General features: G+C 43.5%; 2 protein-coding genes and 1 long non-coding RNA gene across 7 annotated transcripts; 1 reads left to right on the top strand and 2 right to left on the bottom strand.

Moving 5' to 3' along the window:
• The first annotated feature begins 19,455 nt into the window (after positions 1-19,455).
• Positions 19,456-23,502, top strand: LOC129212977 (uncharacterized). The gene is made up of 3 exons (XR_008579331.1): positions 19,456-20,425; positions 22,063-22,249; positions 22,456-23,502. It is a non-coding gene; the product is annotated as an uncharacterized LOC129212977 (long non-coding RNA).
• A 1,280-nt stretch (positions 23,503-24,782) lies between these two features.
• On the bottom strand, positions 24,783-93,872 carry JAKMIP2 (janus kinase and microtubule interacting protein 2). Of its 5 annotated transcripts, none has more exons than XM_054841939.1 (22): positions 93,721-93,872; positions 62,939-63,206; positions 57,992-58,489; positions 55,796-56,005; positions 54,800-54,898; positions 52,725-52,871; positions 50,798-50,938; positions 49,808-49,864; positions 47,833-47,952; positions 47,233-47,361; positions 46,145-46,228; positions 45,780-45,842; positions 44,105-44,203; positions 42,592-42,690; positions 42,202-42,255; positions 41,273-41,338; positions 40,359-40,427; positions 39,218-39,295; positions 38,160-38,363; positions 35,894-35,959; positions 34,618-34,690; positions 24,783-32,846 (listed from the first exon to the last, which is right to left on the bottom strand). In XM_054841939.1, the coding sequence occupies exons 2-21, from the start codon at positions 63,065-63,067 to the stop codon at positions 34,640-34,642; spliced, it is 2,463 nt and encodes an 820-aa protein (XP_054697914.1). In that variant the 5' UTR covers positions 63,068-63,206; positions 93,721-93,872; the 3' UTR covers positions 24,783-32,846; positions 34,618-34,639. The 5 variants fall into 5 exon arrangements, with proteins under 5 accessions (XP_054697914.1, XP_054697917.1, XP_054697915.1 ...); XM_054841942.1 differs by having other exon boundaries at positions 24,783-31,185; XM_054841940.1 differs by having other exon boundaries at positions 24,783-28,999.
• A 6,522-nt stretch (positions 93,873-100,394) lies between these two features.
• CDC23 (cell division cycle 23) lies at positions 100,395-111,630 on the bottom strand. The gene is made up of 16 exons (XM_054841965.1): positions 111,465-111,630; positions 111,293-111,365; positions 110,133-110,270; positions 109,825-109,867; positions 109,356-109,461; positions 109,137-109,269; positions 107,715-107,892; positions 107,527-107,624; positions 107,212-107,293; positions 106,469-106,622; positions 106,198-106,317; positions 105,941-106,016; positions 105,572-105,633; positions 104,634-104,712; positions 104,410-104,529; positions 100,395-103,594 (listed from the first exon to the last, which is right to left on the bottom strand). The coding sequence occupies exons 1-16, from the start codon at positions 111,590-111,592 to the stop codon at positions 103,424-103,426; spliced, it is 1,761 nt and encodes a 586-aa protein (XP_054697940.1). The 5' UTR covers positions 111,593-111,630; the 3' UTR covers positions 100,395-103,423.
• Between the last annotated feature and the right edge of the window lie 10,601 nt (positions 111,631-122,231).

Here is a 122,231-nt window from a genome sequence, read left to right as displayed (position 1 = left end):
GACGGCGGGCGGGACAGCGGCCGCCGCCTCCCCGCCCGGCCCCCGAGCCCGGCTGCTCCGCGTCCCCCGGGGCCGGTGCGCTGCCGCGGTGCCGCCGCCGGCTCCGAGAGGCCACCGGCCGCGTTCCCGGGACGCGTCTCCAGCCTCTCGGGGACAGAGAGCGGGGACTCGACAGGGAAACACGGAGAGCGCCTCGCTGCCGGCTTTGCCGGTCGCGTTCACCGGTGCTGGCGCTCAGCAAATGGGCTTGTCCGTAAACGCACCGGCAGCAGGCGTGGCAGGCTCGAGAGCTCTTGCCCTTGCCGGTAGCTGAGCGCTGCCTGCGAACAGCCGTTGGCTCACGGGCACAAGGCTGGATGTCATTGCGCTTGGGCCGCAGCCCCCGGCTGGGTGCTTTGGTCAGGCAGACGGTGCAGCTACACACAAGCAATGGCAGCTGCACAAAGGCCTAACTTCACACACACGTGCACGCGTGTTCCTGTCACGCCAACGCGGCCAGACACAACTGCGCAAGCAAGCTCCACGTCTTGGCTAATCTGAGGTGTTGCTTTGCGAACTCCATTGCAACTTCATTTTAAAAGTATAGGAAGCCTGACGGACAGCCAAGGCTGAGTCTTAAATATGCTAACAAGCTATGTAGCTGAGTAGCAGCCTGTGAAATCTATCACGCAGCACCGAAACTGAAGTTTTGACTTGAAATTCGTTTCCCAAGTGCTCATTTCTTTATATAGAACAAGCGTACGTAGTACCTGGGCTCAACATCCTGTCAAGTAATTTCTCACACCATGTACTTGTGTTATGAGACGTTGTCAGTTATGCTTTTTCCAACCTTTTTTGTGAAAACAAAGCAGTGCCATTGTCTCTGCCAGTCCTCCGAGGACTGGTGGTTCTCACTTACAGAAAAATTCGCATGGAGCCTGACCCGTCATGGAGAACAATGACCTTGTGGTTATGCCTGGAGAGGGAGTCTGTGGGCACTGGCTGACAGGCTTCCAGTTCTGAGGGAGGAAACGGTTTGGGATTGTTTCCTTCCTTTTGCACTCTGGAAAGCAGTCTGCTTTTGTGACTGGACTTGTACCAGTGTCATTAAACTCCACCTAAGTGGAACAATCTACAGGACCTTGAATTTTTGACCAGTCATTCAGGTCTGAAGGGTTAGGAGATGAGAGGATGCACTAAATATAAACAAAGTGTGTCAGCAAACGGGGACGAGTTACTTCAACAGCGTTGTAAAACACTGGTCAGCGCCTACCCTTACTTTCTCTAAAGCAACACCAGAGAGGGTTAAGTTTGGTTGTTCTCACAATCTTACATGAACTTTAATATGCAGCTGCCCCAGCTTTGTGGCTTCGCAGAATTTACCACCACAGGCTTCGTGCCTGCGCCAGAGCCCCTCTGGTTGCGCCGCCAGGGACGTGCGCTGGGAGAACAGCCCTGCGCTGCTGCCCGCGCGATGCTCACTGTCCCGTTTCAGGTGCAGGGGCAGCAGCAGTGCCTGGCAGCTAAGGAAGGAAGTATACCTTCGAATAGCCAGACTGAGGGGTTTTTGTAGTTCCTTCTGCTACTGCTCTCCTGGCAAACGCTCCCCCTCTGTAACCGGATGCTTAGCAGCGAGACCACCAGGACTGTCCAAATAAATGCACACGAAGCAGCTGCCCACCAGGTCTTTACCTTCCTGAGCCTGAATGAATTTGGCCTCCTCCCACTGCAAATTGGATTCACTGAGCAGAAGCTGAAAACCATCTCAGCCAGCTTCTGCCCCTATCGAGGGGGAAAATTTACGCATCTGCTGGTTTCAGAGCCAGCGGCCAGAATACTTTAGACAGCGAGCAGAGCCCCTGCCTTCTAGTTGCCAAGTAAAGCACTTGCGGAAGTGAGCCTTTCTCGGGACGGAAAGCGTGCTCCTGAGCCCCAGACTGCCCCATAGCTTTGTGCACTGACCACAGTGACGTTAGAGTGAACCCCTTGTTGTGGTTGGGACCTTTCCATACTGTTGTGTAGCTTTATGGGGAATTAAAATTCCTTGGAACGCAGCCTGGCTTTTGTCTGGTTCTGCAAATGTGCAAAAGTTTCAGTATTGTACTTTAATAGCAATATTTATTCAAATCCTGATTCTAATGTTTATCTTTCCTAGTGCCTTGCTGCACGAATGGTTGCACTGAAGTCATCTGCACCAGTAAAGGAGTATGGGGGCTTTTCTAAGAAGTGAAGGCTTTAAAAAGCTGACCTTTAATGGAAATTATTTAGTGTACAAAAGACAATATTTTATTTCTCAAATTGCCATTCGCTTTTAAGATTCTTTTTGTTGGGTGTCGTGAGGCCTCTAGTTCAAGAACACCATGAAAACTGAAGTTTGGGTTCAGTGTGTGTTCACTGCAATAGCCTTGCTTTTGAGCCCAGCAGAATGCATTATTTATATTTCCGTATGTCTTAGATCAGATTTGAAGCTTTTAATTATGCAATGACAAAATGTCTGTCCCTGTAATTAAGCACATTTTCTTTAAATCACATGTTTATATGCTAGTTGACAAAAATGCTTTTGAGGCAAACAGTCATGAGTGGTGCATCTTCAACTTCTGCTGGCAAACCAGATCTCCTCTCGCTTGTCTGTGCAAAGTAGATGAGAGATACGGATCAGGGAGGGGATCCCACACAAAGGTTGTCATCCCAGCCCGAGCCCAGGGAGGACGGAGATGGCAGGCATTTGAACTCACGTACTCGGCTGCTGCCACGGGACCTGCCAGAACCAACACGTCGGCCCTGCAGAGCGTTTCCTCGGCTCGAGGGCTGCGTTTGTGCCTTGACCCCGGTACCTGTCAAGTGCCTGTCCCTCGTGGCTCAGGAGTCTGAGCTGAGCCTGCCAGATGGGCACTGCTGGTCATATCTTGAAAGAAAAGAAATAGGCTAGTATTCTGATTTAGGGAACAGCATTTATTTTATGGGAAATAAGTGGCAAGCTTCTGATTTACGTCTGACTAGACTGTGTCTTTCTAGTTGAGTAAGAACTTTTATTAAGTAGCACTCAGAAGTGGAAATCAGTCGTGTTACAGGGTGAACTGCAGCAGTTATGAATGGGGGGAGTGGTGCACCCTTCTTGGAAATGGTCTTTAGGCAAATCCCTTTCTGCAGAAGGATTAGTTAATAAGATGGGACATAATCACCCTGTCTGGGGTGGGCGTTCTCTTATTCTGAGCACTCAGCCCCTGGGTTGGTTTCCTTTGTTGTTCTCGTCCTCAGCTGCCGGAGCACCAGCTGGGTTTCCCGTCAGTCTCTGTGCAGAGGAATCACGGGCTCCAAATGACGACTGCCCAATCCGCCGAGTAACCAGTGAGAGGCACAACGTGCGGTATAACTTTCACAAGCATTTTCTCCGTGAGGCTGCCCACTTAGTGCTATATTTTAAATGTCTGAAGGGGAATTTAAATTGCCAACTGAACCATTCAAACAGCAAAGGTATTGACAGAGAAGTCATATGAGGTCATCCTGCCTGCCGCTGCCAAGGCACCGTTGTTCTCTGCTGGGTATTTTATGATGATTTTTGCTAATTCATTTTCCACTTGTCAGGCCGGCAGGCAGTTTCTTAATTGGATAAACTCTGCATCCTCTGCTGGCAAACTTCTGTGCTGGTTCCCAGGTGCTCTACACGTCATTCTGTCTATAAGAAAACCAGAAAAGGATTAAAAAAAAGCGAAGTATGTCCCAAATTGTTCTCGTTCACATAATGTTGCCTGCGCCAGTGGAAGTTGCTCGCTACACCAGGAGGTTAAGATCTTGTGTTTCCCTTGTCTCAGTAACAAGGTGAAATCCGCTGGCCCTCACTTTTGTCTTAGACTGCTAGTGAAGCAGAATCACAGTGCTAAATACTACAGCTGGATTTTATCAAGCAATGGATAATTTCAGGATCAATGGTAAATATATGGAGTTCTTTAGTCAGGTGATTTTCATGGGCATCTATCAGTTACCAGAAATCAAAGAGCATGTTTCAAAGCGTGAGCTAGTACACGACCAAAAGGAAGCACCTCCCTCTGCGTACGATATGATGGTGACTTACACGGTGGAGGCGCGTGCGTGTTCGTGAGACGGCAGAGACCTCCAGTGCGGCGGCAGATGCATGAGAAAGTTGAAGGGGTGGGAGGGAAGCGTCTGGGGCTCCATAGCTGTGACCACAGCGCTCATTAGACTCAGAGAATGTCGTGTTATTTGAAGGAAATAGGCTGCTGACATTAGGTGAGATTTGACCCCCTCCTTCACCAGTGCTCACAAGCTCAAGTGAAGGAGAGCTCTGTCCTGAGTGAGGACATTTCCTTCCCTGATGTCAAATCAATACAAAATGGTTTTACACTGGTTTTCCCGTGGGCCTGGAGGCAGCAGATCTTTAATTGCGCATGAAAGGGACATAATGACAGCATAACTTTGTTAGCATGATAAATGCACGTCTGGTTTCATAGCTCATTTGCTTCTAAGGTCTGTAGGTTCAGCTGGAGAAACACTGAGAAGCAGCAGGGCAGGGGTAGTGGAAGTTAACACTGATTTCTTCATCCCCATCTGTTTCCTACAGGATTTGATAAAACTGCAGCCTTTTATTACATGCATGATAAGTAGCAATGATGAAATTAGTTGGAGTTATCTTGTTTCGTGCAAAGTTAGAGCTGCCTTCTTTTACTCTGCAGTCCTGATTTCCCAGGGTGTCCTGTTTTAGGAGACTGCCAGATAAACAGCATTGTTTTGCTGATTCATTCTTGCGGCAGTGTCAGGACAGCCTCCAGCACTGCATTTCATGTGCCTCAGGAAAAGTCAGGCTAAGGACAAACACAGAAGAAATAGTGAAAGAGCCAAACTCGACAAGAAAATCTGCTTGTCCTGCTTACATCCAGAGGCAGAGGTCAGAGACCGGTGGGTTCTCTCATTCCCCAAGAAATGGCCCATGCATGAAGGGCAGGCGACTGATGAGCCCGCTGTCTCCGTTGGCCAGGGAAGGCCGGTGGCTGATGCTTCCATCACCATGCTCCAGTTTCTAAACTTTCGGACGTAGTGGGTTGGAATGTCGGACTAGAGCTCTGTGATCCTCTGAGCTGCACTGCCCGTCAGGGGGTTGTCCATCTCAACTCCCTGTATCTTTCAGAACACCACCTGATGTTGATTTACACTTTTAGTATGTGACAGGCACAGTAAGGGCCTAAAACAGAATCATACCCTTGCTGTTAAAAACGAGCATCCCATATCTCCTCTAAATGTGCTCAACTTCAGGTTCCAGCAATAGACCTCTCACACACATCCATCCTTGAGCTTCAGGGGCCTCCTGTACCAAGTATCTGCACCCCCATATCGGCACTTACAGACCATGATCGAGTTCTGCTTAACCTTCTCTTTGACGTGACGATTGTATTGTTGTCCCTGAGAATAAACTACAAGGCACGTTTTCCAGGCCTTTTGCTATGATTGTGGCTGGAGAGGTGGCAGTTTTGTCATCCACTGGAAACGCAGGCAGCTAGCAGCGTGGCAATAATATAGCAATGTTAAATACGTCCGTATGTATTCCCAGCTGATAGTTCTACTTACACATCCGAGAACCAGCATTAGTTGTCTTTGCCACAAAGTCATGCTGGGAGCTGAAGTTCAGCTGATTTAAAATCAGTTTTCCAGAGCAGAGTTTCCAGTGCCTTAGGTCCGTCGTTGTTGCTAGACGTACGAGTTCACGTGTGACCCTGTGAACGTGCCATTTGGTGTGACCGGGCCCAGCTTTCCACGGTACGGCTGACGCGCCGCCCTGCCTACCTGGATGTGCCGTACTGGCTGGGAGAAGTTAATGGATGAGACACACCTTGTGTTACCATAAACTAGGAAAAGATGGGAACAGGATGGTTGTCTAACGCAGAAACAATGTTGGGGGAAAAAATACCCCTTTATATCAGATACTGGGGAGGGGTTTCACCAGAGGCACAGGCGTCACCTGACGGACTGCTGTACAGCAGGGTGGTGTCTTTCGTGAAATCCTCTACCAAAGTCAAACCACCGCAGAGTTAGAAAGGAAAAACATTTCACTTTGACAGAAGCCTGTTCAGCATTGCATGTCAAAGCCACAAGGATGGGGGGTCATAGCATGTTAATTTCTATTGCAAAATGCTGGTGTATTGTTGGAGGGTATAACTTCCAAAAACGCCTGCAGACCGACTTCGGTGAGCTGCCAGTCTGTCATGCTAACGGAGACCACAACGCTGATGAGCGGTTGGAAGTTATAATCTTCTGTGCTGGGTTATTCCAAGAATATTTCTGACATGGAGTAATGCTTTTTGCTCCCAGAGTTGTTTAGTGCTGAGCAGAATCTATGGGAAATTCCAACATTTGGGGTTTTCTTTCCTCCTGAAATGAGCTGATAGTCAAAATGTTAACAAATAATAATTGTGGAGCAGGAGTTCTGAAAATTTCCCTGTGGGCAATCCGCCCTCTCCTTCCTTCTCCCTCTCCTTGTCCCTCCTCCTCAATGCCCAAGGACTCTAGTGGCGCTGCAAGCATCACAATCAGTCAGATGCAAACTGAGTCACTCGGTCATAAAGTTGTCGGGAGACAAAAGGTGCCCGAGATAAAGCTCTCACGAGGCAATGTTTTTTAAGAGGCTCAGAAGAGCAGATTTGGCATTAGTATGAAATCCCAAATGTTCCAACCTGGGTAGAGTCTAACATAGCTAGCTCGACCCACTCAAACTAACGCGGAGGAACACCTGGTGACCCAGGAGGTTCTGCACATCAGGTAAGCTCCAGCCACCTTGCCTGAAGATGGAGGTAGTTCAAGACCAGCAGAGAGATGCAACTCCAGACTTCCAGGAGCTACCAAGTAAATGTGTGGCCATCTTCTGTAGATTGCAAGTCAGTGGGACCACAGTTTGGGGAAGGGTGAGACTGTAGCCACTGTAAGAGCTGTCTGGCTTGGTGTGCAGAGGACCATTAGGGCTTGGATGAGATGGATTTACATAAGAAAACACCCATTTTGGCTCAGTTTGAAGCCCAAAATATTCTGCCAGACTTGTGCCAGATTCACTTAAAGGGCAGTCAGCCCAGTTACTCTGAGTTCATGTTCTGCCTCTCAAAATCAGTCTCCTTCTGCCTGTTCTGTTCATTCCCTGCTTCCTGGATGACATCATCCAGCATCTTCTCCCAAACTGTGAAGCCTGGCTTGGCCGTTCTCACTCAAGAACTCCGCCTTTGGCCTTTGCCGTGACAGCAAATGCTGACTTGCTTTCAAATGTCAGTCTGCTGTAGTGACTCCCTCTCATTCCAGCCCGTCCCAGGGATCGCCGGCCTCTCCTCTCTGTGCCTGCTTTTATTCCCGGACAGGACTTTGAGGACTAAGCTGAGATTTCCTTGTTTCCATGGTGTTGCACTTGACCTAATCAACCGTTGCAGACCTAAAGTGGTCTTGCCTTCAACCTCCCCGCCAATAGCTTCAGGAGCATACACTGATGCTCTGTAGCAAAAACAGGTGGTGTATCTAGAGATAATTAGTGATTACATGCCAGTGATTACATGCCTGTAATCAGTAATTAGATGTCAACAGAGTAGAATTATAGTGGATTTAAAGGTACTATGTTTGTTTGTTGGTTTGTTTGTTTATATGGTTTCTTGTGACTGTGAGGAAGCAAGCGGTGAAACGCATTTTGGCCAGGCCAGTGAAGTAGGCAGGGCTGCCATTGGTGCATGTTTTCTGTCGTGGCCCTCTAAACTCTGGTATCACCCATGACATAAGCATCTTAGCTGTGTATTTACTGCAGGAGCCAGGCTGTGACTGAAAGATCCCAGTCTGATTGCCTGTAGGTCCATTTGCTATCACTTTGGAGGCAAACCATATTCTCTAAACCGGAGCGACTAATGTCTTGCAGGAACTAGAACCTGTGCGTGCCGTGGCCAGGTCTACTTCTTAATTTTCACTGATTCAGATGAAAAATAGCTGGGCTGGGAAAGGGTTGTTATCTAATGACGTGTAAAGCTGGACTGTGTTAACTTGGTTCATGGTCCTTATTGTGCCAAGGCAGACGAGTCCACTGCTTGCCGTCTAGCAGCAGTCAAGGCTCGGTGTTAGCCACAGGGGAGTGACTAGCAATAGGTAAGCAAAGCCTTACTATCTGAGAGAAAAAAGAATTGACTCTAGCACTGCTTTAGGACTCTGCTTTTCCCTGGTAAGTCATGAATTTCCTAGGATAAACTGTGTTTGGAGACATAAACGACTGGCCAGCGATGCACAGAGCACGTGAGGAGACGGTCTTACCAGGCGGCTCATTCCAGCGTGATCAGCAGCTGAGAACCAGCCACCGACGAGCGGAGTGACGGCCTCCTGGATGCTGACGCGACTTCTCCCTCCCACGCTGCAGAAGGAACTCGTGTCATCAGGGCAGTCCCCGTGAGCGTGAGGACGGGGATCTCTCGGGCAGCGTGGCCGTGCACAGGGAGCGCCCCAGGCAGCAGCCCGGAGAGCGTCACTTGCTGTGCCTGGGACGTGGCAAGGCAGGTTGAGAGCTGAAAGCTCTGTCCTGTCACAGTAGATTAGCTGAAGAGAACTTACTGTGCTGAGGTGATGGATCCTGAGCAAGGGCAGAGCTACGAAGGTCAGAACGCTGCTAGTCCAAAAGAGTCTGCAAGTATTTCTGTTTCTTTCCAAGCCACACCAGGGAGCCGTGTGCTAACTGCTAAAGTTTTGTCTTCCATCTGTTTGAAAGCAGGGGCGGGGGGAGGAATCACAAGGGAGAGATTTATCCTTGTTGGCCAGAGGATGAACCTAAGTCCTGGCTGAAATCTCTGTTGAAGGGAGACACTGCAGGAGAGAGGTATCTCAATGAAAAGATAAGTTTTGTAGATTTTATTTAAACTAAAACACCGTCTTTTGAAGTTTTATACATCAAAGACAACAGAAAAAAGCCCCAAATGCACAGATCCTTGTTAGATCCTCAAACATCAGACATGTCATCTTCTGATCAGCTGAAGATCCTTTAGAAGTTTTCCAAAGCATGTTTTTCCAGGTAAGCAGACAGCTCTCAGGATTAATAATAAGCTGTGTTTGCTTTCAGCTTTAATGTACTTATGTAATTCTAACCAGGTCAAGTAATGGCCAAAACACATTATGAAAATAATTTGCATTCATTTAACTAGCACAGTTCATCTGACGGTGGCAAAGTTTCAGGAGACCAGTAAGTGCCACCGGTACAGACAGGAGTCAGCGAGAGCAACACAGAAAAACCTTGCCAGAGTCTTCTTCCCCCATATGCACAGCTCCTGCTCACCTGCTGCCCTCCGGCCTCGGCGCAGGGCTCCCAAGGACACACGGTGCGACACGTGAGCCGTCAATGCTGTAGTCGATTCTTGGATTAGAGATTCTCTTACCGTTTTGTGCTTTGGTTTGCTTCACTTTGGTTTTCCAGCCCAGCGTATATTACGTGCTCGTGCTGCGCAGACAGCACCAAGGCAAAGATGTGAAGGGATTGTGGTCTTGGGGTGTCCTGCTGCGGAGGGGTGGTGGCTTGCAGCCGGGCACTGCAGCCTTCATTTTGTAGCTGGTAGGCACAGGGATGTCGGCGCAGCGTGACGGATGCGTCCGAGATAGCTGTCTTCCTTCACCGGCACTTGGCCAGTGATCTGGGTTGTCTAATAGACGTGCTGTCTGCCTTGCAGTCTGACACATGCGGCAAAGTGCCAGGTCTAATCTGATCAGGCTGTGCCACCATTCCTCTCCCACCACCGTTGCAAAATGGGTTGCTGACAAGACCCACATCAGCCAGTTGTCTGTTTTCCTTGTGGCGGGGCCAAGATGAAAGGGGACCCTGACATTTCTCATAGGGACTGACTTGTAAAGGTCGTTTGGACTAAAATTTACCCATCCAAATTTTATTTCCATTTCTGCTTACTACTGCTTGCTGTCAAAACTATCCAGAATAATGATGGTTTCACCTTGTTGTGTTCCACCTGGCTAGGAAAGTTGGTTCTATCATATTATTATTTTAACGTTCCTGGTGTAAGTCTGAATTAACGGGGATGTAGCTCTGTGGAGATACATTTGTGCAAAACTGGAGCAGAACAAGCAGAATCAGGCTTGCTAAGTTTTACAACAAAGCTACATGGTGTTGGCAAATGAAAGATACCTGTCTCCATCAGCCAAGCATAGCTACTAAGGCTCTGAGATGCAGTAGGAACAGACAGGTGAGAAATTAATGAGCTCAAGGCACTTCAGGAAACTCCTTGATGTTTATACCATGCATTGCTGGGCAAAAAAATGGGCAAGTTTCATTGAGTATAAAGAGCAGAGAAAGTAGGGCAGTAAAGACAAGAGTCTCTCAGTAGATCCAGCTCCAGCAAGCAACGCCTCCAGCTTATCCAGTTGTATCAGAAATTGTGTTCCATCTGTATTCACTGTCCCACCAAACTTCCCTTTGAAATCACTGCCAAATCATCCCACCATTAAGGATTGGTGGGCTATCCCTTCAACACATGTTAAAATAGATAAAAATAGATAATGTCCATCTGCGTCCTTGCTAAGTATGTCCTAGGGAAAAGCAAGCACAGCTTATGGGCTCTCCTGTTCAGGCAATAGCAGAAAAAGGCTTCTGAACTACTGAAATCCATCATCCAAACACATCCCGCTCTTCACTCCTTTGCAAGCAGTCTTGGAATGGGTTGTTTCCTAAACTCATTTTCAGCTGCTTACGTGAAACCCAAGACTGTCAGAAGGCCAGACCCGTGCTCAGCCGCATCAAATCCACCTGGAGGAAGTCACCTGAAAAAGGAGGACATCATCCAGAGTAAATCCTGCCACATGAAGGTCGGTGTCGGGTCCATGATGCACACAGAGGGTGTGGGAGAAGAGCAGGTTGTGCCGGTTTCAAACTACCCGGTGGACTCCTGTTTCCCAGGGAAATCCTCATCTTATCAAACAGGTAAGCTTTCCGGCTGGACTGTGATGTCATGGCTGCTAAGGGTCCGGTCACTGGGCTGTAAATGAAGATCTCTGCAGGGAACCTCAAAACAAGTGGGATGTTCATGCAGCGTTATGCTCCTAGGATCAAATGTTGAAGTTCTTAGTGACTTTTGCTTTAGGGACCAAAAAAGGAGGCAATGTACTCTTTCCCAAAAATGCTTTAATGTTTGCTATTTTCTACTCGATGTATTGTTCTTTTCTTTCTCTGTGATGGCAATAGGCACTTCGGTATCAAACTGCCCCTGAGTGGCTGCACATCCAAAGTTAAATTTGTGACCCCATGTCAGAGGCTGAAAGTGGAAGCCACAGGTATTTCCTACTCACTTCAGGATGCTGTTAGGTCTCTGGGCCTGTTTCTGCATTCTTCTCCTCTGCAAAAGGGAGTGTAAAGTGTAAAGGACGCTCCGTTCCACCCTCGGCCCATGTATCAGTGCCAGCTGCAAGCGTGAGACAATAAAAATCTCGCCACCGAATCTCTAACAGTTTTGGAAGAATAGTTTAGAGGGGTGGGGATTATCTGGCTTTATGGGATTACCGTGTTGCACAGAGACTAAGTTAACATCAGTGTTTTGTCTTTATAATTTGTGTCGTACCCACCTTTGCTCAGGCTGAGCAGGCTTTTCCTAACTTCTGGCTTGGTTCTTTCATCTCAGCTGCTTTTACCTCTAAACCCACGACTTGTGAGCGCCATGCCATGGGCAGACTGCAGTGAAAGGAATTAAACTGACTCATCACACCGCAGGCTCGTTACTGTTAATAGGGAATTGCGCACCACAAAACACCATCGTGCTGAGTGTCACCACTCTATGAATTTTACTAAGTATGAAAAAATAAAGAGCAAAGAGAGAGAGACTGATGAACAGATAAAGAGCCAGATGCTTTCTTGCTGGAGGGGCTGGGACCCAGGGTCCAAATTGCAGCATTTTGACGCAGGCCCTTTATAGAGCACGGGCGAGTTAAGACCGTCAGCGGCTGTGAACTTTCAAAACACGGTGAGGGGTTTTGGACTGGAAAATTGTAAAAGGCAGCATATTAGTCATTTCCCTAGGAAACCATATGAATGTTGTATGTGTTCATGATAAACTTTGAATGTCTGAGTTTGAAATTAATCTGCACCCCAGATGTGCTAATGCCTTAACTGTAATATAGCTTTCCCACATCCCATAAAACATTCAGTATTTTAAGAATTTCAGGCCCATAACTGCCAAATGAACCACTCTCAGTCTGTGAAGCTAAAATCCGTTTCCCTATATTTGCCCCGTTACTACAGATTTCTCTTGGTAGACAATGGATAAGAACGTGGCTGGTTACTTTTGCAGTGTGGCCCTTCTGCTCAGCTGTGTTTGCCTGTTGCTGTTCCACGTTTCTGACGGATACATCAGATATGGAAGCGAGGACCTGTGTGTGTCACACACAAGCGTGTGCAGGTGGTCAAACAGTTTTATGTACAGTATCCATGGTGTGTTCTTACAGGTTTAGACTAAGTGAATGTCCATCATTAGAGTATTCAAATCCTTCATTCGCTGCCTAGGCTAGCTGATAAAAATCCAAGTAACGGATACCACGGGTACCTCTGGAAGTTTCTGTGCTCAGAATGTAAAAACAGAGGCTTGTCTTTCCTGCCAAGCTGGAATGCTTGAATTCTTTTCTCAGCCTCTATCAGTTAAGCAACTGCAACTGTACTGGCTGGTTTACCTGGGGCTTAAAGAAGGCACTTCGGGGAACCTGGTCACTTTAAAAGTTCCTGTTTCATTTACAAAGGAATCCAAACTGCTGTATGTTGTTTTCTTTTTATTATAATACTTGGTGGATATTGCTATTCTTATCTTTTTCATTCTCTTCATTTTCTGAAGTTACAGGGAAATCATACCACCAATGCTTTCTAGCCATGTCTAAAACCAACAGTCTTGTTTGAGAGCGTGTGCTGGTTCTGGATGAAGAGATTTACACGAGGTGCTTTCTGAGCATCACTTCTGGAACTCATAATAGCTCAGGGGCACTTGAACTCCAGCTCACAAAGCTGCCCACTGCTTCTCTCTGGCTTGTCTTATAAACACGTAACATGTGTGCCTTAACCCTTTTAAGGACTGTGTACTTTTTCTGTGCTTTCCTTTGTTTGAAACAGCAATTTATTTACCTAGATTTGCACAGTAATAGTTTCCAACTCATTAGCATTTTTCCTGTGAGGATTTCCACAATGATGAGGAAAGGCCCAGAGAGGTCCCGATTTTCCCTGCAGAGCTTTCCCAACATGGGCAGCTATGGCAGAACCAGGAGAAGCGGAGAGCTGGGGACAGTGTCGGTGTCAGCCAGGTGTACCGCAGCTGAGGAAACGGATTGCTGGGAACGGGGCAAGGCAAGCCCTGAAACGTGCTGACCGAGAGAATTACAAGATACTATGCTTCTCATCCTGTGAAAATGTTTCACATGTTCTACACTGATGATTTATGCTATTTATGTAGTTTAGAATGTTTCCATGTTTTTGAGTTAAAGATGGTATCACAGCTTGCAAACTCAGGACCTAGGAGATAATTACAGCCAGCGCTGCTTGTCAGAATGACCATGTAGAATTTGTTCGGGTTTCATTCATAAAAATCTTTTTTAGGTATCTAATGCAAATGGACTGATTTTCCTGTGTGCTGAGTACTTCCAAAATCTGCCATTTGCCCTCCTCCTTTTTCAGCGTATGCTCTTTATTAATCCTAAAAAAATCCAGTTGTGTTCACTTCACGCCTGGACAGGAGTTCAGATCCCTAACTTGGAAACTACTGTCGAAAAACGTTGTCTTTTGCCAGTGAAGTTTCTGGAAGGGCAGTGAATTCCCCACAGAGGGGGAAAGGCAGTGCTTTCAGACCTCCTGTCTCTGTCTCCAGGAAGCGAAGGTTATTGTGTTTCCCCTGGACCGTGCAAAGCAGAAAAATAATCTTGTTTTGTGTCAGGTTAACTGAACTTTCTGGGATGGCTGAAAACATACAAAGAACGTACAAACAAAAGACTTTCAGTTCCAGGAACTTTTCCATTCAAATCTCTGAATGCACATAAACTAATTAGGGCTATTATAAAGCAATAAAAATTAATGACCCGCTATTACATGATCCTTACTGCATTTATATCACAGTTTGTTCATAAAGGAAATAGTCCGCTCAGGACCTGAGCCTTTACGGCACCTGGGAGCCAGCCGCGGCTAAAGACAGAGGTGCAGCTCAGCCAAGGAGACACTCTGACCCCTGTGCGAGGTTTCGGTAGAGCCTGAACCCAGACCACAGCAAGAAAGCACACCAAGAGTTCCTGCAGTGTCCGTAACAGCGGCGAGCAGCACCTTCCCCTCCAGGCAGTACTGATGGGGGCCTGGGCCAGTTTTGGGCGTAGTTGCTGGATACTGAGTTGAAGCATTTCAGAACAACATTAGGTCATGCAAAGGATTGCACGTCCTCCGAGCAAGGCAACTTTCTCCGCAGCAGATGTCTTTTGTGGGTGGGTACCAGGCTGCGCATTTGCAGTTAAAGGCATTCTGGAGCAGTTAGGTCATCGCTGTGTGGCTGCCTGCAGGAGAGAAACTGGTGCCTGCCGCGGTCATGAACTCACTCCCACTTCTGCCGGCTGATCCAAGTGTCATCCGTACAGCAGAGCACGGCTAATGTCCTTACAGTGCAAAAAAGCAGAGAGCAGGCAGAGCGCCAGGTACCACTGGCATAAGACACGCTCTGACCCGTTCGTTGGTGAGACTGCTAACTTTCACTGATGTTTTCATTTCTTCTGAATGGAGAAGGCTTTTCTTTAGCTGCTTTTACTACTCACTATGTCACATTTCTTTATTATATGAATTGAGCTATATATTTAGGCAATTTTTAGGAAACCAATTCCAGAACAATTTTCAGTGACTTTCAGTTTCCAAACCAATGTCATATTTCTAGCATTTCAGTCATTCTACAATTGCTAAAGCCAAGCATGGGTGAGTTTTGCCTTTCACACTGTTGGCAGTCAGGCTTTGCATTTCTGCTGTAATTTTAGTCAAAAAGAGTTTGGTCTGATTTTTGTCAAAGTAGCTCAAGATTTCTTTGGGTCTCGTGGTCGTATTTTAAAATGGATATGGGAGGTGAGTATATTTTTCCCGTTCCATTATTGGTCTAAATTTGTAAAATCACAGCTCTCCTGTCACATTTTTCGCACCAAAATACTAAAATGATAGACACGGGCACTGTCTGCACGGGCTGCAGGGGTCTGCAAGATGCCACCGCAGGGTTCAGGCAGCAATACTTCACTGTCAGCCTTCTGCCCCCCTTCTCTGGACTCTTAGGCTAGGCTGCTATCTCTGTTACACCTCTGTAAATGGGGAGCAACAGCACTCATTTAAGCTGTTCCTGCTGGTTTAAGCATGATTGAAACAGTCTTTTTTGGTGACCTGTTTTGCATGCTTGCTGAAACAGCAGTGAAGTACTCAGGCTGGCGTGAGAAGTTCAGCTTCAAACAAGCCTAGGGAGAGGTTAATCACCAGATAATATTCTTGTTCTGGGAAATATTCCAGCGTGAGCTGTCGGTAAGGGTTTGTGCTGGTCCAGTTATGCCCTACTTGAGTTTATGCTGAAGATTTTCCTTACTCTGCTCACTGTCTGGCTGGCTGTCTCACCGTTCTTGTCTTCTCTTCCCCTCCTCAATCTTGCTCCTTCTGGCACCCAAAGACTCGGCGCGAGGATGGCTTGAATTGTCCCATCCGCAGCCGGAAGAAGCCCTCGTGCTTTGCAGAGAGGCCTGGGACGGGAGGAGTGCCCGGCAGGAACCAGCCCGTTCTCGAGGGTTTGCAAGGCTGTTTGTGTTGCTGTAGCAATGGTGAAACGCTAACTGGGGAGCAGTCAGCTGTGTCTCTGGACTTAATAATACCATTTCATGTAGGACGTCAAACAAGAATGCAGTAACTCAGCAACTCTGCTTTAGGAGTCTAAAGGAAACCAGATGAAGCTATGCAATTTTTTTTCAATATCCAGATTCTTTCTGCAAGTCACCTTGGTTTATAAGTATTCATTCTCCTCGAGTCCTCCGAGGATCAGAATCTAATAAGTGCATATTTGTGTGATTTTCAGTTTAGGCTTGGCATGAGAGCTCTGGACGCTCTTCATTCGCAGAACAAATGCTGTCTTATGAGCCGAGTCAGATTCACTGATTAAGATTCAGCTTTTAACCCAGCTTGCCAAGATTCTTCCCAGTAGCTACGGCATGCAATAACCTTCACACATTTATTCAGTGGCATAGTGGCACACACACACCTCGAATACCGTACTCTTAGAGATCCTGATCTCATGGCTGCTGGCTTTCACTTCAGCAGACTGCGGGTCCTGCCTGGCCGTCGGTGTTTGTGAGCTGGGGAGTGAGCAAGCTCAGAGTGCGCGTATGAACGGGGTTCGGCTCTGCGGGCACCCGGGAGCACGGGTTTGCTACAGACTGCTGGCACGGTGGCAGGAGGCCTGGCGTGCACAAGAGTGACTGGCTTCCTAGCAGTGCAGAGCTCATATGGGCAATTAAGTCAGGCTCATTGTTAAAGTCAGCATTTTTGACTGGAGGCTCCGAAAACCTATTTGATGACTGTGTCTTGCCAGATCCTGGGGTTTTGTTGTTAATCTCTGCAATTGCCTTACATTTACTGCTGTAAACGTAATTGCCTTACATTTACTTCTGTGGGTAAAAGATGTCCCCAAGGCATAAGTATAGATGGTGTACTGGAGTATAAAGTTGAGCTTGAATTTCCTGCTCCTGCTAGACTCTTTGGGCTCAAATGTGGGTGTTTTTCCTGTGTCTGAGGCAGTTGAGAAATTCAGACAATGTACAGCATTAGGGTCCAGGCTATGGCTGGTGTTCAGTTTAGCAATGGCTGTGGAGCTCAGTTAATTTCTGCATTTTATTAGATAGATTGGTATAGGATAAGGCCAGAAGTAAACAAATGAGGTTTTGTTAATTTGGGTACGATGGGAAGCAGGGTGGGTGATTGCGTCTTGGTTAGGACTCTGGACTTAAAGCGCTGCTGGTTCTAGATAGGCCCTCCAGTTTCAGCTGTGCTGAAGCTGTTTTCTCTCCCAACCATTATCATGTAGCTAAATCTGGAAATAACAAATGTCACAGGGACAGGCTGACAGCTTGGATTAGGATTGTTCTTAGGGTTAGGGATCTGGAATAAAAGAGTTGATGACCTTAGTTTATAGATGCCAATGACAATAGGGTCATCTGCTTGGTTGCCGATTGCTTTAGTTCTCGTGTCCCGGAGTTCAAAGATATCAGCTAAGTGCAGTGCTAGAGTTACTATCAGGGTTCAGTTTTGTGGGATCTATAGGTCTCAGTGTATGACTACTTGTATGACTGACTAGGACAGAATTAGGCACAAAGTAGCAGGAATAATGAGTTTTAATCTGCTTCAAGGCCAGGACTCAGTAAGATAGGACCATTCTGGGATTAGTATTATGGTTAATGTAGAGATTCACGTTTGGAGGTGCTGAAGAACTGACTTTGTAATTGGTTCTTACAGGCTCCCCTGTTTATTTTGAGAAATGTGTAACTGACTGACTGATGGGTTGTCCTCGAGGGAGTGCCTGTCGCTGAGGAGCCTGCTGGGGTGCAGATGTGGTCCATGTCTTTTGGGCACACATGCCAGCCTCTTCTGCACCTTTTCCAGCGCTGCTATCCTATTTTCAAGATCTGTAGCAGACCAGAACTCCGTGCAGCATTCAAAGACACAAATGAGCAAGAGATTGGTACAATTACATTTTCCAGTCTCTGTTCCTTCCCTAGTTATCCCTAACATGGCATTCGGTTGTTGAGCACTGATCTGCAAGATCCCTCCCTTGGCTGGTAGCGCCTCTCAGCAATGGTAAGTGTCAGTCTATAATTAGGGAGTCTGTAATCCATAGATTAGTGGCTCCATGCTCTAAAGTCTCCATCTGTTGTACACACTGAAATCATTATATCTCTAGTCTCAGTCCTGTTCCAGGCTTCTAAAATGGTTTTCACAGGATTTTCTTTGTTGTGCAAAGCAGCTTGTTCAGGGCCGTCACTCGGTGGCCAGGCACTAAAGCAGACATTGCACAACGGCCTCTTGTCAGTGTGGCACAAACTGTGGGATGCTCCTCTGTCCAAGCAGGAACGGGGCTTTGGAATTTATTTTTCTGCTACGTTCAGAGACTTGGCCCCCCTCGACACAGAGCAGATGGCACGTTGCCAGTTATTGGGGCTTTTACTATGTTTAGACCATCTCCCAAACAATGGAAAACTACTGCCAGCCAAATGGGCTGCAGAGACAACAACCTTTTAACGCGCAGTCCTGCTTCCTTTTACACAAGCCGTGAGTACTGGCCATGCCTGCCCCGACACATGCACAGGCTCTAACACGGCTCAGTTCTTTGGCAGGAAAATAACAGAAGATTGGCGAGGAGGGCTGTAAACACGCTCAAGTGACTTGCAGCTGGGCTCAGGAAAACACACACAGCCACCACCACCTCCGTGCTCACCCTCTCCTCTGGCCGAGCGGCCAGATCCTGCGCCTTCCCCTCGGCCCCAGCCCCCGCTCGAAGAACGGCTGCTCCCGTCCCCCCGGCCCCGCCAGAAGAACGGCTGCTCCTGTCCCCCCGGCCCCGCTCCCAGAACCGCTGCTCCCGTCCCCCCGGCCCCGCTCCCAGAACCGCTGCTCCCGTCCCCCCGGCCCCCACTCCCAGAACCGCTGCTCCCGTCCCCCCGTCCCCCGCTCCCAGCACGGCTGCTCCCATCCCCCCGGCCCCGCTCCCAGCACGGCTGCTCCCGTCCCCCCGGCCCCACTCCCAGAACCGCTGCTCCCGTCCCCCCGGCCCCACTCCCAGAACGGCTGCTCCCGTTCCCCCGGCCCCACTCCCAGAACCGCTGCTCCCGTCCCCCCGGCCCCACTCCCAGAACCGCTGCTCCCGTCCCCCCGGCCCCCGCTCCCAGAACGGCTGCTCCCGTCCCCCCGGCCCCACTCCCAGAACCGCTGCTCCCGTCCCCCCGGCCCCACTCCCAGAACCGCTGCTCCCGTCCCCCCGGCCCCACTCCCAGAACCGCTGCTCCCGTCCCCCCGGCCCCACTCCCAGAACCGCTGCTCCCGTCCCCCCGGCCCCACTCCCAGAACCGCTGCTCCCGTCCCCCCGGCCCCGCTCCCAGAACCGCTGCTCCCGTCCCCCCGGCCCCACTCCCAGAACCGCTGCTCCCGTCCCCCCGGCCCCACTCCCAGAACCGCTGCTCCCGTCCCCCCGGCCCCACTCCCAGAACCGCTGCTCCCGCTCGAAGCCCCGTCGCGGGACGCGCCACGCGCTCGGGGCTGGTGGGGGCGGAGCCTCGGCAGCACGAGATGGGTTCGGGGCGGAGCCTCGCCGGGGGCGGTCTCGGGGCGGAGCCTCGCGGGAGGAGGCGGGCTCGAGGCGGAGCCTCGTTCGGGGGAGGCGGGCTCGGGGCCGGCGGGGGCAGGGTCTCCCCTCCTCAGCCCCGCCCGCCTGCCCCTCCCTGGCGGGGGCCCGCAGCCCGGCGCCATTTGCGGCCCTTCCTGCGCGGGGGGCCCGGGGCGCTGCGGCCGGGGCGTGAAGTCGGGGTTCCTGAGATCGCGGGCCCGGCTCATCCTTCCGCCGGAACTCCCCGCCCTGGGGCTCAGGTAATAGCGCGGGCGCGGCCGCAGGTGGCCCCGGCTTTGCGGCACTGCTGCCGGCCCCCGCCGCGCTGCCCGTATGGTTCCGATCCCCAGCTTCTCTCCCGTCACAGCCTGCGCGAATCCGCACGCCGGCGCAGCGGCAAGGTCGGACGGCTGCGGGCGGCCCCGCCGGAGGCACGGCGGTGCGCTGGCCCCTCGCCTTCGTCCGCGGTTCCGTGGCTGTTCCTGCGCCCCGTGCTCGCGCACCTCCGCGCACCAAAGCCCTGCGTGGGGATAAAAGTCTGGACCAAGCGGACGTGCGTCAAGGACAGCCCGAAGAGCTGCAGCCTGATTCTGGCTGCTCCGTTCGAGGGCCCTTCCTGCGTGGGGGCAGGCTGAGGTGCCGTCACGTACCGGGGACGCGCTCACACGAGGCTCGCCCTCTCTTCACCATAGCCTGGACAGTCCGGGACTCCCTCGCGTTGTCCCATCCTTTCTGTTGTCTCGCCCCATCCTTTCTGTTGTCTTTTAGCTGGAGGTGCCTTGCAGCTGTCCTGGAGAAGCACCCAGATAGTTCTGGACCCAAAAATCTGGTGTCAGAGTTCTTGTTATTGTCATAAAAACATGATCTCTTAGATGGCCATGCTTCCCTACGTGCACAGGAGCTGGGAAAATCAGACGTAACAAATGTCGACACCAAGACTTACCACTCTGAGTTGTATCAGCGCAGGATGCCGGTTTCGTTGCACCGTGTCGTGGTTCAGCCCCAGCCGGCAGCTGAGCACCATGTGGCCGCTTGCTCCCCCCCGCATTCCCCCCCCGCCCCCACGGGATGAGGAGGAGAATTGAAAGAAAAAGGTAAAACTGGTGGGTTGGGATAAGGACAGTTTACTGGGACAGCAGAGGAAGAGGAAAATAACCACAACAGTACTTAGAATATACAAAGCGGGTGATACACAATGCAATTTGCTCACTGCCTGGAACCCGATGCCCAGCCCTTCCCTGAGCAGTGACTCCCCCCTCCCCGGCCAGACCCCTTTATACCCTGAGCATGATGTCATATGGTATGGAATCTTTGGCTAGTTTGGGTCAGCTGTCCTGGTTTTGTCCCCTCCCAACTGAAAAGTAACTCTGTGCCAACCAAAAACGAGGACACACCGTGTCTTCATTCCTTCAGCAAAGTACTCCTGATTTATATCTGTCTATTCAGGCTCAGAGTTTACACAGTAGCTTTCCTATACCCTTACTGATCCGGGTCCAATAAGCAGCACCCTCCCTGAAATAGATTTCGAATTTTATTACAATTTTTAAAAGAGTAAATGAATCTCCTGGTCTGATAGCTGGGTAGCTGCACAGCCAATAGCCGTATTGCGCTTCATTTGGTAGAGGGGATATTTCATACTGGCACACGAGTGGCACTCCACTGCCTTATCTGGGAAGGAGCTGCAAAGTTTTTATGAGCCAGTCACGCTGCTTCTGTCACATACCAGCAGGAGGCTGCTGACAGCCACATAGGGGGAAATTCGGTTTGCAGAATTTCTGCAGCATCCATGGCCAGCTAGCACACTGCTGGTATTTTAAATGAAAAAGTCCAGTGAAGGAACGCAGTCCTTCTCAGGCAGGGTGCGATGCTGGTGTGGAATCTGTGGAAATTTTGGGGTACAGAGCTACTTTTCTAGCCCTCCAACACCACATTTGTTCCACTAATGAGTTTCAACTGTGAACTCAAGGGGCCAACTGAAAAGCTTACAAATGAATCAATTTTCTATATAGGTTCAATCATTAACCTATACACAATTGTAAGGATTGTAGATAGAGATAGTGGTAGTGATGCCGATCTTTGTTGTATGCATTAGGCACAGCAAAGACAGATTAACCATATCCAGGCAACTAGTTGGAACCCATCTACTCTCGTTGACATCAGAGTGACTGTCTGTGAGTGGATGAAACAGTGTTCCACTTTTGCACGAGCAGTACGACATCGAATACAGCCCATTCTTTCCCAAATGCATCACGGTTCGTTTCAGTAATGACATTCCAGGCACAGGAGAGTCTGCAGAGAAGTGATTGCTAGAGGAATGCTTACACCACGGACAAACCCCATTTCTCTGACTTGCAGTTCCACGACTCGCAGTACCCCCTTGGCAGACTCTCCCGGATCTTACTTCACTAGCTAGAGCAGTGCGCAATAGAACAGTACAGCCAGGAAACTTTCTGTAATTTCTAACAAATCACAGCTAGTTTGTATGCATTCTTTCTTCTGCCACCTTTTCCCTTTAGCTAAAAAGTCCCTCTCTCTGTCAGTGTTTATCTACCTTGATATATTTACAGTATAGACCCATGCCTTCACCATGTTGGTTTCACTAGTCAAAATGAGCTAAGCTTATTCCCGAGGTCCTGTAGTGCACATCTATTTTATATGCATGTCTACTCCCTTTAATGCCAAATTGGTGCATTTTAATATTGAATGCTCTTTCCATTTTTTCTACCCAAAGGAAATGAGACTGCTTGGCTCAAGTTCTTTGCTTCATTCATTATTTGAAGACTATTGTGCAAGGGGGTTGGAGATAAACGCTTGAACTCTGTAATAGTAGAGATCTAAATCTAGATCCGAATTTCTGTGTCTTGGACCCATTTAATGTGTATCAGTCAAAGACAGCGCTGCACTGGATCTTGGGAAAGGTAATTAACGTGGGGTTGGTTTTTTTTTCAAATAATACATTCACGTACTGGGCTATTCTGTGGCAATAAAGTATTCTTTAGCTTAGATTTGTTGGGGATTTGAGTGTAAAAAGATGGGATAGGTGTAAATACTTGGCTACGACTTTGCACTTTCAAAATGTGCTTTCCATTTCCCCTCTAAGACTTTCCTTGGCAGAAACCAATAGGTCTCTTTTGTAGCGCACACAGCTTCCAAGAGCTGTGCTGCCTTTCGCCTCTGGGATTATGGGCTTCCTGAGCTGGGCTGCGCAATATTACGTCTCTCTGACAACAGATGCAATAAAAGCACTCCCGTTCACTGCAGCCCCAGTTCCGATCATGAAGATGCTTCAAAATTAAAACCTCAGTAGACGTGGGACAAGTCCAGTCTGTTCCCCTGAACAAGAGAAGCCTGTGAAAACCCACGAGCATGCTGCACGCAGGAGTTATCCTTAAACTTTCTCCCAGGAATTCCTGCTCCTGGTGTGCGCTGGCACGGCGGTACCGTGACCCGGTGCCGGAATACCTTCACCCCAGCAGTTCAGCTCCTTTATGTGGCTGGTGAGCCATCGACACTTGCAACAAGAGGCCGTGAGGTGAAGTCCCCACACGCTGCAAAGGCAAGAAGCTGGTCTTCAGAGCCGGGATGTTTATAGGAGACTCTGTAACAGCAGCTTTGTTCTCTTGCATGTACAGGAGTCATACTGTAATCAGTACGACCATTTAAAGGTCACGTTAAGCTGAGAAATTGCACACATTTGCTGGGGGGGAGGGGCAGGGGGGCGGAATTTCCAAAGACTCTAAAGACTTTCAAAGAGCATGACCTGAAATGTAAAAATATACGTATTTAGTGCTTGGGAATCGTAGTGGAAAATATTATCAGCACCTGATGATGGCCAAGTCTGGCAGAAAAACATTAGACACGCTTCCATTTTCCATCCCTGCTGCTGGTGGTTTGGGTTTCATTTTACTTCGATGAGCTTCTACGAAGTGTTTCCAAAGCGGCGTGCTTGTCTTTTACGGAAACCGGCCTTTCAGCTCCGTTTGGGCCAGCCTGCACCGATCTTCCCGCAGGTTTCTGTGCCGGTAACGGCCGAGGGTTCTGCGCAGCGCGGCACGCCTCCCGCCAGCTGCGGGCCGGGGCCCCGCGGCAGCAGCCCGAGCTCCGAGGGACGGCCCCGGCCGTGTCGCACGCACCGCGGTCCCGCAGGGCCGAGCGGACACCCCGCTCCCGGCCGCCCGGTGCGCGCAGGGCTGAGGCGAGGGCGGGGGCTCCGCCCGAGGGGCGGCTGGTGCGGCACGTGACCAGCGGGCGGCACCTCCCCCCCCCCGGCGGCGGCAGAGGGCGGCGCTGCTCCCTGGCGGCCGGAGCGCGGAGGCAGCGGCGGTGGGGCCCCGGCACGGCCCGGCCCGGCCTTCCCTCCGCTGCCACGGCCCTGCGCTGCCACGGCCGGCTGGGGGCGGCTGGGGAGGGGCCGGTCGCCCAGCCCTGACAGGCGTCCGGCCCAGAACCGGCGGCGTCGTTCCCGCGCGGGCACCGCGTTCGCTGTTGCGGCTCTCCAGCTGCCCCAGCCTCGGTGGGCGCAGGCGGCTCCAGCTGCGGTCGCAGCCTTCGGCGTAAAGGCGCCGAGCTCGTCACCGTGTAGCCGTGGCGGTGAGCGCGGGGGCGGAGACGCGGGAGCGGGATTTGCCCGGCGCGCGGCCCGTCCCTGTGCGGGGAGCTGGACCCGAGCCCGCGTGCGCCCGGGGAGGCGGTGGCCGGTTCGGGGAAGGGGGACCCGCGGGCGCGTTACCGCTGTCCCGGCGCTGAACCGGCCGAGCCGCACGACCGCAGCGCAGCGCCCGAGGGGCAGCAGGGATGGTTGCGGGCTTTTACCCTCCTAACTTACAGCGCAGGCACTACGCGCTAATACGTGGAGTGCAGCGTTTTGTAAAACAGCGGGTAAGCCCGCACTGCAAACAGTTGCTCCTGGCAGAGCTTGTGCAGATCCTCCGCAGCAAACGGTTAACTGAGCCTGGTCCTGATCCCTGCTTTACAGGGAGAGATGCGTAGAGGTACACACCGGCACTGAAGAGCACTGGGAGACTGGGAATACACTAAGAGAGATTCTGAGGGCTTTTTTTTTTTTCCACACTGGGGCGAGAGTCTAATAAGGGTCTGCCATACGCTCTTCTCCCCTAACTAGCAAAAAGAAGGCAGGTTTTTTTTCCTTTTTTGCTGCACAGGTCTAGTAGAAAGCCAATAAATTAAAACTTGGCCTTTCCCCTTATCAACTAATTGCTTCAGGATGTCCACTAAAGTTTTTAAATAGATTTAAAGTTGCAGATTGTGCTATGTTATGGCCCAACCTCTCCAGTCTTTCTCTCCATGGGTTGCAAGCACATCAGAGGGAGAGAGCAGTCAAGGAAGACGTGTCTCTTCCTCAGCGTTAACAGGATTCCCCTGAACAGATTCCAGATGGATGCTGAATATCTCAGTGAATGTAAAGTGAGATTTGTTTTTTTAAAAAATGCTGCTGTTTTATTTTTTATACAAACTAAAACACCAGAGGTCATTGAATCCTATATTAAATACATAAATTAAAAAATAACCATTCATAAAACTTTACATACAATAAGGATTCTCTTCTACACGTTAATACATATAGTACAGATACATGTCCAGTGTTTATCAAAGGGTCATTCTGCCAAGTCATTTACAATTCTGTTCTGGAATAGACACCAAAAAAATTGGGAACAAAAAGTGTATATATAAAAACACACAGGTGCTGATGTGAGGGAGGGCAGGGGAAAGAAAAAACCCTTTGAATCACCAGCAACTGTGTGGCTGTTTATTGAACCTTGCCCTAGTGAGGAGGAGAGCCTGGCCTGTTCAGTCCCCATGGAACGGAAAGCTTTGCGGGTCAGAGGATGTCTCCCACTGAGATGAGGGCAGGGAGTTGGAAAATGAAGCACATCTACCAAAAAAGTCTACACGGGCCTCCAGGCACATCAACAAGAGAGGATGGAGCTGTGAGCCAGGCTGATAATACTGCAAGAAGCCCTATTTCCTGCTGCAAATTGCCTAAATTAATCTCACCTGACTAGGCCTTCATCTGAAGTGCTTAAATTGAAAGAATAGTCTTCAAAATCTCCTGACTTGGTCAGCAAAGAAAGAGCAGCAAGTCGGGTTTTGGTCAAGCTGACTTGCATGACGTTACGTGGCTCATCTACTGCTTTGATGGCATGGGTGGCCTGGAGTGCTGGTGCTCCTGCTACAGCCTAGGACGGATGGATGGGAGGAATCCAGGGCTACGTCTGCTGTCCTTAAATGCTGCAATAAATTGATCTTTATTTTGCTGGTTGGTTTGGGGGAGGGGAGGTTGGCTGCAGTGACAGGGAGGATTTCTGGGCGGATTCTCAATATTTTGCCTCAATGCACATCAGGAACAGCAGAAAGCCATGGATAAACAGCTTCAGGACAGAGAGGGAGGTGACCCCAGAAAAACAGATCCAAAACCCAGTTGCCCATGAGATGTCAAACTAAGCCATGAGGAGTGTACCAGTTGTGGCAGCTAACCAAGTCTAGACTCAGTTCCCCATACCTAGACTGGAAGTATACTTTCATAAGCTATAGCAACAATTTACTATATACAATAGGGAATAGATAGATATATGCATATATGTATATATATGTACATATACATATATACTATATATAGACACGTGTATATATATACACACAAACATCAAACTCATCTTGATCTAGCTGACAGCAGAAAGTTTGTATTACTCGTATCAGCAAGTGTGTTTTAGGCATGGCTTATCTTATGCTGCAAGGACAGTAACGCAGCTGTTTGTCCAGCTCTCTGGAGGGAATACAGCAATCCTTTAACAGCTTGCAGACCAAGATAAGCTGTGGATTGTTTACCACCCCCCACCGCACCCCAAGCCCTTGGAAATGGAGCACCTGCATGTATATGTATATGTAAGAGTAAGGGAGGGGAAATTAGGTGAAAAAGAGAAATGAAATAAGATGTGCACAGCACAGCCTAGAGGGCCTAAATGATGAAGCCTGCCACAAGACCAGTCCGGTATATTCTGAAACTAGATATTTCTGTATGTGCCATGAACCTTCCCTATGATTGCCCGAAACCAACATTTCTAATTCTCCTTATTTTTTTTAACCAAAGCAGAGGTGGAAGCTATTGCACCATCACAGAAAACAGGTGCTAGTCATTCTTCTGCAAGAAGAGCTCAATGTTTTAATTGCTGGCCCTAATGCTAGGGAAAGAGTTTCCAGCCTATATTTACTTGCAGGACACTGCAGCCAAGTGGTATGAAACGAACTGGTGCTGCAACAGGGGAAAAGAGTGAGAGGGGGAAGAGGGAATGACCAGAGAGGAAACCCCCCTTTTTGCAGCTAACAAGATGTTGTAAAGTTGCTTAGTCATCTGAAGGTGTCACAGGTGTGGGACAAGACTCTCAAAGGGCCTGACTCCAGGACTGAATTGCTAGCAGCACTCTTGGAAAGCACATGTAGGTTTGAGCCAACCATATCCATGGGTTCTTCTGTGAGGGGGAAAAGAATTTGAACAAAGAGCATGCAACATACCTGTATTCATTTAACATATCTGCCTACAAGCCTGCTTTTTAAAAATAATGAACCAACAAACATACAGCTGGTGCAGAATTCAGTAATTCTCTTGACTGAAACAGACTACTTCAATAAAACATGGTCATTCTGTAATTTAAATTAATTTTAAGGACCAGGAAAAAATTCACTTGCTAATAGCTTCTAACCTTTGATGGAAGACTTAACACAATCTCAGGGCACGCAAGAAATGAAGATGTTAAGAGACTTTGTGAAGAAATGGAGTCCAGCATTGCAATCCATTTGGGTGAATGGAAATTAATGATTAAAAGCTATTCTAGCCAAAAAATATCCTCGATACTAGAGGAACTTCATCCCTGCAATGGCTGAGGAACTGCTTTTGACCTGCTGAGTTGCTATGGCAAGTTACTTCACTGCTTTGTGCCTCAGTTGCTTTATCTGTGAAAGTAAACAAGCAAACAAAGGAGAGACTCTCTCTGGAGCACTTTGAAAGCTTCTGATGGGCGGAGTCTGCATGCATAAGGTGTTGGTACATGTGAGCCCTGTTTTGAAGGTTTAAGTAATGCACAGGCTGTATTCTGGCTCTTAGTTTTCTGTTTTGTAATACAGACATCCATTTCTCCCAGTTAAAATCAAGGCTCCGTTGTGGAAGACACAGCTCAAATAAGGAGCCTTGCCACAGGAACCTGAAGTCTCGACAGGCACAACTCCATTTCCAAGGAAATTAGAGCCACAGAGAAGTGCGTTGTCATGCCTAGCTCATACAGCATATCAGTAAGAAAAGGAAAGATGATGCAGCTGGCTGCTTTGCTCCCAGCAGGCACAGGACAGTCGCAATGTTTGCTGCAGGCATGACGCTCCTCAGGGTTTGTTTCTTACTGACTAGAGGGGGCATGGACCTGTGACGCCTCAGGGAGACACCAGGATTGGGTTCCAGGCTTTGATTAGAGAGATAAGTAATGCTTTGAAATGCAAACTACTTCTAGTTATTCTTAACTGTAGAAAAATCTAAACAGACTAGTGATACTTCTTCTTACTTCTCTAATAAGGATGTGTTCACACAGCTTTCCCCCATTTTTGGTTTGTGTGTCATTGATCAGGAAGCCAGCTAACAAAATTACTTTGACAAGCCAAACCAAAACATTTGTTCCAAGCTGGGACAAAATAGTTGGAAGCTGATGGTTTGTGGACCATACCACATGGACGAGGGGATTGGCTTTCCCCCCCCCTCTGTCCTCCAACACATTTCTTTCTCAGAAGCTACTCTGTAGGTCCAATCCAGTGATCCTCAGTGTATTATTCAAATAGTAAAACCAAGTATGGTCATTACTATCTTAATGGCAGTCTTTAAAGAGTATGAAGAGTATCTGACAATAAACAGGGTGTTCTTCATGGAGAGAGTATGGAGAGACACAAGGCTACAACTGTCAGAAATCCTCCTTAGGCCAGACACCCTCTTCTTCCCTTCCTTTGTTGAGTAGGGCGGTGCTTTGTTACAATCTCAAGCGCAAAACGGTGCCCTGTCCTGCCCATCCTGCAATAAGCCAGAATGCATTTTTCCTTTCTTCCCCCCACAATGCAGCTGTCATTTGTTCCTGAGGTTAAAACCAAAGAGGGAGAGAAGGAGTCCCTGCAGTGAGAAAGCCAGATAGTTCAAACTGACTGTTTTGTTGTCAGCATCTCTCCACGGGCTTGTGTGTGTTTCTCCTGCTCTGTCCTGTTAACGTTTGATCCATTCGTGGGATGACAGTGTCACATTTAAACGATTGCCCTGCACAGCAGGGATAGATTTTTCTGTTGTAACTTTGGTTCCATGCCCAAGACACACTGACTTGATCAGCTGAAAGTGGTTCCTTCCCTTTCTTCTTCCTAAGTGATGTAGGTTCACAGTTTATTTTTCTTCCCCTTTTGTAATTTCAACATACAGAATTTCCTTAGATGCAGCATATATCATAGCTTTAGACAGGAACTGTCAAGTAACAAATCTTGAGTGATGGCTTTAAAATACAAGGTGGTTGCAGTCTTGGCTACAGGTTGTTCATTTTTATACTTTTTTAAATAGGTGTAAACAATGTTCTCTTCATCGGGGGGGTGGAAGCATTTGCCTTTATAAGGACTTATCTGTGTGGTCGGGCACTCTAAAAGTAAAAAAACAAAACAAAACACAAAAAAAAAAAATCTGTATCAGATAAGTGATAAGTTCCTCTACCTACATATCCCAGCTGACAAGATGCAGTCTATCAATCAGAAAGTTGAAAAGGTCTGTTCTTACAGTTATCAGCGTTAAACTGTTTCTGTCCATATGAAAGGCATTTGTGGAAATTCTGAGTATTTTGCCAAGCCTGTCCACTTAACCCGACAAAGTACAGCCCTCCGGTCCATAAAACTCCCCATACGGCATCTTCGGATTAATAGTTACACACCAGTTTCAATAACTCTTCAACTAAAGCTGCCTAAAATTCACCCGTGACAGGAGAGATGACAGCAGGTGAGATGCTTGTGGTGTCAGGGCAACCCCAGAACTTTGGCTAATTCAGTAGTGAGGCAAACACAGACTGCTTCTGTTCCGAGGGAGCCTTCCCTACCTATGGGAAAGAACTGTGGGTCTCAGGTTTGAAACCAGGGTAAAAAGGGCATATTTTGTCTTTGTTCTCTCAGCATTCAAGCCTACATGGTAAAATTCACTGAGTGCAAAATCCACGCAGACCAGACTTCCTTACATGATCACAAATAAGCAAATGTGTGTATTCACAAGCACAGAAGAAATGCAGGTAGGAAAATCCCACATAAACAGACTGCTGGTCTGGATACTATATGTTGCTGCACATGGTTTCATTCATCCTTGTCCTTCCTTACCTGAAAAGAACAGCACTGAGTGCTGCGCCCTCTCTGAGAGAGAAAGAAACCAGAAAGGATTGTCTGCGATTGCATCATGGTTTGCTCTAAGCTAGTTAAAAGGCTGGTAAAGGATAAACTGCAGCAGGCACGAACAAAACCAAATACCTTTCATCATCAAATGATTCCCAAGGTGCATTTCAAGGATGCATTGTGCTTTTTTTGTTGTTGTTTTATCAAGGATCTGTTTGAACTCTCTTATGATAAGGTTAACAAAGTTAACTTGCATCCAGTGGAACTAAAGCAATTTTGCAAAGATCCCCTTGATGATATATATCTCAGTAGTTCTAAGAACCAGAAGTGCTGATGGAACATTCCCCATGCCATGCTCATGCTTGCTGAGTGAGTTACTTCAAATGTCAAAGTCACCTGGGTAGGCAGGTGTTTTTTTTAAAGTGAATGGGAAACACAAACCAATGCTAGTTATTCTCTCTGATTCCATGTACTCCAGACTCAGAAAACATGACCTTGCTAAAATCCTTTTCAGTCTTGCCACCACCATTCCCAAATTGCTTCTGTCTCGAGATTTCCCCTCAGGTATTGAGGGGTGAGGATCCCATGGAGGGAAATGGAGGGGGCGAAGACTGGGATCAGGCAGGGGACAAGGAGCTAACAGCTGCTTACCATAGCCTTGTTTTTAAGGAATTGCTACAAGACTTGATGCTTTGCACTTGTAGAGTGACTTGCCCGGGTAAAACACTACAGATATGCTTGCTGTGATCCTGGGCCTGCTGCAACTCTCTTTGCAGTTCAGGGGAGTTCACAGCAATGCAGATCCTCTGGAAAAGCACCAAGTTTATATATCCCACATACACACCTCATCCTTAAGATTCTTCCATTTTCATAGTCAATGTCCCATTTTCTGCATCACTATATCTCCACCACTGTCATGGCTACTTCCTCTGCTGTTCAGCTCACAGTAATCCATCTTCTTGTCCCCTACCTGACATTCATAGCCAAATATACAAAAGCAGGATGTGAAAGTGGCAAAAGAATCATTCGTCTCCTGGGTGGTCCTAGGAGTGGCACCACACACCAGCAGGCTCTCAGGGGCTGTAAACCACATTTCGGATCTCTCTGATGATTCTCATCCTCTCTATGGGGAGTAGAGACACAAGTCATTCAGAACTAGACCCTCGTGCACTCCTGGGGCCAGTCCCTATGGAGCAACAGTGAATCCAGTGAGCAAAACTCTTCTCATGTTGGTGCGGTAGTTAGAGCAGCCTTCCTGGGCTCAGTGAAGTTACGCCAAAGGGATTTACACCTGCTAAACCTCAGGTGACAAGCAGAAAACCTATTGAAGGAGATTGGGCCAGGGGTGGGAAGGTGAAGCCTTGACACGGTCCTGAGGGAACTTTGTCAAACCCAGCAGTGAAATCGGCCTCGATGCTGCTCTGGTTCCGCTGCAGCTGTGACAGTCCTGCCAGTCCTAGAGGGGGCAGAAAAATGCTTACGTTTCTTTTGACTATTAGTCCTACTTAATGAATGCACCAGCAATGACTGCATCAAATTAGCGGAGAGCTTCTGCTAGATGTGACCCAGCAGCCACATGCAGATAGAATGACTGCAAGTGAATAATAATAAATCTGCTACAATTTTAGAAGGAATGTAGAGTTCTGACCTTACGCACCTCGTTAGCTTTTCTAACCAGCCAATACCTGCCCCAAATTAGGCCAAAAGGGCCTAAGTGTTATCAGCAAATGTGGAGATTTTGTTGTATTTTTTGATGGTCCTGATTCTCGTCCTTTTATATGTGTGGCTCTCCCGTTTCTGCTTCAGGAAGAGGGAAGGAATGGCTCCTCTGCAACAAAGAATTCAGTCTGTCTTTGAATACATTGCAGAGCTAATTGTGAGGCTGTTAAAACGGCAATCTGAAAGTCACCATGGAACCCACGCGCACAGATACAGTCTGAAGGGTTTTTTTTCCTTAGCATGCAGACACTGCCAGGGCACTTTAAGATATTTTCACAGGCTCCAAGACAAAGAGTTAATCAGTACTGCTGGAATTCTGATGCCAGAATAATAGGTGGGTTTTTTCTATTTTGGGAAATGCTAATTTCTAAAGATACTGGTATATACCTGCAATTCCTGAAAAGCCAAGTGACTCATCCATGTTATGTCTACAATTCTCAGTTCGCCTTCCTTTCTCTTCTGCGCTGGCATACCAAAACCATGCATACAGCCTCAGGAAGCATACACTTGACATTTTTGTCCTGGGACTAGGGATTTCCTAATCTAAGTTCAATTACAGGTAAATTAAATTTTTCATGTGAATAATGTTTTTCCTTTCTAATGAAAAATGTCATATCTATAAACAAAAAATATTTATATGCATTTTTTGTGGATCTTTTTGGCATTTGCATCTACCACTGAGGGTTTTTTTTTTCAACTTCCGAAAAAAAGTTCTTTCCAAAACAAAAAACAATTTTAAAAAATCAGGAAGACAACATTTCCTGATGAGTTCTAATATTATTGAAAATTTTAATTTTTATTTCTCAAGATGCATGCTCTACTGCAAAGACTTCACTGGATGCTCCATCTTAAAAGAGATGGGATTAGGAAAAACTATTCAGTAGTTTAGTGTCATGAACGCATTTTTAATCAAGGTGACCTAAACTGAGCAAGGTATATCTTTTGAGGCACATTTTCAAAGAAATAAGAAACGTCCCAGTTTCTTATATTTCTTCCACCTTAGTTGCTGCCAGCATTGGTAGGACTAGGATGTATGAGCTCCTTAACAATTCTGTAGGTGTACAGAGGCATATACTCAATAGAAAACCAATTCCATACCCGTACAGGTGGAAAATATAGCTGCAAACTATATATACAGAAAATTCTGAACCTCTTATTGCCCCGTTTTTTCTCATATGCTTTACAAGGACTTTATTGTAGCTGTGATATAAACTTAAAAGAAGGACAACAGTATAGGCAAAGGGGAAAAACTCAAACTCATGCAGACAGGGTCTTGCAAATGTCACTATCAATTCCTGTGAGTTTTCAAGATGCACCTTAAATCCAAGGGGGGGGGGGGGTTGTTTGGGTTTTTTTGACTCTCCCTCTAGGTTGGCTGCTTGTCCTGGACTCATGATTCTGTGGTACAGCAAAAGACAGAGTCATAAACAATTATTTGCTACTACTGTGTACTGTGAAAATTTTGGCTTCTTAAAACTAGCCTATACATAATTTTGCTGTTTCAGAAGACACTCTGATTTTTTTTCCCCACTATGAATAAGCAAGAAACTGTAAAAATCAAATTTTCACCATTCATGGCCACTCAAAACATCTCACAGCTGCTGTGCTGTGTCAGGGTTCCCCCAAATGCAGCAGCAGGAACATTAGTGAGTATGCAGTTGTAACTTAATCTGTTTAATGTTCACTGGATCAAGGCAGTATGTTTGAAATAGCAGCAACTCTATAATGATATTGGCCATTATTTACAAGAGCCATGATCACTGATCTGTCCACACTCCTCTGATTCTTTCCTATACACTCCCTATTTAGCCCAACCTACAAGTATATTGCTGCCTCAGCCCAAGAAAACATTCATTTTGAGATCTGGCCAGCCAAGGAGGCAGTGGATTCCAGTTGATGTGGCTAATTCTGAGAGTTGTCTGTGCATCATCACAAAAGTGCAAAAGAAATCCTTGATCTAGCTGAAACAAAGCACAAAGTAGGGGGCTTTTCCTTAGAGGGAAAAGGAAAACCCACCAAACTGGACCCATGCCACTTAGTTATAATCAATACTTTGAACTGCACCTGGAAACAAAGGCTGAGCCAGTACAAATCGTGGAAGGGCATGGCAAAACATCTTTTACACACAACTGTATTCTCAGCTTGCCTCAAGTGCAGGGCAAAAGAATTTATTCATTGACATAGCTCAAGGCAGATCCAAGAGAAATTTAATGGATTGGGTCTGTCCCCAAATCAGAAAGTTTTGATCTGTCATTACATGTCCTTGAGTGTTTAACATAACATTATCGAGGCTATGTTCTTCTACTGTTACGCTGGATCAGAAGAAAGATCCTCCTACGCCAGTATCCTGGTTCTGAAAGTGGCTAGGCACAGAGGGAAAAATGTGAAGGCCACGCACATTAGAGTTCCCTGGTCTATTTCCCCATCTTCACGTTGCTTTTTGAACTCTGAACTTCCAACTGCTAAGTGTGTGTGACAAAGACTTCTTTACATCCTATGTCATTAACTATCAATTTTTGTTTAGTTTAAACTTACTATGTGATAATTGCTTGTACTGGAGGAGACAGTGAATGACAGCAATCTATCCATCCAGTCTACGACAAGTTTTCTAGACCTCTCCTATACCTCCTTTTAACAGCGTCTCGCTTTCTCAGCCAGAAAAATCCTTCCATCTCTCTGTCTCCCAGCAGCTAATTATTCTTCCTTGCCTTTCTTTGTACCTCTCCTACTTCTGGCACTGAGATCTGCCTGTTGTAACCTCCTGATCTATGTCATGAGTGTCAGTTCATAGTGTGCATATGGTTGAGATTTATAACCGTTTTCTGCCTGCATCACTTTGGAAACATCAACATTGAATTTCACCTGCAATTCTCTTGGCTATTCGATACTGTGAAATTCTTGTTAGCTTTTAGTTTTACAATTCTGAATAGCACTGTATCACCAGCAAGCTTTGGCAACTCACTTACAAGTATGTTGGATGGTGTTGGTCTGACTGCAGCTCTCCGTGTCTACTCAGCAGTGTGACAACCCTCCATGGTGAACTATTACAAATTGACAACGACCTGCTGAGTTCTCTGACGCCAGACATAGGCAAAAGGCACACAAGGATGCGATCCCCAGCTCTGTGCAAGAAGTGCTAGCTTTGAGGAAATAAATAAAATAATCTTACCTTTCCAAGAGGCACATTGACATCAAGGCCAAAGAATAAAGGCAAGAGAGAAGAACAAGAATAGAAATAGAAACTGCAGGAGAAAGAGAAGATTGCGTAAAAACTAAAGGTCATGACATTGTAAGCATCATGATTATTTTTGCACTCTGTAGGACAATTAGAATAACTACATATTCAGAAAACACTGTATTTCCCTAGTTACTTCTGTAAGTACCACACCACCTCTCCCAGGCTTAGAAAACAGATCCCATTAATTTTGGTAATGAATTACAATTGGCACTATATTGAAAGCCTGAGGTATAACTGTCACTATGAACCACCATGGGTTGACTGAAGTCACAAAACTGGATATCAAAAATAGCACGGGTAGTATTTTTAAGCGCATTAAAAACCAGTGCCTGCAATCAGTGTTGGAAATAGGCTGGGAAACATATATATACACACACACACGCGCGCATAATATCAAACCCAAACGATTAAACGTTTAATAATTTTTGGATGTCTCATTTGAATCATGAATGCATTGTCTTCAGAGATGTGAGTTTTTGTGAGTCTAAATCTCTTTTGAAAATTGACACTAAAGGTCTCCTATTCAAGGTCTCCTTTTGACCATGGCATAAGTTTTGCTTTGTTTTTTTATTTTCATCACAGATTATCATCTGTTATTTTCCCAGTTAGAAAGACACTGAGTCCTTGTATCACAAAAATATTGGCAGAAAATTGGAAAGAATTACGTGTATCAAGTTTTGCATTATGCCCACTTGTTTCAGTGCATATTTTTAGAGAGGGAGAGAGTGTGTGTATATATATTATATATAAAGAATGTGCATATATAGTTCTTTGACAGTTCAGTTTAAGAGCAAGATTCTGGTACCAAATTTGTATCTTATAGTCAATTACAAACTTCAATAAAGAGGACAGCATCAGAACCTCAGTTCTCTAGTTCTGCCAGATAAGGACAATCTTCAAATCTTCACTCAGTTTCATTCAGTCTTTCCTGCTTGCTAGCCTCACCTTGCCTTTAATGGAAGTATTGTCTGTCTACCAACACAGCATTTAACAGCCAGTTGAACCACAATTGTGTTTGATATTTATTTCCTAAAATGAAATGTTGTGGAGGAGACTCTAAAGTCACAAATTGAAAAGAAAGCATAGTAGAACACCACCAACAGGTCCAGCTGATTCAGCTAAACAAAAGTTAATATAGTTCAAGAGAACTAGGTCATTACTTTCAAAAAAGTTGATCAGCGTGCTTCAGAAGCATAACAGAACCAACCTTTTCCTCCAGATCCTTAATTTGTCTCTTTTGGATGTCAGTTTTATCTTCTAAATCTCGGATCCTCTGGAAATCAGAAAAGAAAGCATCTAGACTAAATTCTCGGTAAATTTGCTCTGCTGAACAACTAACTTAAATGTTCCAAGTGCCAAAAGCCTAGAAATTAACAAATGCATTTCTTTGGCAGGAATAATCTTGTGTAGTACCATGACTCCATCCACTAACTCTGCCTAACCACAATTTTACCATGTGTACAACTGCATATATGTGACTGTATCCCTCAAATGCTGGAAATTAATATCAATAGTGAATCTGTTTCATATTATCTATTTTATATTAATCCTGCGTTAAATAGATGGAAAGCCTAAGATGATGGTTGTATTCTTTAGAATTACATCATGATTCATTAAGATTTCTCAGTTTGATGTGTTGAAAGAGAATTAAAGTGTTATCATTAGATCTGAAATGAGAAATGTATACAATTGTTTGTGTTTTGGCTGAGATAATTTTCTTTCTAGTAGCCAATATAGTGTTGTGTTTTGGATTTAGTATGAGAATACTGTTGATAACACACTGACATTTTTAGTTGTTGCTGGGTAGTTGATGTGTCTATACTAAGTCAAGGACTTTTCAGTTTCTCACGCCCTGCCAGGTGCACAAGAAGCTGGAAGAGCACAGCCAGGACAGCTGACCCAGACTGGCCAAAGGGATATTCCCTGCCATATAGCGCCATGCTCTGGATATAACTGGGGAACCTGGCCAGGAGGCGGGATCACTGCTCGGAAACAGACTGGTTTTTGCTTGTTTTTCCTTCTGCAGGTGTTGAGCAATTGCATTTGTGCATCACTTGTTTTATTACCATCATCATTATCATTATTATTATTATTATTACTACTACTGCTACTATTATTATTATTCTCTTCCTTTGTTATCCTATTAAACTGTATCTCAACCCACAAGATTTTTTTATTCTCCTCCCCATCTCCTTGGGGGTGGGAAGGGGTGAGCAAGCAGCTGCGTGGTGCTCAGTTACTGGCTGGGGCAAAACCACGACAACAATACTATGAAAACATTGATTTTGTGGTGAGTGGGATATATGTAACTTATAGACAAGGTGTATTTTTTTTAGCAGAGCTAGGTGCTTCTGGAAAGATTATGTAACATGAGTTAAACTTTTAGCCCCTCAGGGAGATCCCACAGAATAGGTAACAGAACTACTAAGTATGAGAAATGAGGCCTTGAATCTTGGTAGCTTTTCTCTATTTAGTCAGGGCATATGACAGCTGGCCAGCACACAGCAGAGATCCAGAGGGGCAAACCAGGAGACACCTGGAGGCCCTGGCACCTGGGGAGCAGATGACACCCCTGTGACCATCTTCCTAATTGTCTCAAGGTGAGATGACTAGCTTATGGCAGCTTTCAAACACTACCTCTTCCTTTCCTTGCCTCTCAGGTTTTCCCACCCCCACCTGCACTGAGGCTGGCTAAGAGTCATTCAAAGCAGCCAGAACTGCTGTGGCAGCGTTAGCCAGGGCAGCGGTCATGGCTGAAATCAAGCAGCTCCTCATGCTGCAAAGGCCTTGTAAGAAGAAGTAAGGGTGGACCAGTCTCAAGTCTCCAACTCAGGATCAGGCAGGACTGTGGAAACCAAGTCTTCCTGTGAACCAGAAACCCTAACCACTGGTCATATGCTTTCTCTCTTATTCCCATAAACATTTGAGTAAATTTTGCTTCATTGTGCAGCTGTCACATTAACCAGCATGCTGTGGCTGTTTGCCATTTTGCTCTGGGACCTCACAGCTTGCATAGCAGCAAACATTGGTCTTTGAACCTGAAATGTAGTACTCTCTCTCAGCAGTGAAACATAACAACTGCCCACTTTGGGCTGGGGGAGAACAGAGCAGAAGTGTCTGGAAAAAAAGCTCTCCTGTGTAACACGAGCCAGAAGCATTCATACAGTTCCTCTTGTGCCCAGTCCAATAACTAGGGATGACCATTTTATTACAAAGCTAGATTCATGTGGACAGAATTCTGGATGAAAACTTTAGTTTGGAATTTTAAGACTCAAAACATGCCAAAATAATCCTCCACAAGCTAGTATCATATGTGTTTGTTTACACAGTAAAGACACAAAGTATGGAACAACTCAAAAACCTAGATGCCAGGCTTCCTCATGACCCGGAGCTTGCCTAAATATGACCTCAGCTTATGTTCTTAGACAGCAAAGCAGAGTAGATAACGTGTGTGCTCGCTTCCTTTTTCTTACCTGATGAGCCTGCTGAAGCAGCTCCATCCTCTCCTGAAGAATCTGGCAATCATATTCTCTGCTTTTCCTCAGCATCTGACGTCTTAGCTTTTCTACAGCTGTCCTCAGCTCTTCCTGCTGTTTTTCAGTGAGTAGTTCCCCGAACTTTATCACGGTTTCTTGCTGCAAAGCATTGTACAAGGTGGCTTCAAGCTCCTGGATCCTCTGGTTGATGCAATACCAAAAGCCAGTTAGAGATGAACCATTGTTTAAAACACAGTGGGAACTAAGGGGTTGGTGGCAGATTCAGGTGCCTGCATGAGAGGTGGTCCCTGTGCTCAAGTGTGCAAAAAATGTGAAAAACAGAACTTATAAAATGGTTTGACAAAGGGATATGAACTTTTATTTTAAAACTATCTTAATATTAATTTTCACTGAAATCCCTCACTTTGTTTTGTAAGCAGTTACAAAGATGATTAGGAGTTGGATAGAATATACCTATTTTACAAGCGTAAAGATGAATATTTCACCAATTCTAAAATTTTGACCCATTGTGCTAAAAAACAAAAGAGGAGAGATTGAAGGGTCACTATCAGACTACTTTGCTCTTAATCCTGCTAATCAATAAGCATTCTCATTAACATGACAAACCAAACATGATGAACTTGAACAACTAGTTATCAGACCTATGTATCAGAATTTGATACAGCAGTGTTTATAGCAGGAACTCTTGCTTTTTGTGGCATATTGTCTTCTTGCTGTGACATGTGCAAAATGGCCAAGATTCCAGACCTAAGTTCCAGTCGGTTGCACTGACTCCAGTTGGACAAGCCAACATTAATGAGAAATATCTGCCTTTAACTGACAAAACAGTTTCAGACTTCTGCCTTTTCATGACATGAAAAGGCTAGGTGTCACGCTGAAGCTGTGCAGATTGCATGGTAGTGCATTAGAAGAACGGGAGAAAACAAAGAAAGTTACTAAGAAAAAAGCAAAAATTTCTCTTCCTAATCCAACAGGAGTCTGAGTCCTGTCACAGTGCTGGCCAATATGTGCTGTAGAATTTCCTTTGTACATACCATGTATGCTTGGTCAAGAGCTTGCTTCCTGTAGTCTAATTCTTCCTCCAAATAACCTTTTATTTTGCAAAATTGTTCCTACAATGAAGGATCATTTGGACAGAAAAATTAATTAGTTACTCAAAATACTTTGGGAAGTTTTATTAAATCAACTACAGATATCTGACTCAGGCAGGACTAGGAGACTAGTCTTCAACTTACACTCTGCAAAGTTATCAATGTCTGACTCAGCTAGAAAAGGAGGAAGGGAAAACAGCTGTGGATTGCTTTTGTATGGTCATACATCTGATCTATATGGAACTAAATCCATCATCTCTTTGTTGACTTCAGTGACATTGCTTGCCATTTTAGTAGTGTCATTTATGGGTTTCTGTGTGATTTTTCTAAAGATACCTCCTCTGGCATCATGGACAACTCCTTTTGTGCTTTCTCTTGTTTTGGAAGAGGTGTGAAAGTGCAATAAACTAAACAGGCATATTCACGTTCACATGATTTGGGGGAAGCTGCTGTGCTTTAACTTCTCAGCCTACCTTAAGCTGAATTGACTCAAGTACGGACATACCCTAGGAACAGACTGTAAAGCACTACAGCTATCCAATTCTTGTAGTTACGCTTGTTCATCTTGTAGATTAGTTCCATTAACTAGAATAAGAATAGGGTAAGAATACTGGTGCTATAGCAACTTCAGTTCAGCTGTGAATGTTTTGCCTTTAGGATAGCATGGGCTTAAAACGTAATGAAACAAAACAGTGTGATAACTCATTAGTTTCCCACATATTGGTATTGAATAAAATGTGATGCAACAGCTGATGTTTAGACTGTGAATCTTATGAGACAAAGAGTGCGGTCATTTACATCTGTGAAAAAAATCACACAGCAACTGTTGAGCTCTTTGTACTTATTAAGAAACAGTCACTCTCATGGAAAGAGAGAGAAAGTTGTCAAACCTTCACTTTCTATGTTATTCTGCTGTTGCACGTGAACCAGACTAGTAACAATTTTATGGATTCTCCAATAATCAGAGAAAGCCTGCATACTTAATTTACCAAAAGACCTTTTTAGTTATCTTTTGGCACACCAGGTAAATGTGACACACTCAGTGTCTTGCCCCTAAAATGTGTATTAAGGAAAGTTTGCTGACCATATCACTTTCCAGTTCCATCATCTTCTGATGCAGAGCAGCTTCAGCTCCCTCAATCTGCTGGATCCACTGGAGAGAAGACAATGAGAGCTGTAACCTGCTGTGTTTTCTACGCACAGGTGCAGTGGTAAGTGGGACATCTACAGCGTCTTGTTAGTCTATTTTTAGTAACCTGTTGCTAGTTCTGGGCCCTTCTTGAAGCTGTTCTCCTGTGACAGGGGCAGCCACAATGTCTGTGGGTAGCACTTGACAGAGAAGCAGCAAGAAGATCACCATTACCAGATCACTGGAAGATGGAAAAGCACACTTCCTTGGATGGACAGGGAACTCATTTCATCCCATGGATGAGGCCCCACAATGGGGCTCTAGCATCTCAAAAATAGCTTAGCTGGGTAGATGGCAATTCTCTTTGCAGAGGAGGAATTGTTGAGTAGAATCCTTGGAAGCCATCATGTTGAAAAATGGTGTGCTGCATTTGAGCCATAGAAAGTAATTTTAACCAACCCTCACTGTCTTTTTAATTTCCAAAAAAAAGGAACTTGGACACATACTTTCAGTGGAAATTTTGCATACAGATCCCTTCAGAAGCTTTGGAAATCTTAGGACTAGAAAAACCCACACTGTAACTATGGCTTAAATGTCTGATGTCATTCAGTTTACAATTTCACAAGTTTCATTTGACATTCTTTTTGTATTTGCAGTTGTTTTGACTTCACAGCTTAGAGCAGCTGAATCTGGTATTTTTGCTGCTTTAGCAAGGTGTTTGGGACTGTGCTGCCATAGTTTACTTTATCTGGGGAATCACTTCCTACACTAGAAAGTTTGACAATATTGACAACAACAACAGAGCAGAAAATTTCCAGTGTTAGATGAGGCCTTAGATGACACATGAGAAAAGCAAGCACATGATTTACCTTTTCTGCCAAGGACAATACAGTGGAAGCCTGAATTATGGCCACTTGTTCTTCATTTCTTAAATTCTGTGAAGAGAGAGCAAAGAAGAAAATTGGCAGCAGTTTCCTGCATGAATAAACATAATCCAGGCTACAGACTAGGTCTACAGTTTTCAGGGGATCCCTGTAGTACTGGGTATCCTGTTCCCATCAAAACATTCAGAGTCTGTTAACATATTAAAAAGAACACTGCTTTTGCCTTTCTGCATGATATGGACTAACTATATGTTTTCATTCCATTGCATCTTATAAGAAGTGTAAACTAAAATTAGACCTACTTGTCTGTCTGCATGCTAGTTTTACAAAGCTGAATTTCCATTAAAGCTTTTGTAAAAATAATGCTGATTTACACCATCACGTGAATAGACAATCATGATCCTTCATTTTTATTTCTTGTATACTTTCTTAAAACATACCTAATGTTGGCCAGAGATACAGGATGATCATTTTTACATGGATGACTAAAGTGGGCAGCAGTGCCCAGTTAGAAAGCCACAGGGGATTTGATAATTCTTGCCTATATATATGAAACTGTTTGCAGAGGAATCCTAGTCCTGATGAAGATGTGGTTGGCTCAGACTGCCGAACTCATTCACATGCTTTCCTGAATGACTGGAGTGCAGACCCAATTCCAAGTATCAGTGGCATTTGGACATTCTTCTCTGTCTGCTAAACTAGATGTTAAAGCTGCTTCTTTATTACTAGTTCTCTGACTACTGAAATCTCACAAATCCTTAGCTTAAGGAAAGAAACACTCCTTAAATGAATTGTTCTGATATTACATAATTTAACAAGTACCTTTGAAAATAGTTGTGATGATTATAGATTTCACTTACTCTACTGTACAAAATGCAGCTTGTAAAGGGAAAATATCTCCCATTTTAACTTACCCCATTATCACCTAGGATGTCTAACTGCTTTATGAGGTCTGGGATGCTGACATCCTGCAAAGAGAGTATAGGGTAAAGGCATGGCATGCACATTTTATCACAGCTGCAATATTCATCCCTCCTACGAACCATGTTGAAATCAACCATTTTGTTTTATCCCATGGAGATGCATCACACACTGATTTCAGTTGCCTTTGAGACAGGTTTTATCATTATGGTGAAAATTGTGAGTCCAATTCAATTGTGCCAGTCATCACACACACTTACATTCGACTGAGTTTAAATGCTTAAATTTTAGTGGAGTTCTTAGCAGAGATGAATGTAATGGGTTATGCAGGCAGCATCCACCACTCCTGTAGAAAGAAGTGCTGCCTTACAAAACCGACCTACCTTAACCCCTTCCTTCATGCAGTAGATCTGTAGAGCACTCACACCATCTGAGAATGGGTGAATCTGGAGATTAAATGGTGGGGACCGTCTCTCTCTTTCCTGATAATAAATTGAAGACACCAGAGAACATATTAGAATGAAGGAGATGCAAACAGAACTCATTAAACGCCATAGCTAATGTTTATATCATGCTTTGCAAAGCCAAGCTCTTCATTTTACAAGTCAAAGAAAAAAACATTTAGACCTAGTTTGAAAAACAGTGTGACAAGTTGGATAGGATCCTGAACTGGAGCTAATTATTTTACAGGAGGTTATTTGATGAATTATGTCAATTTGCAAATTGTCTACAGAAAGGCTGTCACCTGGCTAAGACTCGAGTGATTTGCTTAATGAAGTGTTGAAGAACTATATATTATTGTAAATATTCCCTTTAGAAACAGTATTTCACTTAAGACTACTAGGATACTCAGATTACACATTTGTTCATCCTGCTATGTTGTATGTTCTCTGGAAAGTAGTAAGTTCAAAAAAGTTGATCAACCTGGCTGTTTATACACTTTCATTGCATAAAATCTACAAATATTTGTCCGCTTTTAAAGGACCAAAGACAAAAATAAAAATTTGAAGATGTTATTTCTTATCCCTTTCAGGTATTCAGGCAAGCACAGAAGTGAAGATCAGATTTCACTTTCAAATACATTTTTGGTTTATGAACATATAATTCACTTGATCAGTCCAGTTCCATTGACCTAATGGAACTCTTGTTGAAAGAGGGGAAAAAACCAAAGCCAGTATAGTTTATAGATTAGCAGTCAGATTTTCACAGGGGGAAAGGACTTTGAAGACCCTGAAGAGGGAACTGTACCTGCGTCTCTGACTTCTTAGAGGAACACTCTACTCTTCAGCTATTAGAGATAAAAGTACGCTCAACATTTATTTCTCCTCCAAGACCTGCTCAGGTTCATGGAAAAAAAACAAGCCAAAACAAAAAAACAACAACAAAAAAACCCAACCCAAAAGAACACCTGGATGTCTACTCTCAGGAGAGATCTTAGCTGTGAATCAGGATGCAGTCCTGAGGAAAGTACATGAGGATGGGGTTTAAGCCTTGCTTATTTGTTTAATTTAAATGTAATTAATTTCTGTTGATTTTAGTAGCCTCCAGGCCAGCAATAAGAACAAAGCATGTTGACAACAGACTGCTCCAAAGTACTAGAAAAACCATATCCACAAGTGTGGTAACCAAGAGCCACACTGACATCAATCAGCTAAGCTTATCTGTGCACACTGAGCACCTAGCTCAGAGAGAGGTGAACCAGACAAGTATGGAGCTTGCTATTTCCAGGATATTAGAGCTGACATCTTCAGCTCACAGTTGAAAATGCAGGGCTTGATTTGTTACTGTGTTATATCACTACAACGCTGGTGTAAACACTTGATTAAAGTTGGTTTCCAGTGCAAGTGCACTAGTTTAATTTGCTACCAGCTCTACTGTAACAAGCTTATCCATCACCTCCAGCTCAAGGTTGCGGAACTCCAGCAGCTCATTCTGGTCTCGGGCATCCTGCAGCTCCTGTTGCAGACGGTTGTTTTCTGTTTCCAGTTTCTCTATCTAACAGAAATATGTAAATTCAGGATCTGTGTGACTGTTACAAGAATCATTCAATATTTGGTGAGTAGTAGTTGAGGTAGCATAGGCAGTGTAAAATCCAAACTCTAGAGATGATTCACTGCTTGCTGGTTTACCTCAGTGAGTCTTTAGTTCACAGGTGACCTTCTGCTCATCAACTTCCTAAACATCATAAAATGCTTAGGCTGGAGGTTTTCCTAAAAGTATCCAATCCTAGTGAAGATCAGTGGGGAAGTTAACGCTACAGAGGTGTCAGGTTAGCTATTAGATTAGTCTGCATTAGCTATTAAACATGCTTGCTCTCATGGTAGAGCACTGGAGTAGATTGTCTGGGGAGGGATGTGGAGACATCTTTGTTGGAGGAGTCTGGGAACAGGTTGGATAAATGTCTATCAGGATTGACACAGAAACAGCTGCACCTGCCTTGGAGAAGAGCTTGGGCTAGATCAGAGATGCCCAGTGTGTAGTACATGAAGCACAGAAGGCATGCAGCGAAAGCTATCTTTGTGGAGGCAGTTACCTGAGCAGCCATCCCACCCTGTGCAAGCACTTGTGTGAACTGCACGGCAAGCATCTCCACACGAGTAGTTGTGTCAATTAGCAGATAGACTTAAATACCACCCATTAGCCAACTGTCTATAGCTTGTTTGTTGTGGACAACTCCACCACTAGCTCCTCAGCCTGCTCTCTTCTGCAAGTCTCCGGACAGTGCCAGGACATGTATTTTGCAGTCAGTATTTCTGAGTAGGGCCCAGACAAGGGAGCACGGTAAGACTGAGGTCAAGTGAGCCCCCATGGGACAGTTTGTCTGGATGGGGAAGGAAGGCACAGGGCTGGAGACTTATAGGTGTGTTTATGGAAGGGGAGAAACACAGGCTAAGAAACCTCATCTGGGGAGGTGAAAGATGGCAGGAGACGTGGTGCTGGGAGTTCTGGCCTCTCGCTGATGGCAGTCATATGTACGGCAACTGCTGTTACTGTTGGTGATATGCAAGCAATGTTGAGGTCCTTTGTATCCTTATATTCCATGATTAAAAATATATGCATACAAACATACAAATATATATACACACACACATACAACAGGTGATATTCCTAAATGTACCAAGGGACTGAGCAGTACAAGTTCCACTGATCATAAGGACGACTTTAAGCCTTTAAATACATACAGAATGCGCAGGGACTAGGAGTATGAAAGGGTCCTCCTCTTAGAGGGTGACTGCATTTCTACTGCTGTTTCACACCCAGAAGCTAAGCTCAAAACATCCTGCCAGCACAGCAGCAGACTTTTCAGTGCAATGCTACTGGAACACAAAGGTCTGCACCTTGGAGCCAGAACGACAAGTAGAGCTTCCAGCTCTCAGGCTGGAGCTTGCCAGCAACAACAGTGCCTGAGCAGAGCTGGAGAGGGCTTGTCTTTCCATATGTTATCCTGTCCATATTAATCTATGCTGTTCTATCCTTATACTACACCTATAAGCACCAGGCTACATCCAAAAAGTGTATTGTAGGATCCACATTACCCTTCAGAGCGGGCACGCAAAACTTGGGAACATACCTTGTCTAAAAGCTCTTGGTTCCTCTTAATGAAAAGCTGTTTGTCTTCCACCCAGTGTGAGTCCTGTTGGATGAAGCAGTACTATTACAGAATAATCAAATTCCATGAGGTTGGGCATGTTTATTGAAAATTTGACCCACTATATTCAGGCTTTAAAAACCTACAGGAACAAGCTGTCATTTACAGAACAACAACATATTAGTCTACCAAGCTGTAGCAAGGCTTCTGAATGCACTAGATCCGCCTCTTTACTGTACAGTGACATTACATCTCATGGAAGTCTGTACTGAAATTGTGCTAGGTATTTTGTAAGCAGAGCAGGTAACATCCAAAATAGGAAAAGAAAATACGCAAGAAGTGCTTACCTGCCCTTTCTGTGCCAAAGTTTTCTCCAGATCTTCTATTTTGGCTTTATATCTCTGGACTTCAGCTTGGAGCTGCTCCTGAGCCTGTTGAAGTCAGGCAAAGCATTAAACAGTAACAAAACCAGCAGTGTGACCGGTATTAAAGGAAACCAAACACAGCAGAGTCTAGGTTTATGCTGTTGCTTCCACTCAGTGAGTAACCGTTACAAAGATTCTGTCTCAGTGACGTTTTGTGCCACCCCTCAGATTGGCATACAGACGACACAAGGGAACAGAGTGGTATATCAGCCCCTTCTCCCCACCCAAGCCTATTATTACCATGTCTTGTGTTAGAGTAGCGAAACACAAGCTCAGGTATTCGGGATGACAGGCTTGGCTCAAAGACCATAGTAAGGGGCAGTCCCTGGATTGAAAAAAAGTGCTTAGTAGATGAGAGTGGCAAAAGGAAGTAGAAAGAAGTAATTATAACTGTTGGGGTGTCTTCAAGGACTGACTCAACTAAGCGTTAAACAACCTGGTGTGATCTCACAGCTGGCATTGCTTTGAGCAGGAGTTTGGGCCAGGGACTGCCTGAGGTCCCTTCCAGCCTGAATAATCCTATAATTTTATTAGAGGGGCAACATTTTTAGCCTTGGAAGGTTTACTGTAGTCTGCGTCACATTCAAATTTGAATGTGGTTTGCATTTCTCTGTTAGAAACATTCAGGTGAATATTCCTAAAGTTGGTGCAATGTGTGTCTTTGTGAAAACCCACAGGCCTCCATTTACCTTTAAAATCCAGCCCCTTCACACCTGGGCAAAAGACGAGAAAACCTTTGTGATTCTGTGCCAAATTGCAGAATTACCTGCTTTGGCACATCTGCCTAACCGCAGAGTTTTCAGGTTGAGGTGGAAGACAGCCCCTTGTAAACTGAGCAATGTGTCCATTTTTAATTGTCACTGTCTTTCAATGTACTCAGCAAATTGGTGAAACGGACATCTCTCAGTTGTATGCATGTTGTATGTAACTCCATTCCCTTGTATGTCACTTCAAGGAGCTTGTATGTCCTGATAGCAATGAAATGCTTTTACTCTCAAACAAATACTGACCTTGGCTTCTCTTTCAGCATCTATGATGCCTCCTGTCTGCTCCTGCAGTAATGCATACGCTCTCTGCAGGGCCTGGTACTCCTTTGTCAGCTGTCGAAACCGCAGCTCTGATTCTTCTGCTGCTAAACCCTGAAGGATAAGAAAGGACACGTCTAAGCACCAGACAGGAGAGCACTGCCAAAGCAAAGAATGCAAGTGTGATCTGTTAAGCACAACAGTTTGTTTACAGATCTTGATTCAAATAGCTTTTTTGGTGAGGTTGCTGTGATATGAAGTAACAAGAATGTGGAATTTATACAGTGTTTATAGGTCTTTTAGCTTAAAGACATGTGACAGGTTTATTTTCTTGAAGGGGGAGAGGAAAAACATCATCTCAGATTACAATGAAGTCATAGCTGTAGACTCTATGGACTAGATCTTGAAAGAACCTCTCACCATTTCAGTATATCAGTAACCAAAATTGAGGCCAAACTTAATAAAGAACTTATAATTCAATATGCATGATAAAAACCTAAGTGTTTTTGAGACCCTGGCCACTTGTTTTAGAAGTCAATGTCTCTTGAAAACTTCTCCTTGCCCATGGAAAGAGTCAAATCTTACCTCATCCAGATCATCATCTGGGGTTGCTGGTGTTCTGTCTGTTCTATATGAGGCCACAGAGGATGTTTCAGAGTCCATGGAATCATCATCATACCCAAAAACTGTATCCACCACATGTCTCTAAAGAAGGGAAGACATGATTTCTGAATCTCCTTGGAAACAGGTAGCACGAGTTTCTGATGGGGGGGGAAGTTAGTTCAAAATCACATTGCTAGTTACTTAAAAAAGGCAAGACATGAAAAAGAGCAATGGGCAACTCCTGCATTTATCATCTCCAAACAAAACCAAAGGGTTTGAAGATTAGGTCTTGTACTGTGGAGAATGAGTTTGCTGACTAATTTTTCTGAGCTGAGGATCTGGCTCAGTCTAAAACTTGGAAAACATAATGGGAGCAGCAACATGCTAAAGGAAAAGTCTCTGCGTCTCTTTGGCAGGAGAATTGTTTGTTAACCCCAAAGCTGTTCAGAAGACATCTTTCAACATGCAGACTGGTGTGCAAAGATAACACCATAAGGGGCTGGAAATGTGTGCAGAATAGGGAACCCTTCTTCTTCTCTCACTGACACTGCTGATATTTTTAATATCTCAGTGCTTCTCTCACAGATATTGCTGTTGGAGTGAGTGAAAGCTATGCTAATACAAAACTAGCGTGAAGGAACTTTTAATCTCGCACATCTCTACAGTACTATAGTAACTGCCGCATGTTGTACAGGATTGCTCACACTACACAATTTGGTTGTATGCCTGACACCTCACTATCTCCAATCTCAGTAACTGAATTAAATCAAATGAAAACTGTGAGTCATGTCCTATGAAGGTATAGATGCTTGACCCTGCGGGCTTGGCTTCAGAGTACAGATTTGAGTATTTAAATATTTGGCTTATGAATAATTCTGCAGACAAAATGATCGATGAGCTATTAAGATGCATTTCTGCTTTGCAACATTTTTCACTTTTGCTGACAGGTTACAACCTTCTAAACCTGGCATTTGAATCACACAAAAAACATGTACCAAAGATGCTGATAACCTTTTGCATATATTATCTTTTTTTGTTCATTATTTTTCCAAGTGAAGACAATAGCTGTATTCTCCCATGTTATAATCTCTGGTTTAAAAATAAAGTTGACTGATGAAAATACTTTTTAGTCCCTATCTCCCAGTTACGTCCACTGTGTATTGCTTCAAAACCATACAGAAACAAAGTGACAACACATCTAGGATTTACTGGTCTGAAATTCTCTGTGTGTAGGAAAGTGTTGCATTACTTTCACAGGACATGGCTGACAGACTAAAGGATGTCCTTGGAGGGCAAAGAGCAACCAAGCTCTGTTTCCTGCACAGTATTTCCACTTTCTGGAGGTGGGAGGTGTCTGTTGCAAAGTCATTCTTCACATCTAGCTGATAAAGGAGCTATTTGAACTACTACTGACTACTCAGCTCTAAAATTGTTGTAAATTATACCAGCTTTGGTCTTGACCCAATTCAGGGTAATACAAGGGATAGCCAAAGGACTGTGGAACTGAGCAGGAGAGAATGAAACTCAATTTCTCAAGGCAGAAACTTCCACTTGAAAAACAAAGATGCACAAGGATTTTCTTTTAGCCCATATGTGCTGTGAAAAATAGATAGCAGAAGATAGATGGGAAGGTCTATGGAAATGTAAATACATCTCAGCCTAATAGATCTTGAGACCAGTATTTATAGAAACCAGATGGGAGGAAGATTACTATTTGGGGGGGGACGGGACATGGGGATGACCCTCATTTTGCTGAAAATTAAATAGCTATGCACCTTTAACTGCATTTCAAAGTGGACTTAAAAAGTTCTCCCAAAGTAATTAAGGTGTTTATAAACCCAATCACTAAAGCAGATTGTTATAATCTGCAAAGCTCTCTTTAATCAGATTGCTAAAGTGTGTTTTCCTACAGAGCCTACTAGCATTTTCATAAGCTAAAAACAATTTTTCCTCTTACCTTAATTGGCTTTGAGCTTCTTTTATGCTTTCTGCGACGAATGAGTTTCTCCCTGTCCTGGAAAATAAGATTAAAAAGTTACTCTCTCTTCTCGTTTGCAGTTGTAGAAGGCCAAATGTACAGAGAAAATAAATCATTTGGCTTCCACCAACTGTGCATATGTTCAGACAGGAATCTGATTCCAGGTGGAAGGGAGGATTCATATCCAAATCTGTATGTGTGTCAGCTGAAAACCACTTGAAGAAGGGAAGATGGCATATCTGAAAAAAACCCCTTGTTGTGCAGTTGCCTTGACAGGCTGTCGAACGACAGGCACTGATGGATTTCTTGTTAAAATCACTGGGAGGCCTGTTGTAGGGGACTGGTTTGGGCTTTGTATGAGAGGCTGTCTGCCTTCCCTGCAGAGGGGATGCTGCGTCAGTCTCAAAGTCATTAAATGATGGTAGTGTTGATCTCACCACTCCTAGCAATGATGTCTTAGAAGAGGCAACAGCCTGTTTTGGAGTCCCTTTCTCTTTCCCCTCAACATCGTAATGCAAAGTCAGCTGAAAAAGGGATTGTCAGTATTAAAAGACAGAAGAACTAGTAAACCACTGTCTAGCAGCCCACAGTTTTCCAGCACATGATACTGCACTATGTGCCTGCATCTTGTTAAGGAAACTTTTTAATGGTAGCTTAGTTACAATGGTAAAACAGCTTGGCACAGCCCTGCCTTGGGAACATGTAGGTATCTTCCCAAGCTCCATGGTTCTTAGTCTGCATTCATTTCCAGAGCTCAATTCACACACAAAAGTTATACCTTTGAGTTGTAGGGGCTGATGCCCCACTAGAAGTTCAGTTAAATTGCACCCATACACACCTACATGTGAAAATTTGCAGGTGTTAAGAGATATGATATGAACCCTCAGACTTTTAGTTAGAAGAAGAAATACTATCAGTGGTGAACTGTACACAGGAATCAGGAATGATTTCCTGGTGCTCTGGACATACCCTTGTTAACTCATCAATTATGTTCTGTTGTTCTATGACCTGAAGCTTTAAGAATTCCGTTTCTTGTTCCTCATTAGCCTGATCCAGGTCATTGAGAGATCTTAATTTCTTTAGAGGAGGATGTGATGTAATTTTTTCTCTCTGTGTTAAGAAGAAACATAAAATAAGATCCAGCAGTTAAGAGACAAAAAGACCATTTTTCAGTTAAAAATTAGGCATTACCTTTCATTTAAGCTGTACAGCCCTTTAAATATGCTTCAGCTACACCGTTTTTATAACTTTATTAATACCCATCAGCACTTCTTAACAATAAAGCAGCACAGCAAGGCTGAGTTCTTCAACCAGAACAACAAAGCTTTATCTATTTACTTATTGTGTGGCAATACAGCCTCTACAGCAGCCCTTAAAGGTCGTATACCATAGCTCTTCCTTTGCCATGCATCAAGATGCCCCAACATGTGGCAAATATAGTTGAACTCCCAACCTGTCCATACCTGCCTGAGTATGCAAATAGTATCTACTCCCATGACCCCATGCCCTTACTGATACCCACCAAATGACCATACATGATGAGGAGATGGCTTTAGTCATGTGAAAGACATGCATCCAGTCAGAAGAGGAGGAAAGGCAAAAAATATGGTACCATTCTATTTTAAGTAGAAGTCCACATCCTGCCTGTTCCTGAGCATATGTGGGAGAAGGGATGGCTACAGCCCATGAGAATTACTCTAGTCACCCACAGCTTGCTAACTTCTATCATTTGGGCATCTGTAGTGTAAAGAGCAGATGTCAGGAGAGCTAAGTTAGAACATACGTGCTGTGTGCACATATATGCACCAGTAGCACTGCCCACTGACATCTAATGCATACAGATTCCCAAGTCCCTTCTCTTTGCTGTGGGAGAGCCCAGGGGGCTGTGATCTGTACTAACACAGCTGTGGAAGAAGAATTCTGATCCGTGACACCTGCAATAGGTTTATCTGTCTTCTGGGCATGGGTGAATTGCAGAGTCCTAAAGTGGATTAACCTCGTAACACTAAAGCCTTTTTTCTATAAGACAAGAAAGTGAATCCGATTGTCTCATCCTAATCAGCAGGAAAGCTGCAGCCATTGCAGAACAGTCAGTCTGCTCAAGATGAGGAAAGTGGCTATTGCAAGCCAGAGACAAGACACACAAACACACTTAGCAGGGGAAGCCTTCTCAACCTGCCAGCTTACATCTGGCAACCCAGAACTTCCACCTAATTTTTTATTAATGCCAAAACAACATCAGTGCATGTTTAGGTACTGGATTCTGACTGATATTCAGGGCAATTCTGTTTGAAGGATATACAGACATAACTGCTGATCCCGCTTCATATAGCCCTGATATGTGAAATTAATAACCCTAGTCAAATTTATAACACTACCATTCTCCCTTTCCCATATCCATCTACCATGCATATCTTTTATGGAAAGAGTGTACATGCTCAGTGGCAGAGCAGAACTTTACTTTGCCGTCATCAGCTCTAACAAGAACATGTACATTCAAAGATGAACATCATGCTGGCTGAAAACATTGCTCTTAGCAGCTTCCTTTTTGAGTTCCAGATGCAAAATAGAACAGTGGGATATGACTCCATGATACAACTTTTTTTTTTCTTTTTTTTTTAAGCAATTGAAACTCAATATTCTAATGTTGGGGATACTATTAAAGACTGTGAGTATGTATTTACTTAAATATATTGCACACGTATGCATAATGTACAAAGTTATATTATGTAAGTCTATTATATACAGACCTAAGCATGGCTATATCTTATCAATATATTATACACTATATACAACACATTTTCTCTATGTATATACATGCATACGCTATGCAGACGTGGCCACCGTAACAGACATAGATCACACAGTAATCCTCATTTTGCTTTTCAGTACCAACCATTTCTATATTTTCTTTAGTGACTGCTTTGAGTTTATCTTCCATGCGCTGCAAAGACTGCATAAGTTCATCATTTCTCTTCGTGAGGCACTTGTTCTTTTCCAGAAGAGGTTTACATTGTTTCTCAGCTTCTCGGACACGCTTCAACTGGATTGATAATAGCAATTAATAATTGTAAATAATCCAAATAAAAAATATTTTTTCTCCCTCCTTTGTTAGAAGTATTTTTGTTACTTCCCTGTTGGACTACTGTCCCCGTAAGATGTCAAAGTGATCTAATGGAACTGGTGCTTACAGCTTCCATAACTTATTTTATCTGTAAATCTCAAAGCATAATTCTGCACATCTGTTTCCAAAAGATGGCTTTATCTATGGGAAAACTCAGACATAGAGATGAAGCAACCCAACACACAGGCAACTGCAAAGCTGCTACAAAAGTCTGAAATTACCTGTGCTCTATACACAAGAAACCCACTGATTTTCTCATTGAAAGACAGATTTGCATAGGTACCTACTCAGTCTGGATCACAGCAACATAGTTGTAAGCCTGTTTCTTAATGCCGCACAGTGAAATACTTGTGCACATGCACAGTGAACTTTGTTTTAATCAACAAATCACGTAACATTTAAACAACAAATCCCATAAGATAGGAAGGTATCTTAGGGCATGCTTGGAAGTTCCAGTATTGGTACAACTAGAGTTTTAACTAAGATCTCTTCCTCTGAAAGATTAGTTCCATCCACTAATACCGAGTGTTTTATAGGTATAATTTCTTGTTCTAAGGGAGGACAAAGAAGATGGCACATGGCTGTGGAAAGCCATCTTTGTGCCCAGATGATCTACCTAACAAAGGCACCCTCCCAGTTCTGCATTACTGTTCATCACTGGGAGGTTCCTGCCCCTTGCAGTTCTGCTGAGGAAAGGACTGCAAGAGTTTTCTGTAGCTATCAAGGGCAGTTAACCACATTTGCTTACATCATCACGTCATCTTACTAGACTATTTAAACTAATCCAGTGATTTTGTCTGAAGCAGGTTAGCAAGTACCTGAAGATCCCTTCTGCTAACAGAAAAGGGGGGAGCAGCCAGGAAGTGATTACATCTTTGATCAGCACAGTCGTGGGTAAAACAACCATTTGTCCTACCCTAAGAATTAAGTTGTTTGTTGCTAGGCCAAATGTATCTTAAAGTGTACGGTATTTCCAGCAGTACTCCTGGTCACATTTAACAGAACGTGTTCCTTGTAGTCACATTGTGCAAGATAAAGCTTAGAAGCCTTTTATTTTTTCCTTGTGGCTGCATATTTAATGACATGCAACAGCTAATCAAGCTGACTCAGCAGCAGACTCCAAGCTAGTCAGTAGCACAGAAATTTGGGGCTTGAGAGCTTTTCATAACCAAAGAGACACACATGAACATATTTGCAATTTGCAATCTTGATAAGATTATTTTGCAAATATTACATTAAGAACATTGAGGAGATCTAAGCCAGCTAAAGTGATATGAAAAGAGAACATTAGGACTCCTAGCTCAGGAATTAAAAAAAAAAAAAAAAAAATTCTAGAGTTGAATTTCACTACCCTCATCCTTAATCACAGAAGTAGAAATATGGAGAGGTTAAAAAGCCAGGGTGCTGACTTCAACACACAGGTATCACCACCTAGGAGTAAATCAGATCAAGGGATCAATTCTCTGTTGTCCATTCTCCCTAGATCAGATACTTAACTATTCTGAACCTGGACAAATACTGGACTACAGACATTATTTCATTTACAAGGTAAGTCTTACCATACATTGTTTATGCTCAAAAGGTCAAGAAGGGAACATAAGCATTCATATAGAACCTACAAGCCTCTTTGCCTCAACTTCTGTTGTGATTTTGTACTCGTATAACTTCAGCGAAATTACTGTTTAAATCTAGGATAAAAAAAAAAAATCACCCTCTGCCTCCTGAGTGACTAGACTGATGGATGGAAAAGGCATATTCATCACTGGCTATCACCCTTGGATCCTCCTCCCTCTGCCCTTCCCTATGGCTCCCAACCTCCTCTGTCTGACAGTGCAAAGCTCACACACCAGTTCATTTCGTTCATCAACAAGCAACGTGTTCCTGTCTTCCAGCTTCCGGATTGTGGCATTCAGCTCTGCTATCCTCTTCTGGTTTCTGCGCAAGTCCTGTTCATTGGCAACAACATAATACAGTTACTGATTCTTTTCAAAAGACATGCTTGGGAAAAGAATCCTAAAAAACTACACAGCACTCAACTTAAGCTGTCATCATCATGATGAACAAATTATATTTATGGATTTTTTATAGTATGTAACATGCTGGCAAATATATATTTTTGGAAGAAAGTATCTGGTTTGGGGGATATTTTAATTGAAAATTTTCAGCTGTTTAAAAAAAAATAAAGAGAAAACAACCAAACAGATGTCAATGTTCTATTATGATGGGGAAGAAAAAACAAAAAGCTCAGAGATTCTCATGTTTATTGCCTTTTCCTATACATTGCTTCTATATGCTGCGCCACTATGTCAGGTGAAAAAGGACATCCCTTTCAGCATCAATTGCATTTACTTTCTTATTCCTCATTTGTATATGTGTGTATATATATACACATTTGTTGTGTAAACATCATATATTTATTCACACAACCAGTGAACTGAATGCTTTGTGAATGACAGCAAGGGCAGTACATGTGGAGAATGAGAAAGAGGAGGATCTCCTAAGAGTCTCCTGCATCACTCCTTCCTCCCCCGCAGCCTTCTCCCTGCCAATCTTCCCAATTCTGTCTGTTTTTGAGAATACATGCTATCCAGGTAGTTATGTTCATGGAATGAATCTTTCAAAGGGGCACTAATTATTTAAGATGTTTATATTTGTAAATACAGCAACTGAGGAAACAGCCCAGCAAAGCTTTGTCCCACTAGCATTCTCTCTGGAGAATCTATGGACATAACTGCTCTGTAGTGAGTAAGAGTGGGAATGTTTTCCCAGTGCCTGAGAAAATATTTAAGCAAGAGAAACACAGCCATGTTTCTGTTTTGCAGGGGCCAGTAAAACCTGCATACAGGGCTGCTGCAGTGCTCCGAACCATCTCCGGCCCTTCCTGGGATCTCTCTCTTGGGACTGCTCATGTTACATTCTGCCTCCTTCGCCAAGAAGAGCTGTTCATCCAGAGCTTCCTTCTGCAGCTGCAGCTTCTGCACATAGCCTGTCTGTGTCTCCAGTTCTTTCTCCAAGGAAAATATGATCCTGTCTTTAGCCTTGATCTCGTCCATCTGAATGAGAGAAACACCAGAACGATATTACTGTGTAAAGGCAACAGCATTTCGGCCTACTCCAATCTAGTAGTATATGATTTACTTAATAGCAGTGTTCACCACTTAAATCTGCTATATCATACTGCACCAGGCTTGTAAAACAATACACTTTGAGGTTTCAGCCATAACTGTATGCTGGCACAGTAGCAGATTCACCAGCGTTACACAGAGTGAAGCCCAGGAACTGAGCGTGGTGTGATGTGTTAATGGCTAACTGGATGAAACGTTCAGGCTTTGACATTGCGTTTTGGTCAGGTATTTATACCAGTGAAAAATAAGTATAAACTCTGACAAGCCCAAAAAGTTTAGACTAGCTCCTGCTTGTGTAAATGGAGCTACATTAGCTGAGACGGTAGAGGTTACAGTCTGATTCTCACAAACAGAAGATCTGTGCTGACCTGGTATTTCTTAAAGCTAATCGCCATGTTATTAATCATCTACTGAGTGCAAACTCAAGGCTATTCATTTTATTGTTACTTCATTTCTGCCTAATATCCCAGGCCTATCCAAGACAAAAAGAAGTGCCTCTTATTTCATCTCATAGCAACTTTAAGAATGATGGCCGAGAAGAAAATTTTAGATTAAAACTTAGATCAGTCCATACAAGCCTTGCAACCATAAAAATTGATACAAAGCTGCTAACATCATTGAGCTCAAGAAAATTTGGTGAACCAGAATTTGCAAATCACTCTGACAAAATAAAAGTACTATTATCTGGGAACGATATGAATCATTCCCTGAAAACAAAAATTATATCTATGCTAAATTTTGCCTGAAGCTGCCAAAGATACTTCCTGGTCTTGCAGCTTTTTACGCTCGCTGAAATCCTCCACAAAGTATTTTTCAAACAAGTAGGGCTAGCTTCTGTTCTCCATTAACTAGATGTCACTCTGATGCAACTTCCTCCACTCTGATAGCAATAAAATGGATTTAGCAACCACTTGTATAAGTCAGATAAAAATAATTCTGGACTTGTTCATGGTTCTTATGCAAGTAAATAGCCTTCAAAAAGCCTTTCATCAGTTGATAAAGGTAAAATCATACAATACATAGGTGGAACCTGAGTTGATCTTAATGTTACTAAATGTCTCAGTTTTATCCTGAATTCCACTATAGTTCCTTTTTATATTAAACCCCTGAAAAAACAGATCCTCAATTTCAGATGAGAAAAAAAGAAAAGCAGTTTGTCCTCATGGCTACACAGAACTGCAAATGGGAATCAAAATAACAGGAAGGGTCAAAATTCAGAAGGCAGATAAGAAGAATCCACCACTACTAGTCTGCACTATATTATTGAGCATTTTAGCAACACAAGAATATACTTCCAGTACACAGATTTTGAATTGGGGAAAACAAACAAACAATCATTCTTGACAGTTTAATTTACCATTTATTTTACTTAACTGTCAAATCTTGAATTCCAGTTTTCAAGCCAAATTTTCCACTCCTGCAAGCAGGTCCAACTCCCTGGATGACAGGGAAACATGGCAACTTGGACCATTGCTGACATGGGCCTCATTTTGTTCATTTTCCCCAGTAATTACTGAAGGCTATGCCAAGACCAAACCAAAAGACATCTCCCCTCCTGCCATGGTTTCATGTGTTTAGGATACCACCACAAGGGCTAGAGAAACTAACAAACTGCAAGTGCAGATGCAAACACTCTTTTTCTAATATTTGTATTGCACATGTATTAGCATCTCAGCAAGACAAATCCTTACGGACTAGGCCAACCACTCTCTTACTTTAAGGTGTTAGCTGCCATCACAGTGGTTGCTCTAGCCAGCTCACCGTGATCTATTTACTGCTGAGAAACAATGGTAAGAAGTTTGCTTTTGCAAACAGAGGTACATTGCAGAGTTCTGTTATTCACAAAAACTAAGAGGCACAAGAGACAAACTCACTACAGCATAAAAGAACACATGAACTGTTTTGGTTACTGACCAGGCGGCGAATATCCCTTTCACTCTCCCATTTGATCTTGGAAATGGCTTCCTGGTGGGACTGATGCTCACTCCGAAGATCCCCTGCCTTGATCTTATCAGCTTGGATCATGTTGTTAAGGGCCTCATCTACCTGCTTTTTGGCAGACTTCAGTTCAGTAATTTCCTGCAGAAGCTTAAGGCGCTCAGAGTCAAACTGTTTTCTGGCCTCTTCACGAGCCTCAATAGTCAGCGCTGTCCTTACTTTATCACTGCTCCCATCCCGCAGCGCGCACAGCGCTGACTTGAGGCGCTGGATTTCGCTGTCTCGGACTTTCACCATCCGCGTCATCTCCTGCTCGTGCTGTTTGATGAGGTTCTCCCTCACAGCCTGCAGCTCCTTCATTTTCTCCTCATGGAGTTTTGCTTTCAGCTCCGTGATCTGCACCGTCTGCTTGCGCTGCTCCACCTCGCGGATACGCTTAGTTTCTTGTGTCTTCTCTCTTTCAAGTTTAGCAACCTACATTGAGATAAAATGAAAGTCACCTGCTACCAACATAATGTTATCAAAACAAGCTCACCCAGACATACAGTCACGTCAAATTGAGGAAGACCCTGCATCCTCCTACAACAAAATATGGGCCAACTCCTGAGGCATTCACATAGGCAGACGAGAGAGAAGTGCTTGCCTCTGTATGATCCCAACTGAGGTAAGGTGCAAGTCTGAAAGTCCAGGAAACATTTCATCTTTTACAGATGTTCTTACCCATACATAGAGCTTTAATGGGCATTTGTAGTCACTTCTTAGACACGTATCTACAGAAAAGCATGCTTCACTCATTATTATGCTTATGGAACAGCTAGCTTTACTTAAAATACGTCCTTTGCTACTCTTTAAAAATTATTGTTAATGAAGTTCTTTGTCCATTGCTTTGGAATCAAAGTTACACAGCAACCCACCAGTCCTCAGTACACTTACACTAATACATATACCTTTAGATGCAACTTCATACCCCTGAGCAATTCCACAGTAGAAACCTGTGTGAATCTACACCAAGAGAAAGTAACGGATAAGGAATGGTTTCAGTTCAAAGCAAACTCGGTAGGTTTGTTATTTACAGTGAAAAAGAATGTGGTTCCAAAGATTGTTAAGAACTTCCTTGTTAATTCCTTTTTAAATAAAGACCACAAAGAACGAGGAAGAGTGAGCAAACCTTTCAGAAAGAAAAGCCAGAGGGAAAAACAGTAAATATGAATAAGCATAGTAGTAGGGTATCTGAAAGCCCTCCAAGAGACACTGGTGGTCCAGTTTGCAGGCCTAACTGATTACTTGGAGAGGATTTAGTGAAGGTAGGAAGTGCTATTAACTATATGCAGAGCTGATTGACATTCTTTTTTCTCCCATGCTATCCTCATCTTATTTCAGATATACCTTTCCCAAAATAAGCCATTAGAAGAGTTTGAAAGCATACTTTTTACTCTGGTTTCAATAACCAAAGTCATTCTGACAAGTAACAGACTCTAAAAACGAGAGGCATCTTCCTCAGAACACTCCATGGAAAACAAATCTGAAAGATTCTCCTAGGACACAAAAAGCTTTTCAAAGCGAAAGTATTCAAAACATGTTTTTTAAAGGTGGTCTGCACTTGCAACTGCCACTGACTTCTCCAGAGGACTTCAGAGGCTATTGATACAGTAACTCTGTGTAATAATACACGTCATGCAACAAGATTTTGCAGCCAGGGACTAAAAAGCAGATGCTTTTAATCACATCTGTACAATTCATGTGAGATATTAAAATGCCTTTACTACATAGATCACTTCTGATAAGAAAGCCACACATAACCTTAGCCCCTCAGCTCCCAAGTCCTTAGGACAGGTTTTTGGTTTGCCTTCACTCCTTTTTCATTCTAGGTTCATCCTTGATTTTGAATACTCGTGACTAAAAATGAGCCTGATGGCCTCTTTCTTTCTTGTAACACATCTCTTCCTGTTTAATAAAAAGACAGTTGCATGCACTGCAAAACAAGGTACAATTATTGTAAATGATCTCTTCTGGCATGACATAGAAAGATACATCTAAACTTTCACGGTAGTTTGGGTATCCACAATGGCGCAATGCAGACCCAGCCAGGGCCCAAGTACAACCCCAGCTAAGCTCTGGGATGCCTGGTTTTATGGCTATTAGTTTCCAGGCTGCCTAGTTTATTAAACTGAAATGCCATCAGATGTTAGGCTGACTTGTAGATGTACCATTCTGATGGGAAGAAAGGGAAAGTGAATGAGGGCCTTGTAAGAAAAAGATTATATCTGAAGTAATGGAAAAGAGACCTGCTCAATAAAAGACCACAATGGCCCAGAGGTTTCTACCCTCTTTGGATTCACTGGTAGAGTGAACTTATTGCTAGCAGAGACAGGAAAAGTCCAAAGGTCCTATTTGTTTGACCCCTTTGTGGGATGAACGCTTTCTAAAAGCTCCTTCTGACGTGGGCAACTGCCCAGTTTGGCGTCCTATTTCTAACCTGATTTTACAAACAAGATTGTACCATGATGTCCAATCTGAACCTGCTTATGTCTACAGAAAAAGGAGGAAAGAGCTAAAATCTGAATTCTAGGTTGAAATAAAATTTGCAACAATGTCTGCTCCTCTCAGTCCAAACTGCAGAACAATTCAGAAGTGTGATCTGCTTCCTGAGATTGTATTTTTTAGCCCCTCACTGCTCCATGATGACAATTCCTTTAATACCCTGAGTGCTCAGTCCAATTTAGTTGCAGGAATGGATGAGAGCACCTATGGATGGGCATCCCAAGAGGTACTGAAGCACGCTATTTCATTATTTTGTTCATGTTCTGCTCTCCTTTCCAGCGTTACTCAAGCACATCTAAATATATTTTAGATAAGCTTTTCTTGGTTTTGTTTTCAAGACTTACTTATTCTTGTAACTCTCATTATTTTGGGCCATCCTTGAAGTGATATCTGGTAACAAAAATCTGCACTGGCAACTTCCATATTGGAATTCCATAGCTGCAGTGATAACAAAAGCAGCAAGACTCAGAATACAGTGGAAAGCATTACAGAAGCTCCTGGCCATCGGTTATCTGGCAGCCAGCCTGTGGCTCCTTAAAAGAATAACTAAGTCTTGCCTGTGTGCAACACATGAATGCCAAAGCTTGCAGGAAAAGCAAAAGAATCACAAAACATTTTTGCTTTCTAAGACTGTCATTGACTATCTATGAAAGAAAAGGACGCAGAATGAGCTTGAAAGAGTGATGATGTCCGCTTTGTTGCGGCTTGCAAATCTTGTCTATTTTAAAGGGTTGTAAATTAATGGATATAAATCTCACTAGTAGGTGAAGGGAGAATGCCCCCAAAGGTTCTCAGAACATCAGATAAGACAGAACTGGCTATTCTTGCTTTCATTTAGCTTCTCCTAAATTATACAAACCAACTTCCACTATGCTGGCTAATAGCTGTCTGAGATTACCAGTATGATTAACCTTGAGATATTGGCATGAACATCTGTCCCTAAAAGAAAGAAATTATGAAAAAGACCTCTTAGAGGTTGAAGGATTTGTAGTTATTCAGGTTTGGAAGATAGAGGCAAGTCATTCTGGGTTTATTTGCCCAGGATATATGCTTATCTGCGAAGGAATGAGAGCCAGGTTGATGGACTTCAATTATATTCCATTTGGAAAAAAATAATATATCACTAGGCATCATCCTTTGAAAATGTGGCTGCCACCAGACTGCAGGTAGGGGCTGCCTGGCTGCAGGTAGCACTGCCTCCAGTCCACTTTGTAAGAATTCACCAGGAGTTATTAAACAGACATTTGTTATCTTCACTGCTCATAAAGAACACACTGCTAAACCTGAAGACTGCCTTAATCTCACCCATGTTCAGGGAACTTTAGCCCTTACCATGTAAGGGTTTATTGCACAAAACCCGTACTCTGACTATAAAACACAGTCCTATTGTCATTGCCGCTAGAAGCATCTCTAAATGAAGAGGGAGCAACACTGTGGATAGCAAAAAGTACGCATCTTTGCAAAACCACTTCAGCATCACCTGTAGGAAAATTGATGCTGCTTGCAAGGATTTTAATAGAATGTGGGCAGGGTACATGCAGAGTAAAACAACAGCAAATATTTTATACTTGGATAACACCCAGCCTGTTACCTTTTACAGCTTACAAAAGCTGCACTAGTGTAATGAGATAGTATGTGTTTCACAAGGGCTGTCCTAGCATAGGCAACACAGGAAAAGAGGGTGAAAAGTTCAGTAGATGTAGGCAAGAGCTGAAACTGCAGCACACAGCCCTGAGGTTGTACCAAAGGCTTCTAAAGTAGATGGGAGGCACATCAATACTTCACAGGTACGTCTATACTATAGGGCCATGGCTATACCCTGTGTGCATGATACTCAGATGGCTTTAGACTAACTCCATATCTGAGACTAACTCGGGCAGATCATTGGTACCTGAACAAGCTTTAAACAATGCACACATACCCTGGTGTATACAACACAGCTGGGCTGCACTGCAGATCAATTACAAGGGTCGACATGAATTGTCATGCTACACGTTTAAGGAATACTTCACTCAACTTTGAAATAAGGGAATCTCTTGCTGAAATATCAGCCATCGGAAAACAGCAACACTACACAATTTCTAAACACTGAGTGGATAGGATGAAACCTACTAACTGGAATATGGCCAAAGACGTTACAAAAGACATATTGCTCTATTTGAGAGCCAGAGGCTTCTTAAACTTGTACCTCAGTAAAAAGGAGTCTTTTCCACAGAAGCAACAGGATATCCACAATAAGAAAACATTGTATGTGGGAAAAGAATCAGACCACTGTTCTAGGAAAGAGTTATGTTGCATCTGTTGATTTCTGTGATACTATTTTTTCCATGTGTTTCTCTCCTTCAGCGCAGACACTGTTATTTAAACCAAACCCTCACTCACCTTAGACTTCTCCTGATGCAGCTCAATTTGAATGTCTGTTAGCTTGGTCCTGAGTTCCTCATTGGCAGCCTGTAGGGCAACAATCAGTGCCTCAGGCTTTTCGCCCTTGCTACGTCCTTTTTTTGACATGGTTTTTCTTATCAGCAAGAGTCCACGTGTTTATTTCAAATATGGACTGCCATCTTTTTCTGTTCCTTCCAGTGCCAGTTAATTCAGCACCTACTGCGTGACATTCCTTAAGGTCCTGGAGTCAGCTGCTTTGGAAGTCCTGTGAGAAATAAGACATACTATTATTTGTCAGCGGACGCTACAGCATGACAGCTCACATGGTTACAGAATACAAGAGATAGCTCACTTCTCCAAACACTGCAATCTTTGTCTGAAAACCTGCAAGGGAGATCCCGGCACAATCAGGCTTCTGTATGCAAGTCTGGCGTACTAGGGGAGATTCCATATATGCCCTTTTTCTGTTCTCAGAAAGGGGCGCCATGCAATGAAGACAGGAGTTTGTTTACCATAAGGATTAGTGCTGTTGAGAGTACAGGACTAGAAAGGACAAGCCTTGCAGTCTGAGGTAACCACAAATTGGGCACTTTAGTCTCAAGGATCTACCAACAATATCTTCCTCTTACCCTTCCCAGCCCTTGATTCACCCCAAGATCCCGTTCCAGACTCAAAGACTTTTCACAACATGCCTACAATGCCTCTGGAAGAGAGGGGAAGTGCTAAAGTCCTCACTAGCATTCTGGGTCTCTGTAGAAGGAGAGAACTAACAACATGCAAAAGCCTGTATCAGACTAGATATTGTCCATTTCCAAGGGAATGCAAAAAAATTCCACCAATGGTTTCCATCAACTGATTTTTGGGGGAAAATTCTGTCCTAAGCCAAAGTGTGTGGTAAGCTTAAACCCAAGCACATCAGCAAGATATACAGCTCAGGAAGCCAAGGAGGGTTTCCATATCACTAAGAACACAAGTGTACCTCTGTCCCATATACCTATTGTTTTGAGTTGGTTTTGTTTTGGTTGGGTTTTGTGGGGGTTGCAGGCGGAGGGATATGGGTGTTGGTTTTTTAGCATTTCTCTTGGTTATTGGCACTGATTGACAGTCTTGGATAAAGAGGTATTTTGTCTACCCACGAAATAAACGTGGATTTAATAAGCTCCCTAGAAATTTCTGTGTCCTTGTGTCTCAGCACTGAACAGGGATTGAGAGATGGTGCCATGTTCATGTTCACACAGTCACTCGGACATTCCTACCACATCCACAAAACCTGCAGAAATGACACACATCCTTTGAGATGACAGCAGAATCCTCAGTAAAGAATGTCATTGCAAATTGAACAAAGCAGATTCACTTCTTGCCGTACTGATCCTGTTATCCTGAAAACACTGCCCTGTATCACCCAGGGCTTCCTACGATGCTTCCAGTTACAATACCTCTGAGGTCTTGGCGTTGCATTGTATACATACAGCTACAAATAAGAGCAGGATCTGATCCATATTTCCCACAGCGTCTCATATTCAATACTGATAACAAAGGATCTAATCATGCTAATTACACAACAACTTTTTCAACAGGAGGACTGAAACAGTACAACATCAGAGCTGAGCCTGCTGTAGGTACAGATGATTGAGAAAGAAAATGGGCTTTGGAAAGCAGTTAATAAAAATGGCTTGTTCTTGTAACGTATCATGTAGCACAGCTCATATAGATCTGATTTACTGCTGGCTTGTAAAAAAAATCAGGTACAGATGGGACAGAAATGGTCAGGATGGCAGAAATTTTTGGCTGTCAAGACCAAATGAATACTAATACACGAAGACTTGTTGGGTTTGCGCAAAGGGTGATGCTTTCACCAGATTAACTATGCAAAGGATGGCTTTTGAGGAGGAAAACAGCACATAAGCAAAGCAGTAAGGACAATAGATTTAAAAAAAAAAAAAAAATCACAGATTATCTTCTGCATAGGGAAAATGCTTCTTTGCTGTGTCATTCAAGATCCTCACCCACTCTGAAAGCAGCAAGCACTTTCAGAGACTCCTCTGGCCCAGAGGCCCCTTCAGCAGAAAGCACAAGAGGCTTTGAGCACACATGGCAGCTCTCGCTGGCGGAGGCTGTCCTCACAACCAGCACATTTCAATAACCACTGCAGCTGGCACGCAGCACCAAGGGCAGCCCTACAGTCATGGACGTCACGTCATGCAATGAGCCACTGTTGGGCCAGTCTCCCAGAGGCTAGCAGTAGTTCATAAAAGATTAATGTTTTCATTCAGGAATGAGATACCTTGGATGTTTGGCTTGAAAGAATAAAGACAGATGATTACAGATATCATCACCCTGCAGATGGAACACTGCCGTGCTACCCAAACAGCCATGGCATATCGACAGTGCAGACTGGAACAGCAGCAAAAAAGCTCACATCAAGCGGCGACGGAGCATGCACGCGAGTTAGGGAAAAAAAACACAGTAAAGGGAAAATACAGAATGAGGTGCAAAAAACATGTTCTCAGTCTTATACAAAAGGATAATTTACACCCTTACAGCTAATCAAGCAGGAATTTATATTTTTTTCTCTGCAGATAAAAAATTACAGGCTTAACATTTCTATACAAAGCCATTCTAGAGGCAGCAGTGATATGCTGTAGCACTGAGATAATAGAAAGTTCTACTAATGCATTGAGGCCATATAGTCCAAACGTGACAGGGATGATGTTTACTGGGGAGTTCTTGTGATTACTTCTGCTGCCTCTTTCCAGACATGGAGTCAGCAGTCAGCCACAGCTTAGTGAGGCCAGGCTTTTCCAGTTTTCCCTGAGAGAAATTTAGAAAGGTAATCAAGTAGGGATGGATTAGGGGAAAAATATCCATCAAAAACAAGAAAAAGGAACTGAGGCAAAATTTCTGTTACCTGCAAGATGGGCTCCAGGACAGTGGAAAATGCTTTAACAGAAACAGAGAAGTGTTTCTGAGCCTAGAAAGGCACAGTTCCAGAGAGGCCTAATTGGTCACTTCCATCTTTTAGTGCTATTTTTCTTTGATTACTGAAATAAAGTAACTACCTCTGAGGATGCCAGGGGGATGATACTAGGCCTAGAATACATTAATAGAGCTGACATTACAGCAGATACAGCATGTATATGAAGCTATACACATACATATACACATACTCCATTGAGCAGAAAGAGCAGGCTGCTTCATTTTTATCTCCTCTTCCAGAGTAACCCCCAGAAGATGTTACCCTGCAGTTACTTGGAAAAAACCCACTATTTGCAGAGTTTTACTCTGTCAACAATGAATGTGGGAGCTGTAGCCTCCAACATTGACTAAAACATATCTATAAAACTCAGAATGCTGTCAGTCACTTCATCTTCATTTTTGCTTCCTTATCTGTATTTCCTTTCTTAAAAGCACTTAGCACTTCTCTGTTAAATTCCCTCACTTCTCCTGCTTTCACCTCTTCCAAGACCTTTTTGAAGAGCAGTGTTCTACAGGGCTCCTCTCGACATGGGGCCAAGGTGCCCTGGCAGTAAGGGTGCAGCCCTGCTCTCACCTGAGCCCTTGGGTGTTCTGTCACTTACACAGCCTGCACATCAATATTGTGTGTATTGTGGGCAGAGGACCACAATGTACATCTAGGATGGTCTTACTGTCACTGGAGTCTCCTGGCTTATCTAACAGCCGTTCCTGCCTTTCTCTATGCATGCACCGAAGGGCTGATAAAGCCACACACACATAGCTGGAAGCCTCAAGGATAGAGAATGGAGAGTCATTACAGGAAGTATGGGTTGCATCCAGAACAGATAAGGGTGTTTAGGAAAGAAAGTGGGTATATTTGCTATTTTAAAAACATAGGGACAGTTCAACAACAACAACAAAATGCCCTGGAATGTCTCCCTGGAAGAATATTCTGAAGTTGTGAATGTCGGTCAAGTTTTTAAAATCAGAAGCTGGAGGATAAACCCACAAGCATGAAGCTGGGAGCATTCCATAAAACTGCCTTTACAGTGCGCTGTGTTCTGAATTAAACATAGAATTATTGCTGCATAAACAGTAACAAGTATCCTTTTTATTTACAGTTCAAGCACCTTAAGGCAAAATATGAGGGTTTAGACAGTCTTTGCCTTTGTTCTCATTGCTCTCTGCTCTCTCCCTCCTCAGCTCTCTCTGGATCCCAGAGCCCATCCCGTTCCCTTTTTTTCCAAAACCTTTTGGAGTATTCCAGGCAATCCCTGAGACCACTGAGTGTGGGACCCCAGGACTGATAACAGTCAGAGCACTGCTGAGCTGCTGATCATAAGCCGAGCAGACAAGGCTTCAAGGAAAGTAGGAAAGGGCAAACAGACAAAGCAGAACATTTTCTACTCCTATGAAAGGAAAAGTGGGATATAAAGCATGAAATTATTCTCGTTCTCCTGTGACAAAACACCACAACTCAATGGTTTAGAAACTGAAGGTGTTTTGTTGGGTTTTTTTGCTTATGAGTCCCCTTCCTTCCTTACTGCAAGCCTACATGGTTCATTGCTTCCACTAGCATTGTCAGGTTTAATATTATCCTGCAGGCTCTTCCAGTGAAGTCCAGCTCTCACAGACATGCTGCTAACAGTAAATAAACAACAACTTCAGGAATTCTGTTATTCTGCATGCGGTTTGCCCTTTGATACAACTGATACTTGGTCAGGAAGATTTGCTCTGGAAAGCAAAAGACATCATTCAATAAGTAAAGCTGCATGATAATCTTTTGACATGCAAAACACTGAGAACCAGGAAGCACTGGAACCATATAAAAGGGAATGACAAGTGTAGGTACATGCTCTCTGTCTACCTGACCTGCAGAGAATCAATGTGATAAGAGCTGTGGGAACAATATCGCCAGGAGTTCAGTGTTGTGTGCAACTTTCCTGGTGAATGAAAAGAAAATCTGTATGGCATAAGGATGAAGCAGATGTCAAGGATGGCAGAATGACTGATGAAGGTGCAACTGCTCTTCAGCAGTCAGTGTAAACTGCATCCTAAAGGGCCACAATCTTATTCCTGCCAAAATCATTGCAGACTGCCATCTGTCTTTTCTGAACTGTCTCTGAGAAACAGACAAACAAAATCTTTCAATTTGCCCAAATTAAATGGAGCTTGGAAACAGGAATAAGCCCAGGAGCAGTACTGTCCTCCTCAATCTTCCGATAGCTTTTAAAATTGAAACTAGATGCAGATAACTCCCCGAGTCTGGATGCAACAGTAGGGAGGCCCTAAACACCCCCGAAGCTCCTGTACATCTTGGAAGATAGCAGATGGCAAGTCCTTCAGTTACAGCACATCCACCACCCCACATCAGGTTACCTAACAGAGGAGAATGTGAGCTGGGTTACCAAAGCTGAACAAAGCACTTCAAGTATTAACGGCAATTAATTTCAAGAAGTCCCAGACTGGCTGCAGCTCTGTTCAGGAATTATCTAGCAACGGGAATGACTGCTCAGGAAGTGTAACAGCCACTGGTCACATTATCACTTCCTCACCTTATCTGCCATTGAAAGGAAAGCTGCAAGGTTTGGAAGAGAACCACAGCATATTCCTACTGTGTCTCTTGACCTGGACATCAGGCTGGAGAAACAGACTTCACAGCAAGCTATGGGGCACATGTGCTCTGCACATTCGGTTTTCAGTGCCCAATACCAGAGCTTTAAACTTTTTTCCAATTTTTTCTTTAATAAAAACAATTAGCACCTGTCTCAAAATGCCTCTGATGATGCCAAGATGATTTGCATTGGTGTAGCTACAGAATAATAACCCTGAAGTCATGGAAGAGATGCCAGTTAGACCACAGAAATTAGAGAGGAAAAAAAATCTACCTCCTGCATGGAAATTTTACCCTTAGATCCAACAAGAGGTCTACTCAGTTATCGAGGGTACTGCTCCACAACCAAACCAAAAAGTACGATGGTGATTTTCAGCCATTTTCTTACACCACCCAGTGTAAGTGATGTGTGGAATAAGTTTTACTGATGCAAAATCTTGGGACAGGTGCACAGTACACAAAAACAATTCTTACATTGCTAAGTTTTCACCTATGTCTGGTAGAATCATAGAATGGTAGGGGTTGGAAGGGACCTCTGGAAATAGTCTAGTCCAACTGCCCTGCTAAAGCAGGATTACCTAGAGCAGGCTGAAAAACGTTCTCTCTTTCCCAAATCACAGCAAAATAGGGTTTGGTTAGACCAATTATAATTAAACAAGGATCGACACTGGGTTTAATGCAAAAAGCAGAAGAGATGAGTCACAGAGGCATAAGCTCTTCCACCTTCTCTTGCAAACTGGTGAAATACTGCTCCCAGGAATTCACCTGTCTTGTGTCAAAACAGCAGTACTCATATCCACAGCAAAAAAACAAAGCTGCATCAGGGGAAGTTCAGACTTGACATGAGTAAGCATTTCTTTACCAAGAAGGTGGTCAAACACTGGAACAGGCTGCCTCGAGAGGTGGTTGATGCCCAGTGCCTGTCAGTGTTTAGGAGGCATTTGGACAGTGCCCTTAATAGCATGCTCTAACTTTTGGTCAGCCCTGAAGTGGTCAGGCAGTTGGACTAGATGATCATTGTAGGCCCCTTGCAACTGAAATATTCTTTTCTGTTCTAACACAAAGGATAACAGACCAGACCAACCTTTAAAATTTAGTCTATTGATTTGAATGAGTATCCCATTGAGACACGGGGAGGTATGTAAGTGTAAAGATATATTACTCTATTTTATGCAAAGCAGTTCTAAATAGGTAGAGTGAGGTTGGTCAAAAAATACACCCCTGAAACTGCTTTTTCACTGGAACTTCCATTTAATTTGAGTAAATTAATATTTTAGGCAAGAATCATCTTCTTTCTGTGGAACTCTCTTTCATTGAAAGAGCGTTGGGATATTCAGATGCCCAAAGTTGTATCTTTTCACCTGTCAAGGTAGCCTACCATTCTTTCAGAGCGAAGGGTCCAATGAGTTTGTCAGTTCTCCATCATACTGCTTTAAATGCATAAAGTTTGAATTTTATGCCAAAGCATTTCTAAATATCTGCTTTACCAATGCTTGCTCATAGACTGCAGTGAGGGAATAACCTTCCATAAAAATCCCTGGTATCCTGCAATACCACATACTCCCCACAGGGTGCTAATTATATTACTTAACAGCACTGTCCCTGCAGTCTGCTGTGGCAACCTAGGCAAGTTAGGAGGTTAATTTCTCCAGCTGCCATATCCTTACTGCCCTGAGCACTCTCAATTCCAAAGGACGGCAGGGAGCCAATAAGATGTACTGGTTCTCAGCAGTGCACGTGATCAAATTCTAGATTTTACATCTGAGAAGAAACAGTTTAGTTCCCTAAATAAATAAATTCCCTCGATTTCAGTGGGATGCAGCCTTCAGTATATAGACCCTTCTATGAAGTACATAGGGCACAGTGCTGATACCATTAGCCATATCAACTCAAGGAAATTAAAAACACCACAGCAGTCCCAGATTGTGGGACTAATGCGACCCTAGTAACTGTTTCAAAACCTGGTAGTCTATTTGGCAATGCAACTATTTAGAGATTGCTAGAAGCATCTGTCAGATGTCTGTAAGCAAAAAGACCGGCAGAATTATTTATGATGAATGACTGCCAAGTACAATAGCAGCTGAAGTATCCTATCAGCTGAAGTATCCTATCAGCTTTACCCTCTACCAGCACATGTCAGTATAATCTGTAGGAATTACTGTTGGAGCCCTTGGAGCCATGAAAACCTCTGGTTAAGCAAAAGAGGTCTTAAAAAAAAAAAAAATCCTATGTGCAGACTTCCATCCAAGATGGCAGGATTAAACCCATTCCTAAAGCATAATACATTCAGTCTGGAGCTCACAAGGAAAGATTCTATTTTACTCCTCTCCCCAGAAAATCCATCCAGTAAATTCTGCAGTAACAGCTGCACACATTTCTTCTGAGATGCATCTTGAATGAAAATCAAAATGAATTCACTGAAGAATTTGCCACACTTTTTATAAGAATTAGTAACACATTGCTATAAGGCTGTGGAGTATTTATCAGCAAGAGATCATGGCTACACTTGAACTTAAATTAGAAATGCTAGTGTGTGAAAAGGCATATTTGAATTTCAAGGTTTGTTTGTTGGTTTGGGTTGGTTTGGTTGGGTTTTGTTTTGGTTTTTTTAAGATCAATTCAAGCTTAGCTGCATGATATAAGCAGGTAGAAGTTTATTTATATTCACACTCCCAGAGGTCTGAAGCAAATATTAGTCTCATAGTATGACAAGCATTGAGTGTGTGGATAACGGTGTGCTGCTTCCTGTGGCAAAACAAGCCATAAAAAGCATAAATGCCTTGAGGAAAACACTCCGTAATCTTTAAGTCTGAATGTAACAAGACAAGCACAACAGGATGAGCAATCCCACTAGAAGCTTCTTCCTACCTAGCCTCTTTAATCTTCTGTTTTCCTTCCTTCCTACAAATTTCACCCATTGTTATTAATTTTCTTTAGGCTTCCATGCTTTCCTTTTTAAATTCTTTCTTTTCCATGGCATTCTAGGTTACCTTCTTGTTAACACCTGGGTTTGGTAATATGCTAGCAAAAGTATAGAGGAAAACTACAGTACCTACACGTGCTCCCAGATAACACCATTATCCTTTATCTGAAGCAGCAAAGGAATCTGCTCTGAACATTGCTCCCAATGATAATCTGTGGCTAGTCCATTTTTCTCCCTTTCTCTTCTAGTCATTAGTCGCTTTGTTTTCTCCAAGCCAATTAACAGTTTATGTACAAAAACAGGCTTTGCATATTATAGAAGTGGATAAATACCTTTGTCTGTCTTTACAAGAGACACCTAGGGATAGAAACACCTTGGAAAGAAGAAAAGAGCAGTTCACCACCACAGACTTTACCCTATTGAATCACAGTGTTCTGGGCTCTCAGGTAGGTGGGGATACCAAAGCACTACAAAGCCCTGTGCCTCTGCTTCAGGAACGTTCAGGATTGGTTAATCATTTTCATCAGTAGCTTTCATGCTTTTATTCTCTGCTAAATTGCCCCTGCATGATATTGTCCAAAGCAGGAAAACAGTCAAGGATGTCTAGCACCTTGACCATGAAGTATATGGGTCTCCCTACAGAGGCACAAAGCCTCCACAGGTTACACCTAGATCTCAGAAGCAAAGAATACAAAGGACAGTCCAAACCCACTCCTATCACTCATTTCCCTATTAATTATGCCCTAAAACCTGATTTCAGGCTGAAGGTAAAAAAGCAGGGGAATGCAGCTGGCTTTGAATACTTTTTTCCTCCCTCTTGCAGTGCATATCCTGCTGCTGAGGCCTTGGGAATGATTGCTTCATTTCAAATTTCTTTTTAAGCCAGGCATCCCTTTCCCAGGAAAGCCCAGTTAACTGCTCTCTGAGCAATTCCTTAACACAAGACACAGACGTGACCTGTCAGTATGTGGGCAGTCAGTCAGAATCCTTGGCAGATGAAGAGGTGGCTCTGGTATGGCTGCTGAGAGCTGAATTCTACTGGGTTCGGCCAAGAGAACCCAAATCCACCTCAGTCAGGCAGCCATGCTCACGGCCACAGTCAGACCCCAGACTCACCGCCGCTACTGCAAGTCTTAGCAGGACATGAACGTACCACAGGCCGCTTCCCCCAAGCTCACATGAAAGGCTGCCATGATCTTAGGCTAAACAGTCTTCATCCTCTGAGGTGGTGAGGCGAACCAGGATGGATTAGTAGAGGCAGGACTCATCTGCTAACATAGGTTTCCCACCTGGGTTGTCTCCTGAAGCTGCCTTTGCAGTCAGTTCAGACACATGCTTGCTTATTCACATCAGGATAAGGTAGGTCACACTCCCTGATCTAAAGAGATCCAGGACAAAACAATCCTACTAAAGATACTTGAAAGTTTGGGGCAGGGTGGAGCTTAGCAGTCTGTATGAAAGCCTTCCCACTGTATTTTTCAAGGCTAGAAGCTCATGCAAACTGCACTCAGACACGTTTCACTGGACACCCTTATTAGTGTAACCACCAGGCAGGCTCAGCCCCAAGTAGGGGCACTGAACTAGAGTCTTATATCCAAGGCAGTCCACAGCTGAATCTGGGGAAACGCTCCATGTATATATTGTGGTTTCTACAGTTACGTGGAAGATGCTTTCTAAAAAAACTATCAGTAGAAAGCCCTCTTGCTGCTTTCCCCTGTAAATACGTAAAAATCACTATGATCATACTGAATGTTAATTTCCTAAGTTGGGGGTCAGGCTATTTCAAAACAATCTGTCTTTAGCGAAAGCCTTTGTCGTGAGAGTTGAGGGCTCAAAATTGGCTCCTTTCTCTGTTTTGGTTTGCAATGAATGAGACAAGTTTCATAAAAATGCCTTCCCAGTATCACTGGAATAACAGCACAAGCACAAGAGAAACTACACACTCTTTATCGGGGAAGTTCAGCCAAGTACGAAGAGGCATGAGCATGTACCAATCTAACAGCCATAGGCATATATGCTCTAGTTTGCACATGTGACAGGCGAGCCTGTATTTCTATTACAGAAATTGCCTGGGGCCTTGGCAGGAAAATAACTGAGGCCATTGTTCTCTTACAGCGTTGCAACAGTTCCCTACTTGACTCTCCCCATCTGTAGTAAGAATCTTGGCCATTTTATCTTGTTTTACTGTAATAAAGTACATTAGAGGAATCTAGCCAGACCATTTTTGTCTTCTGAACCATGGGTTTGTTTTTTCTATGAATTACGTACAAGAGGCACCTGAAATGGCACGCCTAAATTATGTGTGCAAAATTAATGTAGAGGACAAACATAGTGGACATAACTTGGCTATGGGTGCAAAGAGGGTCAAGGTCACACACTTAGAAAATAATATGCCTAATGTAAATTTTGCTCCTGCCCCAGGAAACACTATGTTACACACCTTTCATGTGTGGCTAGACATAGAGACCTACGTTCAAGTGCGTAGATCTAGTGGCATAACTTCAGGCTATGCCTTTTCCACATAGTAGTTACTTGGTAGTTTGTCTATGAATTTCAAAACATTGTCAACAATGCAAAGCTACATCGGCTCAAAGTCACCATTAAAACAGTCCTGAGCTCCTTCTAGCCTCTGGGAAATAATCCTGGGCACATCATCCTCTGTGGGACAAGGACATACTTTACTCTCTCTGTTGACCTCAGGTTTAAACTGTCACATCCATGAGCAACACAGGAGGGTTTCACTGGCAACTTGTGACTCAGAAGAATTGGACCAGCCTAACAAGCCATTAAAAAAACCTGTAAAATTATGTTGCACTCCCATGACTCTTGCCTACAGCTGTTTTGAAAAACAAGAGAAACAATCTGCAAAACATGATCTCAGAGAAGCCAAAAATCAGAACAGAAGAATCTAACCAATTCATTTTTTAATCTATCGGCATAAAGCTAACTTTCCACTTGTACAGAATGAAACAAAATAAATGAGATTATAACAAATAATATATTGTAACAAATAGATACCTCTGAGACTTACAGTTTCCTTCTCATCTCAATTGAAAAAGACCTGCTGCTATATTTTGGGAATTCCTTGGGATTCTAAGAAAAATCTTTTTTCTTATGGGGAATCAGTTTCAAATAAAAAGTGAAGAGACACCAGGCCCAGCAATCCCTCTGCCCCAGCCAATTCTACAGCCTCACGTGCTCCTCTTCCTCAGTGCCCCAAGGACGCTGATTTAGGATGGGGGTGACACGCAGATAGTTAACCACTAATCATGTACACCCAGGCATCCAGCCACGAGAACATGGGCTCTGGCATTCAGCGTTTCCAAAACAAGAAAGCTCGCACTCGGGAGCACTGCAGCCTTCCCAGGCAGCCAAAGAAAAGCAGCTACCCACAAGCCCATACAGACACACCTCCGCGTGCCTGGGCCCCTTTGTTTTCTGTCTCTCAGCTCTTCCTCTCCGCCACTCACCTCACTATCTTCTTTCATCGACCCTCTAAAATACCAGGCCTGGAGAGCCACGTAGTGCCAGGTGGCCGCTGCAGTTTCTCCTGCTGACAGAGCCTACCTACCTCCTGCCACGGGAGCCCAGCTTTCCGCTGAGTGTGAGACGCAGCCAGCCACGGCTGTACCAAACAGCCACAGCTGTACCAAACAGCCACAAGTGACTATGGCAATACTCTGACCACAGAGGGCAGGTTCCAAAAATTACTTGTTTCCAGGCATCTTTCCTTTATCAGGAATAGATGGTTCTCAAAATAACAGGTCATTTTGTCTAAAACTTTTGTCACCTCTTAAGGTAAACATGCTGGAAGGTGAAGGTTCACAGTGCCTTACTGTGGCACAGCAGGTTACACACCACTGGCAGAGCTGAGGTGAGGTGTTTTTTTGCAGCTCTGTGCACTTTCTAGGTCCCCACACAGCATGGCCAGAGGAGGAATAAGGCCTCAGCATACTTAGAAAAATGCAGAAAAATTGGAATTCGTCTAGGTGATATGGGAACAAGAACAGTTGAAGACTCTGGATCCAAGAGGGCCCCGAGGAGGCCTCGCAGAGCGTGTTCCTCAGGCCCATCTCAGTGCTGGAAGCTATGTCTTCGCTTCGGCCCCGCTGAAGTTTCTGTTTAGATCTAGGGCTGTAGCAGTGAGCTCCCCTGAAACCCAGCTGGAATTCTGACTCAGAGATCAAACGCAAGCCCGAACAGTAATTTTTCAGAAAAGCAGTAGCATGGCAGTTTCCACAGAATTTAGAGAATCAATCAAAATACCTTTAAAACACATCCTAAAGCATAACCCCTCCTTACAGCAAAGTGTCTCATGAGCTAAATTTGACTCACTCCTGAATAAGTGTTGGGCTGTTTGTCCTCTACACATGAAATCTGTAAGTCTCAACACAGGAATAACCTTGACTATGAATGAACAAAACCACGTGCTGCGCCTCCTGAGGAACAAGGAAACCTACATTAATTCAAAGTGGTAGAGATCACAGTGCAGGCATCTAGCAAAGGCAAAACTAAAACCAAACACATGCTCCTAACAGCCTTTTGCAAGGGCAGAGAAATCAGCTCATCCCGATGACTCTTTCATCATCTGGCCTTCAAACACACAATAGAAATGGACCCGAAAAATAGACTAAGAATGCCTCCTCTGCATATTTTGTGCCCAAATATTCAGTGGAGTTTGGGCCTATAACTCTTTCAGGACTTTATGAAAATTCCAGCTGTAATATTTTCCTTTAAACAAATAAAAACATCATCAGTTCAAAAAAACTTTTTTTCTCATTAGTGTTGGGAAAATAGAAAGCATTTAAATTCCCACACATCAGAGCGCTGTTTGCTCTGACAGGTGGCAATAGAGTATAACTGTTCAGCATATATTTTGCTTTCCCCTCTGCACCTGATCTACAGAGGACAGAAGTCTCCCAAAGCTACCATCTGTGGGAATGCATGACCAGATTTATAAAGGTAATAGTGTGCCAAAACATTCACAAGGGATTCTCAGCACTGTCTGGGCTCTCACTCCCTTGTGAAATGGGGACAGTTTTTCAAAAAATAGTACCAGTCCTGTCCTCACTCCTAATGGTCTAAGTAGCTTTAAAATAAATAGTCGGGTCCTGCATCCCTGGGTGTACACTTTAACATCTCAAGTTTCAGAACTAGAAACCTCCAGTTCAGGTCCTAGCAATAACCAAGACAGCAGTAACAGATTAACTACCACATCTTCTTGCTTGGTGGCTTCTTTTTTTCCAGTCCACATCCAAGAGGACTTTTAGCAGCTGATGTCTCAGTAGCGGGTCGGATGCTCAAGTAACAAAGACGCATTGCTTTTGACAATCTATCTAACGTCCCATCTATCCTGTTGAATTCTGCCCCTGGGAAGGAATAATGACCAACACCAGTCTAAACTGGGAGAGGAGTGGCTGGAGAGCAGCCCTGCAGGATGGGATCTGGGGTGCTGGTGGCAACAGGCTCAACGGGAGCCCGCAGTGTGCCCTGGCAGCCCAGAGGGCTCCTGGGAGGTATCAAACACAGCAGGACCAGCCAGTCCAGAGAGGGGATTGTCCCGCTGTGTTCAGCGTTGGTGCAGCCTCACCTGGAACGCTGTGTGCGGAGCTGGGCCCCGCCATTTGAGAAGGATGTGAAGGTCCTCAAGCGTGTCCAGAGGACAGCAACCAAGCTGCTGAAGGGCTGGAAGGCATGTCCTGTGAGGAGCGGCTGAGTACTCCGGGTTTGTCTAGTTTGGAGAGAAGGAGGCTGAGGGGCGACCTCATCGCTCTCTGCAGCTTTCTGAGGAGGGGACATGGACAGGGAGGTGCTGATCTTTTCTCCCTGGGATCCGGGGACAGGACATCTGGGAATGGGTCAAAGCTGCGTCCATCAGGGGAGGTTCAGACTTGACATGAGTAAGCATTTCTTTACCAAGCGGGTGGTCAAACACTGGAACAGGCTGCCTCGAGAGGTGGTCGATGCCCTGTGCCTGTCAGTGTTTAGGAGGCATTTGGACAGTGCCCTTAATAACATGCCTAACTTTTGGTCAGCCCTGAAGTGGTCAGGCAGTTGGACTAGATGATCATTGTAGGTCCCTTGCAACTGAAATATTCTATTCCATTTATAATTCCAGAAAGCGTCTAAGGCTATTGCACTTCCAAATAAATTGTGCTATCTAGCTACAGAATAAGGCAAGATACTGGCCACTAAATCTAAGGCACAGGCAATGCAAGATGTTAATCCCAAGGATTTATTTTTAGCATGTAGTATCTTACAATCTGTCACAGGGCGAGAAATGAGTGCCTATGCCTTCAGGAGGGTAAGATCCTAGTTTACAAATGACGCAAGAATTAACAATATCACACCATAATATAACCATTAGGTTTTTAACATCTGGTTGCTAACTGTATAAAATAAAATTCTGGACATTAGACAAGCATCATCATCATCCCTGTATTCACTTTCATTTGATGGCATTGTTATTCCCAGTTGTGGTGGCTAGCTGAGAGAATGTTTGGAGATCTGGTTTGCAATGTTGGAAAAAATGTAGTTTGTCTATTTGGAGACGGGCGAAGTGCTGAAAAATGAAGCCTGCAAAGAAGAGGGTAGTGAATACTGCACCAACGGTCATGAAGCTTTGCAGGAACAACAATCAGCACTCTGATGCTAGGCAAGCTTTCCTGCATTATTGTCAGGCCGCACATTAATTTTCATTTTCTACTTACTTCAAGTACAAAACAAACAGAATCATAATCTCCTGTGCTCAAACAGAAGTAGAGACCTCCAAATATAAAAGTTTGTTTAACTCAACAAAAACTTGCATGCATCAGTAGGAGGAAGGGAAAGAAAAGAACTTAATTTCCCTGTTTTTTAACCCAAGAGGGAATTTTGAGGCTGTTCCAGTGAACCTGACCAAACTCTCACTTGAGGGTACAGAATTTGTGGCTCTTTACTCATACCTTCTCTAGAGTGCTACAATGACAGCATCAATGCATTATGACAGCCGCTTAATACTAAGGCTGATAGAGAAAGGTCATTTGCAAACCGTAGACCTGGCATGCTCCAGCTGTGGAGTGTGTTTTTTATAACGGAGAGCAACCATAGACCTTGTTTAGCTAGAAAATCAAATGTGATTTACCATCAATATCACAAAGCGAAGCAGGCAAAACACAGTAACAAATCTCCTTTTAATGTATGGAGATGGATATGACCTACAGAATTCAAACCTGCATTTCAGAACATAAGTTCCTGCTTCAGCAATAATATTTCAGTTCAAATCCAGAGCACAGATCTCACACACTAACAAATCCTCAGAATTAAGGTTTCCTCAGTTAGTTATTATATACCATAGGGATAAGACAGAGGAAAAATTAAGATGCAGTCTCTGCCTCAGTGATCTTTCAACTTGTTCAAAAATTCTATTCCAATTGTGAGCAAAGTACCTTCCAGAAGACAGAAAGAACTACCCGTTTTCTAACCTCGGATGCTGCTGTCCACTTTGACTGTACAGCATGCATCTGCACAGCAGTCATCACAGTTACTTAAGTATGTCATTAATGCATCTCATGGCAGGCCTCATTACAGAAGAATATGCGCATAGCTGTACATTTATAGCAAGAAGACAGACCCTGCTAGTTATGCAAGAGCTGCCTAATATGAGGGCCACCAAATACAAGAGGTATCTGAAATAGCAAAACTCAGAGAACACTTGCGTGAAATAACTTTACAGAGAACCATTGAAAAACTGTTGGACTGAGGTCTTCATTTTCCTTCCCTAAAACAAGAAGCTCCCATCGAATAGTTGTCCACTTGTCTATCAAACTGCAGTTAAAAAAAATCTTACTTGAAATATGAAAAAGTGCCTTCAGTTGAAAACTGCTTTACCAGTATGTCTGTACAGTGCTAAAGTAAAAGGGAACTTTGCCATTGACTGCAACAGGAGCAGAAAGTAGGAGACCAATTATGTCTCCCAGGGTAAGTGAATTCATAAGACGAACTTACAGTTGAGTCTGGGGACTCAAGAAAAAATAATGAAACAGGCTTCTATTTACTCTCAGAATCTTAATCAGCCATACTGCCTTTCATCTTGATGAATTAATAAATTAACGTACTGATGGTTTTTCTTGTTCTTTGAACAATGCCACACACGTACTAGAATGCTGTAGTGATGGGTGGGTAGTGAGAGGCTGAGAATTCATAACTCTGGTTTGACCAAGAACACTTCAGCAGCGTTAACCAGCATTCACATTATTCATAATAAGCCGTCTTAATTTCCTCTCCCAAGAGAGATCCAGAGAAGTATCATTTAGCCCAACTGAAGTTTAAATATGAAATTAGGTTTAAAGTAAAACATAATTGAACAGTCCCCCTTGCTGTTCAGGTATTGTCTGCTCTAGATGTATATTGAAGATGGGCACAAGTACCCAACTCTCATCTCTGCTGAGTAATTTCTCCAATGCATGCTTGGGCTCTTTACACTTTCTTTACCACAAACTTGAATGCTAGAAGACATGTATTGTAATTATAGATGTGTTTGGCATACTAGACTGGGATTCAATTTAAAATAACTTGGAACAAAGTAGACAAAACTCTGTGCAGGGCAAGCAGGAGAGAAGAATAGAAAATATTCACTAACAGGTGATGCATTCTTTAAAGGAGATGAATATAATTGTACCACAATTCAAAGCAGTGATTTATCAGACCCAGCCACAGGAGTCCTAGAACACCCTGTGTTATTGTGAAAAATCAAGAACAGACTCAGCAGTCTCCTCTCAAAATAGAAATGTCTTTTTCCAGATAGGAAAAAGGTATCTGAGCTAAGAGATCTATGAAGTATCTTTGGATTCAAAGCAAAAGTAGTGAAAGAAATGCTGCCCTTATGAAGTTAAGCGTAGCTTTGGCTGAATAGCTAGTGTAGGCTATAGCTAGTACACAGTGGCTGAACTTTGCTTTTGAGAAATCCTATGTTTCTGTTTGTGTGATATGAGTTTATCAAGGGGGGAAAAAAATTACAACCAATCATTATTATAATTTATATTTAAAAGAATTATTTGTTTTAAATAAAAGCATATATCTACATATAAAATATATAGCGAAGTATTTTGGATAATTGTATCACCCCAGGTGTTTTATGAGGCACATCAAGCTGCTTTAGGCATATTGTACTGATTTCTGGAGTTAAACATGGTATGCACAACACTGTTTGCTTTATCAAGAAGTAGCAGGTCAAAACATTGCAGAACAGAATAAATTCTGCTCAGGCATAGTTTTATGATCTCATTCCACATGGTGGAATTTCAAATACTTAACACATTTTCTGCCTTTCCAATGCAGGAGGTAAATCACGCCAATTATTTTACCACTTCTGTAATAAAATAAAGTGTTGGGGTTTTTTGTGAAGTATTAGTCGTATTGCCAACTATCATATTTGCTACTAATTTATTACTAATAGTATAAAGTAAACTGTATGCATAATTGTGAGGAAGTGTTATTCATGGACTTTGAGCCCCACACAGGGATGTGCTGCATGTAATTTTATCATATCCCATGATGTTAAGATGCAACTGCAGTAATAAGATGGGAAAGGTGTATGGTTTTAAACTGAAAAAGGGTAGGTTTAGACTGGACATAAGGAAGAAAATTTTTTTATAATAAGGGTGGTGAGATTCTGGAACAGGTTCCCCAGAGAAGCTGTGGATGCCCCATCCCTGGAAGTGTTCAAGGCCAGGTTGGATGGGACTTTGGGCAACTTGGTCTAGTGGAGGGTGTCCCTGCCCATGGCAGGGGGGGCGGAACTAGATGATCTTTAAGGTCCCTTCCAACCCAAACCATTCCATGATTCTATGACCTGAAGATAGTGTCCGTTTTTCTAGCTACGTGTTAAAAGATTCCCTGAAGTTTTCATGTTTCCTAGAAAATCTTTTGGTAGCACTGCATTTTTCACTAATAGAATCACTGAGTTTGCAGACTTCAAATCTGGGCAATAGTTTGGCACTTCCCATATATATGTAGGGGATTTGATGCCATTTTCTTTAGCACTACATAGATTATTTCTGTTGAGTCTTAAGTGACAGAAGACAATGTTTTACTAGAACTGGATCAAATATTTCAGTTACTTGCTAATACATTGACTGTTACCTGCCATTCTCACCTCCTTTTTCCAGATCCTTGAAAACAGTTATTTTATTAATGAAAACATTAAAAACTATTATTTTTACTTTCTGTCTCTCCTACCTGCAAAGGAGGTCACAGAAGATTTTTTTTTTTTTTTTCCTCCAAATGTCATCTCCACCTCAAGCCTATGCAGATCCCTAACAAATTATTCTGGCATAGAAAAGGTCTGTGTTAAGATCTGAAGTTCTTTTTAGTGATCAAAATCTTAACTAACAAATATAAAACTACACTTCGTGGAGGAAATTTTCATCTAGGAGAATTACTGGACATCTCATATGTACTGTTTATACAGTTGTGAAATAGATAGATGGCCTCCATTTGCCAGTAAAGATTCTCTTCAGGCATTCACTTTTAAAGACCCAAAGGAAAATGTATTGTCCTTTTGGCAGCTGTGTCCTCCAGGAGGTCTAAGGGCATATGGTGTTTTTAAAAACACATTTGCCTGTATAGAAGTCAAAAATAAGCAGCTTCAGCAGCCACTAACTTGACATCTTTCAATGGTTAACGTATCTCAAACATGAGCATAACACAAATAACTTGATGGCAAATGCCCTTCTCCTAGGACTTCTCAGAGGTCCGCGTGTCTGTGGGAGGTAGAAATGTATTCCGGGTTGATGAGAAAGCACATCCAGATACCATGAGGGCAAGAGAGGATTAGACATCTGTGTACCTTTGCACATGTCAAAAAATTGAGCAGTTCTTCAACGTAGGATAGCTCCTTTCAGATAGCAGGTATTCTTAATCGCTTTTGGAAGCAATAGCTTAAATACGAGCAATGGCATGGGTACAATAAACAGAGACCAGTCATTTTAAGCATAGATTAAGCTAGAATTAGGAACACAAAATGCTGACCAAGAGACAAGCATGTATTTATGCATTAAAAAGTGACATAGAAGTCCACTGTCATAAGAATATTTACCGGCGTGCAGTAGAAAAAGTATAATATTTTGTCATATCACTAAAAGTAATCAGAAACATTAGGCTTGTATTTTTTGTTTCCAAGTTTAACAGCACTATGATTTATTTTCTTGGTCAACATTATTTACTTCTTTGTCCCCCTCAAAGACCCCAGCATCATCAATAAAGAAAATATAATTATCTGCACAACACATCAAGATCTTCACAGAGCCCCACAAGTTCACAGTATGACCCTATTAACGAGAGGGTTGCATCTGTCCCTAAAATTGTACTGACCATATTGAGTCTGAAGGCATGAAATTCTAGACCAGATCATGATTAATACTGTAAGACAAATCCTCTCTGTGTAATTTCTAAATCTCTTCCTTTCTCAGCATTAAAAAAAAAAAATTAGAAAGTCCTGCAGGATGGGGGGAGGGAAGAAAAGGGGTCAAATCTAAGTAGATTTCAATACAGTCTCAAAATCTAGAGCTGATTAAAAGAAGTATCATAATTTATGTAGTGTGGAAAATCTTGAAAATGAAGAATTTATCTGCCTAGCAGAAAAGAAATGGAAGCTTTCGATATTTCCAAAAGAGAAATATCAAAGTCTCTTATTAAATTGCCCAGCTATTGTGAAGTCAATACTATTTTGATTTATATACTATGTCAAACTTAAACAGCTGTGTCAAAACCAAACAACTCCATCAAACCAAGCACTAACTAAGTGTTGTTGAAAACTCTAGCAAAAGGGTTGCTTCAGTTCACAACACCTGTGAGTTTTGTGAATATTTATTTACCAAATCTGACATCGACTAATTGTTTGGCAGAACAGCTTTTACAGCATAAAGAAAAAAAAAATCTTAATAGATAGCAGCCACTCTTCCCCAACTTCTGTTCTCAAGCTGATCTACGGAGTTGCAAGAAAGACCCGCATCTTTCATGGATATGAAAGCAGACTGAAGACGCAGCAAACCCTCGTCAGATTGAATTCTAATGTACAGCATCACCAAACATAGATTTCATAACCAAATCATCATTGCATGCTAACTCTGCAAAGGACTCTGCCTCCATAAGTTACTGTCAGGCCAGTCCCTTGCCAAGTTTGGAGTTTGTGGTCTCACGGAACCTAGCCTGCAGTTCAGAACTACATCAGCATTTCTGTAAGTGCTAACGTTCCCCTTGTAGCAACAGAGTAAGGTGCTTAATGCAAATCTGCTCACTATTTGTACTAGTATACATGATTGTGAGGCTTATCAAAAAGGAAGAAATATCAATGGACTCAGGATTTGGGGGGGGGGGGGTCAGTTTCAGCTCCTCTGTGCATGAGAGGACAACAGAAACGTGTGCACACTGTGCCGTTCAGTACTACTGACAATCACTAAATTAAAAAAAAATAATAATCATGATTTAAAAGTTAATAGCTCAGTGAACTGTTAATGTCAACCTGCTCCATCAACAATGAGAAAGAAGGCACATGTGACTGAGTATGCTTACTTAATCCCAGTACTTCAGACTGATATTCACCTTTCTCAGAAGTCCCTACTACAAAGGAAAAAAATACTTCAGCTGGTACAAGCACTAGCTCTTATCTTCTGTCTCTTTCAAGGGGTCAACTGATAACTAGTAACAGAGCAGCTTTCCATTCTCTGACTGTATCCTCCAAAATCCATAAAGTACCAGGAGGAAGTTTCGGGGGATAACCTAAAATATTAGGGGTGGACTATCAGGAATTCTTCAACTGTCTCATTTGTGTAATCATCTATGTTCTACTAAAGAGGAACTTGTCACATGGGCAAGTCATTTTATCACCACTGAACAAGTTACTTATATGTGAAATTGCAATTAAAGGGGCTTTTATTTATCTTGCCTCATCTGAGCTCGCTCTAAGAGTCATATTTCAATTTCAGTCACTCTTTAATTTTCTGTTTTGCAAGGGCAAGAGCAGATAGGCACCACAAGTCATAGGCGCGCTCCTCCCAAAACTCTGCTATCAGACACTTGGCTCTGCTCAAGGAGGGAATGACATTCATTCCACTGTGAAGTGGATTTAGCTATGTGAACAAGCAGAAACTCTAATGAGTTTAAACTTGTTTTCTTCAGGGCTCAGAGCCAGCATTTCAACTCTTGCCAAGATAATTATTAACATGCTAATTCAGAACTCCACTGACCCAACTCTCCACCAGACAATGGTGCTGCGATTAAGGTTAGGTAACTCTAACATCAGGGGTTTTTCCAAATCATGACTGCTGATCCAAGCACCCTGGCTCTAGATCCCAGTGCTGACTCTAGAACTAGAACTTCAGAACATAGCAAGTCAAAAACCCAAATCTAGCTGTTACACCTTTCCATCAATTAGACAAGCTTGATGGTGGTTCAGGGATACAAATAGATATCCACCCCTATGGCAGAAAAAAAGACAACTTCCACAAACTTTAGTCAAACAACACTCTGTGGCCTTTAGTAGTTCTTCCCTGAGTTTGCAGGTTCTTAATGCAAATTAAGAAAACTAATGCAAATAGCACTGTGAAGGTTTTTCATCCTCAGCAAATCCTTGTTTACTTCAACGTCTCTGCCAACAACCTGCAACAATTTTGAGAAAGACATTTTCTACTCCCACAACACAGTGAAACTCCCTTGGAACTAGAGGATCAGTTCCAGTGCTTACCTGCTAGAAATTTCATGCCAGTAGCTAGACGGGATTCATCCTCCTTTGTTCATCTGCTTTTAAGTGATATTTTTAGGAAATAACATTTCCACATAAGCCAATTCCCATCACTGCAACAATTCTGTTAGCTACAAGGGGAACACTGGCCATACACATTTCCCTATCTCTCCAAAGCCTGTCTCATTTTGCTAGTGGGATTTGAATAAATCCAAAATTAAGTCTTTGCTTTTGCTTACCCAGTTTCACCTATGCTTTACATTGTTTCAGAATAAAATTCAAGCCCTAATTATTACATTCCATGCTGTGCGTGTTAGGTCACATAGAATATATGATTAATGAAAACGGTTTTATATTATTTTAGTATGAAATCACAACTCAGCATCCCAAGATCAACCCAAAAAACTTAGGTCACACTTACTGCAAATATTTGCAGTGTTTATACAATTCTGTTCTGTATTTCTTTTTATAGTCAGGACATGGCAAATTTCACGTGCTAGTAGCTTCCACGTGTTTTAGTCCACCAAATGGTGATAAACAGCTCTTCAGAACAAATCCTAACCACCCCCTGCTTTTGACTATACAAAAAATCATAGTCTTGTAGTTAGATTGTTAATCAATACCACAATAATTTTCAGGAACATTAAAATACCTTCAGAACTCACAATATCCTTCAGATTCGGGGCTCTGCACAAGGAATACAGGATGAATCTGGTGCTGCCAGGCCACTCATGCTAAAATTACCATTGGCCCTTGCTCTAAAACATGAACCAAAACACTCTATCCAAGTTGCTGGCGGCTCCATGGAAACAGTCAAAAGGGGACAGAAGCATTATTGTTATCCGCAGCAAAGCTGAGGAGATTTGTTAAACCAATATTCTAGTATTCTGTGGCTAAAATGCCATCTGTCTCTTTTTCATACAATTATTTGCCTAGAAGTTGCCATAACACAATGCACACTGAGAAGAACACTGCTAGTGAAAATATGAAATCCTGCCCTATCCTGAAAGGAAACGGAAGTTTTCTGGAATCGTTATTTTTCAGAATGACATGTACACAGACACAGATTAGACACACTATAAGAATGGCAGGATTGTTAGGAAAAGGATGAACTCTATCAACCTGCCCAGCTCATTACAAGATGGGGGTCTAAGAAAACATTTCAGTGGTTTTGTACTTTGAGCATTATTCGAGGCCCACTCTTAGTTGACAAAAACCATGTTTTTGTAAATGTATTTTATGCAGGTAGGGTCACACTCAACCACTGCCAGAGACAACACCTACACCCTGAAAGAGAAACATTGCAGTTCCCAGAGTTTATGGTATCAGGCTCTGCTTTCCTTGATTTTGATTTTAACAAGCCAGCAAAACCATCTTTTATTTAATTTAAATGCATATAAACAATAAAAAAAACCCAAACAGTGAGGGAAAGTTCATGCCCCATATCCTCCTGGAAACCTTTCCTTTTCTTCGTTCTAAGGCCATAAACATGGTTATCTCTTGTCTTACAGGTACGAGGAGGATATTTTATGTTCACTACTACAGATTGTCAGATATTTAAGTAATTTTTCTATTTAAAGTAAGAGGGTTAACTTGTGAAAGTTTTTGCAATTTTTTGCTCAGCTCTTGCTATAGCCAACAAAGGTAAATATTGATGTCAGAATGAGTAAGAAAAATCTGCGTTCTGGCCTCCTGCGTTCACTTTCAACAATGTAGATCTCTACGATGAACCGCTTTCTTTTCTGGACACCTTCCAACCAGATCACTACCATCTTGCAGTTTCTTATCAGCTTGCAGTTCAATATAACTTGAAAACGTGCATTCTCTTCTCCCACCATATCACTATCAATGCCTTGCAGAACCTCATGTATATGTTGCTCTAATTTCCCATGTCCTATATCCCTCTTGCCCTTTCCTTCCATTTGTTGGGAAAAGAATCTGAATGTTCCATTATCTTGGAAGCTCAGCAAAAACTAAGCCAACATGGATTGCAGTTTGTCTCTTTACATCAACTTTTCAGCAGAAATGGAAACACGTATGCGAATATCCTATTATCCAGTTCTATCCATCTTTTAGAGTCAAGCTACCTTTAAAAATAAAAACATTACAAGCAACATTCACTAGAAACACTCACAATTATTCACTTATGAATATACTGTGACCAGAGTTGGTCTTTTTAATTTCTGAATTGTTGTGATTCTTACCCTCCTATCATATGTTGAACAGAGGTTCCTTCAACATCCCTAGAGTCTGTGAGCTCTTTAACAATGGTCCAAAGCAGGACTTTCACCAGGTTACACAGAATTCTTTTCTGTTAATGATCAGCTAAGGGACAAGTAACTGTCATTCCCTGCCCTCTCAACAGAACAAATCTAATCAAAACATACAACCTAACACCATACATGCTGACTTACGTAGCTCTACTCATAATGGGAAGAATAGGACTCAACTAATGAACAGCCAGAATAAACTGAAACTCCTGCTAAATGTAGAATTTATCCTTACAGTTTACTACTTAAAAACTGCCCCTGAAATTTAGAGGGTGATGTTTAGCTGAACTCTGCTGCTTTAAAAATGGAAGCATGAGCTAGTAGTGATCAGGGCAGCAGCATTCTCCTCCCATGTAAGCAGGTGATGGGTTGGATGCTCAGCTGGCAAAGGTGTAAGCATGCAAAACCACTCGTTAAACCCAGCTGAGATGCTGGTTCATACATGAGGTGGCAAAGTGAAAAAAAAAAAAATTAGAAGGTTTCACTTATGAGACATTCAGGATACTGTTTTGAACACACACGTTTCCAATAAGGCTGCATCTGAAACCAGAAAAATATCTCATGGTAATTTCAGAGAGATTTTAATATGCATTAAGCTATCGTATATAATTTCAAATCCATTTCCAAAAGACAATGCTTACATCTTCATTGAGTTCGCCTAACACAGGCTACCACACACATCACCGACGCTAACTGCATATTCCAGGAAAACGGCAACACGTAGGTTGTGCTGTGACCTACAAAAATACGTGACGCAATTCAGAAGGGATCTGCTAACACAGAACCTTGCAAACATGGGCTGAATACCACTAGGTCAGTAATACTTACCACTGGATATGCATGGATGCTTATTAGCTATCAGTTGTGCCTCTGTGTCCAGTAAGTGTTTCACTCTAAACTTACAGGCTCATTCTTAAAAGCGTTTCCAAATTAATTAATGCAACCTCTTGCTTAGTTATAAGCTACCAAATAGTAACCAACACAATTGTTCTTTCAGCTGTAAAACTACTCAGTGTTCTTCAAGTGAAAGAGTCCCCATATACTCTTAGTTTGTCTAACACTGATTATAATTTCCCATCAGAGATGGGAGATGAAAAGGGGATATTACTAAGGGTTGTATTAAATTAAAGCAGATTCTCCTAGCTGATCCTCCAAAAATGACTGCATCTCATTTCGTTCCTCACCAATGCACAGAGAGGGAATATAGCAGCTTGCAGAACCTTAAATATTAAGTACAAATAAATACAGCGTAAAAAACCTCAATGACTTATCTACAAATAACAGAACTTCAAGAACAAAAGTAACATTCATGTTCATGAAAATGTGTGTATTAGGTATTAATACAACTCTAAATCTTTTTAAAATTCATCACTAAAATATTTGTACACCAAGCCTACCCCAAATACATGCAAAACAGTACAGTATTGATTCTTATTAATTTCTATCACCTGTAACATTAAGAGTTCTAAGGATTTCACATATACCATAGAAATGAATAATGAAAAACATTTCTGCATCCATTTTAACAGAAAATCAACTTAGTGAATTTTAGCAAGACAGTGCACATGCAGAAAAAAAAAAAATCCAGAAGCCCTGACTCCCCCGTTTCTCCCAACTTTATTTGCTGTCACTCATTATTGATTACCCTAAACCACCTGGAACCTCAATGCAATTTTCAACTGCTGCTGCTTCTCCTTTTCTGTTTTAATTTCCATATTACTTAGACCTTTTGTTTACAGTCTATGCAGTGTAAACATTAACAAGTCTTTTGCCTAAACACTCAAAAAGAATACTATAATAAACAATTTTAACAAACTTCAACAAATAGCTTGACAAATTGAGTACGGGTGTTAAATGGTAACTGTGAGATATTACCTCCTACGAGTAGATGGGAGGAATGCATAAAGTGAAAATAGGAGACAACATGCATTTTAACATCAGCTGTTCTCAATTAATTCAAATAATTCACTTTGTTAGTTTTGATAAAATAATCTGAGATAATGTTATATTTTGCATTATCATTTTCAACATAAAAGAAGACTTGGCATACCATACCAGCTCTTCTATCTAAACAGTTTTCTCAGGTACATCAGTTTGCTTTATCATTCATCACAGAGTTACATTTCATCCAAAGTTAGAAACGCAATCGTGGTCTATCCAGACTTCATTTGTATTCCTTATTTGTTGGTGTTTGTTAAACTGTTAGCTAAGAGGATTTCATTATGCAGCTATGTACTAAAAGGTTTGCTGCATTCGTTTGCCTCTTGTTTAACTGCGCTATGTGGATGGTCACATACATCAGTTCACTTTGCTTCTCTTCTGACAATAGCTGATTCAGACTATTTAACATAGGGAACTGGCTGTGATCTTCCAGATAAAACACAGGTCCTAAAGGTTACAGGAGGTGTGACAGTTTCTCAGCTACCCACCCGGTGACCCAAATGCAGGGCAAGCAAAGCATACAGCACCATAAATTTTAGTGAGATGAACTGAAAGCCTGAATTCCTGAAAGGGCTTGCATGTCATTATTTTTAAGTTCACTGGATGTTTTAGAATCCAAATTGCAAACTGTGATCCACACTTTCTGTCATTGTCATAGGTTGTATTTACATTCATTTATCTTGACAATGCTCAGTGTGGCTAGACCATAGAGCTTTTTCATGACTCTTCCAACACGCTGTTGAATTTTCTATTTAAAGCCCCACCTCCTGGAACAAAGATTTCTAGTCCTCATATTTTAAAGGAAAAATTCAAATAGACCTTCAAGATACAGGAACTAGAAGTACTAAAAAAAAAAAAAATTACATTCTTCTACCCTCATGGATTCTGGATCGTGAGCACTGATGACACAGAGAATTGCACAGATGTAGATGATTACTAAAAAGAAGGCAGCAGAGAATCCATCTCTGAGGATAGGAAGATAAATTTGCTATAATCTGGTAAAGACCAGATCTTCAAGTGATAGAGATTTATAGATGAACTTTGAAGAGGTTACCTGCTGGGAATTTGAGCAAGCTATTGATTTAGAAACACATAATGCAAATATGCCATTATAAATAGTAAAATAATTATTTTTTAAAACCAAAGCATTTGTTTTGCAGTCTTGTAACCCAAACATTGCATTGCCATGCACAAAGATTAAAAAGAAATCTGACAGAACCCAGAAGATACAAAGAATGGTGACTAGAAAGCGATCCAAAATTCAGGTATCTGGTAAAGGACTATTTTGCTGCCTCACAATTTCACAGAGCAAACAGAAAGCATAAATATTGACCACAATGAAAAATGACCATGATGCAGTAGTGAAAGCCAAGTTGTAAGCATCTTCAGTCTCCCATAGTTTGGTTCAAAATAAGAGATTAAAAAAAAAAAAAAAGTTATAATTAACAAACTACTTGGATTCCAACTGCTCAAGTTACACCTATGTTATACCAGCCTTATGACAGTAGTATCCATCACCATACCTTTTTTACAGTTGAAGGACTATTTTTATACACTTTTTAAACCACAATATCAATTGTCTATCAAATGGACTAATAGAAATCAAAATTTAAAATTATTCTGGGCATCCTTTTGCCAGTTATGTGTCACAGCATTTTCCTGACGTGAATACCCTGAGGTCATTTATGCTTTGTAATGACAGAGAAATTATGCAGCATCTTTCCAGCTACATTAAGGTCTTGATAATAAAATGTCTAGCAGAACCCAGCAAAGATTTACAAATTACAATAGCCAATCAACTCGTTAATACACAGTCATGTTTTAGCTGTACCTTATGTCCAGTTCCTAATAAGTAGGATACAGAATTTCTTATTCAGAAGATTATTTAGCTGGGAATGGCCTCTGGAAGCAGAGGGATTATCAGAAGCCACTGAAAGGTGACAGGGACAAGGTTATCAGAAGGGAGGTTGAGGCAATGCATTAGTATGTGTGACATCACAGAGTCTGAAGTTAGGCTTCTGGACTCTGTGGAAATACCTCACTCGAATTCATCTCCAAGGTGAGGGCCATGTCTCTCTGCCTTAGGCACTAACAGAACAGTCAGTCCAAGATCTGCAAGTCAGAAAGGCTGCAGCATCTGTCACTGGCAGCCTGCTCCTGGCTGGAGCTCTGCTGACAACCAGAGAATCCCAGCAGTCCACCACACCGCCACAGTTCTGGGAATGGGACAAGGCCAAAGGCACAATCACATCAGCAGCTCCTGGCAGCCACCTCCACCAGGCAACTCCTATGGAAATCCCAACGGAAACTTTCCAGCCTTTTCTCCCTGAGGCTCCTCCTCAGGATTTTGTTCACTGGGGAAGCAAGGGTGGAACGGGCTGCAACCCCATTAACTTGATTAGAATCACAGAATATCTTGAGTTGGAAGGGACCCATAAGGATCATCAAGTCCAACTCCCTGCTCCTTGCAGGACCAGCTAAAACTAAACCATATAACTAAGAGCGTTGTCCAGATGCTCCCTGAACTCTGACAGGCTTGGAACCATGACCACTTCCCTGGGAGCCTGTTCCAGGGACCGACCATCCTCTCAGTTTAGAACCTTTTCCTAATGTCCAATCTGAACTTCCCCCAGTGCAGCTTCATTCCATTTCTTTGTGTCCTATTGCTGGTCACCAGAGAGAGGAGATCAGCACCTTCCCTTCTGCTGCCTCCCTTGAGGAAGCTGTAGACTGCGATGAGGTCACCCCTCGGCCTTCTCTTCTCCAGGCTCAAGAAACCAAGTGATTCCAGCCGCTGCTCCTAAGTCTTGTCCTCGAGACCTTTCACCATCCTGGTCACCCTCCTCTGGACACACTCTAATGGCTTGATGTCCTTCTTGTATTGAGGCATCCATGCTGTCTTTTGATTGCTACAGAACTACTTATAGATCACCCATGTTTTACCCCCTCTTCAACCAGCTAACCACTCTCAGACTTCACCAATATCATAACCATTTCCAGAGAACCTCATAGAATCACCAGATATCTACCTCACTCAAGTATCAATCTAAACTTGGTCAAGTGCCAGCAAAGCTAGCCTTTACAGCACAGCAGGCCTGGATTTGAAATTTCTATGTAGAGCAGCAGGCCAGATCAATAGAAACAAAACCCGAGTCAGAGCAGAAGCAATAAACCTCACATTATTGCTTGAAAAGGGGCAAAACATTCTCCTGATGAGCCACTCAGACTGCTAGACCAGGCATGATATGAGCACCAGTGCAGAGTTTGACCCAGCGCATCAGAGATATTGAAAATGGGACTCCAATGTATCACTTTACAGGGATGCACAGGACAGTATCAGAATGCAAATGTTTTTAAAAATACATCTCATTCAGTTTTTCCTTACGGGGGTTAAAATTAAACTTCTAAAATACATACTTCTCTATGTTCCCAGCCAATAAGGTATACTCAGCATCTTTTATATATTTGCATTCACAGCAAAAACCAGAAACAGACTACAAATGAGTATTCAATGCCGTAAGATAGCCCAAATGTACGATCTAGATCTGTCCTAAGTAGCCATAATGAAATTGAGGAACAGCAATCCGGTAATTTAAGAATAAATTGCACATCAGCCCAAGTGGCATGTTTCATCAGTTAATGGCTGTGAAGCAAGGCATGTGTTGCACGTACAAAGAGATGCATCTTGCGGGGTCTGTGTCTACGAGAGAGGGTCTTCACCCACACGTCCACAAATACACCAACCCTGACACCCCAAGACACATACAGGTGCATTTCTAAAAAGACATGCTCAGCAAGAAGCCTTGTGCAATGCTGTGCGTATAAAGGAACAGGCAAAGATACACCGCGAGTAAAAATAAACCAGGGGAGTGCCTTTACAGCTGCTCTCCGCTCAGCTGCGCTGACTGCCCACCCCCAGATGCCATCTCACCGAGGCCCAGCCCAGGCTCTGCCGGCTGCAGTCTCCGCACATCACATTCAGCCCTGGAAAAATCCCTTCCTTTGTAACCAGCAATCCCACCCAGCACACCGCACTCAGCACGGGAAGGCAAGACAATGACCAACCTGGAACACAATAGTGCGGGACCGGGGAGAGGCTGAGGTGGCTCCGGCACGGCGCTGCGGGCTGCGTCCTGCCACACCTCTCCCTCCATCTCCTCTCCATCACCAGCTCCAGCTCGCCTCCCCGCCTCTCCATCACCTCCGGCTCACCGCCATCGCTCCCTCTCCCCCACACGCCGCCGCCCCGGGCCCTCGCCCCGCGCCACCGCCCTCGCCCCGGCCCCCCGCAGCTGGGCGAAGTCATTGTTCCGCCGCCGCGGGGACCGGGCGACCCTCCCGGCCGCCGCCGCTCACCGTGCCGCGGCCAGGAGAGGATGCCGAGCCGGCGAGCACGACGCATCCATCTTCCCGCCGCCGCGGCGGCCGCAGCGCCCAGCACCGGCCCTGCCGGCCTCCTGCGCGCCGACGCTGAGGGCGGGCGCCCGCCCCGCCGCCTCCCCGCGGCGGCGGCCTGCGCTGCCGGGCCGGGGTCTGCGGCAGGCCCCGCCCCGCCACCGCAGCGCCCGGCCGCCATGGCAACGCCGCGGCACGGTGAGCGGCGGCGGCGGCGGCGGCGAGGGGAGCCGCGGGGCAGCCTTGGCGGCGGGAGGCGGTGGCAGCACCCGCGGAGGGGCTCCGGCCGCACCCCGAGCCGCCCTGCGGCCGCCGGTGGGAGCTGACCCCGCCGCCAGCGGGGCCGAGGGGTCTGTCAGGGCGCCGTGCGCGCCTTGCCCCGGCGGGCAGTGTGAGACCCGCTCAGGGTGGGCCTGGCGACGCCGACCGGGCGCTCGCTGAGGGTGACAGGCCGTAGCCCTCGGGCTAGAGCTTGGGCGACCACCGCAGTCTACGGGGCCACGGCGCTTGGGAGCCCCCCCTTAGAAAATTTGTGTAGACCGGGAGCGAGAGAGGGCCCGACGTACCTGAAATCGCACCTCAGGCCGAAAAAATGCCTTCAACAAGGAGCAAGCTGTCAACAGGATGGGTGTTAGACCACGAGGCCATGAACCTCAATGGAAAGGCACCCATAATGTTCTGGGGAACAAGCTCCAGCCCAGACTGAGTTAATCAGAACTGTTTATACATCTGAATTAAACTGCAAAAGCAGTCACACTTTTGCATAGCCCAAACATCAGTGCGGCAGTCGTGCAAACAATGACCACTGAAGCCCCTGCTCTGAGTTCTTCAGAAGCTTCCTCACCTCCATCCTTCTGAAGACTGATGGTGATATCCCTGAAAGAGGTTGGTAGGCTGACAATAATAAACATATCGAGAATTCCAATCATTATCCTTTTGGCACTTTACAGAGAAGATAAGCATAGCTATTAGACCTCGTCACATAAGGTGTTAGTTTTTCTGCAAAAATAGACTCTTCTTTTTGTGGGCAAACTGAAGACAAATGTTGTGGGATTTGGTTGGGTTTTTTCTAACCACAGCAACATGCAGGAAAAAAAATTGTAAAAACTAAAAGATACTTTAGCTGGGTACTGGATTTGCAGATCATCTCCATTCTATAAAGTGATTCCCTGGTCAGTGGCAAAATCAGAACAAAACTAGTGACAAAGTCTGAATTTTTTTTTTTTCCTCCACCCTGAACACCAAGTTCCATCAGAGCCCCCCTTAACAGGTAGTTGTTAGGCCTCACTTTAAGTGCCAGTGTTTCAAACCTTTACTGTGAAATCTTTCAGAAAAGGAAAGGGGAATCTCCATCCTTTATTGGATGCAGAGGGGAACATGGCCACCAAGGATGAAGAAAAGGCTGAGGTACTTAATGCCTTCTTTGCCTCAGTCTTTAATAGTCAGACCGGCTGCCCCTGGGGCATTCATCCCCCTGAGCTGGAAGACAGGGACAGAGGGCAGAATAAACCCCCCATGACCCAGGAGGAAGCAGTTCACGACCTACTATGCCACCTGGACACTCACAAGTCTATGGGGCCAGATGGGATCCACCTGAGAGTGCTGAGGGAGCTGGCGGAAGAGCTTGCCAAGCCACTCTCCGTCATTTATCGACAGTCATGGTTAACAGGGGAGGTCCCAGATGACTGGAGGCCTGCCAGTGTGATGCTCATCTACAAGAAGGGCCCGAAAGAGGATCTGGGGAACTACAGGTCTGTCAGCCTGACCTCGGTACTGGGGAAGGTTATGGAACAGTTTATCCTGGGTGCACTCACCAAGCGTGTGCAAGATAACCAGGGGATCAGGCCCAGCCAGCATGGGTTCATGAAAGGCAGATCCTGCCTGACCAACCTGATCTTCTTCTATGACCTGGTGACCCACCTAGTGGATAAAGGAAAGGCTGTGGATGTTATCTACCTGGACTTCAGTAAAGCCTTTGACACAGTCTCCCACAGCATTCTCCTGGAGAAGCTGGTGGCTCATGGCTTAGACAGGTGCACTCTTCGCTGGGTAAAAAACTGGCTGGAAGGCCAAGCCCAGAGAGTAGTGGTGAACAGAGTTAAATCCAGTTGGCGGCCGGTCACAAGCGGTATTCCACAAGGCTGATCTTGTTTAATATCTTTATCAATATCTTTATCAATGCTCTGGATGAGGGAATCGAGTGCGTCCTCAGTGAGTTTGTGGATGACACGAAGTTGGGAGGGAGTGTCAATCTGCTGGAGGGTAGGAAGGCTCTGCAGAGGGATCTGGACAGGCTGGATCGATGGGCCAAGGCCAACTGTATGAGGTTTAACAAGGCCAAATGCTGGGTCCTGCACTTCGGTCACAACAACCCCAGGCAACACTACATGCTTGGGGCAGAGTGGCTGGAAAGCTGCCTGGAGGAAAAGGACCTGGGGGTGCTGGTTGACAGCCAGCTGAACATGAGCCGGCAGTGTGCCCAGGTGGCCAAGAAGGCCAACAGCATCCTGGCTTGCATCAGGAATAATGTGGCCAGCAGGAGTAGGGAAGCGATTGTGAGGCCACACGTGGCTCTGGTGAGGCCACACCTCAAGTACTGTGTTCAGTTTTGGGCCCCTCAGTACAAGAAGGACATTGAGGTGCTGGAGCGTGTCCAGAGAAGGGCAACAAAGCTGGTGAAGGGTCTGGAGCACAACTCTTACGAGGAGCAGCTGAGGGAACTGGGGTGGTTTAGTCCGGAGAAGAGAAGGCTGAGGGGAGACCTTATTGCTCTCTACAACTACCTGAAAGGAGGTTGTGGTGAGGTGGGTGTTGGTCTCTTCTCCCAAGCAACAAGTGATAGGACAAGAGGAAATGACCTCAAATTGCTCCAGGGGAGGTTTAGGTTGGGTATTAGGAAAAATTTCTTCACTGAAAGGGTGGTCAGACATTGGAACAGGCTCCCCAGTGAAGTCACTGTTCCTGGAGGTGTTCAAAAAGCATATAGACATGGCACTTTTGGGACATGGTCAAGTAGACATGGTGGTGGTGGGTTGACGGTTGGACTTGATGATACTAGAGGTCTTTTTTGACCTTAAAGATTCTATGATTCTATGAGAAGGAAACCCGGCACTAGAAGCAGAGGTCTCAGAGTAAAGACGCTGGCACTGTATGGCTGACCAGTTTGTCCTGGCTTCAGCTTCCTCTCCTGCAAAGTGGAGGCATTTAGTTTTTCTCAGAGTGGTGTAAGAGATTCAGTAATTTTTTGTTATTTTTCATTTTGTTTAGCAGGACCTGTAACATAGTACCAAGGGATCCACATGAGCATGAGATGCATATAGCATAGCCTAACACTTACCAAGGAGTACAATAGATTCCTCTGTTCAGCCCCACGTGAACTCTGTCCTTACACACCTAAACTCACCTCAAAAGGAAAAACACTTGCCATTTATATGACAAGCTCTAAGAGCCCGAAGTAGAAGATGCTATAAATGGGCTTTATAGAATTACAGTGTTTTCATAAGAAAAATCCCATGGGCAGTTAACACATTCAGTGACTGAAAAAAAAAAAAAAGCTTCAGTGCCCAAAATAAACCAAAGTTCTGTTTTTTAAAAGATGCTGTTTGTAGCCTAGCCTAGCCTAGCCTAAATGTTTTATTTTGCATGTCTTGGTTATTAATTGCATAGCTCTGGAAATGACCTTCTGAGGCCAATGGAAGGTCTGAAGTACCTCGAAAAGAGAAAAAAACAACTGTGAAGAATACTAGGGTGCATATAACATGGCATGATTCCTCTGGGACTGCAGGCACGAAGAGACCGTAACATTAGCCTAACAGGTTCTGGGAGGGTCAGTTCAGTGTCCTAGGGCAAAAAGTCAGCAAAATAGCTTGTAGGCCTCTTCCTCTGTCTGCAGGCTCCTTAGGAGGCAAGGCTGTGCTGTCATAGAACCATAGAATGGTTTAGGTTGGAAGGGACCTTAATGCCCATCTAGTTCCAACCCCCTGCCATGGGCAGGGACACCCTCCACTAGCCCAAATTGCCCAAAGCCCCATCCAACACAGCCTTCCAGGGATGGGGCAGCCACAGCTTCTCTGGGCAACCTGTGCCAGGGCCTCACCACCTTCACAGGGAAGAATTTCTTCCTAATGTCTAATCTAAATCACCCCTCCTTCAGCTTAAGGCCATTCCCCCTTGTCCTGTCACTCCCAGCCCTTGTAAACAGTCCCTCTCCAGCTTTTCTGTAGGCCTCTTTAGGTACTGGAAGCGGCTCTAAGGTCTCCCCGGAGCCTTCTCTTCTCCAGACTGAACAATCCCAACTCTCAGCCTGTCTCCATAGCAGAGGTGCTCCAGTCCTCTTACCATTTTTGTGACCTCCTCTGGACTCGCTCCAACAGCTCCATGTCCTTCTTATGTTGGGGGCCTCAGACCTGAAAACAGTACTCCAGGTGGGGTCTCATGAGAGCGGAGTAGAGGGGGAGAATCCCCTCCCTTGACCTGCTGGTCACGCTGCTTTTGATGCAGACCAGAACACGGTTGGTTTTCTGGGCTGCCAGCACACATTGCTGGCTCATGTTGAGCTTCCCATCAATCAATACCCCCAAGTCCTTCTCCTCAGGGCTGTTCTCAATCCATTCCCCACCCAGCCTGTTTGAGACCATCTATGGAACCTGAAGATGCACAAGTCTATGGGACCTGATAAGAGGCATCTGCAGGTCCTGAGGGAAGTGGTGGATGAATTTGCTCAGCCACTCTCCATATTTGAGAAGTCGTGGCAGTCCAGTGAAGTTCATGCTGACTGGAAGAGGGGAAACATAACCCCCAGTTTTAAAAAGGGAAAAAAGGAAGACCTGGGAAACTATAGATTGGCCAGCCTCACCTCTGTGCTCGACAAAATCACGGAGCAGATCCTCCTGGAAAATGTGCTAAGGCACGTGGAAGATAAGGAGGTGACTGGTGACAGCCAACACGGCTTCACTAAGGGCGAATCGTTCTTGACAAATTTGGTGGCTTTCTAGGACAAGGTTACAGCGTTGGTAGGTAAGGGAAGAGCAGCTGACGTCATCTACCTGGACTCGTGTAAAGCATTTGACACTGTCCCACATGACATCCTTGACTCTAAATTGGAGAGACATGGATTTGACATATGGACCACTCAGTGGTTGAGGAATTGGCTGGATGGTTGCTTTCATCAACAGCTCGATGTCGAAGTGGAGATCATGTTGCAGCTGTGCCTGCATCTGGCCATGGGTCCCGGTAGCCTGGATCACGACTTGCCTTCCCAGCTGGACCTCAGATGAGCCTTGTCACTGTGGACTTGCCCATCAGCAGGGCCTCCCAGCTGTCCCAGATTACCATCCCGTGCCAGTCCTGCTCACCTCACCCGGGCACTGTGGGGGAGGCCCCCACCCTGTCAGCCTTCCTAGCGCAGGGCTCCCAGTTCTAGGGGAGCCCGCGCTGCACCCTGACATGCACCAACAGAGACGGTGGCTATCAGCACCACAACTGAGCCTTTCTGATGATGTAGGTTGTTATAACCATCGTACTGGTGTACATACCTCCCTGTAAGTGTATAAATTCTGCAAAATGCACAGTGGAAAATAGTTTAACAGATGGGATTGAGAGACCTTTTCCTTTACCTCCCAAATCATAATTTGGGAGAATAGTACTAACAGTGCATGCGTGTTAAGAAATCCAGATTTTGCTCATTCCAAAGGGGTCTCTTAAAAGAGCATCACATTGCATTTTTCACCCCAAGTTGAGAAGTGTGGTAGCTATCCAACAGAACAAAACAGCTGAGAAGATACTGATGGCAAAATTAACCAATATCTTACTAAATTTTTGTTACGCATACCAGATTGCGGAGCGATACAGTTATCGCAAAATTCTAGGCACGCAACTTTAGGCATGCAAAATAATCAGAAAGGTCAAACGGAGACTGTTCCGCAGGCTGCCACACAGCACAACGAGCATCAAGCAATTCCCATCACAGACTTGAGAACCAGCAGTAAGAGGCTATCATCCCTCTCAAACCCTACTGGGAGGTTAAGGGTAGCACCAATATTTGCATGCTTGCAGAAGCAGGAAAATTAAGTAAAATTGAGCCTTAGCAATGGTACTCACTTTATACTCCAAAGGCAAAAAAACTTCTGAACTCTCTCCAATTTGTCCTGCAGGGAAATTCCTTTCTGCTGCCCAATCTGATGATCAGTTTAACTCTGAGCATTTGATCAGACAGTTTCCCCTTATTTGACCTAGTCTATTAATAAGAGTCTGTTAGAGTTTTCTCACTGATTATTTATTATAGATGTTATTTTGGTCATCTTCTAACAGTGATGCTGTCAATACACTTTACATTTCCAATCAACTAATGCATTAAGCTGCCTATGCAGAATGTATGACTAATTTTAGGTTAGCCTATTTCTTCAAGGGTTTTTTGGTGTAACATAAGTATGGTCTGGACCCTGCCATTTTTAATTCAGGGGGAACTAATAATTTCAAAGAATAAGAATCTGGCCCTGTATACTGACAACAGTATACAGCTTTTCTGGGTTTTGAAAGGGTCCACTTATTTCAAACTGTAGATCTTACAGTATCTCAAGTGAAGAAAGTTATATAATAGCAAAGGGCATACAAGTTTTGGGCACACATAACAAAAGTAAAGAAATGCTTCAATTTATTAAGGAAATACAGATGGGAGAAAATGGCAGCACTCCTGGTTTGAAAACATTTCAACTGCTCTCGGAATTAAAAATATTTCTTTTCTGACAAAATACTAATTTTCTAAACAAGCAAATAAATTACTAACCTAAAGTCTCATCACTGAGCCATACATGTTAGTAGATGTGATCAAATACAGAAATCATGGTGATGAACATATGCATAAGTCCTGAGTAGTTGCTTAGTTTCCTTCTTCCCTTATTTGCTCTCAGCAGACAGGATGCTTTCCTTATGACTGCAACATGGCTGTGCTTCATACAATACCTGTATTCATTTGTGTGAATAATGTAATGCTCGGGCAAACAAATACTTACATAGATATTTAATCTTTACTATTAGCTATTTTTGATAATTAGATTAGAAGGTAAGGCTTTAAGTAATGCAAGAGAGGCCGCGGTGGGCAGCACCTGAGCACGTAGTTCAGCACACGCAGCCTTCAACCACCTCTTGTCAGCATCCTTCAAACATACTATTGCATGGTCCTCTGCTCACTGCTGTAGTAACAGAAAAATTCCAGCATTCAGCAGCCTCAGAAGTAACATGCTTACCAGCTCTCTGCCGGCAGCAAGGTGGATAGGAGCTGGGAGGTCTCCCAGGAGGGGTGTCATGTAATCAGAGGTGGATAAAGAGCCCAGCGCATGCCTTCCTCTGACCCACGGTAGCAGACGTGCACAGGAGTCCTGGGGGAATAAATCAGGGATTTTCCCTCCCTACTCAGAAACATCATAGTATTTCCAAAAAAGGAACGTTTATGATGCTCCTCCACACTCCCCTGCTGGTTTATACTGCTAGCAAAATAGTTTAGCATAAACATCTGCAGATTATCTGTAATCGCAGATTATCTATAACACATGAATGTATTCATAGTTGGTTATTCATAATTCATAACCCAAAATGTATACAAACCTTAAGTACTTTTTAAAAGACCTCCAGGTTGTATCAAGCTTACAAGTTGTAACTGAACAGCACAGAGACTTTGGCTGAAGTCATCTGAGGTCATAGGTCAAACAGACATCCCAAACTGTTGGTTGTTCTTCACAGGTCACTGCTCAAAACAAAATCATATTCCTCACAGGCGGATGAAGCCCAAACATAACACTGCCTTTGTCTGAAGGGCACTGTCAACAAGCAAGACGATTCGAGTCAAAGTCACCAACGTTATTAACCTCCATCGTTCATGGCCTCAGTGAAATTGTGAGCTAGATACATGTCTAAGGAAATCTGGTTAACAGCTATTCGATGTAAAAGACAAGACAATGAACAGGACAGGTGATAAAAGCAGCACCTGACAGCAGATAACCAAGAGCAGAGCTCTAACACACAGGTTGATGGGCCATTAAAGGAACCACCCAAGTGCAACTCTGGAGATTCAGCCAGGAGCTTTGTAACCAATAAGACTATGGTTAATTATCAGGAAAGGTCTCACAGGCAAGAACAAATTTATTTTAAGATGCCTGAAGGGGATCGCAGGACCACTTAAAACGTATCATAGGATGTCTCGGGGAACGACCACAGACCCCAAGGGAGGCGGTGAAGATGGGTCAGGGAGGAACAAGCATGGGAAAATGGGGGGGTGGGGAGTGAGAGTTGACAGACAGGGGAAGGCAGAAGAGCCACCAACTGCACACAAGTAGGCTGCTGATCATTCACCTTTGTCTGGCTGAGACTTACAACTCATCACCTTAGTGTGTTCTACACCTTTATTAAACACTATTGCTGCCCGTTTCTCTGTCACTGCAATCCTTACTGTTTGTATACATACGTGAGTGTTCCAACAGCAACCCTAACTGGGACTAGCCAGCAATGAAACCCAGAATCTGTAAATACCCTAGGTCCAGGGTTGAGACTGAACAAGATACCCAAGATCTAGTCATGGATATAGAAGAGACTCAAGGTCATGGGCAGAGACTGGAGAGACCAGAGAATGGGAACATGTACTTGAATTATATGTTCCACTAGCAAACTTTAAGCAAGTAGGAACAGGATCATGCCACTTCTACGGTTTCTGTTTTCAGCAAGTGCATCTAAGGGCACTGTCCTCTTGTTTATGTTAATCTGTTAATTTCTGGTCATGTCTGTATACATAGGCACACGTGTGCATCTCTAAAATTCACACTTAGTCTTACTGTTGGCTGGATGGGTGAACAGGGAGAAGCAGCAGCAGCCCCACAGGGGAGGCATCCCATGTACCATACTGTCCACGAGATGTGGCAATCCTTAACAAAATGATCTATTATAGTTCATCCCATTTCATTTGCTATAGTACATGTGAAAGCTGCACCATAAAGAAGCCCAAGGACAGTACCTTAACCATTAGTTTTTTAATTGTGCTATCCCACCAGCTGCTTTTCTGCTGAAAGCCAAAGTATCTGTCAGATCCACAGACAGAAAGGCAAACAGCTGTCACTTGTGGCTACTTGGAATTCCTCTGACCCTTCTCAGTCCTTCAACATAGACGTGGCACCTATATCTAAGTGCCTATATTCTACTGCTTTAGTGGAACATCTTCTGTTTAGTTCAAGACAAGCAACAATCCTTACGTAGCCAGGCAAGTAACAGTTTCTGATGTAGACAGCAACGGTACCACTAAGAGTTCATCCAAAGAAGTTCAGTAAAGACCAGAGGTAACAGGGCAGAATCAAACTTCAATTACATTTTATCTCAAGCACACAAGCTCTTCCCAATCCCTCAGTTGGAGTAGTCCCGTATTCTGGAACACATCTGCCCTCTGCATGGAATGACTTGGTAAGAAGTACAGCAGGTTCTCACATCTCAGCATAGGCACTTTCACGTAGGCTGCACCTTTGCCTGTTGAGGCACATCTGTCTTCAGCTGCGGGCTCTAGTAACTCCTACCCTTCAAGTGAAGGCAACAATGAATGTAGAAATTTCACTGGAAAGAAATAAGTGGTTGCAAGCCCCATCTGCAATGTCACATTCAACGCACGGGTTAGAAGTATCAGCATTGTTCACGGTGTTACAGAAGACAAGTTGAGTGGGGAGACACGACGCGTGGGAGTGTTGTTGGCAGACAATGATGCGGGGAGAAAAAAGGGAGCGGCAATATCCGTGGATGATGTTTCTCCTTGGTTGCGAAGCTGTAAGATCTGCCGCAGCAGGGCCTTTCCTTCTTCTCTAGTCTGAAAAGAATTTGTAAAAAAAAAAAAAAAAAACAATACACCTATGGATGGGTGGTTTCTGAGTCAAATTCAGTATGTAAGCAGCATAAGTTATACTACTTTGTCATTCTGTAAGGCTGTAAGCTATAAAACACATCCTCATTTCTTTTTTATTCTGCTACCTAAGGTATGTCACTTTTTTTTTTGTCTTTCTTCCTTTTACTCACCTGATTTGCATATGTTACTTGGGTATTTCAGACAGCAGTACCATCAACCAGTGAAGCTGTCTAAATATTCCAGAGAAAAGCAGATTGGAGAAGCTTCAAATAAGCTGAATTCAGGTTCTCCAGAGTTCCAGAGAGCTTTGTTAAGGATAGGCCAAACACCCTGCACTCATGGCTAGTGTCTACCACTAGGCTGAAGTTAAAAATCCCAAACTGCCCACTTACAGATACAGAACATCTCAGAATATGGAGCCACATACAAACCCCATACACTATTATATCCCCTGCACTGTCTACACACAGAAGATGAGAAAAAAAGAAGTTATGTGAGTACCATCACAACACAGTGCATGGGAACCTGTGACCATTTAACCACCTCCTCGAGCCTCAATTTCTTTTATTTAGTGAACACCAGCGAGACATGGTTCACTTTTACTATCTACACCATATTCCATGATTTTAGTCAATCATAAGCAGCATTAGTGACCAGGTATACACCACCACCACCACTCAGGATGTGTCCTCCAGTAAAGGATTCCTTCTACTCCAAGGGGAGCAAAGCTCAAGTTCATAGATCCCCTAAGAAACACCAAAGGTTGCACAGCTACTCACATCATTGAATGCACAGCATTTCTGAGCACACGCTGAGGCTTCATCCCAGAGCTTACACTTGAAGTAGTACTGGGCTAGGTAACGGAAGGCAGTGCTGACCTCCAGGTGCTCCACTATCTCCTGCAGTGAGGGGGGGGGGGTAAAAACCATCATCTTTGAGTGCCTTCCAAGGTATTTTTACCCCAACGCTTACTTCTCCTTTTATTCCCAAGATCCCATCTTACCCCACAGGAATAGATATCCTGGATGTATTTGATATAGCACTGAGCTGCCTGTTCAGATTCATTCAGCTGTTCGTGCAGCCTAGAAAAGAAGAAAAATGGGCCACTGGAACAAGACTGCACTGTCAAAGACCTTCTTGGTCTATGAGACAGTACCTACTCATCCTGACGTGGACTAAAGCCAGGTCTTTTCCTTCAGAATTTGCAAGACATGAACCATGTGCTGCCCCCCATGGAAAGAGATGATCCAGCTTGAGAACATTTAGATTACCAGGAAAGGAGCCAGTCAGATACTAACTGCTAGAAGCAGTGACAACCAAAGCAGTGGCCTTTGCTTATTCTGTTATATTTTAAAAACAAACCTTTGCTATCCTATTTACTGGCTATTTCCTCCTGTGCTTCTTCCCCTGCAACATCCCAAAAGTCTTTGTACAGCAGCTTCACCTTTCACTTGCTCTTTTCCTTCCCCTTCACATTACTTTATCCCCACCAAAAATTAGTGCTGATGTCAGTGTTTACATTTATTTCACATTAGAGCGTTTCCCAATGTCACAACCATATACTGGGGGAAGAGGAGGGAATTAAAAAAAAAAAAAAAAATCAATCTACAATTTTGTACATCATCTACCATCATGGATTGCTTTAAGTTTCAATACAACAAATATGACTGCTAGCACTGCCTGCTCACATCACCTTAGGATTCAGACGTCCCTTGCAACCAACATTATGCTATGATTCCCTCCAGTTATCCAGAGGGAAACTTACAGCTGGACACCAGAATTTGCAGTCACAAGAAACCCAAAGATACCCACTATTACACAGCTCCAGAAGTAATACTACCTAACAGCAATTCCACTTGTTTTACATTTAGTATTTTATCATTAGGTATCAAAGCACTAGTTGCATCTAACACAATATTGGCAGTGATAATACATACTCACTTTGCTAGTTTCACCAGTGCCATTTTCTCCACATCTCCCACAGCATAAGCTCTCCAGTAGCACTGTCAAGGAAGGAAAGTCAGTCCAGCACACCACAAAACCAACTCCAGCTCATGACTCATGCAAGTTAGAAACAGAAAACAATGTGGCTTTCCAGCAAAGGGGCACGTATCAACTGTAGATGACTTTATATATCAGCTGCTCTAGTTACATTGCAGCAGAGCTTCCCCAGTTGTAACCGCCACAAAAATTATTTTAATAAGCTCCTAACAACACACCGTATGCACTTCTGGAAGCAGCTGCTGTGACTCTACCTAGTGTCCTGCAAGACATCCTAACATCTTACTCCACACAGCAGTTCTCACTTACCTTTTTAGCTTCCACCAACTGATTGAGCTTCTCATAGCATTCTCCTAGAGCAACCAGCATACGAGAATCATTTGGTCTGCAAAAGAGCAATTCCTAGTAATTAATACAACTACAGGATTTGAAATAGTGAGGCTGCACAAATCACGTAGCATTGATGCTCTCCCTTCCCCAACTTAGTTCCTGTGTGTAAATTCCTTCGCTAGTAGCAACCACTTGAGTGTGAACATCAATAAACATGGCTCTGTTCTCAAATCTACCTGAGCTGGTGGGCCCGTCGATAGTAATAGAGGCAGTAAAAAGGCATTTTGAGGATTTCATAGGTTTGCCCCAAGCCATACCATGCTCTGTAGTCTCTTTTGTTCACCTCTATTGCATGTCTGTCAAAGAAAAGGAAATGAACTAATCAGAATGCAGTCAGGATCAAAACTAAGACAGAATTCAGCAAGACTAACAAAAAATAGAAGATACTACTTCAAGTCCTTATGTATGCAGACTCAAACATCATTTTGTGCTGTATGTGAGTGATACCTATAAGCCTGGATAGCTGCAGATGTGTTCTTCATTTCCATATACTCATGTCCCATGAGTGTCCAGGCTCCCAGGTAACGAGGATTCAGTTTCAAGGCCCTCTGGAAATAGAGCGCCGCTTTTTCATGCTGGGAACGCAAGCTATAATAATTCCCTAAAGCAAAAGTCACAATGTTTAAATAAATTTAAAAAAACCACACAAGCAAACAAACAAAAAACCAGCAAAGAAGTAGAGAACAGATGGAAGAGGTATTATCTACCACCTCCTAACTCAAATTATAAAAAGTCCTATTAAAGGCAGATCTGATTCAAACCTCAAGACACCCAATAGCAGTCTGTTCTCCAGTGTTCTGGTCAATCAATTTCCAGTTGTACCAATCAATTAAGATCCCATTCCCCTGGCCTTAAGACTTGTGTCATGATTAACAAATTAATTTCCTGGTCCTGACACACCATTATTTCCATTGGAGTTTCAAGACTATAAATAAAGGGATTATGAGCTATGTGGACCTTCACAATGATTTCAACTCCCTTCTGCGCTGATAGTATTACAGCAGCTCTTTCAGAGAGAAATGAGGGAAAAGGATACTCTGTCATTTGGTCTGTTTTTTAGGCTGCCTGAAACCACATTCACCAAGTGGTTTGGATAGCCTTGCTGGCTGATCATTTTCACAAGTATTTCTAAGATTTCCTTGGACAGCCTGCAGACAGTGTAACAAACATATAAAAGAGCTGGCTCTCACCAATTACACAGCAGGTCTCAACACGATACTTGTCTATCTCACAGAGATTGTGAGCCAGGTAGCTCAACTCAGGCTTCATGCTCTAGTGAAACACAGAAATGAAAGTGATGAGAAAAGGAGCATGTTACAGTTTCAAAGAAAACTTAGGCAGTTAGCAATGGATACATTACACCTATTTCATGGAGTTGTGAAGCAGTAAGCAGGAGCTGAAAGCCTATATTCAGGGAAGCTAGACAGAACCAGCTGCTTTGCCAGTGTTTAACATACCTCTGATAAATACCGTCATCATGGATACGGAATAGAAAGAGCGCTTACCCTTACATATAGCAAGTTGGAGAAAGTGTCCATGTTTTCTATCCTGTAAGGATCTTGTTTCCTTAGCTCGTTAAAGATGGATAAAGCTTTGTCAATATCTGAAGAACAAACAGCAGATGGGAGAATGAGAACAAAGCAAAGCAATTCATAAAGGGGCTCATTCCTACTAGTTAGTAAGTATCACTGACCTCGGATATTGTGGTAGGCAACTGCAATCTGAGAGATGATGTAAGTGCTTTTGGAAAATCCTGCATCAATGAGACTCTGATACTTCTGCAGAGCCTCCTCTATCAACTGCAGCTCTGTGTAAATGTGTGCAAGAAAGAACTCTTTCATCCACGTATCTGGCAAGGACAGGAACTTCAACTAGCAAGAACCAAAGAAGAGGAGGAAGAGATGACAATCAGTAGTATTCTAACAGCCACTTGCAGCAAAGAATCTATTATCTTCCCTCCTGTGATTTAGTAGATGCTCTTGAAATAGGAGACTTTCCTACAATCGCTTTCTTAAGCCATAACACCAGTTACAAAAGAGCAGTATTGGGACCAAGAATTAATATGAGGTTCTTCCAAAGGAGAGACTAAATAATGCCTATAAATTGAGACTACTGAAACAGGAAAGGAGCATTAAGACATCCAGTCTAAAAAGCAGTACAAATGGGCCACATAATTATATTTAGTCACTCCAAATCTATTCCCATAACTGCTGAAGTTACAGAAGAACTGAAGCCATTTCATTTGGTCCATCAATGAAGGAATTATTGTCTTCAAATCTGACAGCAGCTGGCTTCTGCTTCAGCCACTAGCCTTGTTTCTCCATTAAATTCAGAAGTTCTTTGAAAGACTGTATTTTCTTCCTATGTTTGAACATCAATATCACATCATTATTTTTGATGACCTAAGTGAACAGACTCCAAATAATCTCATCAAAAACACATTCTCCTTTTTTCCACAAATCAGTAAGGCTCTCTTTTGTGCCACCTCTACTTTTTTTAAATACTCCACCAGCCAGAACTGACTGGAGAATTCCAGGAGTGGTTTCAAAATCCCATGCATAAAGAAAAATAATCTATTTTGGTTTTATATCTAAGTTCAATTCTTTGATACAGTTCATCTCATATATGTGGTTTTGTATTTAACGAAGGGAACACCTACACTAGTGTTTTAGTTTTAAAAGCAGTGATTCCGTATATCCTTTCAGGCCACCAAAAATGCTCAATAACTGTGGAACTAGAACCAGATTAAACAAAAAAAAAAAAAGAAAAAAAGAAAAAGAAAATGCGAAGTATCTTAGGAGGTTCTCCTTCATGTGACAAGGCAATAACCCTGCTGACAACTACTTCAGAACACGTGAATTAGCCATGTCTTAAACCACTTTGTGGGTGAATAAGAAATTAGCCCTGCCCATATAAAGATTCTCATGCTACAACATGGCAAGCAATTAAAGAAAAAAAGGCTTTAACAACATAATTTACAATCTTGCGTTGTCTTGTCTGAGAGAGTCTCACAACATAAAGCAGTGTAAAGCAGTGTAGCAAGTGAACCATTGGTTACTGAGTGAGGTTAAACTCTGGAATTCGTTGCCACATCTCAATATCCCCCAAGTTTTACCATCTCTTTATCTGTAATCAAGTTGCAAAGTTCCAGCCAGGCTCCCCAATGCAAAGGTAAGACATGGGCAGCTTCAACAAAAACATCTATTGCTTCTTTCACCAGGTCCAGCTTCCGCAGTACGACACCGTATCTGTAAAGAAAAGTTATCAAGTCAATCAGAATCATAAAACTCTGCATATCCACATGAATACATTAGAAAAACATGCAGACACTTACAAATAAAGGCCAAATCCATCCAGTTCCCGTGCCTTGTGTTTCTTGCTGAGCTCAACTCTCAATTCTCTTAGAGCTTCATTTTTCACCTGTCCTTTTTCCAGAGGTCCTGCATGAAGAAAAAGTCAAACAGCTAGCTTTCAATGAAGATTCTTACCACAGCAATTATGAAGTCTAGGTTATATTCAGAATCATCACTGACATGACCTGAAGGCTTATCAGTCTGTGATTATTTTTCTCTTTTAAAAAGAGAAAATCACTTAGTGTGATCACCTGCTTTAACAGAAGAATAGATGAAAATCTGTAATCTGTACTAAGTCAATGAATTGAGAGAGAATGAAAGAAGTTGTGTTACAGCACACTACTATTCAAAAATTGAGAGGAAAGCCATAAAACCAAGATGATTTACATGAAGAGGCATTACTGGAAGCTTCATTATATTGTCTTGTGTTCCCTGACACCAGAGACTTACCCAAACTATCCACTGTCTCATCATCCTTCTTCTTTTCCCCTGACTGTGGAAAAACAGAGGAAAACCATGATTACATTACAATAGCATATTCCTTACGTTTGTTGCAATATTAGCAGCAGTATGCAAAATGAGTTTTCACAAACATCACAGTGCTAAAAAGAACACCTCGACCGCCCTTCCCCCCAAGCACGTAATTTGGACTTCTAGGTGGTCATTTGGAATAGAATTGGCAAAAAATAAGGTATGCCAGGGAGGGGTAGGAAGCAGAGGAGTTCAATGCTAAAAGGTGACTTTTCCTTCTATCTTACCAGGTATCGAGAGTACATATACAAGAAGTAAGCTTTCTGACTCTTGCAGCCCCGTAGAAAATAGGCAGCCCTTTCATATTCCTTTAGATCAAAGTAAGACTTGGCTAACGTGTAGGCATCCAGATCACGAGCATCCTCCTGCAGGGACACAGAAGAGTTCTGAGACCTCAGAAGCTCTGACATTCTTTAGAAAAATCACCTAGTTACAAATATATCCATGAAACTGCTCTGAAAGCTAAAAATGTAGTTTATTCATCCTCAAAGACGGTTTGAGTGCCATTAGAAAAGTCTCTCCATTCCCTTACATGATCAGATCTCTAGTTCTCAAACAGTGAGTACAGACTAGTTAGAAACATTTAAAATAAGCAGTGAGATTCCAAAACACAAATTGTGGCAAGCTACCAGAAGGCATGAATTAGCTGTTCAATGAGTATGAATAACCATAAATAAGAAACCTACTCCAGAATTCCACATCAAACGATATTAACCCGCTAGCTTAAATGCAAACATTTCCTTGGTAGCTATGCCTTGAACTGCATTTATGACATGTTACACCGCTGGAATTTAACAAAACAGGCATGTACCCAAAAGTCCTACTGTACACCTATGGAGGTGGGGGTGGAGACACAACTTGTTTCTCTTGTGTCCCAAGGAGCACAAGCTTAATGGCACAATGTAATTTGTATTACAATAAAATTTGACCTCGGTAAAGATGAATAAAAATAAAAATTAAGTAGCATGATTTCAAATTTTGCTTAGACTATCTCACTCAGGGCACAGCAGCATGTAAAATGGAACCCTTTCATCTGGGAAAGCGCATTCAGCTCCGGCACCCCATTAAACATATCCTGGAAGGGAATTTCACGGCATCATAAGACAAGCAGCACGCAGAACAGCCTCCTGCAGGTTTTTACAAAGATCGCTATTGCATTTGGTCCTCAGTAGTTGTAAGCAGGATTAAAAAGCAGCCCTGCCAGCAAGAACTACAGCACTTTCTCTTCGGGCTCACAACCCCTCCCACACCCACGAGCACAGAACGGCCTCAGGCCCGCCCCACCCGGCGGCCGGTGCCCGGGCGCGGCAGCGGGCCCCGAGCGGGTCGCGGCGCCACAGGTCGTCGGAGCCGCACTCGGCCGGGCCTCCTCCCCCCCAGGCCGTACCTCCGTGAGCGCGGGGGGCGGCGGCAGCTCACTCAGCGGCAGCGGGTCCAAGGCAAAGGCCAGCTCGGAGGCCCTGCGAGGAGAGAGACCCGTTAGCGCGGGGGCCGCTGAGCCGGGGCCCGCCCGCCCGCTCGTTCGTTCGTTCGCTCGTTCGCCCGCCCGCGGCGCTCACCACTTCCCGCTGTGCTGCAGACCGCGCTCACGGCTCCGCTCCGCCACGCTCAGCAGCTGCTTCTTGATCTCCCGCAGGTCCGAGAAGTCGCTGCTCCCCAGCCCCGCCGCCACCCCCGCGGCCGCCATCCCGCCGGCGCGCGTCCCGGCCAATCACAGCCCCGCACACTGAGCACCCTTCCGCTCTGTAGACGCAGCCTTCTCCTTGGGTGAGCAAGAGAAGCCGCGCTCCCAATCAAAGGAGGCGCGCTGAGGCCTTGGCGTCTGATTGGTCCGTTGTGGCGGAGACGCGCTGTCACCGCGTATCGCTCCGCAGCGCCCGCGATGCCGGCAGCTGGCTCGGGGCGGTGGAGCTGGCCCGGTGTGGCCCGGCTCGGCCCGACCCGCTGGGGCGTGGGGTGCTCGACGACCCCGCCTGCGTATCCGCCCGCTCGGAGCGGCCCCGACGCGGCTTGGTGGTGCCGGGGCCGTTCTGTCCTCGGGCCGCCGGCTCCTGCTCGCCGCACCGCACCGCACGGCGCGGCCTTTCTCGGGGCTGAGGCCGGCTTGTCCTGCCGGGCTCTGTGGCGTAGCCCGGGAGCTCTCTGTTGCTCTCGTCGCCCGTGCTGCGGTTCCGGGCGCCGGCACCCGAGCGTGGGTTACGCCCCGAGGAATGGGGAGCGGGCCCCGGGGCCCTCGGGGTCCTGCCTGAGGAGCCGCCGCTCCTGGGGCGTCCCCTGCACGCTGTCGGTGCCTGGAGGCCAGGGCCCTTGCTGGGAAGTGTCTCCTTTTGGAGCGGGGAGGGGGAATTACAGCAAAACAAGATGCTTTGTGAAAGACTAAATATAAGGGTTCTAACTGCTCCTTTACTTTCTGGAAGTGTGGGACTATTTATCGTGGTGCCGTCCTTCCCTCCCCTTTTGTTATTCTTAAGTAGTTTGCACCTGCTTTTTGCATGCTGTCTGAACATTATTAACTGGGCTTTGTGCCTTTCCACTAAGGTAAATAATTCTTTCTTTAACATATGTCTATACTGAGGTGCAGAAGCTAATGGTTTTTTGAGGCTACAGAGTGAGGAGAAGCAAGGCCTAGAGAAATCTAGAAGAAAGGCCTGTCAGAGAAATCTGAGAATGGGTTAGGACTGTAAGGAGACTTTTTGGAGGGCCTTCCCACAGGTAGTGGCAACTGAAAATCTCATTCACTGCTGACTTAGTGTTCCATTTATTTTGAATTTTCCCTCTCCTTTATGTAATTAAAATTTATCTGGTTTGAGTCTTAGACTGGCAATGCCTGCTGTTGGCTGAAAGCTGGGGACGCAAGTCCGGTAACACTGAAGCATTGTAATCATTCTGAGATCAAGAAACATCAAGTTTTCTTCTTTCGAGTTGGTTAGTTCCTAGCTGATAGCAGAAATACTTGTTATGTAGTGTCTGTGTGCTACCTTGCCCTCAAGTTCTAGTCTTCAGAGTCATCAGATTGTTTCTTAATGGGGTATTTAAATTTGCCTTTGTATTGGTAACACTTCCTAACTTAGTATAATTAGAAAATTTTCACTCACATACTGCTACTTCCTGTGCTAAAAATCATCATTTAAAAACATTAAGTAGAATCAGTCCTAATACTGGTCTCTCAAGCCTGTACTTTTAACCTGGTATTTTCCTCTTCATTTCAGCTTCTGTTTATTTTCCTCTTGCATTTTTCCAGTGATGCTCTGGGAACTTCATTGGAATTACACTAGAATGTAATTTAACTCTGTATCTTTTTTTATGGTGTTTGGTTCTAACAGTACAGAAATTTAAGCACTTCTTTTAGGATCATTGAGCTCTGCTTTTCCAGAAAGGTAATAGTAAACCTCTGTGCTTATTTCAGTATCAGAATGTCAGCTTTAACTCTCTCTTTCAAAAGAGAAATTAAGAAATAGTACTGTGAAAATTCATTTTGCCTGTCATTTGCAGGTTACACTTTTATTTTTCTCTTTTTTGGATGGTAAGGGCAGTATATTCTCTGTATCATGAAAGTGTCCTTTATAATCACTTCTTTTATTATAGAAGTGACTTGAATCAGAGGACCCAGTGTCTGAACTGGCTGCAAGTTCACTGGTAATGAGAGGAGTGTAATTGATTAGCATGAGGTCACCGTACTTGATTCACTATTAACATAATGAAAGTTGTTTGGTGGGTTGTTTTTTGGTTGGGTTTTTTTTTTGGGGGGGGGGGTGTTTTGGTTTGGTTTGGGGTTTTTTTGTTTTTGTTTGGGGCTTTTTTTGGTAAGCCACTGAATGCCACTGTTTCTTATTACATGAATCCAGGTTAGATTCTAAGGCTACCACCAGCTTTCAGTTTGTTGACGATTACTATGACAATTTCTAGGTTGTGACTATGTTGTTCTGGAACCATTTAACCTGGAGCAGCCTGCTAAAATCAAGGTTATCAAGATGACCAAAAGGCATGGGCTGATACGACAAGAAGGGATCACAGAACCAACAAAATGGGGCTTAAGTGAGGTCACCTTTATCACTTCCATGTCAGCGAGGATGTGCCTAAAAGGCACCATTATGGGGAAATCCCCCAAACCCTTTCCAGGAACTTGACGTGCTGGGGTGCTTCTCTAAAGTGCCTGTACACCAATGTACAGGTTCTTCTACAAAGGTTGACAGAAATAGGAATAGCCCAGTTTATTGTTTAAGTGGGAAATGACAGGTTATTTATAGTCTTTCTTGGTCTTTCAACTAGACAAAGCAAATTAGTCTATTGTTTGAAGTGTGATTTTAATATTACATGGTTTTTTTGTCTCTGAATTTTAGCCAAATATGTTGCAAGTTCAGTTGCAACTTTGACAGAAAATACTTCTATTACTCTGCCAGCCTGTATATCCAAGAAGTAAATAAAAACTTGTTATTGTTCTTATTACAAAGATGAGTCTAGTCAACACAAAATGCATGACACATTTCTCATTCCCTCTCTCCTTGCCCAGCCCCAAAACACAGATGAGGAGTCAGAATTTTTTTTTCTGAAAAATGTTTGCTGTCCTTGCAGTCTCTTTTGTGCTCTCCATATCTGGGGATCAGCTGTTAGTGGGCTGTTCTGTATTCCTAGATTTTGTATTTGATGTTTGTTTGATAATTACATTGTTTTAATTTGAGGATGTTCAGTTTTTACAAGAATTCAATGTGTGATTTTTATTGCTTCTCTGTGTGTGAGGTCTGTGAAGTAATTTTTATCGAAGTCTGTTTATCTTCAGTTTTGGGCCCACTGGTTATTGCATGCTGCTTTCCTGGCTGGAAACTGTGACAATATGCTCAAGATGCTGTATGAGATTTCAATAAGAAAGACGGAACCTTCTGCAAAAATGCACAAAGTGCTACTTATTTGGATGCTTGCTGAAATCTAGGCAAAATATCCTTTATGTCAGGTTCCTGATGTGTGCCACAGCTATGCTCTAGCTGTTCATATGATTGTTCTTCTAGAAGAGCAGCATTTCTGACAAGTATGACATACTGAGCTGTTTAGTGAGAAAACATGTTTACTTTTTGGTACCCAACCACCTGAATTTGAATGTGTCCATAGCTGTCACTGCAGTAGCTCACCAGCTGCTGAAATTGTTATTTGTGGTTCCAGCTATTCAGCAGAAGGTGGCGCTTTGGGCTCTTCCCTGAAGCAGCAAGAAAAGGATGAAAGGATACTCGATGGCTAAGAGTTCAATAATTCAATTTCTCAAGGCTTGCTTCATAATGAGAACTCATAATTCTTCCTGTCATTCCATTGTGTAATAGATGCATCTTTTAAGTGACACCCAGGTCTGGCTTTTAGAGCAGGGGACTAATTAAATCCTCTGCACGTGAAAACTGATAATAGGGAAGATACAGATTAACTGAGCTATACTAACCGGGTGCTGTTGGAAGAGCAGGAGTTTGTTCACCATGTCCTTGCACAGCTACCTCGATGAGATGTCCGTGGTAACAAAAACCAATGAAGGTCACGGGATATGTGTGTGGGGGGGAATTATGTCCATCATACAAATGGGATGTGTAGATATTGTTCTTTAAAAGGATTAATTTTTTTTCAAAGTTAAAATCTTCAAATGTACAGCTGATGCTCAGTGAAATCCAATGTAAGTGGCCTTTACCAAGTCAAGTGTCTTGTCAATACAGGGAATTTAATCTGTTGACAGAGAAATTCCAGACTTCTGCATTATCTGAATTCAACTTCTTTATTATGATGCTATCAAACTGTGCTCTTTGACTTGTTTAAAAATCAGCTGTGATTATAGTTTCTTGTATAGTTTTACACTGAGAAATTTGATGTAATAAAAACTTCTTGTCTACTGTTGGTTGTATTCTCTATTTTGCACATTTAATGCAACTCCTATTTTTGCTTGTTTTACAGTCTGCCAGGACATCATTAAGATTAGAGCTTGGAAACCATGTGACCCTAAGATGTGAGGGACACCATTTATACTTGATTTACATCGAGACTGAAGAATAAATTCTCACAAACTGTGGATAGTTTCAAAAGACAGGAGATTGCCTGTCAGAAGTGAAAAAGGTTACCCAGAAATTTGTATCAGCTTGGTGACACAGTTATTGAGTTCCTGAGTATGGAATTACTTTTATTTGTTTAAGGGACTCTTGTCGAACTTCTTATCCCATGGAGACAAGCTTTTCCCTCCAATATCCTTTATATTTCTTCTTTCTAATAGTATTCTTCCTTCCAGAAAAGAGAGTTGTATTTCTGTCTGGACTGTATGTGTATGCTATGTCAGACCTCTTTAAGTCACCTTTGGTTGAAAAAAAAAAAAAAGTAGTATGAATCTTCTTAAACTCTCTATCCTATAATTGGGTTTTGGATACTTGAATTGTACTGTTTCAAGTCAAATTTGAAGGTAACTTGTTTAGCAAACTTTGGTATATATGCATATAAATATTCCGTTCATGTAGCAGTCAAGATGTTTCTCTTTCTTCAAGACCAGGACATAGGTTACCAGGTAATACCATTTCAAAGAGTGCCGCTAACACTGAGGGAAGATCTTTGAACAATTTCTGCCTCTTGAGAAATTATACCACAGAAGGTCTTAGTGTGAAAACAGCACATTTTTAAAGAAAATTCTTTCTCTGCTAGAAAATGAGAACTCGGTAGGTACTTGCCGTACTTCTGTAACTGTTTTCAGCAGAGTTCAGAGTGAGTTTGTTTGATCTGACCTTTTAGGATGTTCTTTAAACAGCATGTTCAATGAACTGTTTAAACTGCATCATGCTTGTGCAATTTCTCTGTGAGATCGCACAAATAGGTACAATTTGTAGATGCTGTAAGTACAGTACTAATATATAGATTCTTGCAAGAATCAGCTAGTCAAAGCAATAATAGATGTATGTAGCTTCATTAGAAAGTGACCAAAATATCTATTTATATTCTGACTTTCACTCTTTGCATTTGTAAAAGGTTCTTAATTGCAGATACACTTCTGCCCTGTAGAGTCGAGATATATATAACCTTTGGTGTTAGTAGGATACCTTTTATTGCAATTTAACTGTAGCCAGATTACTAGTACAACTTGTAGCAGTTACAAAACTGCCAAATACTTGTCTCAAACTGTATTTGATCTTTCCTTTAGAGTACGTCTTTACCGGGTTTAGCAGCCTATTGCAGTTCATCGTTTTTATTGGCAGTATAAGATAAGCCAATGATGCATCATTCGCCAACCTGTAAGTACCAAGGACAGGATAATCAGAAGGGTACCTGGCTTACTTGGTTAAGCTGAGCTCATTCAAATGAAATGTTTTAACACAGCCAAATATAAAACCGTATGTTTGAGTATATGTAGCCCATACTCATAAAATGGGAAGGTATTTTGGACAGTAGTGGTGCTGAAAAGGATTTGGGAAGTATGCATACAAGTGAAGGTGAGTTTCTTCCTTGAGGCTGTAGCAAAACCAGGTAACATCATCTTTGGTATGTTTAATCGCACGTAAAGCACATGGAAGCAATTTTACTTTGGCCCAAAATCAGGAAGTTGTCTCAAAGCCTGGGACACAATCCCTATTCTGACAACTTTAACCTTTAAGCTTTGCATAGAGTTGTAGTAATATACATTGGAGGAGATTTTTGGTCATCAGGTCTAACCCCCTGCAGAAAGTAGGACCACCTGTAAAGCAAAACCCAACTTAAGTTTTTTCTGTATGCCTTCTTCATTTAATAAGGTGTGATTTTTATTTTTTTTTTAAATCTTTTTTTTCCTCTTCCCTGTCCCACTGTCCCACCCCCCAACTCAGCCTTGGTACTGGGATGAAGAAATGCAGCATGGAGCCTCTCTGGCTACCCTGGTGTAGGCTAGAAGTTGTCAGTAGTCAGTGTAGAAAGGGGAAACTTTAGTCCCTCTCTAGTTCCTCTGCATAGTACTGCTAATACTTGAATTCCTGGTATAGTTGCTTAGAGATAGTACAGTACTGCAGAGAAGTGGCAGAGCCATTCTTGGAATGTGAGAGGGAAGACTGACAAGGAGAGGAAGGCTGATAGGGAATTGGGAGGATATGCAACAAGGTTGATAAGAGCAACACTAGCAGATAGGACTGGGATCTCTTGGGTCTCCTGTAAGGGAGGGAGTACCACAGAGAAGAGTGCTTGAGCTGGAGTGGGGTGCCATGCCAATGCCACCAATTCAGCTTTCTCTTAATTTTAGCAGCAGGTAGGGCTTGGCTACACTTGTCCTACAGCATTTCTGATTTCAGTAACCTCTTCGCAATTCTCCTTACCATGCCAACCTTTTCTTCAGAATGGATGTTAAAATGGGGGGAGAGGGTGTGAGAGGTACAGAAATGTTTAAACAACTCAAAGGTTTACAGAATGCTATTAGACAATGGGACTAGAGGGACCCAAGCAGCTGGGATAGGGACTCTGCAAGGTGTGGAGAGTGGTAGGAAGTAGGGAGCGGATGGTTGAGGTATGTGGAAAACAGCCGCCATCATCTGTCATCCTTCTTTGGGGTACTGTGGAGTTTTCAGTAAGGTCAATATGAAGTAGTGGGTGTGTTGAAACAGGTAACTCTACTGTCTATGTCTGCTATTAGGAAGTTGTCACTGTGGGATTTTTTGCAGTCTGAGAAACAGTTGTCAGAACCAGCCAGCAGAGACTGGGCTATAGGGACCGTTGATTTGGCAGCTTTGTGTTCTTGGTGGCCTTGGTGAAGTTTATGTGTTTGGTTTTTCTGACAGGAACTCTTTTCATACTGATTCTGACCTGGTTATTACAGCAGTGAAAGTGACAATCTGACACTGGTCCCAGTATTTCTGGAGGTGATTACTGGCAGAGTTATTAACAATTGTTTCAGGTAGCGTAAAGACAGATCTGTGAGCGGACAAAGTGGGAGCACTGTGAGTAAACATGAAAAGAATGCAAACCCAAGGAGGAGGAAGAATTGTTTAGTATAAACTGGAGGTCTGACAAGTGACGTGAAATTAAGAATGTTATGAAAAAAGCAGAACAAAGATTCCTAGTGAGGTGCATTAGTGTGGACAGTGATCTTGTTGGGGCAAAAATAGACACTCTGTGTTGTGAAATGACACTTAAAATGCACTGAAAAATGCAATGTTTTAGGGTTTGCAATCTTTGGGTAGAATGGAAGAGGTGGGGTTTTTTCCATCTTCAATTTGTGAAATTCCCCTCCCCCATTATTCATGTATATACCAATTGTTAATCTTGTAAATCATATATGCAGCATAACAAAACCAGGGAGCAAATTACTAATTACGGGGAACTGACCACAGGATATCTCATGTGACAAAGTTGCATTATAGTCCACAATCATAGCGCTGACCAGTACAGTCTAAAATGTCTGATGTCCAGAGAGCGTGTTAACATGAGTAATGGAGCACAGACTGTGATCTTTTTTCTGGCTGTTTGATGCAGTGCTATCTACCCTTAGGCGACAGTCGGTGATACGATACTCTGCAGGGGAAGTTTATAACTGTCCTGATTGAAAACAGACGTGTCTTCATTACAGACATGATAGAACAATATCATTCAGTGCAACAGTTGTTTTCTCTTTTTCATGAGAATTTAAATGACAGGTACAGTGCAGATAGTCCTGGAAAGCATGTAGTCCTTGTCCAGAAAATTATAGCATGCATAGCAAGGCAGCAAGCTTTCATACTTCACTTGTACGTCTGTGTTTTGTGTTACAGGGATTACCTTTGTGACGAGGAGAACTTGGGGCTGTGATAGCCAATGGATTTAATGTGGCTGTGGAAAAATCTCTGACCCCTTGAGACACTTCCATTGGTGGTAGACTAAGCAGCTAGATTTCATATTGCAACAGATGAGTTGTGGGTGCACGTTCTTTTCTGCTTTTCTGCTCTTCAAGGGCAAAATGCGTGGTTGAGGGACAGTACTTTCTTAAACTGTTGTTGGCAAAAATCTTGAAATGAAATCTTAAAAATGTCTGAACACCTTTAGTTTCCTTTTCCACATTGCTGAGACCGCAGTTTTCTTCACCCATTCCAGGCTGCTTTATCCTAACGCCTCTGTCGTGCTGGTGGTAGCAATTATGCAGTCATACAATCAACTGGATTGGGAAACTGATCTGGCTTTAAAAATATTTTGGGTGAAAGAGTGTTTTAGCTTTCAACTGAATCACCTTGTCCAGCTTGTGGGGAGACCATGGGACTGCTCACTTGGATGGCAAAAAGACCACAAGTGTATATGGGAAGGATGGGACTGTCCTTCGCATCAGCAGTTCGGGCTTAGTTTGCATTCAGGTGGTTTGGAATCTCATGTTTTTCGTCTGCTAGTGAGGAGGTAGTGCTAGTCGTGAAGAAAGTTTTGTAGTGTGGGCATCTCTGTGCTGGGGGCTTATGAACTAAAAGAGGTACCAGATGTCAGTCAAGCTGAAACAGCTCCCTGCTGGAGTTGACCCAGTGGTTTGATATGAAAAACTGTATTTTTCTTCCTAGGATTATAAAGATCTATGTAAGAACTGCAGAAATGTATGTGCTCTTGTATTCTGATCACATCAGGGTTATTCTAATTTTACTTGAAAGCACTGGTGCTATAATGCTGGATTGCTATAGACATTTTGAGCATCTGGTCCAAACACCACTAAGGCCTGGTTTTGTTTAGGTTACTCATTTTATGATTAATGTATTTTATGTTTGAGATAGTCTCTCTACTAATAAGAATATCTCAGTGTTGTTGGAACTCTACAGGCCTTTGCATGTAGCTACAACAATCCTTGTGATTTGTCCTTTTGATTCATTATCACAGACTGCTAGCTTCATGCAACCAAAAAGTATTCCTGCTCCAAAGGAAGTACTGAATTTTCTTGTGTGGAATGCAGTGTAGCATAATGAAAAAGTGTCTTAATGTAATGCAGTGCTGGTGGTTATTTCTGTTGTTGCTGCTATGTAAAGGGTGATGCTGGAACAACAATGTCAGAACAGGTAGCGGCAGCTATGAGTTTACAGTAAATTGCCTTTTTTGGAAGTAAGGAGATAGAAAACCACCTTGTGACTCAGAAGCTACTGTGAGAGAGTTAGAACTATTGTATTCTTTGTTTGTGGTATGTGCAAAATTGAGATGGGCAATGTTTCAAAGCTGGATAATGTGTTAAGATGTAGTTTGGAAAGCCTCTTTATCTTTCAGCAGTAATAACAACTTCATCAGCATCTGAAATAATTTCTCCTCTGATTCACAGCAGGTAGCTGTTCTTTCTATACTCTTTATTGCCTGCTTTCCTGCTTCACAGCTGAATTCCAGGAAATCTGTCTGTGACTCAAGTAATACAGCATTATGACATCAGAGTAGGCTTTTGTGTGTTGTCAGTAATGTCTTTTTCTTTTTTTTTTTTTCCTCTCTCTTGCTCAGATCTGAATTGCTTTCTTGGGAGGTTAATTGAGATGAAATTACATAAAATGCCTCTGAGGACCCTGGAGTCATGCAGCAAAAGTGTTTACTGTGCCTGAATCACTTTATATCTGAGAAATCCATTGACTCATGCCATATATTTTCTATTTTGAAGAGATTTTATCTAATTGCAGCTGCTGCTGAGCTTCAATGTAGTATCAGCTATGCATGCATGACTAGCCCAAGTACTCTGAGGAAACCAGCATGCACTGTTTGCCTAGCATATTACCCACTAGGACCCCTAGAAACCATAGTGAAACTGTAAAGAACCATGCAGGTTCTTAAGGATTCTCTTATTCAAGAGAGCCTTCAGATAGTTGCTAAACTGCAGTTCCTGACATAATGGAGAACAGACTTGCTCTCTTTTCAAGAGACTAAGACAATCATTTTAACCAGTCGTCAAAAATTGTGGTTAGGCTGAATTGTAAGAACTGGATTAGTTTGAATGGATTGCACTTAGTGTGCTGCTATGCATCCTAGAAGTCACTGAGGAGAAGAGAGACAAGACAATACATTGAGTGGTGGTCTTCACCTTGCAGGTGAGCAGTTGGAATCTGTGACTTATGAGCAGTCCAATCAGTACTGACATGCTGCAGCCTGTGGTTCCACTGTCACTGCTATCTGATGTTTGTGCTGAAAAGGTTAGTCCTATACTTTCCACCCTTGTTTTGATGCTAATAATTGTACACCTAGATGGTAATGAAAGAACTAAATGGGCTGAAAATCCATTGCTGTTTTTTCATGGGGCCACTGGATTCAACATAAGTAGTGAGGGAAGTGAATTGTGGGAAGGCAGAACCACCCGTTTCATTATTGGTGAAAGTTTATGCTGGAAGAAGTAGGAGCTATTGATATGCAATGATTTTTTTCTCCCTTCCCCCTAGGAACTGAGCATG

Source organism: Grus americana, chromosome 14 (assembly GCF_028858705.1).
Source record: "Grus americana isolate bGruAme1 chromosome 14, bGruAme1.mat, whole genome shotgun sequence".
NCBI classification, from domain to species: Eukaryota; Metazoa; Chordata; class Aves; order Gruiformes; family Gruidae; genus Grus; species Grus americana.
The sequence above is the reverse complement of the archived record's forward strand: the minus strand, read 5'-3'. Positions and strand labels throughout refer to the sequence as shown.

Excerpts from the sequence above, each read along its gene's own strand:
- JAKMIP2 (XM_054841939.1), bottom strand. The coding sequence starts at position 63,067 with ATGTCAAAAAAAGGACGTAGCAAGGGCGAAAAGCCTGAGGCACTGATT. Across the intron at positions 44,204-45,779 it reads ACCAAGAGCTTTTAGACAAG|ATAGAGAAACTGGAAACAGA; the intron begins GTATGTTCCCAA and ends TATTTCTGTTAG. Across the intron at positions 39,296-40,358 it reads TGGAACTGGAAAGTGATATG|GAACAATTTTGCAAAATAAA; the intron begins GTCAGCAAACTT and ends CCTTCATTGTAG.
- CDC23 (XM_054841965.1), bottom strand. The coding sequence starts at position 111,592 with ATGGCGGCCGCGGGGGTGGCGGCGGGGCTGGGGAGCAGCGACTTCTCG. Across the intron at positions 110,271-111,292 it reads CGCCCCCCGCGCTCACGGAG|GAGGATGCTCGTGATCTGGA; the intron begins GTACGGCCTGGG and ends GTGTCCCTGCAG. Across the intron at positions 107,893-109,136 it reads TGATTACAGATAAAGAGATG|TTGAAGTTCCTGTCCTTGCC; the intron begins GTAAAACTTGGG and ends GGTTCTTGCTAG.